Below are 144,179 nucleotides of genomic sequence, written 5' to 3'. Positions count from 1 at the left end.
AATTGGACATATGATTTACTAGCTGTAAAATATGTAGTGTATATCAGTAACGAAACGGACAGTAGAATGCTCAGTGGCATATATACCTTGGTATAGGCTTTTAAGTAAATAGTGAGGAATTCTTACTTCATCAAACCTGGTTCGATTTTTATATGATCACTATATTTTAGAAAGTAATGTATGAAATTAATTGATGATTAAACATCCGAGAATTTTTTAATGTTACCAGTAGATAATAATGTATAAAATTAATTGATTAAATATCCGAGAATCTTTTAATATTAGATAATAATGTATAAAATTAATTGATGATTAAATATCCGAGAATTATTTAATGTTAGACAATAATGTATAAAGCTAATTGATTATTAAATATCCGAGACTTTTTTAAATATAAATTTTGATGAAAGAATAATTTTTTGTCAACTTTCAATTTGCTGATTAAAAATCATTAATTGGGTCTAAATTAATAATGCTAATGATCAGTTAAATTTTCTATACGTTTCATTTAAATGTCAAATTGAAATACGTTCTTTTGATAAAAAAAAGTAATATTTTACCTGTAGGTAAAAGTATATACTTACCTGTTCTTTCACTGGGATCTTGATTTTTGTAGAATCACAGCCGAGGAATTTTCAACAGACTGTGGTATTGTCTCTTCTGTCCATGATATACTGTATCTTGTCATTTGACAGTCACCAATATTACATTAAAAATCAATAAGACTTTTGCATGATATAATTGCACATTCATTCTACCAGCATCAGCCTGCTAATGATACCTAGACAGACTGTCATCTGTCTCTGTCCCCAGGTAAATTGTCATCAATGCACATTGTACTATATTTGGTCGGCTGCACACATCCTAATTATCCGGCTGCTTTTGTGAGCACAAATTAAACATTGTCAAGATTAATTGTGGTGCATATACCATATATATATACAAACTCCCGAGTGAAGTGAAATTGAAGAAAATTAACTTGTCTTTGATGGAGAGTTTGTAGATGGGTATTATAGTTTGGCACTTTACCCAATAGCAAGGAATGTACTACCGAGAGATTGGGCAAACAGCATGACTTCTACATATTCTCAGGGGTGTTTAAATATTGAACAGATGATTGTATCACTGTGCTGTTTATTGATTTTAGCTCAGGTGCATGCTAGAATAGATAAAGGGAAAAGAGAAAATGCATTATTAAGACACCACACAACCTTCAAGGTATATAGTCGTCAAAAAACTTGATTTTGCAACAATGTAATGAATTATCTTGTGTATAACAAACGATAAATTCCCCGTTGTAACTTAAACACTAGAGATCAGAAACTAGAAAATTTACATGATTGTAATTGATTCGAAATCTTCTTGCGTTAATTGATTATCAGGCTTTTGATCTTATTTTCGTCAGGATAATGATAGTCCATTATTCGTAATTATGTTCAAATGGATCTTTTCCATTGTATAATTAATTATCTGTGTTCACAATCTTAATTATCCAGTATTTGATGCTGAACTCTGTACCTAGTCAACTGAACTGTGGAAAAATTACAATGTAGAGGTTTTGATTGTAAAAGTGTATATACTTATTCTAGCACTTTCAGATTTGAGCTCATGACCAACTTCAAACAGATTAACACATTGTAGTACATGTAGTTCTAGTAGTAGCAGTTGTAAATCTTTCCTATCATAGGAGAGCAAGCTTTTGCTGTATATTTTTCTAAATAACTTAGCATTAGGTTTTGATGCAAATAGATTCACAGACTCATTAGGAGACATAACTGGTATGTTTCACAAGAATTCAGACTGATTAAGGGGTAGTAACATGGAGTAATTTTTTAGCTCACCTGGCCCGAAGGCATGGCATGGCGCGGCGTCCGTCGTCCGTCCGTCAACTTTTCCTTTAAATCGCTACTAGTCCTAAACTACTCAGTGGATTTTGACCAAATTTGGTCTGAAGCATCCTGGGGTGAAGGGGAACCAATTTTGTATAAACGGTGGGTCTGGCCCCCCAGGGGCCTTAGGGGCGTGGCCCAATAGGGGAAATACATTTGTATAGCAAATTCTTTAAAATCCTTCTTCTTCTGTAGAAATGAAGGGATTTGATTCATATTTGGTCTGAAGCATCCTTGGGTGAAGGGGAACCAATTTTGTATAAACGGTGGGTCTGGCCCCCCAGGGGCCTTAGGGGCGGGGCCCAATAGGGGAAATATAGCATATTCTTTTAAAATCCTTCTTCTTTTGTAGAAATAAAGGGATTTGATTCATATTTAGTCTGAAGCATCCTTGGGTGAAGGGGAACCAATTTTGTATAAACGGTGGGTCTGGCCCCAATAGGGGAAATATAGCAAATTCTTTTATAATCCTTCTTCTTTTGTAGAAATAAAGGGATTTGATTCATATTTAGTCTGAAGCATCCTTGGGTGAAGGGGAACCAATTTGTATAAAAGGTGGGTCTAGCCCCCACAGGGGCCGGCCCAATAGGGGAATATAGCATATTCTTTAAAATCCTTCTTCTTCTGCAGGAATAAAGGGATTTGATCCATGTTTGGTCTGAAGCATCCTTGGGTGAAGGGGAACCAATTTTGTATAAACAGTGGGTCTGGCCTCCCAGGGGCCTGAGGGGGCGGCCCAACAGGGGAGATATAGCAAATTCTTTGAAATCCTTCTTCTTCTGCAGGAATAAAGGGATTTGATCCATGTTTGGTCTGAAGCATCCTTGGGTGAAGGGAAACCAATTTTGTATAAACGGTGGGTCTGGCCTCCCAGGGGCCTGAGGGGCGGGGCCCAATAGGGGAAATAAAGCAAATTCTTTGAAATCCTTCTTCTTCCGTTGGAATAAAGGGATTTGATCCATATTTGGTCTGAAACATCATTAGGTGAAGGGGAGCCAATTTTGTATGAACGGTTGGTCTAGCCCCCAGGGGCCTGAGGGGCAGGGCCCAATAGGGAAAAAAGGGTTAATCCTTTAAATCGCTACTAGTCATAAAGTTATACAGTGAAACCTGTCTAATCCGACACCATGTGGGAGTGACACTTTTGGTTAGATTAAGCAGGGTGTCGGAAAAGTCAGGTATTTGTTGTTGACTACACTTGGCATCACGGAAATACGGTAGTGTCGGATTTGACAGGATGTCGGAAAAGTCAGGTGTCGGATTAGACAGGTTTCACTGTAAATGAATTTGAACCAAATTTGGTCAGGAACATCCTTGGGAGAAGGGGAACAGAGTTTGTATACATTTTTTACTCTGAACCCACAGGGGCCTGAGGGGCGGGGCCAAATAGGGGAAATAGAGATTAGTCTTTAAATCGCTACTAGTCATAAAGTTTTTAATGGATTTTAACTAGATTTGGTCAGAAACATCCTTGGGAGGAGGGGAACAGAGTTTGTATAAATTTTACTCTGAACCCCCAGGGGCCTGAGGGGCGGAGTCTAAGAGGAGAAATAGGGGTTAATCCTTTAAATTGCTACTAGTCGTAAAGTTATGAATGAATTTGTACCAAATTTGGTCAGGAACATCCTTGGGAGAAGGGGAACCGTGTTTCTGTAAATTTTTACTCTGAACCCCCAGGGGCATTAGGTAGCACACCACAGTAAGACAGCCTGGCCATGGGCAATTTTTTTGTTAAGCAAATAACTCCTGTATTATGATATGTATAAAAAATGAAAAAATAAATGTACACTATAATTGGTATATCCAGTATGAAGTAGTACATACAGGCTTCACATTTATTAAAACAAAAATCAATAAATTGGTTCCGGATTTTAAATATCCGGATTTTCCGAACGTGTGTTTACACAGGAAATTTAGTTTCGCCTACAGCGCAAAATGGAAGCCCACAGAAAAGGTAAGATAGCGGAAAAACTTAATTTACAACATATGTCCAAACAAGATTAATTCTGTCTTTGGGATAGAGATATTTAATTTTAAATAGGTTTCAGAAAAAAAATTGTGTAGAGAATTGTGCCATTTTGGGTCAAATATCATAATATTTTGCAATTTTTGAGAATTTTTTAAGCTGTTACCATGGTATTCACAGCTCTAAAAATCACAGAAAATATCAGTTTACTTATCCTTCAGAGCTCTATTAAAATTGCAAATGTTGTACAGATTTCAAATATATATACTTTATTAGAGGTTATATGTAAGGTTAACTGGCAATGTTTACATATCTAAAGCATGTGCCATATTTTTCAGAATTTGGCATTTTTACTGTACACTGCTACCTTATAAGGGCTGAAAAATGTTATTTTTTGGAAATTGTGCTTAATTATGCTTGATTAAGCTTCATTTTAGTTCATTATTGCTCAAAAATGCATAAAAACAATTTAAAACTTGTTTATTATCTGGCTTGTCATATTAGAGGAATCAAGGGAGGTAACTCGCATATTTACCCATTTTAAGGGTGGGTTAATTAAGCATAATGTTAATGAGTCAGTGTAAATTGAAAAGATATTCTATGTTTTATAACAAACCCAAAATAACTTATTGGGTATCTAACAAACCATATAGACTGAATTCTGGTTTGTTTTACCTGATTTATTACCCCGTATCCATGGAAACTATTACAGTAAATGTTATTTTTTGAAATATTTGGTGAAACCATTATTTTCAATTTATTTATACATTGGTAAGCATGTAATTTCAATTGATGGAGTGTACGGTTGATACAATATTGTCAATTATTGTCACTTCCTTCGGTAAAGCAGAAAAAATAGCATTTTCCGCATAAAATGGGATCAGCGGACACTTTCATATGATCATTGGTACATATCTGAATTACCGGGGTGGAAACAGATGACTGTGATGTCATAGGCATGACATTTTGAAATCTTGGATGTCATGTCATGATTTATCAGTTAGAATATTGCATGTGTTGCTAAGCTGAGGTTTGGAAAGGAATTTGGTTATTTATTATGACACCATTGAGTATTTATGACGTCATAGATAACATCTGATGACGTCATAGTTACTGATGACGTCATGGTAACTATGACGTCATATTACAAGGCTAAATTTGATAGTTGTATAGTATTTTTTGCTTGATTACATGCACAGAGACTCAAAGTACCACATTCAACTCAAAACACAACTTTATTCAAGAGATATACAGAATTATGGGAGTTTTCATCTTTAAAATTACCTCCCCTTATTACTGGATTGGGAGAAAAAGTTGTCAAAATACACCTCTCAGGGAAATCAGCAATACTCCGTGACTATTAAAGATACACAGTAACCCGATATGTCATTTTGTTCGTCGGAACATATTCTAGACATTCATGGGGTTTTTAGTAAAATTAGAATTAACAAAAGTGATGTATAAGGTAGCACACCACAGTAAGACAGCCTGGCCATGGGCAATTTTTTTGTTAAGCAAATAACTCCTGTATTATGATATGTATAAAAAATGAAAAAATAAATGTACACTATAATTGGTATATCCAGTATGAAGTAGTACATACAGGCTTCACATTTATTAAAACAAAAATCAATAAATTGGTTCCGGATTTTAAATATCCGGATTTTCCGAACGTGTGTTTACACAGGAAATTTAGTTTCGCCTACAGCGCAAAATGGAAGCCCACAGAAAAGGTAAGATAGCGGAAAAACTTAATTTACAACATATGTCCAAACAAGATTAATTCTGTCTTTGGGATAGAGATATTTAATTTTAAATAGGTTTCAGAAAAAAAATTGTGTAGAGAATTGTGCCATTTTGGGTCAAATATCATAATATTTTGCAATTTTTGAGAATTTTTTAAGCTGTTACCATGGTATTCACAGCTCTAAAAATCACAGAAAATATCAGTTTACTTATCCTTCAGAGCTCTATTAAAATTGCAAATGTTGTACAGATTTCAAATATATATACTTTATTAGAGGTTATATGTAAGGTTAACTGGCAATGTTTACATATCTAAAGCATGTGCCATATTTTTCAGAATTTGGCATTTTTACTGTACACTGCTACCTTAGGGGCGGGGCCCAATAGGGAAAATAGGGGTTTATCCTATGAATCACTATTTATCATAAAGTTATGTATGGATTTGAACCAAATTTGGTCTGGAATATCCTTGGGGGAAGAGGGGAAAGAAAGTTTATGTAAATATTGACTCTGACCCCCAAGGGGCCTGAAGGGTCGGGCTAAATAGGGGAAATAGAGATCTGTCTTTATATCGCTCCTAGTCATAAAGTTTTAAATGGATTTGAACCCAATTTGGTCAGAAACATCCTTGGTGAAAGGGGAACAGATTTTGCATAAATGGTTACTGTGACCCTCCATCCCATAACTATGTATAACATCGCTGGACATTAAGGGATAAACACAATTCTGATGTAAAAATAGGCCCAAGGGTCTTTCCCCACCCTAAGGGACTTTTGACATTTGGTCAAATCCAACCAGGTAAGCGATACAGGCCCCATGGGCCTCTTGTTTTCATATTAGGTCATAAGAATGTGTCAAGCCCCTGTGGTATGTTTGACTCTTAACAATTTCCCTTACGGATCTGCAGCATGGACTGCATTTGCAGCATGGGCTGCCAGTATGCTGGTGGTATGCTGCTAGCATGCTGCAGACATAGCAGCATGGTATGCAAATTATGCTGCGACTACAGTATGGGCTGCGAGTAGCATGGTCATGCTGCCAGCAAGACTAAAAGTATAATTGTTGACTTCCTTATGAAAACCAACACTTTCAGATAGCATGTTCTTAGAGTAAAGATAAACCAATAAACTGGACTTTTATTTCTTGTGATTACATGTATGGTAGGTCACTGGGTCAACAGTCAAGGTCATTTTGGTCCAATGGAAAGTATTTTGCCAAAATCACTGAAATATCCAGCTGAAGGATACAGGCCCCTCCAGGCCTCTTGTATGAAATGTAGCCTTATCATTTTCAAATTAACATGTGACTATTGATTTGGATGTCAGACTGTCACATACCAAATCTGATATTTTTTTACCCCACTAGATATTCTTGTACAAAGTAGTTCCTATTGTTCACTGTACATCATTTTAAGGGAGTTCATCCCCAATTTTTTTATGGCAGTTCTTCATGAGCTGGTAGAATGTTAAATGCTGGAATCATCCCTCAAGCCTCTGTATACATTTGAGATAATCTTTACCATATTGTTTATTTGTTTATTTATTGAAATTCATCTTGACCTTGGGAACTATAAATGGATTGCGCAAAATAAATCTCTTTATTCTAATAATCTATGACCATATGTTTTGTGGCGGTTCTATAAAATAATATCAAAATAAACCATGATTGAAGAATTTATTTGTGAACCAATACAATATGATATAGCTTAAATATACTCTGTAACTGTTAACACAGGTTCTGATTGGACGAGGACAGCGCCTGTTACACTGTATACAGTGTATATATCAAAGAGCACATACCAGATAAGACTGGCGCCAAATTTCTTTGTTCATTATCATTTACCCAGAACAAGTCTGTGAACCATATCCATTGAATATTTCTAATTAAGGGAAATTATGGTAGCAAATAATGAAAACAAATTTGTCACAGTTCATAAATTTCCCATTCATCATTAATAAAAATGCGAAAATATATTAAAAATATCACCGTAATATTAATTATAGATACTTTAGCTGCCAGAAATATTGAAGCAAGTCTTTGACCAATACATTTAGAATACAATTACACTAATTATAACAAATAAATAGAGGATGTTTTTCTGCGCTAATTAACGCCAGATTAACTGTTATACTGAACTGGAAATGAAGTATTGTTGTTCTGTCAAATAAGGAGGCTAGGAATCAAGAGAACTTTGGTACACAGCATAATTCACACGTTTTGTTTGGCAGATTTATGGATAGTCTTTTATCCATCAATTACGTCTATTGTTAAGTTGTCAGGAATTTATATTTGACAGACACAATAATATAGGTTGTCATTACCATCATTAACATCGCTGGTCACTGGGTACAATACAATAAAATGTCTATATTAACATGTAGGACTTGTGAAAATAGTTTATTGTATTCTAGGCCTACGGGGCTTATTATATGACTCGGTAAAATAGTTTATTGTATTCTACAGGGCTTACACTCGGTAAAATAGTTTATTGTATTCTACGGGGCTTACACTCGGTAAAATAGTTTATTGTATTCTAGGCCTACAGGGCTTACACTCGGTAAAATAGTTTATTGTATTCTACGGGGCTTACACTCGGTAAAATAGTTTATTGTATTCTACGGGGCTTATACTTGGTAAAATAGTTTATTGTATTCTACGGGGCTTACACTCGGTAAAATAGTTTATTGTATTCTACGGGGCTTACACTCGGTAAAATAGTTTATTGTATTCTACAGGGCTTATACTCGGTAAAATAGTTTATTGTATTCTACGGGGCTTATACTCGGTAAAATAGTTTATTGTATTCTACGGGGCTTATACTTGGTAAAATAGTTTATTGTATTCTACGGGGCTTATACGCGGTAAAATAGTTTATTGTATTCTACGGGGCTTATACGCGGTAAAATAGTTTATTGTATTCTACGGGGCTTATACTCGGTAAAATAGTTTATTGTATTCTACGGGGCTTATACTCGGTAAAATAGTTTATTGTATTCTACGGGGCTTATACGCGGTAAAATAGTTTATTGTATTCTACGGGGCTTATACTCGGTAAAATAGTTTATTGTATTCTACGGGGCTTATACGCGGTAAAATAGTTTATTGTATTCTACAGGGCTTATACTCGGTAAAATAGTTTATTGTATTCTACGGGGCTTATACTCGGTAAAATAGTTTATTGTATTCTACAGGGCTTATACTCGGTAAAATAGTTTATTGTATTCTACGGGGCTTATACTCGGTAAAATAGTTTATTGTATTCTACGGGGCTTATACGCGGTAAAATAGTTTATTGTATTCTACAGGGCTTATACTCGGTAAAATAGTTTATTGTATTCTACGGGGCTTATACGCGGTAAAATAGTTTATTGTATTCTACGGGGCTTATACGCGGTAAAATAGTTTATTGTATTCTACAGGGCTTATACTCGGTAAAATAGTTTATTGTATTCTACGGGGCTTATACTCGGTAAAATAGTTTATTGTATTCTACGGGGTTTATACTCGGTAAAATAGTTTAATCATTTGAAAAAAATAAATATTTTCTGTCAAATATATATATATCTTGAAATATAATCTTAGTTATAAAAAATCTTATCTTATAAAAAAAATTGGACCTTAGTTATAAATAGAGGTTACACAACGAGTGGTTGTTGGATATGGAATTTATTTCACACGAGTAAGTTATTTTTTAAAAGTTATAAAAGACACGAGCTTTAGCGAGTGTTTTTTGCAACTTTTAAAAAATAATTTACGAGTGTGAAATAAATTCCATATCCAACAATTTCGAGTCGTGTGACCTGTTTCTACCACAATAATATCGGCTTGAATCAAGGGGGAAACGTGGCCAAGTATAATTTCGCGTATGCAAATAAAGTGTGGTATAAACAGATTGTTAATCAACAGCTGTAATGATTAACTGATGGTCTGAGAGTTGAATAACACAGGGTATTGTGGTAGAAGCAAGATTATCTCATAGGTTTAACATAACAGTGAGTTACAAGATGTAACTCAGTGATTCAGGGGCAGCAGTGGCCGAGTGGTTAAGGTGTCCCGACATCACTAGCCCTCCACCTCTAGGTCATGAGTTCGAAACCCACGTGGGGCAGTTGCCTGGTACTAACCATAGGCCAATGGTTTTTTTCCGGGTATTCCGGCTTTCCTCCACCTCTAAAACCAGGCACGTCCTTAAATGACCCTGGCTGATAATAGGACGTTAAACCAAATAAACAAAATACTCAGTGTTTTATTAAAGTACCCGTAGATCAAATTTGAAACAAATAATTATCAGTGATCTTTACTTTTAGATTCATACAATTCAATAAAAACTATTTTTTATATAGTGGAACATAACTAAGGGATGTTAGCTTCATGGTATATTTTTATCAACTGAGGCAAAATGTACTTTGTTTGTTTTTTTTTTTTTTAACGTCCTATTAACAGCTAGGGTCATTTAAGAACGTGCCAGGTGTTGCAGGTGGAGGAAAGCCGGAGTACCCGGAGAAAAACCACCGGCCTACAGTCAGTACCTGGCAACTGCCCCACGTAGGTTTCGAACTCCCAACTCCAGGTGGAGGGCTAGTGATAAAGTGTCAGGACACTTTAACCACTCGGCCACCACGGCCCCCTTCAAAATGTACACCCGGCATGTGACCTGTTTTGACTACAATGAAAAGAATACAAAACTTTGATAATATCTGGTTATACAAATGTAAATTAAATGTAAGATTTATCAGTTTTTCAACAATTGCAAAATAAAATATTACATTATGTTAATCACATTTGTTGGCCCGGACTAAAGTGAGCTAGGGGTCTTCTTGTGAGAGTAATTAAACCAGACTATCCTCAGAAAACACACATGGTAGGGCAGGTGACCCTGTACATTGTCTGAAAGGGGTTAACAATGTGTCCTCTGACTACCCACAAATTAGGTAAACACCTATGGAAAAAGTCAAATTCATTGTGTTCAAAAACCTGAAACAAACACATAACAAAATGTTGAATATTAATTTAGTAGTAGTACCCCTACATGATACATACAGTACCATTAGTACTATACTATATATGCGTTAAACCTGCATCATACAACTGTTTTTTTTGGGGGGGGGGGGTTTCTGTGATAGAAGCCAAAAGCCTGGACATTTAGAAAGGAAGGCAGGGAAATCAAAGAAGGTTTTATTAAGTGGTGGAAATTCTTAAATTGTGTTTGTTTGTTTGAACTGGTGTCATTATTTAGTATCTCTATCCTGCTGCTCGTGCAGGGCAACTCATTGAAAATAGAACAATGACTGTGAAAAAACAAATGAACATTCAGGACCAACTGCAATAGAAATATACATTTGTATTACACAGTTACTGAGGGTATATACATCAACATCAGAATGCTGTCTTTCAGGAGACAAGGTCTTTCTTAGTAAAATCATTTAAAAACGCAAATAACTATACAAAATAACAACTTAATGATGGAGAGACCCCTACAAATCAGACTCAGTAATTATTAGATTGAATCCGTATTTTCCAGATGCCCTATTTAAGATCACTAGGATGGAAGGTGTTGAGGCTTTGTGGAATGGCACTCTTCCATCAATCGTCTTGGCCTCCAATCCATCTATACAGTTCATGGTCTATGAGATGGTGAAACGGTACTTCCAAAGGTTGTTGGTGACCAAGGTATGTAACTTAGTTATTTGCTGAAGTTGTTAGAAGTCATCAATGAGGCTAAGATTATCTTGATTTCTCCTTTTAATGAAGAGATCATGCATAAATTTGCTACCATGCATGTAGTTTTCTATAAAGAGAATGAAAAGGAATGCTTAGTAATAATGACTGGAAAATGTATTTATGCATTTGATACTGGTAAAAATGAAGCAAATTCCAGTTTTTCAACCGGGTTGCTATTTGCCACAAAGATGGATTAAAATCATACTTATAACTTATTTCACAGTTGATGCTTTCTACAAAAAATTTAATTTCTTTTGATCTGTAAGTACATGTATGATCATGGTTTGAACACTCGTTTGACAGGATCTCAGCGGGCTTTTGTACTTTGTCATTGGTGCTATTGCTAAGGCCACTGCTACCATCATAACGTACCCTCTTCAAGTTGTGCAATCACGTCTTCGGGTAAGATGAAAACTAATATTTCCAACATTTTTTTTACTTTAAATGTACACTGTATCTGTTATACTTTACTGAATGTGTAATATATTGTTGTAAGTGTAATATATTGTTGTGAGTGTAATATGTTGTTGTGAGTGTAATATGTTGTTGTTAGTGTAATATGTTGTTGTGAGTGTAATATGTTGTTGTGAGTGTAATATGTTGTTGTGAGTGTAATATGTTGTTGTGAGTGTAATATATCGTTGTAAGTGTAATATGTTGTAAGTGTAATATGTTGTAAGTGTAATATGTTGTTGTATGTGTAATGTGTTGTTGTGAGTGTAATATATCGTTGTAAGTGTAATATATTGTTGCATGTGTAATATGTTGTTATATGTGTAATATGTTGTTGTGAGTGTAATATGTTGTTGTGAGTGTAATATGTTGTTGTGAGTGTAATATGTTGTGAGTGTAATATGTTGTAAGTGTAATATGTTGTTGTAAGTGTAATATGTTGTTGTGAGTGTAATATGTTGTTGTGAGTGTAATATATTGTTGTGAGTGTAATATGTTGTTGTGAGTGTAATATGTTGTGAGTGTAATATGTTGTTGTGAGTGTAATATGTTGTTGTAAGTGTAATATGTTGTAAGTGTAATATGTTGTTGTAAGTGTAATATATTGTTGTAAGTGTAATATATTGTTGCATGTGTAATATGTTGTTGTGAGTGTAATATGTTGTTGTATGTGTAATATGTTGTTGTAAGTGTAATATGTTGTTGTGAGTGTAATATGTTGTTGTGAGTGTAATATGTTGTTGTAAGTGTAATATGTTGTAAGTGTAATATGTTGTTGTAAGTGTAATATATTGTTGTAAGTGTAATATATTGTTGCATGTGTAATATGTTGTTGTGAGTGTAATATATTGTTGTGAGTGTAATATATTGTTGTAAGTGTAATATATTGTTGCATGTGTAATATGTTGTAAGTGTAATATGTTGTTGTATGTGTAATATGTTGTTGTAAGTGTAATATGTTGTTGTGAGTGTAATATGTTGTTGGGAGTGTAATATGTTGTTGTAAGTGTAATATGTTGTAAATGTAATATGTTGTTGTGAGTGTAATATGTTGTGAGTGTAATATGTTGTTGTGAGTGTAATATGTTGTTGTAAGTGTAATATGTTGTTGTGAGTGTAATATGTGTTGTAAGTGTAATATGTGTTGTAAGTGTAATATGTTGTTGTGAGTGTAATATGTCGTAAGTGTAATATGTTGTTGTGAGTGTAATATGTTGTTGTGAGTGTAATGTTGTTGTAAGTGTAATATGTTGTGAGTGTAATATATTGTTGTAAGTGTAATATGTTGTTGTGAGTGTAATATGTTGTTGTAAGTGTAATATGTTGTTGTGAGTGTAATATATTGTTGTAAGTGTAATATGTTGTTGTAAGTGTAATATGTTGTTGTAAGTGTAATATGTTGTTGTAAGTGTAATATATTGTTGTAAGTGTAATATGTTGTTGTGAGTGTAATATGTTGTTAGTGTAGTATGTTGTTGTGAGTGTAATATGTTGTTAGTGTAATATGTTGTTGTAAGTGTAATATATTATTGTAAGTGTAATATGTTGTTGTGAGTGTAATATGTTGTTAGTGTAATATGTTGTTGTGAGTGTAATATGTTGTTAGTGTAATATGTTGTTGTGAGTGTAATATGTTGTTGTGAGTGTAATATGTTGTTGTGAGTGTAATATGTTGTGAGTGTAATATGTTGTTGTAAGTGTAATATGTTGTTGTGAGTGTAATATGTTGTGAGTGTAATATGTTGTAAGTGTAATATGTTGTAAGTGTAATATATTGTTGTAAGTGTAATATGTTGTTGTAAGTGTAATATGTTGTTGTGAGTGTAATATGTTGTTGTGAGTGTAATATGTTGTTGTGAGTGTAATATGTTGTTGTAAGTGTAATATGTTGTTGTAAGTGTAATATATTGTTGTAAGTGTAATATATTGTTGTGAGTGTAATATGTTGTTGTGAGTGTAATATGTTGTGAGTGTAATATGTTGTTGTGAGTGTAATATGTTGTTGTAAGTGTAATATGTTGTTGTAAGTGTAATATGTTGTTGTAAGTGTAATATATTGTTGTGAGTGTAATATGTTGTGAGTGTAATATGTTGTAAGTGTAATATGTTGTTGTGAGTGTAATATGTTGTTGTGAGTGTAATATGTTGTTGTGAGTGTAATATGTTGTTGTAAGTGTAATATGTTGTTGTAAGTGTAATATGTTGTAAGTGTAATATGTTGTTGTATGTGTAATACATTGTTGCATTCGTAATACATAGCTGTATGTGTTATACATTGTTCTATGTAATACAAAGCTGTATGTTATATATTGTTGTATGTTTTACATTGTTGTATGTTTTACATTGTTGTATGTCATACATTGTTGTATGTTATACATTGTTGTATGTGTAATAATACATAGCTGTATGTGTTACACATTGTTCTATGTAATACATAGCTGTATGTTATACATTGTTGTATGTTATACATTGTTGTATGTTATATATTGTTGTATGTTATATATTGTTGTATGTGTAATACATAGCTGTATGTGTAATAAGTTATTGTATGTGTATATTATTTGATTAAGTTTGTGGAAAATTAATGATATCCACCACAACACAAATTACGTAGCATGTATGTTTTAGTCATATGTAACATATACTTCAACACATTTTAATACAAATGCATTTTCCTCAACTAAACACACTGATGCTAGGGCCAGAAGCATGTCAACATAATTTATTAACATTTTATTCTGAAAGGTAGTAAACATATGACATATGAAAGAAACAACATATCAAGCCCAAAGAAATCATATCAAATATAACGATTTAAAAGTGATTCAAACATTAAGCAACTCTCTTGCAACAGGCTGGGTACAACAAAGAAGAAAGGTCAGCAAGTATACTAAGCTGTTTGAAAGAGCTCATCAGGTAAGGAATTATTGTTTTAAATGGTATGTTAGTAAAGTACAAATATTGTTTTAAGTGGTAATATGTTGGTAAAGTATAAATGATATGGTGATAATCAAGCATGTATGTAGATCACATACTACACGTAACAAAACTCTTTAGTAGACTTAATTTTACCATGGCTACTCCGGATATATAACTGTTTAGTGCCATGGTACATATGGACAAGCAATTGAATGTGTGCTTCTGATCCTGCATATTCAGAGGTTTTCAAAAAGTATTGGTTTAATCTAACACGAAGTGTGTTTCCCATGGACTGAGATGTTATAGTGTAGACTTCTCTCACTCCGGTAGAGTTGGAAAACTTCATAAACAGCTACCTGTCTCCCTCTGAGGAGTGGCTATCAGCTACCTGTCTCCCTCTGAGGAGTGGCTATCAGCTACCTGTCTCCCTCTGAGGAGTGGCTATCAGCTACCTGTCTCCCTCTGATGAGTGGCTATCAGCTACCTGTCTCCCTCTGAGGAGTGGCTATCAGCTACCTGTCTCCCTCTGAGGAGTGGCTATCAGCTACCTGTCTCCCTCTGAGGAGTGGCTATCAGCTATCTGTCTCCCTCTGAGGAGTGGCTATCAGCTACCTGTCTCTCTCTGAGGAGTGGCTATCAGCTACCTGTCTCTCTCTGAGGAGTGGCTATCAGCTACCTGTCTCCCTCTGAGGAGTGGCTATCAGCTACCTGTCTCCCTCTGAGGAGTGGCTATCAGCTACCTGTCTCCCTCTGAGGAGTGGCTATCAGCTACCTGTCTCCCTCTGAGGAGTGGCTATATTTCAGGAAGTAATGAATACACTATTTTTATGTCTTAGAAGTGATATTCTTTGTCAGAATCCTATGTTTCATTGACCATGTCGAGATACATGTAATTTATCTAAGTTACGGCAGCAGATGTGAAGTGATGATAAATGTGATTGTCAGTTTGAGATGTGATTGTCAGTTTGAGATTTGATTAGCAACGATGCACTCATTCTTTTCTCCTTTCACTATCCATTCCGTTCCTCAGAGAAACTATCGTGCAGTAAGGATACTGTACAAATATTGGAATGTTGAAACCACTATTATTATCTTCCCTTTGCAAATGTCCATCGGTAGAGTGCACTGAGCTGTTCCACAGAATTTTTTTTAAAAAAAACCCAGCAGATTTTATGTTCATTTCCAATTCATTTACTCAAATCTCTAAGAAAAAACGTACTCATGTGAATTCAACAGTAGTAATCTTAGAATCTGCTACATTTGGTTCATCTATTAATAGTCTACAATAAGGATGTTGTTGGGCACTAATATTTACTGGTTTGGATCCTGTCAGTATCTGTGTGGGTGAGAAAGTATGTCTAGTATGATCACTTTAAACACTAAGTATGATACAGTTGTATGATACAGTTGTATGATAAAGTTGTATGACAGTTGTGTGATACAGTTGTATGATACAGTTGTATGATACAGTTGTATGACAGTTGTGTGATACAGTTGTATGACACAGTTGTATGACACAGTTGTATGACACAGTTGTATGATACAGTTGTATGACACAGTTGTATGATACAGTTGTATGACAGTTGTATGATACAGTTGTATGACACAGTTGTATGATAGTTGTATGATACAGTTGTATGATAAAGTTGTATGACACAGTTGTATGATAGTTGTATGATACAGTTGTATGATACAGTATGACACAATTGTATGATACAGTTGTATGACACAGTTGTATGATACAGTTGTATGACAGTTGTATGATACAGTTGTATGACACAGTTGTATGACAGTTGTATGATGAAGTTGTACGATACAGTTGTATGACAGTTGTATGATACAGTTGTATGACACAGTTGTATGATACAGTTGTATGATAAAGTTGTATGACACAGTTGTATGACACAGTTGTATGACACTATGACACAGTTGTATAATACAGTTGTATGACAGTTGTATAATACAGTTGTATGATACAGTTGTATGACACAGTTGTATGACACAGTTGTATGATACAGTTGTATGACACAGTTGTATGGCAAAGTTGTATGATACAGTTGTATGACACAGTTGTATGATACAGTTGTATGACACAGTTGTATGACACAATTGTATGACACAGTTGTATGATGAAGTTGTACGATACAGTTGTACGATACAGTTGTACGACACAGTTGTATGATAAAGTTGTATGATACAGTTGTATGATACAGTTGTATGACACAATTGTATGACACAGTTGTACGATGAAGTTGTACGATACAGTTGTACGACACAGTTGTACGACACAGTTGTATGACACAGTTGGATGACACAGTTGTATGATACAGTTGTATGACACAGTTGTATGGCACAGTTGTATGATAAAGTTGTATGATACAGTTGTATGACACAGTTGTATGACACAGTTGTATGACACAATTGTATGACACAGTTGTACGATGAAGTTGTACGATACAGTTGTACGATACAGTTGTATGACACAGTTGTATGGCACAATTGTATGACACAGTTGTATGACACAATTGTATTACACAGTTGGATGATACAGTTGTATGACACAATTGTATGACACAGTTGTATGATACAGTTGTATGACACAGTTGTATGATACAGTTGTATGACACAGTTGTATGACACAGTTGTATGACACAATTGTATGACACAGTTGTACGATACAGTTGTACGATACAGTTGTATGACACAGTTGTATGATACAGTTGTATGGCACAATTGTATGACACAGTTGTATGACACAATTGTATGACACAGTTGGATGACACAGTTGTATGATACAGTTGTATGACACAGTTGTATGATACAGTTGTATGACACAGTTGTTTGACACAGTTGTACGATACAGTTGTACGACACAGTTGTATGATACAATTGTATGATACAGTTGTATGACACAGTTGTATGACACAGTTGTACGATACAGTTGTATGACACAGTTGTACGATACAGTTGTATGACACAGTTGTATGACAAAGTTGTATGACACAGTTGTATGACACAATTGTATGACACAGTTGTATGACACAGTTGTATGACACAGTTGTATGACACAGTTGTATGATACAGTTGTATGGCACAGTTGTATGATACAGTTGTATGATACAGTTGTATGATACAGTTGTATGACACAGTTGTATGATACAATTGTATGATACAATTGTATGATACAGTTTAATTCATTAATCCATCTCTCAATTTGTTATAAAAGGTGTTTATGGTTTTTTTTTTCCTTTTGTACAATCCGAAGTCTTCAATCTCAATATCATTGAACTCTCACACATTAGTCATGGGTTCGCTGTCATCTTCTGTAGTGGAGCTCTGGCACAACAGGGAAGTTAAAATTATCTACAAAATTCGTTCCGACTGCCAATTCCTGATCCTAAAGTCTCATTATTAAATGCAATAGAGTATTCAAAATCTTCGGAGTCAAGAATGGGATCTTCTGTCAAACACTTCATTTATTTGGCATCTATGTCAGCATCCCATGAATTCATGAAAGGTTGTACATCCTTAGTTATGCTTGGGCAACACTAATAACAAAACAGCTATCCATTTGGAGTAGCTGATGTCTGTAAGACAAAATTATTTAACCTTTCCCTGGATCCAGAAAGAAAAAAATGCCATTGGTGATGAGAAAAGATTGTGGCAATTGTTTTTTGTCCCATCGTCGATACCCATGTGATCTGTCTCGGAATAGCTCTGATCAATCCGAGGGGGCACTGTCACCAACAGTTGTATTCATGAATTATTCATGAACCAAATCGAGTAATCTGATTGGTTCCATAGAAAATGGCTACAGAAAATCTGACCATTAGTAGTAGTGGAAATGATTTCCGGTAGGATACTTCAGGCTGCCAATGTAACTCAAGTCTGGAACGTTGTCGCTAATTGTACTTTTGACCATCTATAGTATTGAATATATCGAGTCTACAACTCCAGACTATTGCTTTGGACAGAAACGTGGAAGATTTTCTTGAAGATAATGACAGAACCCAGATCCTTTTCTCTACTTATCAAACAAATATCTTGTTTTTGAAACTTAATGATCCGGTCTATATCTTTTGTCAATTTTTTTGTGAATTGCAATCAGTAAACTATCTCAGAACAAATGAATAGATATAATATATTATAAAACAACTTCTTAATCCAATGTGTCCTTGCTTAAGTAATTCACAAAGGACAAGATAATACGCTCATAAATCAAATCGTAACTCTAGCTTACATTGGTTAAAAGCCGACAATTACAAACTTATTACATCATTTTAGTACCTTTTCTAACTTCAAGCTTATATTATGATGCAGAGCATTAAAGCAAATATATGTTCTTTACACCGTGTCAGCCAGCTTTCTTCTTTTAACAGGCAACAGGGTGTGAAAGGACTCTACAAGGGGATGGAAGCCAAGTTATTACAAACTGTGCTCACTGCAGCACTGATGTTCATGGTCTATGAAAAGATTGCAGCCACCATTTTCAGCATCATGGGCCACAGTCAAGCTCAAACTTCATTATGATCCTGAATTAAAAAAATAGAAGTGGAAATCAACAGAGATACTGTGTGTGGTTTGGTTTTCTGGGAATGAATGTTGTGCAAAATTTGACTGACTCTTTAAGAGGCCTTGGGTAATGGTATTACCGTGTCTCGGGAGTATATTTTTGAAACGATACAGGTGAATCATTATGGTCTACTAGAAAAAGTGTGTTAAGGCAGGGAAGATTGTATCCACCGACAAGAAGAATAAATGTATAGCCCCTCATGGAAAATGGGGAGTATGGTTTCCCCTGACGAGTACTATTAGTCGATTCCTATAAATTGAATGTTTTTTATATCCAGATTTTAAATTGAATGTTGAATATTCTAGCTCCAAATATATGAACCTTTATAACATCAAGTGTATCAGACTTGTGAAAACATCACATTGTAATCATGTTTTATAATTAGTTTTTTTTATAAATGACCGATAGATCATCATTTATAGAACCTTTATCATTGAAAGATTTTTAATTTAAATATTTATTTCTATTTCTGCTTTTGCAGAATGCAATGGAAGTTTTATATAGTAACTATATACTCACAGTAAATGCATTGTATAATTTAAATAGCATTTTTACTACATTTTTACCATCAAAATATCAGAAATAATCAAATTGATAGTGTCATTGATTATGTAATTCTCACAAATCCTAGAATCATTGATTATATCTTCCTGAATACTGATGATATAAAGAAATTGTAGTGAACCATCAGAACGGTACTTATTCTTTTCAACGCACTGGAATTCGTTAATATGCAAATAGGCCCAACAACCTATGTAACTGTTGCACATTTGCTGCATACAGTACAGTTTTAAATCAAATACACTGTTGTAAGTCTTTCAAGCGTTGAGCTTCATATCTAGAGCTGTTTTCTTGTTGAATGTTGATCATTGATACCTGTGTCACATAGATGTGGATGCAGATTTGTTTTGATTTATTTATTTTTAAAAGGAAATCAATAGAAAATTGAATAGTTTCCCGTGAAATGTCATGTATTTCACTCCTACAGTAGAATATACCGATATGTTTCACCACAGCTAAAATATCAGTATTCTATAATACTCATAAAGTTATATGAAACAAGATTCCATGAAATAGCCTGCGTGTTTTTAACATCACATGTTGATGCATGATGATACATTGGTAGCATTGGAATAATAATTTTCTATCGAGACCTATGACAGTAGCTTCATTTTAAGAGAATGGTTAAAAGGAAATCAAAATTATCAAAATAAGTTTATAGAAAATTGTGTTTTCTTGTCTTGTTGGTTTACGTCAAGTGCCATGATTTACTCTAAACGTTCCATTTAAAATTTGTTTTTAATTATAATGTTTGTTGATGATTATCAAATATGAAATACTATTGTACTGGCAACATCTGGAACCACATAGGTCTTCATTATTACTAGATTTCTGAAAGGTTTACTGTGTACCAACGCTTCATCTGTTATGTTCTGTGTTGTATTTGTATCACTAGTTACCACCATACTGGTCATTCAAAAGTCCAAAGGTTTCAAACCTACTTTGGCCTATAGTGTGTATCAGATAATTATTTAACAAGATACATTTCCCTTTAGGCTTACTCCTATAACATAAGAGGCCACTGGTCGGCTCTTTTTCTATCGGATATGATTTTGCCGACTGTTACACGGCGCCTGTCAAAAGTATCGCGCCGTGTAAAACCTCTAACATTGTTGGAGTACCTTTAGGCTATGCTATTGTTAAAAGGGGAAAAAAACCTTGAATGTAAAAGGTATAGATATATAATTAAATGGTGTTTCAATTTAAAGCATGTTTCCTTGGTTTAGAGCCAGCACCAGATAAAAAAAGTGGCTCGAGCAGTGTTTATTATGTATGTGTATAATGAATGTTTTAGTATTATTGTTTTTGCACCAGATATTCACTTAGCGTGTTTTTTTAATTGATACCAATATTTTAGTGGATTTACATACTTTTTACTCCTTGGAGCTTTATGATGAGAAAATCCGTGGTATTTGATAGGTATCTAAAACATATCCGTGTCAGTTTTGTGATATTAAACTATTAAAGTAAATCGTATCAAAAGTTTGATGATGAAAAGTTGCTATAAATAATTTACTCATGCATCTTTGTGACTTTTCCCCGAATTTTTGGGCTACCTCGTACATTTTAACAATGAAACAAACCAAATTAAGTGTTTCTCTTAACCTCTTAGGCAGTCCTTTGAAAGGCCACTACGAGTTTCATAACATTTGTTAGAAAATATGTTTACTTTATTCAGTTTTTATCTTTCGGTGGAACCCAGATGTGATATTTTGCATCTGATTAGCTTGAATTATAGGTCCATGGTAAAATGGCTGTCCAAATTTGTCCAAATAACCTGGCGTACTATGGAAATATTCTTTTAAGAGTTTTGATATGGGGGTGGGGGACGGTATATGTATTATTCAGTGTTGTAATAGAAGGGACCATTCCATGATAGTCAGATTTTGGGATAGTCAGATTTTGGTATCCAGTATGGACACACACATTATTGATTATTAAGTGAAACAAATATATACCGTAATTGGACTAACATTGTGTTATTTAATCTTGAAATATAATTCTTCTGCTAGTATTCTACGATCATATCTTCAGCATGTAGTGGGATATGTTGGATTTTGTAGCCTGACACCATGTATGGTATATGGCCCCTACACCAGAAATGGTGTCAGGGCCAGAGGAAACTGGGGCTAGGATGCTGTGTGCTAGCTATTGAAATATTATAAAGACCATCTACAATCAAATTGGTTAATTAACAGTTGTGACAAAATAAATAGTGTACAAACTCCAGTTTTATTGATATTACAGAATTCCTTAGGCTCTGTGGAGTTGTACTATGAAATATACATATGGTTGAAAGTACAGCTAAAGCTGGAAATACTGAAAATTTTGAATAGAAAAGTGATCGGTACGTTACATGGTATTGACTATGATTTATCTAACAATTAATTACATGGTAATATATACATTACATTATATGAATACTTGTTGATTTAATGATATTTTTTTTTATTTTTTTTAACTTTTACTTATTACAATATTCAGAAATTGTATTGCACAACATAAGTGTGTTATATGAAGTAATTTTAGTTATGGTGGATATCAAAATTTGTTTGGATTAAATTTTTGCATGAAACATTTAGTACATCCGTTTTGTTTTTAGCTCACCTGGTCCAAGGTGAGCTTATGCCATACCGCTGTGTTTGTCGTCCGTCGTCCGTCCGTCCGTCAACAATTGACTTCTTCATAACCACACATCAGAATTTGACCAAATTTGGTCAGAAGCATCCCTATGGGGTGGGGACTCAAAATTGTACAAATGGTGGGGCTGACCCCCAAGGGGTCTGATGGGCGGGGCCAAAATGGGTCAATTTGGCTCTATTGATATAAACGACTTCTTCTCTGAAACCAAGCAAAGGATATTGCTCCTATTTGCCTGGCAGTATGACTATGGGGTGGAGATTCAAAATTGTACAAATGGTGGGGCTGACCCCCTTGGGGCCTGAGGGGCGGGGCCAAAAAGGGTCAATATAGCTACTGGGTCTGACATTGCTACAGACCGATTGATATCACCGCTAACTGTGGCGAATTAAAAGTGAGGGTTCGCCACGGGGAAATGTGACGACACCGCTACACAGGTAGCGGGCAGATAAAAGGACAGACGCCCGACGTTAGCTTATAATTCCTATTCAGGTAAGGATTAGAACTGGTTAATAAAAACATCACATTGGATTTCGTGTTGTTTTATCAGTGACTGCCAGCTGCAGTGTCAAGTTCGTATTTATACCAAAAGAAACGACCCAAATAAACTCGGTTTCTCTGATCTCTGTGCTTTGGCAATTGAAAATAATATGGAATATTAAAAACTTCATAGCGAACATAAGAATGTCTTTATGATAAACATAAATGATTTTAGCTGTAATTGTCGGCAAGTCCTTAGATCGTATGTCAAATTATGAACACGTGGATGAAACAGGGATGTATGAACCCCGATTTGAGGTGCTACGATTGTACTGTGTCACGAATAAGAAACAATCTATAAGGTTTTATTATTTGAATACATGTATTTTTATACAATTAGTAATAGTAATCTGACAATTTGACATCAGTAAAAGCACAAACAAAAACACCTTTTATTAACAATAATAACGCAAATATTTTCATCCAAAATTGACCCAAGTCTGACAACCATTACAGACCAAATCCAAGATGGTGACTTGCATTTCGGCTTATTGCATAAGTCGGTTAATCGGGTAAAAAGCCCCCGCAAATAGGCAACCCAATTAAGCGGAATGCACTGTATATTGATATTAACGACTTTTTCTCTGAAACCAAGCAATGGATATCGCTCATATTTGCCTGGTAGTATCAATATGGGGTGGGGATTCAAAATTGTACAAATGATGGAGCTGACCTCCCTGGGGCCTGAGGGGCGGGGCCAAATGTGCTCAATTGGGCTATATTGATATAAACAACTTCTTCTCTGAAACCGAGCAATGAATATCTCCCATATTTGACTGTGAGCATCCCTTTGGGGTTGGGATTCAAAATTGTACAAATGGTGAGGCTGACCCCCGGGGGCCTGAGGGGCGGGGCCAAGAGGGGTCAATTTGGCTGAATTGATATGAACAACTTCTCCACTGAAACCAAGTACAATGTACCTGGTAATAAATATTGCTCATATTTGACTGTGAGCATCCCTTTGGGGTTGGGATTCAAAATTGTACAAATGGTGAGGCTGACCCCCGGGGGCCTGAGGGGCGGGGCCAAGAGGGGTCAATTTGGCTGAATTGATATAAACAACTTCTCTGAAACTAAGCAAGGGATTTCGCTCATATTTGTGTGGTAGCTTCCCTACGGGGTTGCGCCAAAAGCCAATTTTATTTCATGGATTAATGCATTTTTTGGCATGAAAACCTCACGTACCCATATTAAATGCCTATGATATATTGACATAGCAATACCAGTGACAAATATACTTAATCATCATTCTTATTTCATATCTCATGAAATCCACGTGAGCGATACAGGCCCTCTGGGCCTCTTGTTTTTTGCCTCCTACGACTTAGACAGGGGATTACTGCTTCACACTGATTCTGTCAGTCATTCCATACGTCCACTTCAGCAAGTTTTTAAATGTCATTTCTGGGAGTTAAAATAAGGCGAGGAATGGGGATCAACATTCACGTTATACCAACATATTTCTAGTTGTTTTTGTTGCATTACAAACATTGATAGACAGGGTATTTAGCTTTGTTCAATTATAACTGGAAGTTTTATGGATAAAATGAAAAATAGCATAAAGTTCAAATATTTGAATAAATCTAAAGGAGTGTAAATCATCATGAGACACAAATTGTGAAAAACACATCGATGCTATAAATTATACTACAATGACCACCCACATGAAATCAAAGACATCTGTGTGGACTGGAAAAACCTCCAACACCATTCACTATTCCACATGGTCATCATCATCAACACCAATTACATGTAGAGTCATATTGAATGTAGGCTCTCTCGACACGTGCTCAAGTACACGTGATCAGAGAGTTAAATTACATAAAAAAATACTATACATATTATAAACAAAATGTAATAAACCCCATGTAATGACACATTGCTTAATTATGGCGTTGCCTTCATCTCACATTTAGTTATTATACACGATACAATATTCAAGATATCCCGTTTAAATACAGTACTAGTACTAGGTCAAAAGATGTCATTAAAGTCATATAAAGGGGGGTAACTGCGCCAACCTTAGAGAGTTTGATATTGCATTGCTGGTCATTGATGCCGCCGTTGCCATGAAATATTAAATAATTTGTAATCCCGAGAAAAAATTCGGAGAATCAGTGAATGGGAAGCTGAAAAGCACTAAATGATAATGACTTGTAACAGTGTTGGCAGAGGGAAAAGGGGAAAACAAACATTTATTAATATACTATAAAATAATATAAACATGGCCCTTATATATATCACCACAGATTAAAAAAAAATATATCCCCAACCACTACAAATTTTCTATTTATGAAACGTTTCGCTATCATGACAAATTATCTTTTTATTCGTGTAAGATATTGGTTCATCTGTTTTATCATCCATTCACTACGATCCTGCTTCTGTATAAACGTGAATTCAAAGTTTTGTCCGAAGTGCAGATAAAAACAAATTGTATACAGAATAGTACTCATATCACCATCATAATACATCACGTAACTTTTTAAAAGCCAGTGGCTTTCTATACAAATAAGACAAATCTTTACTTGAGCTTAACTGTTATGTAAAAACAAATCTCTGATGTCACGGAGCTTTATTTCTGCAATAACTTTGGATGTTTATACAAAAGTTTTCCCTCTGACGCACGTGCTGCAGATAAACAGCTGAGCTATAGATGTGATAGATATTAACATAGTGTCTGCATCTGTTCGAGGATCTAAAGGGACAATCTTCGGCACACGCTCATAGTCACTTCAATGTTTTACACGGAGCAGGGAAGATACTTTATAGTCTATGAATTGATGACTAAGGGGCAATCTGGAACAGTCAGTATTGGTATTTGGTATTTTTACCTACATGAACATTGCGAATAGACATTTACAGTTTCATATTCTATGGTTTAGTTGGGAAGATATTTTATAGTCTATGGTTTACTTGGGAAGATACTTTATAGTCTATGGTTTAGTTGGGAAGATGCTTTATAGTCTATGGTTTAGTTGGGAAGATGCTTTATAGTCTATGGTTTAGTTGGGAAGATGCTTTATAGTCTATGGTTTAGTTGGGAAGATGCTTTATAGTCTATGGTTTAGTTGGGAAGATACTTTATAGTCTATGGTTTAGTTGGGAAGATACTTTATAGTCTATGGTTTAGTTGGGAAGATGCATGCTTTATAGTCTATGGTTTAGTTGGGAAGATACTTAATATTCTATGGTTTAGTTGGGAAGATACTTAATATTCTATGGATTAGTTGGGAAGATGCTTTATAGTATATGGTTTAGTTGGGAAGATGCTTTATAGTATATGGTTTAGTTGGGAAGATGCTTTATAGTCTATGGTTTAGTTGGGAAGATACTTAATAGTCTATGGTTTAGTTGGGAAGATACTTAATAGTCTATGGAAGATACTTAATATTCTATGGTTTATTTGGGAAGATGCTTTATAGTCTATGGTTTAGTTGGGAAGATACTTAATATTCTATGGTTTAGTTGGGAAGATGCTTTATAGTATATGGTTTAGTTGGGAAGATACTTTGTAGTCTATGGTTTAGTTGGGAAGATACTTAATATTCTATGGATTAGTTGGGAAGATGCATGCTTTATAGTCTATGGTTTAGTTGGGAAGATACTTAATATTCTATGGATTAGTTGGGAAGATGCATGCTTTATAGTCTATGGTTTAGTTGGGAAGATGCTTTATAGTCTATGGTTTAGTTGGGAAGATACTTAATATTCTATGGTTTAGTTGGGAAGATACTTAATAGTCTATGGTTTAGTTGGGAAGATACTTAATAGTCTATGGAAGATACTTTATATTCTATGGATTAGTTGGGAAGATGCTTTATATTCTATGGATTAGTTGGGAAGATACTTTATATTCTATGGATTAGTTGGGAAGATACTTTATAGTCTATGGATTAGTTGGGAAGATACTTTAAAGTCTATGGATTAGTTGGGAAGACTCTTTCACTATCCATTCGTATGGCACTATGTTTTTCTACCTGTTTGGTACAAAATTCAGTTCCAACCTGATGACCAAAATTCAACACGATTTTCGCCAGAAACCACAACAGTATCGTTCGTTGTCTACATAATAGTTTAATCAGGGCATCATGTTGACTCTTCCTTGAGTTTTAGCAATTTCAGAAGTCAAGTTACTCTTTCTCCAAAATATGTAGGGTCAAAACATAGTCAAATATATACCCATCTCCCTTCGATCCCAAGGGTCACATCTGAATTTGGGGAGTCAAACCAACTCTCAAGGGAGGGTCTTCTGTACGCCCTGATAATGATAACTTCAGATGGTTATGGGCGAGATTAGATTACGGACTTGCTAGTAGTGTGTTCTTTCATATTTTCAGTGTAAATAAGAACGCTAACTTGGTCTACTTGTACCCGTGGTCACAGGCGCTTGCATAGAAAATGCGATTTTCAAAAAAAAAAAAAAAAAAAAAATTGATATGACAGTGGTATGTGTAATCTGTTAAGTGAGCTTAACAGATTACACATACCACTGTCATATCAATTTTTTTTTTTTTTTTTTGAAAATCGCATTTTCTATGCAAGCGCCTGTGCCCGTGGTTAGACCCATTTAATAGAACTATTTATCCAGGCCCTTATCTACATGAATACTTTAACATGGGTTAATTGGACATAGTTTGATGTTGAGATACAGAACAGGAAAAGTAGGAAATGTACTGGCGGGAAGAGAGGAAAATACACTCGGTCATTTCAGGGTTCAACGATATATGGTACATAATTACTATTCTTCGTAAATAAACCTGAAATAATTAAACTTTAAGAATGTGTTTTTTAATGTCTCGTGAATGTGTATTGTATTATATAACAAAACAAGTGTGTCATGTATGTTATCCTGTACATGTATCACATGTTTTTCTTGATGAATAATATTTTAAGTAATAAAGAATAACGATCTCCGTATGATATTGGTTTTTGGTATGAGGGCATTCTTGGTGATGGTAGTATGGTTTTTGGTATGAGGGCATTCTTGGTGATGGTAGTTTGGTTTTTGGTATGAGGGCATTCTTGGTGATGGTAGTTTACATTTCTAATCTTTCAACATTTCAGATAAATTTACCGTCGTTTAACACTGATTTTTTATATAGTTTTTAGGATATTCTTGACGATAGTAATAATATATTTGTATATTTCTGTAATACTCATTAGATGACGATAGTAATAATATATTTGTATATTTCTGTAATACTCATTAGATGACGATAGTAATAATATATTTGTATATTTCTGTAATACTCATTAGATGACGATAGTAATAATATATTTGTATATTTCTGTAATACTCATTAGATGACGATAGTAATAATATATTTGTATATTTCTGTAATACTCATTAGAAATTCGCCAAAACAGGACACTTACAGCACTCGGCAGTTTTTTCCCTGATGTTATGATATACGATCGCACCCACCGTTGATAAAAACACAACACGTTATCTACTCTGGGATTACACTGGTGTAAAATTATTATCACAGATGGTTGTATCTAAGATTTGATCTATGTTGTGTATATCAATGTGGACTTCAGTCCCGGATTGTAGGGGCGGTGTGCCTGTTTTCAGACACGTGTATAAAGTACATGTATGAAGGATATAGTGATATCTGTTTTTGACATTAAGATAATACTTGGGTGGTCCGTTATCGAAGAAATTTACAGAATTGTAGATCTATATCATCACAGCATTTTTGTATAGTATGATTATCCAACAAATATGGCTATTGTGCTCTGAAAAGCCAACAATCATTGTAATTACCCAAAGTATAATTATTGTATATTTCCGATAGCTATCACATTCTTTTAATTTAACCTAGATAAACATTTCCAACGTGTGTAAGTAAAACACATCTTGGCCATTGATAAGGATTGCTAGACAAAACTGTAATCGTGGTCACATACATGTTTACATAGAGAGAAAACGAAAGCTCTATCTCGTCGCTGTGCGGGCAAGGTGTTCCGAATGGCCCTGGTTTATGGCACAACTTTTCAGAGCCCCGTTGGATTTGCACTCTTCTCATTCTAGAATATATCTTCCGGTCACTCGATTTGTAGCTCTTCTGCTTCTGGAAGATCTTCTACCTCTTCCGTCTCGAAGCTAGAAGATTTATCTTCCAAGATGGCGGCAAACCATGTTTTAAGTGTGCGAGTGATGAGTTTCACTAGCGAAGGATTTATGACACATACATCCACATGTTTGTGTCATAGTGTTTGAGAAAACTTAAAAACTTGTTTGTTTTGGGTTATATTCTACCGGTTTACTCGATTTACATATAACGGAATACGATCTTCTTAGAAAGCTTCGTTTCTGAGAAGAGAGCAAATCGAGTGGGGCTCGGAGAAAACTGTAATCCTGGTCACATACATGTTTACATAGAGAGAAAACTGTAATCCTGGTCACATGTTTACATAGAGAGAAAACAAACTGTACATAACGGCTTTATTCGTAAGGCTAGCAATTATTGTCAACCTCTTCTTCCGACTGTAGTTATAAAAAGATAACAGATCTGCTTGCTGACACATATATCTGACAGCCATGCACACCTTTGATAATTAATCGTCTGCGGCTTAAGAAAATGCGTCTTTTAAAGATACGACATGGCACGTTCGTTTGTTCAATAAATTTTGTGGACAACACAGATATTGCGAAGGCTGTGTCTAAATCCCTTCTCCATCCTGTTATCTTAATACCACGGTCAATATAGAATGCCGACATTAAACGAAATCGTCCGTATAACTAATAATCGATAAACAATATAATATGTACAAAATATAGCTTTACCTGAAGACTCTTGAAAGTGTGCAAGGGAAATACTAGTGCTTCTGAAGGATACACATCAACGACGATGCCCGCAGAATCTCAATTATCATTAATTTGTCATGTCCTGAAATTGAAAAACCTTTGTGGTGACAATGGAGCCACCAGGCTTGCAACAGACGCCAGCAATTGCAAGTGAGATTTGTAATTACATGGTGCAACCCATAGCATTTAAGGAGTTGTATAATTAGATCACTAGTGGTCGTAATATGGTCAGCCTAGGTGGTCTTAAAATAAAACCATCCCTACACTGGTTGTTGTAGTATACAGAGAAATAACAGGCGACAAATTGTATGTTCATGGAAGATGTCATTGGCATACGGCTGGGTAGACCAGGAAGTGATAACGAAATATATGTTCGTTAAAGTGGTGAATCTATGACTAGCTAGTTCTCTACCTACGTGACACTTTTGCGAGATATTTGCCTTGGTTCAATATTCCTATAACAAAAGAATTTTTCTTATATTTCTGCTTTAAAACTTAACGTTTTAGGTTTGATGTGATTAATTAACAAAAAATAGCTTCTGGTGTTTACAATGATCGATGGGAAATTCAGTTTTAACAGGGTAAACAGTACAATGGCCAGTTTAACCGGGTTTATTATACGGATGACCTGGTTTATTGTAACCGGTTTAACTAGAGATGACCTGGCGGTTTCACTTTACAGATGGCCTAGTTTACTGGATTTAACTCTGTACAGGTGACTAGTTTGTCCGTGTTAACTCTATACAGGTGACTAGTTTGTCCATGTTGACTCTGTACAGGTGACTAGTTTGTCCATATTAACTCTGTACAGGTGACTAGTTTGTCCGTGTTAACTCTATACAGGTGACTAGTTTGTCCATGTTAACTCTATACAGGTGACTAGTTTGTCCATGTTGACTCTGTACAGGTGACTAGTTTGTCCATATTAACTCTGTACAGGTGACTAGTTTGTCCGTGTTAACTCTATACAGGTGACTAGTTTGTCCATGTTAACTCTGTACAGGTGACTAGTTTGTCCATGTTAACTCTGTACAGGTGACTAGTTTGTCCATGTTAACTCTGTACAGGTGACTAGTTTGTCCATGTTAACTCTGTACAGGTGACTAGTTTGTCCATGTTGACTCTGTACAGGTGACTAGTTTGTCCATGTTAACTCGGTACAGGTGACTAGTTTGTCCGTGTTAACTCTATACAGGTGACTAGTTTGTCCATGTTAACTCTGTACAGGTGACTAGTTTGTCCATGTTAACTCTATACAGGTGACTAGTTTGTCCATGTTAACTCTGTACATGTGACTAGTTTGTCCATGTTAACTCTATACAGGTGACTAGTTTGTCCATGTTAACTCTATACAGGTGACTAGTTTGTCCATGTTAACTCTGTACAGGTGTCTAGTTTGTCCATGTTAACTCGGTACAGGTGACTAGTTTGTCCATGTTAACTCTGTACAGGTGACTAGTTTGTCCATGTTAACTCTGTACAGGTGACTAGTTTGTCCATGTAAACTCTGTACAGGTGACTAGTTTGTCCATGTTAACTCTATACAGGTGACTAGTTTGTCCGTGTTAACTCTATACAGGTGACTAGTTTGTCCATGTTAACTCTGTACAGGTGACTAGTTTGTCCATGTTTACTCTATACAGGTGACTAGTTTGTCCATGTTAACTCTAAACAGGTGACTAGTTTGTCCATGTTAACTCTGTACAGGTGACTAGTTTGTCCATGTTAACTCTATACAGGTGACTAGTTTGTCCGTGTTAACTCTATACAGGTGACTAGTTTGTCCATGTTAACTCTGTACAGGTGACTAGTTTGTCCATGTTAACTCTGTACAGGTGACTAGTTTGTCCATGTTGACTCTATACAGGTGACTAGTTTGTCCATGTTAACTCTATACAGGTGTCTAGTTTGTCCATGTTAACTCTGTACAGGTGACTAGTTTGTCCATGTTAACTCTGTACAGGTGACTAGTTTGTCCATGTTAACTCTGTACAGGTGACTAGTTTGTCCATGTTAACTCTATACAGGTGACTAGTTTGTCCATGTTAACTCGGTACATGTGACTAGTTTGTCCATGTTAACTCTATACAGGTGACTAGTTTGTCCATGTTAACTCTATACAGGTGACTAGTTTGTCCGTGGTAACTCTATACAGGTGACTAGTTTGTCCATGTTAACTCTGTACAGGTGACTAGTTTGTCAATGTTAACTCTATACAGGTGACTAGTTTGTCCATGTTAACTCTGTACAGGTGTCTAGTTTGTCCATGTTAACTCTGTACAGGTGACTAGTTTGTCCATGTTAACTCTGTACAGGTGACTAGTTTGTCCATGTTGACTCTATACAGGTGACTAGTTTGTCCGTGTTGACTCTATACAGGTGACTAATGTGTCCATGTTAACTCGGTACATGTGACTAGTTTGTCCATGTTAACTCTATACAGGTGACTAGTTTGTCCATGTTAACTCTGTACAGGTGACTAGTTTGTCCATGTTAACTCTGTACAGGTGACTAGTTTGTCCATGTTGACTCTATACAGGTGACTAGTTTGTCCGTGTTGACTCTATACAGGTGACTAATGTGTCCATGTTAACTCGGTACATGTGACTAGTTTGTCCATGTTAACTCTATACAGGTGACTAGTTTGTCCATGTTAACTCTATACAGGTGACTAGTTTGTCCGTGGTAACTCTATACAGGTGACTAGTTTGTCCATGTTAACTCTGTACAGGTGACTAGTTTGTCAATGTTAACTCTATACAGGTGACTAGTTTGTCCATGTTAACTCTGTACAGGTGTCTAGTTTGTCCATGTTAACTCTGTACAGGTGACTAGTTTGTCCATGTTAACTCTGTACAGGTGACTAGTTTGTCCATGTTGACTCTATACAGGTGACTAGTTTGTCCGTGTTGACTCTATACAGGTGACTAATGTGTCCATGTTAACTCTGTACAGGTGACTAGTTTGTCCATGTTAACTTTGTACAGGTGACTAGTTTGTCCATGTTAACTCTATACAGGTGACTAGTTTGTCCATGTTAACTCTGTACAGGTGACTAGTTTGTCCGTGTTGACTCTATACAGGTGACTAATGTGTCCATGTTAACTCTGTACAGGTGACTAGTTTGTCCATGTTAACTCTGTACAGGTGACTAGTTTGTCCATGTTAACTCTATACAGGTGACTAGTTTGTCCATGTTGACTCTGTACAGGTGACTAGTTTGTCCATGTTAACTCTATACAGGTGACTAGTTTGTCCATGTTAACTCTGTACAGGTGACTAGTTTGTCCATGTTAACTCTATACAGGTGACTAGTTTGTCCATGTTAACTCGGTACATGTGACTAGTTTGTCCATGTTAACTCTATACAGGTGACTAGTTTGTCCATGTTAACTCTATACAGGTGACTAGTTTGTCCATGTTAACTCTGTACAGGTGTCTAGTTTGTCCATGTTAACTCTGTACAGGTGACTAGTTTGTCCATGTTAACTCTGTACAGGTGACTAGTTTGTCCATGTTGACTCTATACAGGTGACTAGTTTGTCCGTGTTGACTCTATACAGGTGACTAATGTGTCCATGTTAACTCGGTACATGTGACTAGTTTGTCCATGTTAACTCTATACAGGTGACTAGTTTGTCCATGTTAACTCTATACAGGTGACTAGTTTGTCCGTGGTAACTCTATACAGGTGACTAGTTTGTCCATGTTAACTCTGTACAGGTGACTAGTTTGTCCATGTTAACTCTATACAGGTGACTAGTTTGTCCATGTTAACTCTGTACAGGTGTCTAGTTTGTCCATGTTAACTCTGTACAGGTGACTAGTTTGTCCATGTTAACTCTGTACAGGTGACTAGTTTGTCCATGTTGACTCTATACAGGTGACTAGTTTGTCCGTGTTGACTCTATACAGGTGACTAATGTGTCCATGTTAACTCTGTACAGGTGACTAGTTTGTCCATGTTAACTTTGTACAGGTGACTAGTTTGTCCATGTTAACTCTATACAGGTGACTAGTTTGTCCATGTTAACTCTGTACAGGTGACTAGTTTGTCCGTGTTGACTCTATACAGGTGACTAGTGTGTCCATGTTAACTCTGTACAGGTGACTAGTTTGTCCATGTTAACTTTGTACAGGTGACTAGTTTGTCCATGTTAACTCTATACAGGTGACTAGTTTGTCCATGTTGACTCTGTACAGGTGACTAGTTTGTCCATGTTAACTCTATACAGGTGACTAGTTTGTCCATGTTGACTCTGTACAGGTGACTAGTTTGTCCATGTTAACTCTATACAGGTGACTAGTTTGTCCATGTTAACTCTATACAGGTGACTAGTTTGTCCATGTTAACTCTATACAGGTGACTAGTTTGTCCATGTTAACTCTGTACAGGTGACTAGTTTGTCCATGTTAACTCTATACAGGTGACTAGTTTGTCCGTGTTAACTCTGTACAGGTGACTAGTTTGTCCATGTTAACTCTGTACAGGTGACTAGTTTGTCCATGTTTAACTCTGTACAGGTGTCTAGTTTGTCCATGTTAACTCTGTACAGGTGACTAGTTTGTCCATGTTAACTCTGTACAGGTGACTAGTTTGTCCATGTTAACTCTGTACAGGTGACTAGTTTGTCCATGTTAACTCTATACAGGTGACTAGTTTGTCCATGTTAACTCTATACAGGTGACTAGTTTGTCCATGTTAACTCTATACAGGTGACTAGTTTGTCCATGTTAACTCTATACAGGTGACTAGTTTGTCCATGTTAACTCTATACAGGTGACTAGTTTGTCCATGTTAACTCTGTACAGGTGACTAGTTTGTCCATGTTAACTCTGTACAGGTGACTAGTTTGTCCATGTTAACTCTGTACAGGTGACTAGTTTGTCCATGTTAACTCTATACAGGTGACTAGTTTGTCCGTGTTAACTCTGTACAGGTGACTAGTTTGTCCATGTTAACTCTATACAGGTGACTAGTTTGTCCATGTTAACTCTATACAGGTGACTAGTTTGTCCATGTTAACTCTATACAGGTGACTAGTTTGTCCATGTTTACTCTATACAGGTGACTAGTTTGTCCATGTCAACTCTATACAGGTGACTAGTTTGTCCATGTTAACTCTGTACAGGTGACTAGTTTGTCCATGTTAACTCTGTACAGGTGACTAGTTTGTCCATGTTAACTCTATACAGGTGTCTAGTTTGTCCATGTTAACTATGTACAGGTGACTAGTTTGTCCATGTTAACTCTGTACAGGTGACTAGTTTGTCCATGATAACTCTGTACAGGTGACTAGTTTGTCCATGTTAACTCGGTACAGGTGACTAGTTTGTCCATGTTAACTCTGTACAGGTGACTAGTTTGTCCATGTTTACTCTGTACAGGTGACTAGTTTGTCCATGTTAACTCTGTACAGGTGACTAGTTTGTCCATGTTAACTCTGTACAGGTGACTAGTTTGTCCATGTTAACTCTGTACAGGTGACTAGTTTGTCCATGTTAACTCGGTACAGGTGACTAGTTTGTCCATGTTAACTCTGTACAGGTGACTAGTTTGTCCATGTTGACTCTATACAGGTGACTAGTTTGTCCATGTTAACTCTATGTGACAGATTTGATGAGGTTTACGATACAAACTCGGTTTAACAGGCCACACATTGTCTGTCTCGCAGTCTGTTGATAAGATACAATGTATTTCTATATCAGCATGCTATACGTGTACAAAGCTGGATATATAATATTGACTACTGTTGGTGTAGAAGATAACACAATGTGGTCTTTATCTGCTCACGTGCTACAGTTATATAACCATGCAATCATAAATTAAAAAAAATCCATTATGATAAAACGTTGTGGAATTTTCAAAGTTAAAAAAAACTTTAAGAAAACATCCATAGCCAACGCCTTGGTATGAGTCAAAACGACGAAGTACAGTATGTCTGTTGTGTGGAATAGTGGCAAGACACTCGTTAACGTAGAGTAGAACGATAGAGGCGATAATGCCGGTATTGTGTTGCTCATATTTCAGTATCAAAACCACTTTATCGTTACAAAAGCCTGTAGCTGTCATCATACAGCAGCTAAGGGGTAATCCAGAAAGGATATAAATAAATTTAAAACTGACTATGACCTAGATTTTACTAAAACTTACTTGAATATTTATAATGCTGACATTATATATTTGTGACAAAGATGTTATTGAGAAGAGCAGGCGTTAGTTAAAATGCATTTTAGGACTCACACAACTAAATCAGCCAATCAGCTGGTGTTTCATCTGAACCAAGTCCCTGAGGAAAATGCGTTTCTTAGGTTTGTAGCTGTTTTCCTGAGTAAATAACATGAAATGGGTACTTTCTATATACGAGAATAAAGAGTAGGGTCTTGAGGTTTGGAAAATCAAAAATATACACTCCTACTGAAAATAGAATGGCGTAGGATTCGAGGTATAAAAAGGCGGGAATTCCCCAGGTAGGGGTTCCCCAGTGTACTGTTAATGTCAGGGTTACTGTCTTTCGAGTACCTGTGTGCTCTTATATGCCATTAAACCTATACAATAACAACATTTATCCGATAGACAAAAAACTTCAAACTTTAATTTGATATAACTTTCACATCATTTGAACTTCAAACGAGCGAATAAAGGGATGGGGTCACTAGTAATAACATATAGTAAATTATTTAGTTGTGTGAGCCCTTTAAGAGGATAGACTATCATTATTAGACACTCCTGTGTGTGGTGTTTCCATTAGTATCCGGACCTGTTTGGGAATATGTTCAGGTGATGGTTTATTTCCGTTTCTTGCTAATTATACCACAACCACGAGTACCGTCACTCAGCATTAATATCAAGTTTTATTTGTTTTGTGGGTGCTTGTGTCTTTCATAGTTGTCCGGAATAGTTCGGGCAGTCAATCCACGGAGAACGTTTGCTTGTGTACAGAACGGGTGATAGAATTCCTCACTTTTTGTAAACACGGTTCAGCGACCTGTTGGTTGGTAAAAAAAGAAAAGAAAAATCTGCAAACGTCTTTTAGAACTCACAATAGGCCGATGATATATACTAGACAATACATTCCTACACTTTCTCCGCTGACATCAGCTAGGTTTCCAACAAATGTTTTAAAATTGCCGCCTTCATAAGATCTTGTGCTAGCTTTAGAGATCTAGAGCCATATTCGTTGGTCAATATGTTCATTCTAAATGTGTGCTTTTGGTCAAGTTGTTGGATTATAAACATTCAGTTATGAATAAATCTGGTTAAGTTTGGTTTTATATTGTTTAACACATGTAACACATTACGGTAATTTAACTGTATGCGAACTGCATGCGTGTTGTGTGTTTTGGGGACCAAAGAAACAACTACCAATGTTATATAAGGACCTTCTGTATGTCTCGGTCAGGGAACAGAACCTGGAAACCCTTCCTAACGGGGGCAACCGCTCAACTAAAGACCATAGTGAGATAGATTGGTGACACAGTGTTAACTATGGAACGGAATTCAAGTAAATATTACACTATCCGTTATTGCATTATCGTGTGCAACATTAACATTGTGTTATGCGAATTGAACCTTATCATTTCCTTTATTATCATTCATGTATTCAGTGTTAAGATTGCATATTGCAGTTTGATTATTCCAGTCGTCAAAATTGTCATTACGAGTTTGCATTGCACAATCCGGTATTCGCTAGGTAAACATTCAGTATTGCATTATCGGCATTCGCGTTCACTTTGTGATTGTTGGCGATTTCATTCTTTAGTTCCTCATTATGCAGTATGGGGGCGCTGCGGTGTTTATGCTATTCGGAATTCATCGGACTTTGCGGCAGCAATCGAAGCATCCGGAAATAGAATAGCGCTGTTCGCAAAATTTCAAGTGAAGTCATTTCTCGTTTATCGATTACTTTTGCCTGAAATAACGGACTAATTGTAGCATACACAGGCACTAGGTAATATTATAATTCAGACAATTTCAGTGTTTTGGTGATGTTGACTTGACATAAGAGAGTTACTAAATAAGGAGGGTAAAGCATTTAACATTCCAGATTACTGTTTGTATAATTATGACTCAAATATGTTATTTTCATTTGTTACTATAAACTTTCTCAATATTGATATATATTCTATCATTTTTTTTTATTTATTATTTATTTACTTTTTATTCACAATTAGTTAAAAATGTACTTTATAACAACCAACATCTCGTGTTTTGATGCTACTAAATTGCATAAAACTACACCATTCATATATTACATGGCAGTAATTTAAAAGCTCAAGATACGCGGCGGCTACCTCGTATGTCACACCTTAAAACAGTAAATGTTTGTTATATCGATAGATAATTCATATATTTTTTATTTGTTTTTTTTTTACCAGTACACAAAATGACTGCATTTTTAGTACCAAAAGAAATTGACTTTTCAACTTCAAAAATATTTAATAAGTTGACAAATTCCACATAAAAAGACTGTAATAGTTTGAAAATTCACATAATGTTTAAATCTTTTAAAGAAGTAAGCAAACATACAAGTATATTCAAAATGTATTTTGATCCTTGAAACCATATATACTATTTCTTTACTACATAGTTTCTAAATAAAAATTGTTATTTTCATTCGTTACTATAAACTTTCTCAATATTGATATGTTACAAGGAGACTTCAAAGAAGAAACAAATTATTCCTGCATCAGAATGAAGAAAAGCTAAAGTTGACAACAACAAAAAATAATAATTACCAATCAATCGGAGCTAGGTGATTATGGCAGAAAACTTTATTGCATCAGGTCTTTATAGGGAAGGTAACTTCACCTAATGTTCCGTATAAATGGTCATATAGAAGGAAGGTAACTTCACTTAACGTTCCGTATAAATGGTCATATATAGGCCTATAGGGAAGGTAACTTTACTTAATGTTCCGGATGCTTCGATTACTGCCGCAAAGTCCGATAGATTCCGAATAGCATAAACACCGCAGCGCCCCCTTACTGCATAATGAGGAACTAAAGAATGAGATAGCCAACAATCACAAACACAGGCGCTTGCCTAGAAAATGTGATTTTCAATTTTTTTTTTATTTGACAGTGGTATGTGTAATCTGTTAAGCTCAAGGTTGGTAACTCCGCCACGAGCGAAACGGCACCCCATCTCACTTCAATCGACTAAAAAACACATTTATTCAAACTGACACGGTGCATACTATATACTACCGTCATCAGGAAACATTCATCTTTAACCTACCGTGTCACTCAATACGAATTGTTACATCCAAAACACAATAATCCGTGAAAACATCGCCGAATTCCTCGCTCTGAACGCCATTTTTCAAACGGCTCCCTCAGCCTGTCCAGATTCTTCATTTACATACGAAGTTGAAAGGTCATGTGATTGTATAATCGGCTGCCGCCAGGTGCACTTTTTGGGGTCATCTCGGCATACTTTATTTTACATGTGCATGTACAGGACGTCGTTTGCGAGATCACGGACTAATAAGATAGCATGTTTTAATGCCAGTGATGAGATCGTCCTTTTCTTTTCTTCAACTGCATCATTTCGGTAGTTGTTGAACTTCGTTTTGAAATCGAAAGATTGCATGTAACGGTGCTCAGTAACTTGTTCAAGCCAGGACCGGGGCATTATCAAGTATACCATGAACTAGCAGTATCAGTTGAAATTTTTCGATGTTAAAATTTGGATGGGGTAATAGCTGATAGTTGTTTGATATTTTGTTTTTTATTGAACTTGTCATCTATTTAGGGTTATGCCTATCTTCAATTTAAAAAAAATGGACCACTACATGACTAGTTAAAAATATATAGACCACACACAATACATGTATCGGTAAGAATAAGAGGTTATTCTGGGTGTTCTGGCGTTAGCCCTAAATACTATAAAATTCTGGCGTTGACACAAAATAACTACTACTACCCCTCAAGTATTCTCTTTTCTTTCTCATTTAAATCCAGTTTCTTTATTCTGTTAACACTTCAGCCAGTTTGATCATCATTGTTAGAGTAGCGTTGGATGTTTACACACTCAATTAATCAGATAATTCATCAATAACTTAAATATTATATATGCGATGTAAGGTGGAATTACATAGATAATCAGTATTACGAAGAATATTTTACAATGCGTTAAACTCTTTGACATTGTCACTGGCGGATTTAAAGCCCCCAACCCCCCAACCCCACCCCCTAAAATTGTCAAAGTAAGGGTATCTTAAAAATGAATTCCCGTATCAATCAGCGAAATGATAGTATAAAATCATTAAAAAAATATCTCTCATATACTTGTTTTTATAAACCACACCAGGTATGAATATATCGTGAAATACACTAGAATGCAGGATTTTGCATTTACCTGCTACTTATTTTAGGGGAATTACCCCCCGGACACCCCCCATCCCCTCCCCTCCCCCTATAATTTCGCACGCACCCTAATTGAAAATCCTGTGTCCGCCCCTGATTGTTGACACTAAGCGGCCAAATGTTATCAAGTTTATTAAAATCGAAATCAAGTAAGTAAGTAATACTGTTTCGAAAATTTGAATAAAAAAGGGGTTTAAAATAAAATGAAACTCCTCAATATTTCGATAATCATACAGTGATAGATCTATAGGTAAGTCCCGAGTCTTGTATGTACTCATAAAATTTTGATTGAACTCGAAGAATTTCTGGCAAACATTAAATCTAACATTGTGGGAAATGAAAATAAATTGAAGATGGATCATCGATCACAACGTACAAATCGTTTGGCAGGTCTGAAGTATGATCTTCGTATTTGACGACGACATGATATTTGTAAAATGTGTAGAAAGAAATGAACAGGTCTGAAGTAAGTAATGTTGGTACACATGTATACGTTCCGGTAACCTGATGACAGTCTTATTCGTGATTCACTTTTCTTTTTGTTCGTCCAGATTTCAGTAAACTGACAAAAGTAAATCTATAAATAAGCATTTTGTTCTACCTTTGTGACAAAAGTATGCGAATCCATTTCCCATTTATTTTTTATTTTTTTTTATTTTCATGTATAAAATGTCTAGGCCTACTACGTGAATGTGATTGCAGAATAGGCATTCTTGACTTCGTTTGCTTTTCCTGTGTACTGTCATATACGGTGCGTGGTACTCTCACGTTCAAAATGATAAATAATTTATGATTATAAATCATCATTCATTGACGAAACTTTTCAAATAATCGTAAATTAGACGAAACTCTTCAGCGAGTCGAAGCGTTTTCCGGACAAAATGCATGCGGAGATGACCCCCAAAAGTGCACCCGACGACTGACGATTATATAATCGCATAACCTTTCAACACCGTATGTAAATGAAGAATCTGGACAGGCTGAGGGAGCCGTTTGAAAAATGGCGTTCAGAGCGAGGAATTCGGCGATGTTTTCACGGATTATTGTGTTTTGGATGTAACAATTCGTATTAAGTGACACGGTAGGTAAAGATGAATGTTTCCTGATGACGGTCGCATATAGTGTGCACCGTGTCATTGTGAATAAATGTGTTTTTTAGTCGATTGAAGTGAGATGGGGTGCCGTTTCGCTCGTGGCGGAGTTACCAACCTTGAGCTTAACAGATTACACATACCACTGTCAAATAAAAAAAAAATTGAAAATAACATTTTCTATGCAAGCGCCTGTGATCACAAAGTGACCGCGAATGCCGATAATGCAATACCGAATGTTAACCTAGCGAATACCGGTTGCTCAATCAAACTGCAAAATGCAATCTTAACACTGAATACATGAATGATAATAAAGGAAATGATAAGGTTCAATTCGCATAACACAATGTTAATGTTGCACACGATAATGCAATAACGGATAGTGTAATATTTACTTGAATTCCGTTCCATAGTTAACACACCGCCTTTGACCTAGGCGGCCGGGTTTGATCACGGGTATCATGTGATCACCTGCCCGACTACTTAGGGGTTTCCCGGGTACTCCGGTTTCCTTCCACAGTAAGAACCCTCGCGGGCTTCCATCCGGGCCAGCAAGCGTGATTAAGATTAGTTGATATAACGTGTTTCTTAGTTGTTGTAAAATAAATAAAGTTTACATTTAAAACTGAGGCATTGTCAAGTAAGAAGAGGAAAGTTGTTGAGAAAGGAAGGAAAAAGTAATACATTTATCGCAATGGGAACAACAGGTACAATTATTACGCCCTAACTGCAGGGCAAGAATAAATCTGACAAGTGTTGTCCATGTCGTCACCCATAAATAAATCTTGCGGTTAGTATCTTTATCTACCGTTTAACAACATATACTTATCTAAATTTATCGTATATCCTCATACGCATTGTTTGTCTGTAAGACCTTTAGAAGCACGTAAAGTATAAATTCAGTAACCAGACATGTTTCTGTAATTTGTGAGTAACCCTTACACCCACTTCCACAATTCTACAACAAGGACGGCTTCTCTGTTTGATATCGGCTCATCCGTCAAATTATTCATGGAGGTATGCTACTTCAACGCCAAAAACAAGAGTGAATAAATAAGTGATTTTGAAGTGAGTGGTCTTATCGCGTTGGTGTGAAGCTATAATCGTAAAGACACTAATACAATTTACATTTATCAGGTTATAAAACACATTTAAAGCTCATTTCGTTTCACTGGCAGTATGCCATGTGATACACAAGTTGTAAACCTTAATTTCAGTGCGTTAGGGTTTATTTCTCGTAAAGGGACACAACCATCCACTTACTGTATGTAGTGGTAATCTTATTTTAGTGGTATTCTTATTTCAGTGTTAATCTTATTTTAGCGGTTATCTTAATTTAGCGGTAATCTTATTTTAGTGGTGATCTTATTTTAGCGGTAATTTTTATTTTAGTGGCAATCTTGTTTTAGCGGTAAACAAATTTTAATGGCAATCTTATTTTAGCGGTAATATTATTTTAGTGGTAAAATCTTATTTCAGTGGCAATCTTGTTTTAGCAGTAATCTTATTTTAGTGGCAATCTTATTTTAGCGGTAATCTTATTTTAGTGGTAATCTTATTTCAGTGGCAATCTTATTTTAGCGGTAATCTTATTTTAGTGGTAAAAAAACTTATTTCTGTGGCAATCTTGTTTTAGCGGTAATCTTATTTTAGTGGCAATCTTGTTTTAGCGGTAATCTTATTTCAGCGATTCTCTCGCTGGAAACATTGCGTTTAATTATGATAACGCTAATATACTATTCTACAGCAAAAAGTGTGGGTGCACCAAGTCATCCATGTGTTGCATTGTAATACCGGTTCAGTATATACGTTTACTACTGGATACAACTCCTGTTAGCCGGTAGAGTTTGTATCCATCATACTTTTTAGAGAAATATACTTCAACCGAAAAACCAGTCTAACTGCATAAAATTAAGTTTTGAAAAAAGAATGAAGCATAGAAATAATATCTGGCAAATGATGATCATGACTTACATTTCGTCAGTTTTATTTCAAATATCTAACTTAGACGAATAGTTTCTTGTCATAACTTATTTAGATTTAGATTTATGTCTGATCTGCTGTGTATAAGAAATGTATCGACGGTTGATCATGATTGTGATGTTTTATTGATACAGGTATTTCCCATTTGTAACTGACATACATAACTCGAGGTACATGTAGTATGAACCTGTGTGCCATGTTTAGGTTTCCTGTTATCGAATAAAGCAACACTTCTATAGTAATACAATGCACTTCATTATCCCATCCTGGCGAGTTGGAGAGGGGGTACATGGATAGGCACATACGTACACATTATTACTTATCATCATCTCTTCAGGTCACGCCCACCTGGGGTCAAAATGAGATCACCGCTACTATAAATATAGTTCTGAATCCATGCTCAATGGACTTCTATATTGCATGATTGTTCTGAAACTCCATACACTTACAGGTTTCACCCACCTGTGGTAAAATGAGATCACTATTACTATAAATAGATTTTTGAATCCATGCTCAAGGGACTTCATTTATTGCGTGATTGTCCTGAAACTTGACACACTTACAGCCGTCATTCTCACTTACCAGTTCACTCGGGTTTCACCCACCTGCAGGTCACAGGTTTCACCCACCTGCAGGTCACATATTTCACCCACCTGGAGGTCACAAGTTTCACTCACCCGGAGGTCACAGATTTCACTCACCTGCAGGTCACAGGTTTCACCCACCCGGAGACCACAGGTTTCACCCACCCGGAGACCACAGGTTTCACCCACCTGGAGGTCACAGGTTTCACCCACCTGGAGGTCACAGGTTTCACCCACCCGGAGTCCACAGGTTTCACCCACCTGGAGGTCACAGGTTTCACCCACCTGGAGGTCACAGGTTTCACTCACATGGAGGTCACAGGTTTCACCCACCCGGAAGCCACAGGTTTCATCCACCTGGAGGCCACAGTTACAATAAAAAGATTTCCGATGTCCTTGCCCTTTCAACTTCATATATTTTCTCGAAGTCCCGGAACTCCTCACACTTACTAACGGCCGTCATCTTTTGGGCAAATTCTGGTTTTAACCTTCTATGGTCAAAATTTAGGCCGCTGAAAGTATAGATCTTTTATATTCTCTCTCTCTCCCGATACGTTAATTAAATCTGATTGTCCTGGATGAATCTGCATTTGAATCTTCTGGGATACGATTAGAGGTCACTCTTCGTTAATTAACAGATTGTTCTGTTGATTGGGATTTTAACTGGTAACTGTCATCTCATGTTATAACAGTGTTTTCCTGAGAGACGTTGGGATTGGACAATTGTTACCACCTTTTGTGTGTTATATAGTAAATGTTGAATAGCGAGGGGAATCCTATTGCTTGAGATGCCTTGTTACACCTCTACAGTATATTGAAATTTGTTTAAAAACTTAAAAACATGCAGATGTGCTTAACATGAAGTCTGTATTTAGCACGTGGTGTGTATAGATGGTAGTTAGGACTGTATTCACGCGCCATTACCGTCGTAATTTACTTTATTTTCCGTGTAATTGCAAATGAAACAGTATAACATTGAAAGCTGCGCAAACGAAAATGTCTTGGGTTAATTCCGTGTAGATATAGCATAGGCAGGCAACGATTTGTTTTAGGAAATACAACAAATAAATGCATCATTACTGGGAATTTAACGAAACACTTAACTAAAATATCTAACAATTAATGCATAAACAATCTGTATTACAATCAGAAAAAGATGCTCCTGTGGCAAAAGATACAAAAGAAAAGGCGAATGCAAAACATGCAAATGACAACACGTAGCTAGTGGGATACATGAACATGTCCAAATCTAGGGATGTGCCATGTTGAGAGTATAATACACCGTTGTAACACATTTAATGCACCATTATAGTGCATACAACAAAATCTGTATCTTGAATGCGAAAAGGAAAGTGTAAAAAGTTAAAAAAAAAAAAAAAAAAAAAATACAACATTTAATGCGCCAGTAAAAGTATACGCCATAACAAAAACAATAGATAAAGCGTCAATCAGTGTTTAAACAACAACACTAGTTAATACAGTTCGTGCGTCAGTAAGAGTTACAACACGAGTTAATACAGTTCGTGCGTCAGTAAGAGTTACAACACTAGTTAATACAGTTCATGCGTCAGTAAGAGTTACAACACTAGTTAATACAGTTCGTGCGTCAGTAAGAGTTACAACACTAGTTGATACAGTCCGTGCCTCAGTAAGAGTAACAACACTAGTTAATACAGTTCGTGCGTCAGTAAGAGTTACAACACTAGTTAATAGAGTTAGTGCGTCAGTAAGAGTTACAACACTAGTTAATACAGTTCGTGCGTCAGTCAGTGTTTACAACACTAGTTAATACAGTTCGTGCGTTAGTAAGAGTTACAACACTAGTTAATACAGTTCGTGCGTCAGTAAGAGTTACAACACTAGTTAATACAGTTCGTGCGTCAATAAGAGTTTACATCACTGGTTAATACAGTTCCTGCGTCAGTCAGTGTTTACAACACTAGTTAATACAGTTCGTGCGTCAGTAAGAATTACAACACTAGTTAATACAGTTCGTGCGTCAGTAAGAGTTACAACACTAGTTAATACAGTTCGTGCGCCAGTAAGAGTTACAACACTAGTTAATACAGTTCGTGCGTCAGTAAGAGTTACAACACTAGTTAATACAGTTCGTGCGTCAGTAAGAGTTACAACACTAGTTAATACAGTTCGTGCGTCAGTAAGAGTTACAACACTAGTTGATACAGTTCGTGCGTCAGTAAGAGTTACAACACTAGTTGATACAGTTTCGTGCGTCAGTCAGTGTTTACAACACTAGTTAATACAGTTCGTGCGTCAGTAAGAATTACAACACTAGTTGATACAGTTTGTGCGTCAGTAAGAGTTACAACACTTGTTAATACAGTTCGTGCGTCAGTAAGAGTTACAACACTAGTTGATACAGTTCGTGCGTCAGTAAGAGTTACAACACTAGTTAATACAGTTCGTGCGTCAGTCAGTGTTACAACACTAGTTAATACAGTTCGTGCGTCAGTAAGAGTTACAACACTAGTTAATACAGTTCGTGCGCCAGTAAGAGTTACAACACTAGTTAATACAGTTCGTGCGACAGTAAGAGTTACAACACTAGTTAATACAGTTTGTACACACGTAAGTCAAACAAGAAATGTATACAACTGTGTACATCGTGGGGGTAAATAAATACAACACTTGAACGATGACAATGACTTGGTGATTATATCGATTAAATAGCAACGTCAATACCTGCGGGCATCGCAATTTGTAACTGAGACAGTTGACAATGACAGTAGGCAAAACAATACGACGAATCGAAAACTAATATATTTAATCCATCAGCATATATAGTAGTCGCGGTTAAGCTGACTGAGTCAATTGCTATAAATATCGTTTTAGATCAAACAAATCTCGAAAGTGATTTCCCAGTTGATATCTCCTTAGAATCTGTATAACCGATGGCTCCACATGACGTGCAACATCAGATTACCAGAGATACCTGGTCTGTATCAGGAAATGTCTGAGAACTTGGGCATATTATGTGTGTGTTGTGATTCTCCGTGCATATCATCACTTCCCAGCAATTAACCTACTGTCTTAGTTATGGACGGAACGGTAACAGTAATTGTTATGAAGATAAAGAAGTATTGATAAAGGATTTAAAAAAAAGTTTAACACTAACCAACGAGCTGGCGTTAAATTAGTGGGATTGTACAAGCAATCAATTACATGATATCGCGTTATGAAATACACAGGCAACCGCGACGAATAATCAATTCGTCAATGTAGTTACCACTGTCGTTGGTTAGATGTGACGCGTTTTGTGTACATAAGGGAATGGGGTGTTCGAATACATCTCATTTCGCTAGTCGATTGTGATCTGTTCATGTGTAAAAAGTCATATACGATAATTGTAGATAACGAATACAGGTAGAAATCAATCGGATCGCCATAAAACCCCGGTACCCCTAATCATGTAATGGACTGGACTACATTTGTAAACATTAGCGTTGTGTGGTGTCTTTGAACTCAGTACCTATCTCCGTAGGTATTTATATGGACGTTGAACGGAGGGGTGACCGACTCGCAATACATGCATGACAATGGACGCTGGGTGACACACTTGTGTTTATTACCTGTGCTAACATACGTACAAACTATATATATATTCAGTAACTGATAATCCAGAATGAAGCGTTTAGCGGGAGTCGTCATATTGGTGTTGGGGTTTGGAGTTTATTTTACTCAGCCCCATGCTTTATGTGCAAATGTGCTGTCTGATCCACTATACGCGGTTGTGTTTTATGCTGTGCTTGGACTCACCGCCCTGTTTCTTCTGACCAGTAAGAAGCCAAGACTTTGTATAAGTCCTGTCGGTAAAGCTGTTATAATTACAGGTGAGTGGCTATTGTAATCTTGATATGTAAACACACCAGACACGGTCCGCTATATGTCAGCTAGACACTATATTCTACCTGTCAGAATGTGATTATATACCAGACGAGTTAAATTCAAAACATTCACATCAACTATTTAGTATGCACGTTTCATTTTGTGTATGATAGAGTAATATTTAATGTGTTTTGGAAAGGACTCAACCATGCATGCCTACGAAGGGGACACAAACACAGACACACGCCTGTATTTGATACGCTAGAAAAATATACCTGTGTCCCGCCCGCACCTGTACACAAATCTTGTTTATTCCCTTTACCTTTGATATACCTTGTAAGTCGGACAAGTAAACAAGATTTGATCTCTGAACCCTAAGGGTACGTGAATACACTCTTTTGTGACACAAAGCCAATTTGTTCCGACAAACTAGATTAGTGTAACCGTACTGACAGCGTCCTCGATCGGGTATCGGTGTATTTTACCCGGCTCCACCCCAAAATTCATTCCAGGTATACGCTGTTGCTTTTCCATTAGATACGGCTTAGTGACTGTCGTATACCGACATATTCTACACGATATATAAGTACACATTTACACATACATCATAATTTTCTGAATACGCAACAATCTGCATTTTGGTTCATTTGTCATACGTTACTAGGGCATGAACGTCTTCGAGCTTTGTCTGAAAATGAGGGCACTAAGTGATATCAGTTTTAAGGGTTTTGTGACCTAGCACTATCTAAAGATGAATGAAAGCTGCAGATTGTGAAAATAAAAATAAACTGGAGTAGGTAATTTAAGACAAGGAAAGGACAGTAAAGTGTCACTACACACAATTCCTTGGGCTGACTCGTCATGCACCAAAAAAAATTAAGTGCCAATTCATGTAATACTTCTGAGAACTGGAGTACCTAAATTGACATATCATTTCCAGCTTACGTTATCATTATGCCAGGTACAATAGCACTAAACAGGGTATAGATATTTACTCCCAACATCCTGTACCTGTGCTACAGACAATTATAACGTCACGTGGGTATATTATATAGATAGATATATACGACATTCGAAGTTATAACAAAGCGTACAATGTACAGTATCATATAGGTCTAGACCGACCTCCCCTTCATGTCGCTGGGGCAGGATTTATGGCGTCCAGCGCACCGAAAAAATGCTACAGAGATTTAAATCAGAGAGGATGAGACTGGGTTAAAATTACACTTGCTTTATAACACTTTCTACCACACTCGGATCCTAAATAATGGTGCAGTGGGTTTTTTTTCCTGTAAAGACTTTACACGGCACGTTCCGTTGTGTTGTAGTGAACGAGTTATTTATAATTCCAAATGACACGTAAATCTCTTCGAGGAACATCTATTTATATTTAGTAATCTTTGCCAATAGTAGACAAACAATGGATTGGTGGATTGTTGTCGTTAACCAGATCTAATGTTCGTAAATTATACTGGCAGCTTACCAGACCGTCATTCCAAGGGTACCAATCAACGTCATCTTCCGGTATAATTTGTTGTTTAGGCGGCCATTTTGTACCATGAAGCCGATAATTTTGTCATGTTGAATTATTACCTATGTCATTAATTGATATTTAACAAATAAAACGAGACTATCTGGTATCCATTCATTTTCATACACTGCCTGCAGCTGGTTGGTATTTTAACTCATGCACTTATCATAAAGCGAGGGATGATTGATATGTTGTGAGCCTCGTATTGAAGGAGGTACTCATTGATGTTCTTTTTAAGTCCTACTATTCTCTGACTATATAGGGCATTGATCCAATATTTGCATAAAAAAGGTTTAACACCTAAGGATATCCATAATGATACGGTAGCAACACTGGGGAGATATGTCCCTCCATATGCTACAGTGAAAAGGTGGCGGGCGGAATTAAAGCGCGGCCGACAGAGCCTTGAGGATGACCCCCGTCCTGGATGGCCCGTCAATGTTGCAACCCTAAAAATGGTCAATAAAGTTCATGATATTGTTATGACTGACAGACGAGTCACAGAAAGATATATAGCCAGTAGAGTTGGCATTTCCCCGGAAAGAGTACATTCCATTCAGACCGAGGATCTTGCAATGAGAAAGCCTTCGGCCCGATGGGTACCAAGACGAGTTGATATTACAGTTGATCAGAAGCACACCAGACGCACATTATCGCGTGCTAATATGAACCTTTTTGAGGAAGATCCTGCCAGCTTTCTTCAGAGATTTGTCACCCCCGCCAAATTAAGAAGGCAAAGACAGTTCCATCAGCTGGGAAGGTAGCCTTGGTTTTCTTGGATACGGATGGTATTCTGCTGATAGATGATCTCCAAAAGGGACAAGCAATAAATGACACTGGGAAATATTTAACATAACTTAAGCGCCGCGAAAAGCTCACTAAAAGTGCGTTATTCCATCAGGACAATGCTCCTGTTCACAAGTCTGTCATTGCCATGACTACCATTCACGATTGTGGCTTTAAATTGATTGAGCATCCGTCTTATTCACCTGATCTCGCTCCATCAGACTTTTTATCTATTTCTAAAACTGTAAAACAGCTATTTCAGGCACATTCTTTCGGTCCGATTATGACGTCATACATGCAGTGGATGACTTTATGAACAGGCAAGAAAAGGAGTTCTATAAAAGTTGCATTGAGGCCCTACGTAGCCCAAAATGGTCACAGCGTGCGTCTAGAGTTCGGAGGTTCCTGATCTGGTCGTTGCATTCTTCCTCTCCTATCGTATTTGGCACCTAACTAAAACGATCCCTATGTGAGGTGATATATAGGGTCCCTTGTGTGTCTTCGGGACACAGGAGCTTGTTTATATTGATCATTAAAGATAATATAATATATTGACTACATTATTAGATGTCAATAAAGCTGAATTTGTAGTGATCCCTGATACATGACTCAAATAGTATTTTTACTGATCAATAGAGACGAGCCCCTGTGTTGGAGGTCGAACACTTTGTTGAGTGTCTGATGTTTACATTGTTTAACGTCCTAACGATAGTTATGGCTGAATGTAGCGGAACAGGACTGGACTGAACTGTCCAGGTAGCTCACAATGGCTAGAGCGTCCGTCGGAGGTCCGGGGTTCGAGTCCTGGTGTGGTCGTTACATTTGTAAACATCGCAAAAGTTCTCCTCAAACTTTAACATATGTCATAATCTGTTTTACTCGTGAGAATTATTTGTTATCTTATAAATAAATGTCTGTTTAAGCAATATATATCGAATACATATAGCAACGAAGGAGTGTACAGTACAGAATAATATCGCGTAGAAATAATACACTTCAAACGGGATCTCGCGACCTTTCTCTGTTTACATACGAGACAAAGTCCATTTAAATACTTTAAAGAGTTCATCTCAGTCTGACTTTTTAGGGAAAATGATGTTCATTAAATGTATGTAGTGTAGATAGTGTAAGTAATTACTGGTGAATTAGGTCCACATAACCTGGGTATTGATGGTACTTCACGTCCATTAACGTTGGTGGGGGTAAAATGGGTCATCTGATCGACTTTGTCAGAAAAGGCCATCTTTTGTCACGTCAAGCTGCGATCGGACTCTCATTACATGGAACAGCTTCGTTATTTTTATCGACACTGGATAATTGGCCTAAATTCCTGAACGTGCGAGGACCTATCCCCACCAGGACTTCTCAGCCTGGAGAGGGAAGATATTGCCATAGCTCGAGTTTCAAGTTATTTGTCCGCATTGAATTTAACCAAGCAAATGTACTCGTGTCGAAACCAAACAGGTGCATGTACATTTGTATAGCATATATAATCCCATTTGATTTTATATTTAGAAAACACACTCGTGATTGGCACTAGTGTATAATACAAGCGAACTTGCATGTAGAACAAGGAATAGAAAGAATAATGAAAGAAAAAATAATCTGACCAAGGCTGGGGATCGAATAGCCCGAGTTTCCTCTGGCCCTGACACTATGTCTGGTGAAGGGGCCCTACACCGGAAACTCGGGCTAATGATCGAACTACATATATTGTGACTGCGTACATTGTACATGGTACTACTAACCAAAGGGATATTCCCTCCAGTCCGAGTTGGAATGGCGACCTACACTTTCCATTTTACACCTGGATAAGTAAGGTGGTCTGTTCTAACACGTGACCGCCTATTTACACCTTGTTGAACAGTTATGACTCGCCATGCGAAACATGGTACTTAATAAGCGAATGGAAACTAACGACGGCTGGTGATACTTTGGGGAAATCACTGCGACCGACAAATCTCCCGATATGATTAGAACAGTCTGCTCATCTTCTCATCTTCATATATCGCGGTCTCGTTTATCAAATTATTGGTCTGTACCAGTAAACAGAGAAATTGAATACAGGTGGATTGATATATTGTTACAGCTAGCAATTGGGTCAACAAGCACCAGATGAAACGCCTAAACACGTAAAAATATCCGTGCACATGCCATTAACATTCAGTTTCGCCCAGCATGTTCTGCGTCATAGATTGATGACAGCGGGTCTCTGTAGACATAATTTGATCCATGCTTTGACATGCATGTAGATAAACACACATGCCCGGACAGTGCCTTTTCCTTGATTAAACTGAACCATTAGATTATATCCCTTGACAGTGTATATCTCACGGACTGGGTATATCTCACGGACTGGGTATATCTCACGGACTGGGTATATCTCACGGATTGGGTATATCTCACGGACTGGGTATATCTCACGGACTGGGTATATCTCACGGACTAGGTCTGTACATAAATCACGTGTAAGTGTTTAAATCATTTATGAGCTGTCTGAAAGGGAGTGTTTTTAATATCGAACATACAAGTTGTAATTGGTGTCCTTTGTGAATTATCTCCAAACATTCAAGTTGTAATTGGTGTCCTTTGTGAATTGTCTCCAAACATACAAGTTGTAATTGGTGTCCTTTGGGAATTGTCTCCAAACATACAAGTTGTAATTGGTGTCCTTTGTGAATTATCTCCAAACATACAAGTTGTAATTGGTGTCCTTTGTGAATTATCTCAAGTTACATATTGTATTTAGTCACAATTGGCGTTAAATCTCGAATATATATAGGTAGTTTTTGTCCAAATGCCATTAACTGATGGTTCCGAACGTTGTCACCGACGCGGGTCTCACTTAGAGAACATGACACTACCTGAATTACACGTAGATTTGAATGGCTGGTGTAGTCGCTAAAATAGATACCGTTCAAGAACAATTCATTTGATGCTTTTTGTTTGTGTCGCCGTGTTGTTCTATATTTTATTCATAGTTTGCCCCCATGTTACAGATTTTGAGTTTGGATTACGATTTCGTTTACTCGGCTATATTGTCTGTTTAATCTGGTTTGAGTTTGGATTACGATTTCGTTTACTCGGCTATATTGTCTGTTTAATCTGGTGAAAGGCAGGAAGATGACATTTGAGGTTAAATACTAAGACTGTTTATCTGCTTATTAAAATAGGTGTTTTTTTCAATCAGTCTAGGTAGTACAGCACGATACAGACTACACTGACAGGGTGTCGGATATATTTACACACCGTGGAATTATATGGTCGAGTTTTTAGTTTAATCAAGGGTATTGTCCGGACATATGAAACTAGACACAGTCTTCCTATATATTCCAACATGGTCCAGATTTCTTGAACCGAGACTCGTCGTCGGCAACGTGTCAAAATACATATGGAGGCAGATACCCTATATTGGTACCATATTAACGGACGTTTTCATGGTGTTTTATTGGATCATTTGACCCGAAAGGTCATGACCTATAGCCATATCATGTTTTGTCCTTCGAACGCCATGCGCCGTCTGTAAACTGTTCACATTTTAAACTTCTTTTCAAGCTTTTCGGTGGGGTTCAGTTTGAACTTACCTGAAATGATGCTGAGATGGTCCCGATCAAGTGTTGCTATTTTCAGAGCCGTTCTGAAATACAAGATGGCCACCATGACATTTGCACTGTTAGCCCTAACTACAAGGGAAATGTTATCAGTACCTACAATGTATATACACTTGATGTTTGTTTACCTGTCAGTCAAACTGACGAAAACGTCTTATCTCATCAAACCATGTGGCGCACTTCAAAGTATTATACTAGAATATGTAACTCGGTATCAACGTAAGGTGATCTTATCTCTTAATGGGAATACCTTTACATATATGTAAAACAGACAGGCACTCTGTCACGTCCATACCACTGAGCTGTTTTCCATATAAACGGGACCTTAGTGAAATTCTTGTTCATATTTCATTTTTTAAATTCTTACCTGGCATGTAAATATCTTAATGTAATCAGGTATCATCTGCTAGTACAGTAGTTCTGCAGTACTTATTTAAAACATATACAATTAGATTTAAAACCAAACCAAACAGAATGTGAAGAACATGCCTAATTACAGGTACCTGGTACGATTTCCCACCCCATCGGGTCAAAAGAAACATTGTAGTATATATATACGGACTGTTGTTTAAAATGTATCATAGAGGATTTTCGAAAGGGGGGTGGGTGGGGCGTCTGCGAGGGGTCTTGGGGTCGCCAAGGCATTTTTCAGGCTTTAAACATTTTCCCTCTTCCGAAAAGGGGAAGGGGGGTCCTGTACACGAGAAATTTGAAACAAGGCATCGGATTTGTCAACTTCAAACTCATGACGTCATTCAATAAAGTGGTTGGTTGGTTGGTTGGTTGGTTGGTTGTTATTGTACAACAGAAGCTAGTTTAAGGATGGTGTCAATTCACTGAAATACCTTGTACACCTCAAGCATCAAGTAATTTAATGATTTCGGTATGTCACGATTTGGGCATCAATCACCTACACATCCTTAAACTGGGACACGTTCTAAAATCCCCTACACATCCTTAAACTGGGACACGTTCTAAAATCCCCTACACATCCTTAAACTGGGACACGTTCTAAAATCCCCTACACATCCTTAAACTGAGACACGTTCTAAAATCCCCTATCCATCCTCAAACTGGGACACCTTCTAAAATCCCCTACCCATCCTCAAACTGGGACACCTTCTAAAATCTCCTACCCATCCTCAAACTGGGACACCTTCTAAAATCCCCTACCCATCCTCAAACTGGGACACGTTCTAAAATCCCCTACCCATCCTCAAACTGGGACACGTTCTAAAATCCCCTACCCATCCTCAAACTGGGACACCTTCTAAAATCCCCTACCCATCCTCAAACCGGGACACGTTCCAAAATCCCCTACCATCCTCAAACTGGGACACGTTCTAAAATCCCCTACCCATCCTCAAACTGGGACACGTTCTAAAATCCCCTACCCATCCTCAAACTGGGACACGTTCTAAAATCCCCTACCCATCCTCAAACTTGGACACCTTCTAAAATCCCCTACCCATCCTCAAACCGGGACACGTTCCAAAATCCCCTACCATCCTCAAACTGGGACACGTTCTAAAATCCCCTACCCATCCTCAAACTGGGACACGTTCTAAAATCCCCTACCCATCCTCAAACTGGGACACGTTCTAAAATCCCCTACCCATCCTCAAACTGGGACACCTTCTAAAATCCCCTACCCATCCTCAAACTGGGACACGTTCTAAAATCCCCTACCATCCTCAAACTGGGACACGTTCTAAAATCCCCTACCCATCCTCAAACTGGGACACGTTCTAAAATCCCCTACCCATCCTCAAACTGGGACACCTTCTAAAATCCCTTACCCATCCTCAAACTGGGACACCTTCTAAAATCCCCTACCCATACTCAAACTGGGACACGTTCTAAAATCCCTTACCCATCCTCAAACTGGGACACGTTCTAGTGCAAAACCAGAAGTAAAACAGTAGTCATGAGAGACATCAGAAGGGAGAGTGGCGATCCCATATGTAGTCGCCTTTTACAAGTCCTTCAATGGGGACAACAGCTACAATTATTACCCCTTATCATAAATTCCCAACAAAACACTGTCAATATGTGTGTGTATTACGGGGACACCTTGATAAAGTAAAATCAGAAATACTTCATTTTGCTCATAAAACGTTTCTCATTTTACCATTAAAATTGAATTGAATGAATAAGAACATATTGGTTTATTGATGTATAGACCCATATTTTGATATAATCGACACTCGATGTATTTTCTAGTTCAGTGCTTAAACCATTTGCGTGACACCCAGTCGAATACCTAGAGTACATATGTTTTTTTATGATTCAAAGAATGTTAATGTTACCATTTTTACTTTGCAGGATGCGACAGTGGATTCGGAAACAGTCTGGCCATGCGTTTGGACAAGCTCGGCTTCAGCGTGTTTGCCGGATGTTTGGCACCGAGCCGCGAGGGAGCTAGAAAGCTTGAAGAAGATTCCTCCGGACGGATCAAGGTCATGGAACTTAACGTCACAGATGATTTTCATGTCAGAAGTGCTGTTCGGTTCGTCAAAGAAAATCTCGGCGACAATAGTGAGTTTCTGTATCAGTGATGTATGAAATAAACCTCCTTTCCTATCAGCAATTCTTATTGACAACGCTATTGTAAGGGGACGCTAGTATGGCGATTATTTCTTCTTGGACGCAAGATGTTTCGCTTCCTCATCGTCATGCTTTCGCTGTCTTTCTTACTATCGCCGTCGCAAACGTTACTCGTGATCAAACACATCCGAGTCGTTCATATTGCTCTCTGTTGTTTTCACGCGTTGTCGAACAAATATCGAGGAATCGAGAAGAGAAAATACGGGATTTGTACTTTGGCCTTAACTGGCCACCCTGGCAAAGAATGAATTAAACGTGTTTACCTTTGTAGTGCATTATACATGTATATGGACCGTGAGTTGGGAATTCGTGCGAAGTCGCTGTGTTTTATGTAAAGCCATAATTCATTATATATGATAAAATAAAATGAAATAGATGTTTCAATCGTTTTAAATACAATGTTTCATTTTAGTTTGGGGTATTTCTTTAATTCATCCTATGGAATCAAAATCAGTTCTTGCATTCGGCCCTTTGAGTACCCTTCCGGAGCAGACACTCTCATGTCTTCAGATTACCCCCTTGTTTTGTTGATGTTGAGACCTTCGGATTACCCCCTTGTTTTGTTGATTTTGAGACCTTCAGATTACCCCCTTGTTTTGTTGATGTTGAGACCTTCAGATTACCCTCTTGTTTTGTTGATGTCGAGACCTTCAGGTTACCCCCTTGTTTTGTTGATTGTGAGACCTTCAGATTACCCCCTTGTTTTGTTGATGTTGAGACCTTCAGATTACCTCCCTGTTTTGTTGATTTTGAGACCTTCAGGATACCCCCTTGTTTTGTTGATTTTGAGACCTTCAGATTACCCCCTTGTTTTGTTGATTTTGAGACTTCAGATTACCCCCTTGTTTTGTTGATGTTGAGACCTTCAGATTACCCCCTTGTTTTGTTGATGTTGAGACCTTCAGATTACCCCCTTGTTTTGTTGATGTTGAGACCTTCAGATTACCCCCTTGTTTTGTTGATTGACCTTCAGATTACCCCCTTGTTTTGTTGATGTTGAGACCTTCAGATTACTCCCCTTGTTTTGTTGATGTTGAGACCTTCAGATTACCCCCTTGTTTTGTTGATTTTGAGACCTTCAGATTACCCCCCTTGTTTTGTTGATTTACCTTCAGATTACCCCCCTTGTTTTGTTGATGTTGAGACCTTCAGATTACTCCCCTTGTTTTGTTGATGTTGAGACCTTCAGATTACCCGCTTGTTTTGTTGATGTTGAGACCTTCAGATTACCCCCTTGTTTTGTTGATGTTGAGACCTTCAGATTACCCCCTTGTTTTGTTGATTTTGAGACCTTCAGATTACCCCCTTGTTTTGTTGATTTTGAGACCTTCAGATTACCCCCTTGTTTTGTTGATGTTGAGACCTTCAGATTACCCCCCTTGTTTTGTTGATGTTGAGACCTTCAGATTACCCGCTTGTTTTGTTGATGTTGAGACCTTCAGATTACCCGCTTGTTTTGTTGATGTTGAGACCTTCAGATTACCCCCTTGTTTTGTTGATGTTGAGACCTTCAGATTACCCCCTTGTTTTGTTGATTGACCTTCAGATTACCCCCTTGTTTTGTTGATGTTGAGACCTTCAGATTACCCCCTTGTTTTGTTGATGTTGAGACCTTCAGATTACTCCCCTTGTTTTGTTGATGTTGAGACCTTCAGATTATCCCCTTGTTTTGTTGATTTTGAGACCTTCAGATTACCCCCTTGTTTTGTTGATGTTGAGACCTTCAGATTACCCCCTTGTTTTGTTGATGTTGAGACCTTCAGATTACCCCCTTGTTTTGTTGATTTTGAGACCTTCAGATTACCCCCTTGTTTTGTTGATTTTGAGACCTTCAGATTACCCCCTTGTTTTGTTGATGTTGAGACCTTCAGATTACCCCCTTGTTTTGTTGATTTTGAGACCTTCAGATTACCCCCTTGTTTTGTTGATTTTGAGACCTTCAGATTACCTCCTTGTTTTGTTGATGTTGAGACCTTCAGATTACCCCCTTGTTTTGTTGATGTTGAGACCTTCAGATTACCCCCTTGTTTTGTTGATGTTGAGACCTTCAGATTACCCCCTTGTTTTGTTGATTTCGAGACCTTCAGGTTACCCCCTTGTTTTGTTGATTTTGAGACCTTCAGATCACCCCCTTGTTTTGTTGATGTTGAGACCTTCAGATTACCCCCTTGTTTTGTTGATGTTGGGACCTTCAGATTACCCCCTTGTTTTGTTGATGTTGAGACCTTCAGATTACCCCCTTGTTTTGTTGATGTCGAGACCTTCAGATTACCCCCTTGTTTTGTTGATGTTGAGACCTTCAGATTACCCCCTTGTTTTGTTGATGTTGAGACCTTCAGATTACCCCCTTGTTTTGTTGATGTTGGGACCTTCAGATTACCCCCTTGTTTTGTTGATGTTGAGACCTTCAGATTACCCCCTTGTTTTGTTGATGTTGAGACCTTCAGATTACCCCCTTGTTTTGTTGATGTTGGGACCTTCAGATTACCCCCTTGTTTTGTTGATGTCGAGACCTTCAGATTACCCCCTTGTTTTGTTGATGTTGAGACCTTCAGATTACCCCCCTTGTTTTGTTGATGTTGAGACCTTCAGATTACCCCCTTGTTTTGTTGATGTCGAGACCTTCAGATTACCCCCTTGTTTTGTTGATGTCGAGACCTTCAGATTACCCCCTTGTTTTGTTGATTTTGAGACTTCAGATTACCCCCTTGTTTTGTTGATTTTGAGACCTTCAGATTACCCCCCTTGTTTTGTTGATGTTGAGACCTTCAGATTACCCCCTTGTTTTGTTGATTTTGAGACCTTCAGATTACCCCCCTTGTTTTGTTGATTTTGAGACCTTCAGATTACCCCCTTGTTTTGTTGATTTTGAGACCTTCAGATTACCCCCTTGTTTTGTTGATGTTGAGACCTTCAGATTGCCCCCTTGTTTTGTTGATGTTGAGACCTTCAGATTACCCCCTTGTTTTGTTGATTGACCTTCAGATTACCCCCTTGTTTTGTTGATTTTGAGACCTTCAGATTACCCCCTTGTTTTGTTGATTTTGATACCTTCAGATTACCCCCTTGTTTTGTTGATTGACCTTCAGATTACCCCCTTGTTTTGTTGATGTTGAGACTTCAGATTACCCCCTTGTTTTGTTGATTGACCTTCAGATTACCCCCTTGTTTTGTTGATGTTGAGACCTTCAGATTACCCCACTTGTTTTGTTGATTTCGAGACCTTCAGATTACCCCCTTGTTTTGTTGATTTTGAGACCTTCAGATTACCCCCTTGTTTTGTTGATGTTGAGACCTTCAGATTACCCCCTTGTTTTGTTGATGTTGAGACCTTCAGATTACCCCCTTGTTTTGTTGATGTTGAGACCTTCAGATTACCCCCTTGTTTTGTTGATGTTGAGACCTTCAGATTACTCCCCTTGTTTTGTTGATGTTGAGACCTTCAGATTACCCCCTTGTTTTGTTGATTTTGAGACCTTCAGATTACCCCCTTGTTTTGTTGATTTTGAGACCTTCAGATTGCCCCCTTGTTTTGTTGATTTTGAGACCTTCAGATTACCCCCTTGTTTTGTTGATTGACCTTCAGATTGCCCCCTTGTTTTGTTGATTTTGAGACCTTCAGATTACCCCCTTGTTTTGTTGATGTTGAGACCTTCAGATTACCCCCTTGTTTTGTTGATTTTGAGACCTTCAGATTACCCGCTTGTTTTGTTGATGTTGAGACCTTCAGATTACCCCCCTGTTTTGTTGATTTTGAGACCTTCAGATTACCCCCTTGTTTTGTTGATGTTGAGACCTTCAGATTACCCCCCTGTTTTGTTGATTTTGAGACCTTCAGATTACCCCCTTGTTTTGTTGATGTTGAGACCTTCAGATTACCCCCTTGTTTTGTTGATGTTGAGACCTTCAGATTACCCCCTTGTTTTGTTGATGTTGAGACCTTCAGATTACCCCCTTGTTTTGTTGATTTTGAGACCTTCAGATTACCCCCTTGTTTTGTTGATGTTGAGACCTTCAGATTACCCCCTTGTTTTGTTGATTTTGAGACCTTCAGATTACCCCCCTTGTTTTGTTGATGTTGAGACCTTCAGATTACCCCCCTTGTTTTGTTGATGTTGAGACCTTCAGATTACCCCCCTTGTTTTGTTGATGTTGAGACCTTCAGATTACCCCCCTTGTTTTGTTGATGTTGAGACCTTCAGATTACCCCCTTGTTTTGTTGATTTTGAGACCTTCAGATTACCCCCTTGTTTTGTTGATTTTGAGACTTCAGATTACCCCCTTGTTTTGTTGATTTTTAGTTAGAATTACGGTTTCCCATGTTGGTGTTCTTTGTTGTATTGTGTTTGAGTGACATATTTTGGGGTATTTTACAGCACTGTGGGCGTGTGTAAACAACGCCGGGATAGCCGTATTCCAGGAAATCGAATGGTGTTCTGTAATCCAGTTCCAACAGATTATGGACGTGAATGTGATTGGCGTTGTCAGGGTAACCAAGGCGTTCCTTCCTCTCATCAGGGCGTCAAAGGGCAGAGTCGTCAACGTGGCCAGTCTTGCAGGTACATTGATCCAGTGTCGGGTGGTACTATCAAGTGCATTATTTTACTGGGTTCAACATCCTCGAAATAGCTAAAGTGTCATATGAGGACGAATGTCAATCGCTCAACATCAGAAGAAAATAAAGAGAAAGAGAGGAAAGACAGAAAAAGGAAAGACAGAAAAGATCCAAAGTTTTGCAAGAAGCAGCAGATTTTTTTAGTCTCTTTAATATCCACTAAGCATATATATTAGAACGAACAGATCGGTTAAATTTATAATGTTTGCTACATTATCACAGATAGCTTTACACTAGATGAATGGCATGTGTGTTACAGGTCGGTAATCATATTATAATGAATGTCATGTGTGTTACAGGTCGGTTCATACAATAATGAATGCCATGTGTGTTACAGGTCGGTTCATACAATAATGAATGCCATGTGTGTTACAGGTCGGTTCACAGTGCCGTCGTTTGCTGCCTACTCAATGTCTAAGAAGGCATGTATAGCGTTTTCTGACGGACTACGCCAGGAAATGCACAAGTTTGACATTAAAGTGGTCACCGTGGAACCAGGCTTGTACAAGTAAGACAGTCTTCTCATCAAAGTCACCTAAACTATCTACTGAATAGCTAGCTGGTCTTTCTGTTTATTTAAAGCCCGTTTTGTATTTGTACTTGGATGTACCTGCACAAGCGTAGGTGTTATAGCGATAAATGCAAACATCATGAGCTTTAGAAATCACGACCACTTCAGGAGTCATCAACAGTAATAATGTCTTCATTCGTTGGCAACTTGTTTTTCTCAGATTTTTTTGGTGATCTGGACCAATTCGAAACATCTCGCCAAACCCCGTCAATTTACGGAAGTAATCCTTTTCTTCAGTGCAATAACGTAAAATTGTCTATAAATTCACAAATGTTCAACTTGTTGAGGACCTTGATAGAATTTCTTATCATTATTCTGGATGTTTATTAGTTTAATGTTCCCTTTACAGAACACCAATAGCCGCCACGGATTATTTGATTGATACCAACCGGAAGTCGTGGGCGGAAACGCCGACAGAGGTGAAGGACGTGTATGGCGAGGAATACTTCGACGCATTTCTCAAGAGTATTGAGGGTCAGATGAAGCGCGCGCGCAGTAATGTGGATGAAGTGGTTGATCAGATGGTAGAAGCAGTCACCACGAAGGAGCCGCGCGTGCGATACGTTCCCAACTTCATGTCCAACGTCCGTGCATCCATACTCATGTACCTGCCGACTGCTTTAACGGACAGATTCTTCGAATCCATCTACAAAATTAAGGTGGACGTCAAGAAATAGTCTAATTAAGATTTTTGTGTGTTTTGAATGGGGTCGGAAAGCTCTGAATGACCGAACATATTCGATAAATTTTCACAAAATATCTGCATTGATATGTGACGATGTACATTGTAGAGTGTATGTTTGTAGTTGATTTGTCATTACTCTCCGTGTGTAGATATGTTTTGGACGTTATGATATTGGCTGATCCCATGTGACCCGTGCTAATCTGGACGATTCGTTAATCCGGACACTATCAAATCAAAAGGTCCGAATATAATGAGGTTCCAATGTTCAATTCATCAGATCAGTAAGTGAAGAGCGAAACTGTTATGGAGAAGAAGCTTGTGATATCGGACCACACATTTCGTCATCCTTGTGTCTAGAATTCAAACGTTTTCAGGGATCGGTTTACGTTTTGAATGTTATATGAGAGCGTGACGCGGTAAACTTACGTGAGAAGACACCAGATATGGATTGTAAGGTGTAATATGTAGACTGTTTTACCAACAATATGATATAGACTCAATTAGTTTGCGTATCTGTGTTTACGGAAGTTCGTTTAATGTATACATATATAATCACGTCTGAAAATTCATAATCATATACATAACCATTTGAATATGGAAATAAAAACCAAAGTGATTTTGTTGTTAATTGAACAATATGTACATATTTAGCGGTAATCTTATTTGAGTGAGTTTCCCGGTGGAAGCATTCCTCTGAACTATGATAGTGCTGTTTGAAGTAATTATTTTATCTACATTGTTTTATGGCAAGCATTGTTGGTACGCCTTTACCATTCGGTTGTGTGCTAAATTTTGAGTTAGCCAAAATAGCCCTTATATACCTAATCTCGAAGTCCTTTGGGCCATGGAAATGTTTCGAGATATCCAAAGTATTCGAGATGGCAGTATATTTATGTTGCTATATTTTACTACCGGAACTCTTTACTTCGAGCTAAGCAGGGTATTTGTGTTCGAGATAATGAAGCTTTACTTACATGGCTACGTATCACTTCGATGCTAAAGTTGAAAGCGTGTTATTTGAACGCCAACGTAAATATTTTAGAAGTCCAAAGAGGGTTATATATAGATGTTACTAAGATTCTCACAAAACAGACAATAAGTGGCTGTATCTGCTTACGTAATACGAATGCACGTGCGAGTATTTATATACCTAGTAGGTCCCTAGGGATCCATATATCTCCTCCGTCTGCGTTACCGGGAAACGTGGAAAGTAGTAACCGTTCCTATGTTATGAAGGCGATCGATACAGGTAGTTCAAAGTCGTGCTGTATACTGTATACCCATAGACGTGCTGAAATCATTTGGTTGCTAACAAAAACGCGGACATGTTTAACGAGCGTATGTCAGGATTGTCCTATTTTGTCACCCCCACAATTACTGAAGCGTGTTGTGTATTTACGTAATGTTGACTCACGAGCGTCTGCTTCTGGTTAGTATTAATAAAAAATAAGCACGGAGTGGTTGACTCGGGTGATATTAATTTCTCTGTGTCATAATAAACCCGTAAATATGTAGATCAGACGTTGATAAGTTCGTTCGTCTACAATCGTGGCGTTGATATTTAGGTTGAGGTCACGGATCAGCGAAGAGATTCGTGAACATTGAACCACTTTCCCTTTTCATTTGAAAATAAATACACCTGTAAATAAATAAACTGGCAGATTCGTACAGTACGCTATTCATTTGATTCTGTGCACTGGAAAGGACAGCCGTAGTAGGTCTCCATCTAGACCATGTAACTGTCCGGTAATTGACATTCAGAATGATGCCAATATTGATGGTCCAGAAGTTTTCACTTGAATCGCTAATCATTGGGACGTTCACTCCTCTCCTTTTAGTTTCCATGTTGTTTTTTTTTCCAGCCGTCCCAAGGCTTGTCTTTTAGTCTCTGGTACCAGTTTCAATATCCCTTAATTTAAAGAAAATTCTTAACTTAAATTGTCCATGGGAAAGCATAAGAGCATTTAAGGAATGTGACTTGGCTAAGAATTCTGTTATGCTTTCCTATGGAAAATTTTACTCTGAGGAACGTTGATGAAACCGGGACCTGGTATTCCAAACTTTCTACATACACTTGGGTCCGAGTCTTTTATGCGTCTCCGGACCAGATCTTCTAGACACCTGTCCGTTAGCTTGTTGTAATCCATAACCGCTGATCATCGAGAGGTCCCGTTGTATGCTCGACATCCTGATTTAACTTGGAAATATTATATTTCCTTGTACGATATGTGTTGATATGTCTAGAGGTTCAGTTTTCACCACTCAAGATATCATTCTTGGAAGACTTCACTTTGATGTGACCTAGATCTGTATGACGGGTGTCGTATATGAAGCAAAGACGCCGAGGAGAACACCTGGTTTCATTTTATAGTTCGCTGTGAAAATATAAATTTGTTGCCGACATTTGTCCTCGTTTTTTCAATTTTGAGTTAGAATCATGGTTTAGTTCATATATCGGTCACAGATTTGAAGGGGACCCTCGAGAAAGTACAAGACCAGGTGTTCCGGAAGATTAATAACAAACGTTGATCATTAGGCTTCTAATGAAGTCTAGTAATCCAATACAAACAAGGTAGGTCTGCATCCTTCTCACTACGCGATATATCAAACAAGCCTAGTTCTTTTTTACAGACGAAGATACAAGTATTAGAAGCCTGATCTGCAGGCACACCCACATACCTGTCATGAGAGTCTAATAGCGTAATTTTAAAATAGGGATCAAGAAATACAGACTTGAGGTATGTTTTCATTTTATAACTTGTGCTGCTTTTCTTTTTATTATTATGAACATAATGGATTTAATCAACTCTTAACAGAAAAGACAATACAGCGTTTTCACGTTTTACCCATTCTCTGACACATTCTTCGACGTATACCCAAGCATCTTGAAATTCATATTTCTTTGAATATGGAAGGAATTTTCGCCAATTTGGAAAATTCATAAAAAAAACTCCCGTAGCTTTTATTTAAATTCAATAAGATCACTAGTTACGTGTTCAACTGGACTGTAGATGTTTTGAAAATACAGTAAATGACAGGGTTGCCTTTGTATCGAACGTATAGAGCATCTACATAGAGTCGAGTCGCTGTAACATAAACTGTTAGTTAGAACATAAACTTTGTAGAGGCCTCAGTTAAAATCATATTCCCACGGTAGAGTATCGCTAGCGATTTAGATACATTACTAGTTACTGCAAGCACTTGCACACAAATTTCAATTACAGTACAGATAGTGTTTATTGCAATATTAGCTGGGATGTGTCTCTTCTCATAAAGGATTATACCAAAGACTTCCAGGCGAATTCAAGTACATTTTGTATTACAATTATGTACGTTATTCAGTAAGATACAGTACAAGTCGAATCATAACACTTCGCGATAATGTTGTTTAGGACTCGCCAGTGATGCTAAAGGTAAAAAAATGTGGAAAGATTGACGATTCACTCAGCTTGTTAGGAAAATTCAAGTGAATGAAGAAATTACCTACGTAAGTCAGTAGATGCTTCCAACACATGTTGAAAACGACCGCTTGGCAGATATGTATCTAAGAATCAGAGCTACAAAAGTGTCTATACACCACATGATAAAGAGCTGTCTCTACAAGAGGTATTGGCGTCGTAATGACACAACTTTTCTTAGTTCCACCAGATTTGTAACCCCCTTTTACCTGTTCAAGATTTCTCTGCCGCCCCCTAGAGGGTGATTACTTTTGTCAACTCCTACTGTGTACGACAGATAGTATGTCCGACAACACGCAACATTGATAGTCATCCCCTTCCTTAAGGTGGTCACAGAGTAGTGTCTAACCGGAGGGTCGATTTTGTTGACATTTATTTACGAATCGTCTAATAATGGCGGGGTTAAAATCGGCCAATAGAAAGGTTAAAGCAGGATCAAATTTAATATTGTTTCTTCTGTTTAATTCATAATGACATTATACAAAGTCTTGGTGAATACAAATAAATTTTATTCGAGAAGATCTTTACAGTGTTGACCTATTTTCAGACAACATGGCTCTATATTAAATATTCCAAAATACAAATCCGGGAGCTATAATCACATACAACATTTACACAAAACATGACCTTTCCAACACGTATTGCACAACGCCCACAAATCATTACCGCCTAGCCTGGTAATCTCATGCTCCTTAAAGCTTTTATCCTCTCTCTCTCTCTCTTTTCATTTTAATTTAAATTCGGTGTAAATATCTTGTAGGAATGTGTAAAATGTTGGACCTCTCAATATGAAGTTGAAGTTATTATGATCAGTGACAAAATACTGGTTTTAAAATGGATAATTTATTCCATGAAGCTTCCCTTTTTCTACATCTAATGTCGAGACAAACATATTAATTATAATATCTAGTACAAAGAAGAAATAATACTAGTAGCAATCTATCTGTATTTAGTGTTCCACTTAATAACAAAAACATAGCACTTTTAGACAAAAGATATTGCAAGACAAAACTATCCTCTAAAACATTCATTTATCTTATGAGGAAATAGCACTTTAGGACAATACATTATATAAAGCTAGGACTGTTTGACAATATCTATGTCACTTGTAAGGACATTGCAGCTAATAATTAATCTTTTATTTCCATGATGATTAGAGGTCTTTAAGTAAATTAAATGCAACCTCTTTAATTCAAAGAGTAAGAATCTTCAAATGATCTAAAATATGGGTGTTGCCCAAAAAAGTTCTTGGTTTTCTGGGGGACCATCTTCATATATCCATAAGCCATATATTAAATGAGAAAAACAATTTGAGATCAATTGACAACATGACCTCATATTCAGGGGAGACAACTGGGATGTATACTTTTGTAGATGTGTGTAGAGCTAATGATGTTATTGATTCCCTTCATACTTCCCTTCCTGAACCCCTTATCATGCTTAACTGGAATGATCCCCAGTAATCAACATATAAAGCATTTTAAAATGAATTATCAATTATTTCATTTTCAATATCTTATCAAGATTCAAAGATCAGATCAGAGTTAATACAGCCAATCTCGAAATGATCACACTCCTTCCCCTGAGGGATGTGTCAGCTCCTTAATGATCTGAAATAACAGTTCATTTTGTTCTCCCGTCAGAAGGGGCCATAACTCTGTCTGTAAAGCACGAAGAGAAATAAAGTCTTGGGACTGACAAGCCATCTGAAAAATAAAATAATAATTCACATGAATGAAGAAATACATAATTGCATTGGTACATCATAGTCCCTTCAAAATCGCATCTTCATCGCAATTCAACAGATCTAAAAAGGAAAGCAATATTACATTTTGTCACTTGAATCCTATAAAAAGGAAAACATAGAGGATATTGAATAGTTTCCTGTTGAATGTCACATATATTTCACGAGTATGACAGAATATCAATATTTTAAAAATATTGAAATATTCCGTCATTCAAGTGAAATTTATGTTGGTATACTCAAAGGGAAACAATTCAATTTTCTTTTTATTGCATTTTATGCTAAAAAGCAAAATCGGAAACATCTAGAAATAAATAATTTCAAAAAGTGTTGGTATGAGTCATGACTTCATCTCTTTGTGATGTAACTTCACATCAACATGACAGTGCCAATTTGAAAGGCCTGATCAATGCAATTTAAGCATTTTCTGCTGTAATCGGGGAATCTGCATGAAAAGCTAGCTTCCAAGTGGGTATTTATCAAAATCTAGTCTGAATATTTCACAAATACAGCAAAACAACACATTTATCTATCTTTGCTTTAATTGGAAAAATCGGCAAGTTGAGTTGAATACATACAGGATATTGAATGGTTCCCTGTTTAATATAACATATATTTCACGAGTATGACAATATCGATATTTTCATGAGTGAAAGATATCAAAACATTCTGTCATACGAGTGAAATAAATGTTATATTTAATGGGAAACCATTCAATTTTCTTTTTATTGCATTTCATAAACTTAAAAACAAAATTAAAAACATTGAAAAATTGATAGTGTCAAAAAGTGCGGGAATCAGTAATGAGGTCATCTCTTTGTGACGCTACTTCATGTCAACTTGACGGCGCCATTTTGAAAGGACTGATCAACGCAATTTAAGAGTTTTCTGCTGTTATAGGAGAATCTGTGCATGAAAAACTTACTTCAAGTGAGCATTTTGTCAAAAACCAGTATGAAAACTTCAGAAATACAGTAAAATAACCAATTTATCTATCTCCGCTTCGATAGGAAAAATCGGCAAGTTTCAACGAGGTGAATACAAAGGTCCGCTATGATTGGTCAAAAACAGAAAACTTTTTTTTTCAATGCAAAATCTTATATTTTCACTGCTCATCGCTAATATAAGTTTTATTAGTTTGATACATTTCTATATTTCACTCGCAAAAATGCAATAAAATATTATATTTTGTGACTTTAATCTTATACAAAAGTCCTATCAGGACTGATGAAGTAGTGGTATACTTTTGTATAATTATGATACTGTTCTGTAAACAAACAGATGTTCTGGCAGCATTATGTCAAAAAAGGATTTTTTAAATCAAAGAAGCGTACATACCACAACTGATTGCATCATCAGAAATAAATCTTCTGAGAGAAATTGGGCTGAAAGTGACAAATATAAGGTATTAACAACTCATTTCAATATTACATCATTACTACATGTATATATTCTTATAGTGTACTTAACATAGTAAACAATACGTACAGGAGACCAGACAACATCCGTAGGTAGATCTTCAACAGGTTTGATTGTTTACAAGTTACATCCTCAGAACAGTTGATAAAGTAAACTTCGAGAAAGGCATGTAATGTCAAAAGTTATGAGAATTATAACGCAAAGTTTGGGGGCTCGCATAGATATCATGTGCCCAACTTTCATCAAGCATGACCTTTGAACTTACGTTGTGAATAGGAACTAAATCTGTCCTGGGGTTCTTTAAATATATTGTACACAAACTTTTGCAGGGACATTCAGACAGGTATTTCTATGTTACTGCCCCACTCTCCTCCACTTGGACACAATACTAAGTTACATTACAACATTGTAGGAAATGTGATATCAGAGACCTATACATGTAGAAGGAAAAGGAGAGAGATGTCTACAGTAGATAAGATGTAGATATAGTAGCCACTCACCTGTGGCGTGGTCGTCCGTGGATTCCCAGGCGTATTTCTCCAGTGTCTGGGCATGCTCGGGTCTTATCCTTTGTGGAGTGGGCTGTCACAGATAAAATGGAGTGGGGCTTATTCCAGGACGATAGAATAACATGTTTGCAATAACAATCAGTGGGCTTGTTACCAGGCATGGCTTATTGTTGAATAATTACAGTTTGTCTATTTTGAATAATTAATTGGTACTTGATATTAAATCATACCAACAATACCCACAGGTATAGTGTACTAGTTACCATGATAATTTGTTGTCAAATGTTGATCTTATGAACTTAAAATTAACAGATTCATTAGTTTCTTTAGGTACTTTACTTCCTCAATGTTTTGTCAGACACTTAATACTGAAACTACCAGGTAATACAAATGTCTTAAACAGGATTGCAAAATAGTGAAAGCACATTCAGTGTAATCTGTTTTGACTGTATAAAACAAAAACCAACATAAGGCATGTTGTACCTGTAACAGCATCAATAGGAGGACTCTTGTGATCTCACAACGTGCCAGGATGTCACAGTAAGCTCCGATAGGCTTCCCAGTCGTGGAGGACCCTGCCATGTTACAAAGATAGAATTCATGTATTCTACAACAATTGTGAAACAAGCTTTATCATCTTGAATTATACACATTTGTTGGCCTAAACGGGAGCAGGTGAGGGTTCCTACAGTAGGAGAAACAATAAGTATCGGAGAAAACCAATGTAGTCGGACAGATGGCCGTAATACCTGTTCACGCCTGACTGGGGAATCAAACCCTGGTCACTTATGTGAACGAGAGTGTTACACAGAAAACACATTACTTTTACATCTCATATATAAGTATAAATATAGCCTGGTAATCTGATTTTAGCACTAGAAAGTTGCACTGATATTTCTTGCACTAAACAAGTTTCTTTAATTCTATTGTATCTATTCTCTGTGTACCAATTCATCAATGAACTAAAACATTGTATGTTAAATTTGAACAGGCACTACAGTTAAACATATTTTACCTAGCCTACCCTTTCAGATTTTATTATTCAGAAAAATCATATAACAGGATATAATAAAGCTAACATCATTACTTTCTTAACATTGTTTTTAAATGGGTATTAGAAAATAGGGGGGACATCAAAATGAATTCTGACAACAGAATAAAAGAACCTACCACCCCTTTCCTGAGCAAGATAGGCCATTTCTGTTAAAACCCCAAGGGCACCATCATAATCTTCTGCAAGCCAAAAAGTAAACATATTTGATGTAATATTTGTATATAGTACAACAAAACACTATGTACCAACCTTTACACTTAAAACATACCAATGTATCATCCAGTGATTTGGGGGATTCAAACATTTGAATCCTGCAAACATACTTTCCTTCTACGACTTACTCAAACTTTCAGTACCTGTTACATGATTGTATATCTGTTATCATTGGGACTCATCAAAAGTTCTGGAGACACCTCTAAAATTGTGTGAAAATTACTGATCAGCTTGTGGTTACTAGTTAAACCTCCAAAATAGCACATTCAAAGTGATTAACACTAGAAAAATAGTAAGTGGCCCTTTATGTATGATTGTTATTATGTTGCTGAAGTATCAAAGTTTCTGCTCATGTCCTGTAAATTATGTAATTCTATCAGTTTTACTTACTCGTTTCTATTTTACATGAGGCAACGGATCCGAGGGAGTGTAAACATTCCAATGGACTCTACAAGTAATACATGCTTATCAAATATTTAAAAAGAAATGTTTTTTTTTGCATAATACTGAGACAAACTCTACAATAAAACTTTATTATTTTTCAGATTTTGATAAGAAATATAACTGTAATACAGCATTTGAAATTTTTTCTCTGCAATACATGAAATAGTTGTTCCAAGTTCCCTGTTAAAATTAAATTTAACTTTTACAGCAGAAAATCTTTTGTTGGCAGTGAAGTTAATATGTTAACAATGCATAAAAGTTTTTTTCCAACTAGGAATCTCAGTTACCAAGGTTACGATTATATCTGTTTCAACCTATATCTGTACAATGTACATATATACACCAAACATGTAACACTATGAAAAGGTTTTACCTGGGACTGAAGCTCTGCTGCTCTCTGGAAATGTGACATTGCTTCACCAGGTTTGTTTAGGTTCTGTACAAAGATAAACAAGTATTATTTGAATAAATTAATTTATTATCAATTATATGTGATTAAGGAACAATAATTATCATGAATATCATATCTATCAATATCTGGATGTCTGTTGCCTAATTTATCATATAGATATCTTCACAAATCAACTTCATTGTAACTTATTTATAATATTAATATTCATTTTAAATCACTTCATATTGCCAATTCCACATCATTATCCTGTTCCGTTTGTGTTTTGGGTGGAAAGGAAGTCATTTGTTACTGTCTTGGTAGTTAGTTTGACATTTTAGTCATCTTCAGCTATCATTGGTGTGAAAAAGACAGACTTCACGGAAACCTCGACTAAGGTAGTGTAGCTACATAGCATCTCTATTGTACAGTGTTTCATGCATATCACAAAGCTGTACACCATTATATAGTATATAGTAAAACAACAATACACACCTTCAATGCATTCCCTAGTTCTATAGAGAGAGCTGCAGCCAAGGAGATATGATTATTTTCTATATAAACCTGGAATATGAAAATGAGGTCACAATAATTAAACAAATGTCTTTTTATGGACAATATCATTATGAAAATATTTTCATTTCATTGATTTTATTTTTTTTTCTTTGCAAGTTTTGACAACTTAAGAAATACAAAGAAAGCATGACTGAATTTTAGACAGGTATTATTCCATTATAGATAAAGACATCAACTTGTAGAACGAGTTAATATGGAAATTACACTCTGATATATGCAAAATGTAGGTAATGCTCAAGCTTAAATTCTGAAATGAGATCATGTTTATAACTTTGATGTTTACTTATTGCTTATTTATATAATGTTAGTAATAGCAGTCAGTTGTAACATAGAAGAAATAAATGATAATTTGCTGTAATATCAAAAATGCATTTCCTTTTTCAGTAAATTCATTTTGAATATTTTCAGCTAGAGGTATGTGAGACTGAGTTTTAGGTTTGGTGTTAAAAACACAAAATGAATATATAAGGTGTTACCCTTATAGCATGACTGAAGCAGTTTATGGCTGCAGTGAGGTGTTCCTCAAAGCTAGGACATTTCATTTCACGGTTGGCCAGTTCGGCATCCAGAAATGCCCGTGCAGCTGATGTCAAGGCCTGTGCCTCTCCGGCTGCGTTCACCAGGGTATGCTCACATCTGTAAATCATAAACACAAGCCAATATAGACACAGCAGATAAAAGTCATTGAAACAGTTTTATTTCTTCACATTGTTTTGCACACATGCACATCAAACTGTGTTAAGGTAAACAGAATTTTATGTGTACTATAAAGCCGGTTATTTTTGCAGGTCTAAATTTTCACGAATTTTACTTAAAATGAGGAAATTAAATTTACACGAATTAAATTTTTCTCTTTCCAGAGATATGATGGTATCTTACTTTTGAGGATAATTTTCCCATATTTGTTTTACTGTACATCATGGCCCATTATGTCATCATTGAAGAGAACCATCTCTGAAGTTTAATTTCCTTTTGTTAGAGGGAAGTATGTTGTGGCACAACTTTCTCATCATAGGTACAGTGCTATCACTTAGATTCAGAAATCTGTCTTTAAATTTGTTCACAGTAGATGTAGGGCATGTTGTGTACAATATCTGACAATGTTGGCACACTCCTTTAGCATATAATCCCTTTTTTGATGATTGTTGAGGTGAGGAGTTCCTGCCAGACACACTTGTTAACATCTTGTACAGATAACTCTGTACTGAAGTAATTCTAAAGATGATGGCATCTAGTATACACTATTGAATTCTCAACTTTATTTTTAAAATATCAATGTATCACCTGTATTCACCGCTGAACTGATCTCAGTGTACACCTGTACAACTTACCTGTATGTGTCAATTATGTTCAGTTTCCTCTACCTTTTTCAATAGAGACATTCTTTACTACATGGGTATTTCTTTGGGTGATTTTCCAAATACTCAATTTAGGAATTCAAACAATGGTGGGACATGGGATATATATCAGCGTGACTCAGTAGGATATTATTCTAATATAAAAGTCTTCTGTGTCTTACATTAAAATTGAACAAGTTAATTTACAAACAATGTTTTTCTTATCAATCATACTTGCCAATATACCAGAAGCTATAGAGATATACGTTATTTCAATATGAACATGCTTGCTAGAGACGATGCTGATATTGTCATTTATATAGCGGACAATATTTAGGTTTGTCATATTACACAGATCAAACATTCCCAATCATGTCTGTGAACTGCGAGTGTTACATGAACAGACGTTCAGCAATTTTTACAATTTAATCTCAGATCTAGATAATGGTATGTTCCCTCAGTTGGTCAGTTTCACGGTTAAGCTTTCCAGTAGACTTACAAGGTTATATGTATGTGGGTACATATGAATATTTAAAAGAATACTATTAAGATTTGAACTTTACCTTGCTTGTGCTAAACAGCAAAACCCTGCATACTGTGGACAATCTTGTTGCTTTAAACATTTGGCAAGTGCAGCTGTAAAAAAAAATGCAGGTATGTATACATCTACAGGACCAGGCCTAGGGTGAACCAACCTTTGAAGATCAATCCATCCAGCATTTCTGTGCATAAGATGATATTTTTTAGGGTAAACCAAAACATGACAAAATGTAATTTGAACAGTCTGTCATATGATTTTGGACAGCTATTTTTTGTTTCCAATGTACCTTATCTTAATATCTTGCCTCAGTTTATACCAACTTTTGTTCCCCTAACATAACTGGAGTAAGGAAAGGATTCAATGTGCTCTAAGTTTTAACATTTTGAGTATAATAAATTTCTATGACTCCGCAGAATCAATTTTACCTACAGTTATGTGATTCAACTTATGACATTGCTGAATGTTAATGGTCAAAAGAAAGCTGGTGTAAACTAAAACACTAATTGTTATTATTTACATCACACTCTCTACAATAACGTTTTCTTGAAAATATCATGAATTCATGATATTGTATTTGACCCAACAAGTGCACCTGCCCCTATACTTGGATGCCAACCCTTTTCAGGAAAAGAGGATGTGTGCACTAATAGATGGATGCACTTACTTAACCCTCATTCGGGTCTTTGCAAATGCATCAGCCATGTATACGTAGGATGGGTCAAGTTTGTTTACATAGTCAACAATGGCCACCAATAACAAACTTTTCTTATTTATCATCAACAATTTAGAATGGTACTGAATGACTATCTGTATTTGATAAAACGAAGGTCTATTGGAGTACAGGAGTGATGATCTATGTGCTTTAGCTGACAAAATTGACTCTCAACATGCTCGACAAATGCAAGCCAAGGGGAGCAAGTACAGATTTGTGGGCAGCTGTTGTACCTGGACATCTTGACTTTTTAAATCACACCACCATTGGTTACACTCTTGACAAACTCGGGTGTTATAAAGGACTAGATACCTACAATCAGTTCATCAGTTGCTAGGTTAGAGATGGTGCCAAGCACAAAACAAACACATGCACGAGCCAATGAGATGGCGAGGAAAAGGCAACCCACATATCCTCTTCTAATAACAAGGGATGAACGGAGTAAAAAGAAAATCTGTTACAAAAATGCTGATTTTGATATCATCAACAATGAATTGAACAAGATAAATTGGGATGAAGAACTACAGAGTTCAAGAAGCATAAATGAAAATTGGATTATATTCAGAAAAATCATTAAAGCAGAGAATAAACATGTACCGACAAAAATAACCACAGTTGGGAGGAACAACAAACATAGTTTTCCTGCAGACCAGGCAACACTGGAGGCCATCAAAAAGAAACACTCTCTGTTTTGAAAGGCGGCATCAAGTAAAGACATGGAAGTTAGAAACCAGTATTATAAAGCCAGAAATAAAGTAAGGAAATTAACCTGTAGTTTAAGGAAAGAGTATGAAAAAAACATTGCATGAAAAGCCAAAACGCATATCCTAAAGCAGTTTGGAATTATATTAAATCTAAATCAACAACAAAGCCGGAAATCAGAGATTTGTATACAAAGACCAACGACAAAAACTCAACAAAAGTATCATCAGATATAGGGAAAGCAAATATACTCTGCAAATTCTTCAGTAGTGTATTTGCAAAGGAAGAAGATGAAATAACTCCACAACTAAACCAACGGGAAGTAATTGAGGAAATGACAAATCTGAATATTACAAGGGAGAAAGTATTTAAACAACTGATAAACCTAAAACCGGAAACGTCACCTGGACTGGACAAACTCCATCCAATGTTTCTCAAAAATACTGCCTCATCATTATCAGGGCCTTTAACAAAAATATTCAGTCAATCACTATCTACAGGAACTCTATCAGACGATTGGAAAAAAGCCTGAGTGTGTCCTATCCACAAGAAAGGCGATAGAAGTGAAGCAGGCAACTACAGACCAGTCAGTTTAACGTCAGTGGTATGCAAAATTCTGGAGACATTATATTAATAAGGGAACATTTAACAAAATTTATGAGATCTAACAAATATTTTTTTGGATAAACAATATATGGGTTTATATCTGGAAGATAAACAAGTCTTCAGCTTTTGGAGGTTTTGGATATATGGACAGAAGCCCTGGATAAAGGACAGGTTGTAGATTGTATTTACATGGATTACCAGAAGGCATTCGATACAGTTCCACACAATAGACTCCTCAATAAACTAAATTCATACAACTTCTCCAACCAAATAATCTCTTGGATAGCAACATTCTTAAAAGGTAGACAACAAAAAGTAACTGGTGCAGACTCAGACTGGACCGAAGTCACATCAGGAATTCCTCAAGGCTCAGTGCTAAGACCATTAATGTTTGTCATCGTTGTAAATGACCTCCCTGGAACAGTTCAATCGGATATGTACCTTTTTGCAGACAACACCAAAGTATTCAAAGGAATAAAAAGCGAGCACGACAGTGCAGAGCTTCAAAAGGATCTGGACACAATGTGTAAGTGGAGTGATACATGGCTACTTTAATTAAGATGCTTCCAGACAAATGCAACAGATGAGAATAGGCAAAGAAAAAGGAAGAGAACATGAACCGGACTATCATTTCAACGGGAAATACCTGCAGAAATCCAATCAAGAGAAGGACATAGGAGTAATCATAGACTCCGAGCTTTCGTTTGACGAACATCTATCAGAAAAAGTTAAGAAAGCGAACTCTATGTTTGCACTTCTCAGAAGGACTTTCCAGTTTATGGACACCAAGTCGTTTATCCTGTAATATAAATGTATGGTAGGATCCCAACTTGACTACACTAGTCCTGTGTGCCATGGCCACCACACTTATAAAAGCACATCGACAAGATAGAAGGGGTTCAAAGAAGAGCAACCAAGTGTCTCCCGGGAATGTCAATGAAGGAATTGACCTACAGTGAGAGACTGGAAAAACTCAAACTACCAACATTGGCATTCAGAAGAATAAGAGGAGATGTGATAGAACTGTACAAAATAATAAGTGAAATATATGATAAAGAATGTTTTAATGGTATCAACTTATGGAAGGATGCTTCTGAACGCAACAATGCCAGAGGACATGTCATACCAAAAAAATATTCCCTAGACTATCCACAAATACGCTTAGAAAAAAACTACTTTTCAAACAGAACAGTGTCAATCTGGAACGAATTGCCCACCATGTAAACTCCTTCAAAAATAAGCTAGACGATCACTGGAAAAACCAAGAACTTTTCTTTAACTACAAAGCATCAATTAAATCATAAAAACAATGTACACTAGACCGGACAGAAATACTGTATCAATCTGTATTATTTTGAGTCTGGTATAGAGGACTTAAAAAGTCCTGAAACAGAAATAAACTTAACTTAACTTAAACAATCTTAGTTGCCACATAACATCTTCTTACAAGTTACCTTACTGATCATGACCTGACATTATATAATCATCAGTCTTTCAACCAATTATGTGCAATGATGCTTGATTTTTTTGCCTACATATATATATATGTGTAAATGAAACTAGAAAATCTCTGTGAGACATAAATGTTTACATTGCACCAGGACGGGACAGACATGGGTAACACTAAATCCCCCCCCCCCCCCCCCATTTCATGGCGGGGGCATAAAAAAGGTTATTTTTTCCATGCAAATTTCACAAGGAAATTTTCTCTCCATAGCTTTATTGATCCTGAGTACACATCTTTTGTTTTTGTAAGCACATAGTGAGCTCATTTGGTCGAATACGGCACATGCATACTTGCCAACTTTCCCGATTTAGTCGGGAATTTCCCGATTCCAGACTCCCTGCCCCGTCTCCCGATCGTATAGATAAAACATAGTGTATTCTCCCGATTTTGGAGAATATGTCTTGATAACCCCGTATGGAGCCCCTATTCATCTTGTTAGATTCACTTAGGCCTATGACAGGTAACGCTTGCTGGCTGGTGAAAGACATATGTGTGGGGCATTGGTCAGTTAACTGACCTGCTCACAGACCGTAACGAAATTCTGACACTTCACTGACTGCAAGGGTGACAATACCCCGATAAATAAACAATTAATTAAAACCAATTAAGCTGAGGACGCGTGGTGATGGTTTTGTAGCAGATCAGTCATGGTTGATTAAACGCTTGTAAATGGCTTCGTATACTGCCTTTGATGTCAAGCGCATAAACGACCTCTACTTGACAGTATATCTCGGACAGAAAAAGTGAAAACAACACTGGCAATGTTATCAACGGAGTATCAAATTTGACAGATTACTTATTGAAATGTTAACTACATTTAAACACTGGCTGATCTTTAGATAATTAGCACAAGGAAATAAATTCACAATAACGACCATATAGACTGAAGGCCTGGTTGCCGGTAGGTAACGTCGTTTCAATCACCGTATCATCAGCATACTTAGTGTCAATTAGCAGAGACTTATTTTGGCAGAAACTTTCCCAATTCACATTTTGAAAGACAAAAACATGTCCACAAATACTCACTTTCTTAAACTAAATACTGTCATGTTAAAACTTTGAATTTAAGTATCAGTCCCCACCTACAAAGCACTTGAGTTGTAGTCTAAGACTATAGTGATTACAACTGCTGGTACATCCCTTTTTTTTCTTTTTTTTTTTTGTAGTATTGTCTTTGTTGTAATCCAAAGGAAACATTTGAAATTTCATTCAGATATTATATTGTACTCTAGATATTTATCGTGACATTTTAGGTATTTTCTTTTGAAGTTTACTGCTGGAGAGAAAGCTTGAGAAAGTGATATCATTGTGATAATTTGCATTCCATCATTGACTGACATCTATCTGACAACATAATTTTCATAGCATATCTAAGTAAATACTTTTATTTAGAGTGAACAGTGAGTTAAATAATTTCCAGAAATAATTTAAAATGATGTAATTTTGCAGCTATTTTTTTGAAAATTGTTGCTTATATAATTATCTTTCCAAACTTAAATAAAAAAGATCATTGGCCAAGCTTGAAATAAATGTTCCCCCCCTTTTTTTCAGTGAGGGAAGGAAGCTTAAGTGATCATGCAAGGAATTTATTTTCCAATAGCAAATAATCTCCCCTTAGTTTTTGTTTGCTAAATGTGTCGCGCGTGAAATGTGTTTTCCGGTCAAAAATGTCGCTCACGCACTTTCTCCCCCATGAGAATTTTAAAAAGTTGGCAAGTATGCACATGTACTTACCATATTGTTCTATACCCTCTGCTACATTAGGTCTTTTTAGGAAGCGCCTGAAATAAGATACGGGCATGGTAATGAAATTACATTGTAGTTAACAATAATATTTATATGTATTTCTTGTGGAATATACTAAGTTACTACAATCAGCTGACAATGTACCCCTCGGTAACTCAAAATATGTCTGAAAATGTTCTGTCTAAATAGGAACCTAACGACAATGTAATTGGCCTACACCTCAAGTTTTCAAACATTTGAGCAACTGACAGGCTTAGTCCGAGTTTCCTCTGGCTCTGACACCATGTCCAGAGGAAACTCGGGCTATGACAGGCTATGCTAATTTTTACTGACGCGATATGATAATGAAAGGTTAAGGATCTGACAGTTTCCATTCATATTACTTTGCAGGTAAGAAAACTGTTCACTCACTTTTTCAGTTTATTTGTTACTGCTCTGTATTTCCCAAGGACATCGACGTCTTTCTCCATTTTTGTGTTTCTGATCTCTTCTGTCTCTTCTGTAAATAATTCGTTCCTACCTCCACTACGAAAGAGTTCCAGTCCTACAACCGTAAAAGATAACCGCACTTCGACACCAACAACCCAGAGTTGTCATTCTTTATTCAATTTTAAACACGTACATGCGACAAACTGAGAAGAACCAAATAGAAATAGACCTTATTATTTCAACAATATGAATATACTAGAACATAATTGGCATAAAGCAGATGAGTACACATCTTTATAAAAAAAGGGAATTATTTTGAAAATGTCTAGATTCTATATCTTCAATTAGATCTATATTTTTTACCACAGAGAACTATATATCATCAACTATATTTACATTTACACTGCAGCCCCACTATATAACTTTACCAAGCCCACTTGAAGGTTACGAGTCCACATAACTTCCAAATCTCTATTATGACGTCATTATTATAGTGACGTCATAATTGTAACGTCGGCGATAATGAAAGATGGCTGTTGAAAAGGCTGTTCCGTCTTTGACGATTATAATGTGTTCATTCATCGTAGAAGCCAAATTCCTGGATCTAATCTTTAAAAATCATTGTCAAATGTAAATACATGTATAAGTATTGAACTGCTTTCAGTTGAAAGTTATGGGCTGATGAATGCCAACTGGACAAAGGCAAATTAACATGAAGCTAGCGCTTCATGTTAATTTGCCTTTGTCCAGTTGGCATTCTCTAGCGCTTCATGTTAATTTGCCTTTGTCCAGTTGGCATTCATCAGCCCATAACTTCCAAGTGAAAGCAGTTCAATGCTTAAATGCATTCTTCAAAATAAGGACTATCAACTTCTTAATTAATGTTCATGTTTCAGCTTTTGTTTTATCTCTGCAGATAGAGGAATCTGTTGTATGAAATCGATGCCTAAAAAATAAATAAATAAAAAACAACAACAACAAACAAACAAACTTTCCTTTCTTAAAACAAATATTGTTACACTTTATTAAGCATTAAACCGCATTCTGTTCCGTGTTATGGTCCTATAACACGGAACAGGATTGCAGACAAAATGAATAACGCGCGTTAGCAAATTGGTTTAATGCTTATATTTACATTTTTCATATTTGTAACATTCGTGTTATCGTTTGCAAGTAACTTTTTAATTCAAATTTTTCGATGTCTCTTCAACAAGTAGAACAGCCGACGGAATTGCCGACGGAACTTCCTCTCGTGACTTTCCCTGCAAAAAAAATGTAGTGCGTGGACAAAGAAACACAAAGACGCTGATATAATTTCAAAAATTTAATCAGTCAATATTTGCAATTCACATTTTATGTTATTTTCTGTCTTTAGATAAGAAATATCTGGCAGCGCTTACTTTTCGTTACAAAACGCTAGTTAGCGCGAAGGGGACTACCGATTCGGTAGTTAGTCGTACCCGGGGAACCAGTTGAAACCGGCTACAGCTCAAACGTGAGAGAAGGAGAAACTACAACCGTGGAATGTGGAATTTGCACTATCAATAAATTACTGCCCCCCCCCCCCCCCCCCGGTCCCTCCCCTCCCCCCTTCGAAAATCCTAGATCCGCGCCTGGGTTCACTAATTACATGTCTAATGTTCGAAGTATCAATGATGTCACCAAAAAGGATTCCGGGAAGTGGTTAACATGTCAACATTTAGGACACCGACGCCGCCGATACCTATATGTCGCCTACTTTTCGCAGGCGAAACAAAAACGGGACATCCTGGACTATAAATGAAAATTCCAACCCGTAAAATGAATATATACTCTCCACTTTAACATCGTTTATCACAGTGTACCGATCATCTGCTACAGACTTGATAAATGTACAATACGTAAACATTTGGATTTCACACACATAAAATACATAGATGTGAGATGACGGAAGAGTATAACAAGGATAATGTTAGTAGCCGTCCGGATATCCACCCTTTCTAAAGTCACAGTTGGCTGTAATATTGCCTTCCCCACGCTGAAGAATTCCCTGTACCACTGATCCAGCACTATTGGTGACTGTAATGTTGTGTCCCTTACTTCGAAGTCCTGCCAGTATTTCCTTGAAAAATCAGAAAAAAATACCATCTTCAGGATCAAATTTCTTACATAAGTAAGATATACACCAATGTATACCGATCAGGTAAAGTATAGACGGTGATTACTTAATAGTATATAGTATTGAAACACCAGTAAGTAACATTGTTCAGGAAGTAAAAAAAGATAAAATGAAATAAAGTTCCATCCCAAAATATAAACCAACGAAGCAAAATGCACTTTTCCAATGTAACATGTTCAGGAATAAAATGATACAGGAGCTATTCAAATCCATTCAGTATTCATAAACTAAACACTATTTCAAAGTAAGTTTTTTCAAAGAGAAACACTCCTATTGACATGCACGAAACGGTGTCAAATTATGCATCATTATAAATTGTACAAAGCATATAATAATTAATGTGCTTGAAAATGACATTTGAATCCATTCAAACAAATAAGAGAAACTGTATTTCGGTTGTTGGTATAGTACCTCAGGGAAATCCATTTTCAACCGCAATTTCCTTCGGCAGCAGTTGGTGATGGATCCGACGATGGTCAATGGCCTGCTTGACATTCATACCAAACCATAGGGTTTCTATCGTTACCTGAAACATTGATTAATGGTCCCATGACAACACTTCCGGTAGTCAAAGAAGATTATACTGATATGCCTTACACATATTCTATGTAGTACTTCAGCGCTATATTTTCTGTCTTCTTATCCGGAGGTCTATTTGTTCACTGTATACTGTCAGCATGATAATGTTCATGTTTAGTAATTGAAATCGCTCTGGCGAACATTGCAAACATTAAAAGCGTTTAAATGTTAGTAGGTTTGCAGTTAACTCATCGTAGAAAACCTACGAGACTCGGCTCTGTAGTTTGACCCAGCGATGATGCAGTAAACTGAAAGGCATAAAACTTGAGTGCCAATGAGGATATCGTATAAAAATGATACAATATGATTGTTTTAACGAAGAACTACGAGGAAGACTTTAATCAAATCCAGCAATAGATTTTGATATGTATTCTTGTACTCTTTCTTGCAAACCTGTGTCTTTGTAAAATAATCTATATATCTACTTTATGTTTATGTCAATGATTCTATCTCAATGATTTCATGTAATATATTTGTATGTTGGGAGAAGGCGCCCATAAGTTGAAAAAAAAGTTGTGCCTAATCCTTTGTCATAATTAAATTGGCAATGAAATATGTTTTAAGTCAAAAGTCAAAAAGGAAGACTTTAATATCAACACTTAAGTAATTATAAATAGCCGACTGACCATAGCCGTGGCCGTAGTAATCTTAGTTCCTCCTGACGCACCAACAACCAGTCGGACAATGCCATTACTATCTGTGATGATGCTGGGACACATTGAGGACAGAGGACGTTTTAACGGCTTGATGAAGTTGGCTGCTGAAGCAGGAACGCCAAAATGGTTTGTCGTGTTCGGAGTAGAAAAGTCGTCCATTTGGTTATTAAACAAAATCCCTGTCCTTGTTCCCACAACTTTAGAACCAAACCTGTAATAGAGAGGAATTCATCAATAAACCGCGTTTAAAATATATATGTTAATGTTGTGCTTATAATAACATTTTATTTTATTTTTTCTTAACCAAAACATTGAGTACGTATAATGGTGCTTACCAAAACACTGACGTCAGTAAGTTCATAACACAGAACATCTGGTATAAACAATGAGCACACACCATTTTTGAACATCAATTTAGCTTTTTATTTATTTTTTACAAAAGTGTCATATTGTGAAATAGTTTTTTAGTCATTACATTTTTGGAATTTTGATGGTTTTGAATAAAAGCCGTTATCGAGTATTGATATGTGATTTAGTAGTGATGAGGCCGGGTTCAATGTAGATTCCAAGGGAATTGTCATGCTTTCATCGACTTGATTTAAGTTATTCTCAGAAGAAAATCCATTTGAAATTGATAAATGAAAGTATTTTTTTCAGTAGGTGATAGTGATTCCAAGGGCATTTCGTTTGAAACAGATTTCATGTTTAATCGACCAGATCAGCTTCTCCAGCAGACGCCATTGACGAACTTGGTAATCGTATTGGAATGGCGCCTAAATAATTATGTGGCAATTTCGTTTTTGACATAAATTTATAATGTCATAATGTCATATTCGTAAAGATGCTTTGATTTTTCTTGACGCCCTATCTAACTGAAGGATAGCCAATTGGGAAAGCTCCTTATATTGAAACCGAAAGTGAACGGCGGCCATATTTTTACCCGCCACGCCTCTAGTATTCCTAGACTGTCCGAGTCACTGCAAATTGTAGCATACAGTCATATACTATAATTGAACTAAAACATGAGTTTAACATGTTCTTGAAGTGATATATGTTTCTTACTGCAGGTTAATGGTACTCGTAACGGATACAGCGTCCCCGTTGGGGGCCAGTACTGACAGATGGGCAGTGCTAGTCTTTGTGACGTCATAAAAGGTAGGACCGTAGTACATAGTGTCGTGAGTTCGATCGTCGTCGATCCGAGATCGTACGTATGCCGCGAAGCTTTCTGACGTCATGTTCCTCACCAGCTGCAATATCAATTGATTGTGATTGGTTGAAAATTAGAGGATTTAATTTTTTCTAAAAGCAACATGTTGGTAATTAATCTAAGTATGACTTTGTTACTTGTGACTTAATCTATATTTGACCTAAATTTTCTTCGATGAAGACACTTACTCTTTTGGGTCACCTGGATATATCATTATTGACCTTATTGGCTCGTATTTTGCCTCTGTTGTACCTATTTTTAATTAGAATTATGATTTCATTTGCATGCCGATCGATTCTGTTGGCTGTTTTAGTATCATTTTCACCATTGATTTCGACTTCAATGTGTTGATTTGCATTTGGCATGTCTAAAACTAAAACTTCCATTGACCATTAACCGTGACATATATAATGTTTTATGCCTTTTCTAGTGACTTAGCGTCAAAAACAATCAGTAGTAACATTTCATTTTAATAAAGTGATGTTTAAGCAACACTAATTACTAAACTGCAGATAGATTCTATTTAAGTTCGTTTCCCGCACGCAATGCTGTTGTGCACAGCTTCGATGGACTTTTATTTAAGGATTGAATGATGATTTGGTCGATTTCATGGGGTGATAAATTGAGTTGCTCTTGAGACAAATTTAATGAACTGTTGAATTTGTCTCAAGAGCAACTCAATTCATCACCCCATGAAATCGACCAAATCAACATTCAGTCCCTTTATATTTCAATTAACACGCATTTTCCTAATAAATTGAAGAGGTGCAAGTCTTCAGTTACTAGAACTTGTTCAAGTCTAATGGTTTGTGCTAAAAGAAATAGTCCGTCATAAGATGACGACCAAACTGTATTATTAAGACAAAAATACGATTACGCAACACATGGACCATAACACAATAATAGAAATAGCATGATTTCATTGGAATACTAAGTTTACCGTTGAGTTCAATATTTATTACAAAAAAACGCTCAGCCAGCTGCGCGGAAGAATAATGGCTAGTCTGTGTTCTCCTGTTGTCTCCCGCTTCGATACGAACTGAACCACATGCACTTATGGACGTGATTATGATGTTTGTAATCAAAATGTTACATTATAGACGAGTAACTTATTGTATTACAATAACATGCTTAATTTGTAAAAAAGAAAAAAAAATATCGTACATGGTATGTATATCATATATTTTAAATTAAGCATGCGATCGTAATACAATGATTATCAGGCGTCATCCTGGAGCGGGCTTTAGACACTTTTACCCGTGTTTTTGCTGAAAATTTAATTTATATTTTACGAATCTCAATGTAAAATTGGCCTGATGTATGTACTTTACAGTATGGGATATGCCTACAGTTCGGGCAGAAGCGGGCGGCTTGTGCAGTATATCTTTTTTATACGCGTAGAATGATTTCAATCTAGTCAAATTCATGGACAAATGAAACAGATTAAAGGTAGAATTCTACGAGGAGATTTTCCATTTGGGATAATGTAGATGGATATTTAATGTATATCTAAGGTAAAAGTAAAAACAAAAAATCAGGACCATTTCAACCTCATCCTTCGCCTGCTCTTTTCTAGTTGAAATGATATAATGCATAGATCCACAGAGAATGACGTCATACGCGTGTCTAGGTGTTTCTAATTTGGATATATGGAACAATATTCCAACTAACCTCTGCTAGGTGCGACCGGAAGGCATCATCTTCACCGTCTCCGTCGCCTAAGTCTGACCTCTTGGCGAAGGCAAACTTGAATGCCTCTATGATCCTATGCCAGGCGAGTACTTTCTTCTGTGGTGTGGATACGCTGTGGATGCTCATCCCGAATTCTTTAAGTGAAACGATACACATGTACAGCAATGAAATAAACTGTGTGCACAAGTAACGCCTTTTTTCACACAGAATATATCGTTGTCTTGCGGATTACTAATTGAGATTTTGTTAACGAGAGCACACTTTATGATATATTTAACGATTAAAAAACCCTGTAATAATAATGTAGATATCTTAGTTTACCACATGACTATATAAACGTCAATAAGGTGTCACGCTCATTGTAACGCTACAGTTTGGTACAGGGAAGTTTTTTGACTGTTGTACTCATTGACGAATACCCGTCATCAAAAAGCCTTTGCGTAATAACCATACGGTAAAAAATAACTTCTACCATCAACGATGTTCAGGATCATATCGTACACAGCCCCACTGGAGGGTGGCGGTGGAGAGAAGACGGATGAATTGTCAATAAGGCGGATCACAAGGGGATCTTTGACCGGAGCTGTGTAGTCGAGTAGGTCCTGTTCGGTTATTATGCCTCCTACAATAGAGATACCAACTGATATGAGGATCTTAAATATTTATCTGCATATCATTTTGTTACACAGAGATCAATTTGTTTGTTTCTTATGTCTAGAAAGAAATGTCTGGATACCGGACTTTATTTCTGAGGAGTTTATGACTTCACTTTTATGACACATTTTGTACACCTTGTCCGTTTTGGTTTTGCAAGTTTGAATGCTTAAGAGGATAATTGCAACTGAAATATCAAAGTAGATGCTTTTCTGCAGAATGAAATATTACTCCCAGCATTTGATAAAAATATAATTGTAATGTGTATGTTATAAATCTTATATGTAATGATGGTTAATTGAACACCATGAAGTACCACATGGGTGTTCTGTATGGTACCATGACAACCAACCTGCGTCCTGTATATCCTGTACGATGTTCCGACTCAGACTGCCGTTATAGAAAGCGTCTGGCCCTTCGTTAGCTATTGTAGTAAATGTTGCTGCAAGTTTAGGCCACTTGATTGTTTCTCCTTCTTTATATAATAACCCGGTGTGTGGGTCGGTTACCAACCTCCTGTTCAAAAGGAGATGTAAATATTTATTTAATTAAGTGCTAGAAAGAACAAGAAAAATGTGTCAATCGTTAACATGCACGAACGGATGAGGAAAATTCCACCTGGACAAGAAAGAAAATTAACCATTAACAGCCAATTTCATACATAAGATACTGGTGTACATTAGTTGAATACACATATAACTAATACATACTGTAACAGTAACGTAACTTATTCGTTATTGTTGTGTATATTTTGCACTATTTAACTTTTAGGTTTCAGTGAGTAAACATCTGCATGTAATTATTAAACTTTAAACTTCATTATGTTAAAACAATCGTGAAATAAGTTATATCAACTTATATCGACTCATTTGCCCTAATGGATCGCGCAAAAGGTCATCCTGTGGACAGGACTGCATGGAGTTCCCGGAGGAAACCCAGATGAAAGTAGAGCGCGTTACCAATGCAGCATACGAGACAACACTAAATCCAGTCGTCTGCATGTAAAGTGCATATATATAGTAAGTAGTCGCACCTGAGATTGTCGTGTTTGGGATAGTAATGTGCATTCGATTCGATGGAGGCAGCAAGAGCACTGTTTACAGGCATTCCGTCTCGAAGCAGACGTATTGTCGGCTGAAATAACGTTTTCCATGGCAGTTTACCGCCAAGCTTCCACGCAGTATATAGTCCCTTGATTTCGCCTGGTATCCCAACAGCTATACCACCTGCAGTACATGCATTTGCATGTTAATTAAATCATCAAAGAACACAAAAAATAAAATCTAAATAACGCACCTGTATTTTGACTGAGGCATTAATGGAATCAACGATTCAAAATATGAAGTCATAAACAAAATGTATCGTCTAATGAACGAATTTCAACAAAAATTTAACCAGTGATTCAGGAGGAAATATTTCGATGAATACATGAATGTGTATCGCATACCAGCAAAAGTTTAATATAGACGTACCTTCCTCGGATGATTGGTTGCCAATGTACATGTCTTCACTAGCCGCTCTGGGCGCCATCTCGCGGGCGACTATTATATATCCTGTCTTCTTTTCTCTATAACAGACAAGTTCTAGGTATTCTTTGAAGTGTTTTATTCTTGCAGATTCTCAAAAAAGGGCAACCCAAACGTTTATTATAGCCTGCGCTCCAACGTTTGCAATGTGTAAACGCATTGCAATTGCAGTGCCACGTTTCCGGTGGAAAATAATCGCTAAATGCATTAATGATATTTTCATTTCAATCATACAATACCCTTTAAACAGTAACTTACCTATTATATATGGTCATAAAGTGGCCTCCACCTATACCACAACTGTGCATATTCTGTACACACTGACAAAGAAGTGCGGCAATTGTGGCATCTACAGCGGAACCACCCAGGCGGGCCATGATGCCTCTGAAAATCAGAGAATAATTTGGAAATGATTTCAGTATCTCGTTAGACTTGTCCAGATCTAGAGTTTGAAAATAGCCACTGTACTGGTCTACATCTGGTAACATTAAATTGCTTATTTTCAGTTTAAATTTCTTATAAGTTATTAGATTTTTTTTTAAAAGTTTCAAATTACAATATTCAGCATACTATTCCGTTTCAAGTCTCTTCATCAAACCCAAAAATGGTCTCAATAGGGGTACATTAGAATGCGTCATATTTCGGAGATCTTAAGAACGCTGATTAATTTGGCGTAACATTAAACTACTTTTGATAAATGAACAAATACTCTCCATAGCGCAAACTGTACTTGAGAACCCTACTGAAATACCCGTGCGTTGTTTAAGTATCAAAAACATACTTAACTTACGTGCCAATAGTGGAACAAATACCAGCATCAGACGCCACAGCTCCATATCGGTAGTATCCCTCTTTTGATGGCGACAAAAATATATTTGGTGACATAGGCATTGATAAAGTCTCCGAATCTGCTTGAGCATGATATAAATAAATACCCAGTCCGACCACTCCGATCGCTATACAGAGAAGTCTGGTGACACTGCATAGGTAGCGAATGATCGGGCAATCGTTACCACCTCTGGAATATCAAATGAATATGCATATTTCATACACGCATGCCACACGGAAATCCTGTCGCTATTTTAATAAAACATTGTCTATGACTATTACGTATTTGAATGGGGCTTGGAAACTCAAAACAGACAGCATTGCTCACCGAATGGGTTGAATTTAATTTTTAAAGTAGGTCAAATGTCATGGTCAAGGTGAGCAGGTCTGCATATGTAGGTACCAGTAGAAAGGTCTTGTGACAAGGAGTACACATGCCACATATGAAAGTCCGATCTCATATGGTATTAACCTTTGACCAAAATTATTGTTTTAAAGTAGGTCAAAGGTCACGGTTAAGGTCAGTAGGTCCGCAAATGTAGTATCAATGGAAAGGTCTTATCACAAAGAACACATATGGGAAAATACCTAAGCGGTGTCCACATTAGTTTCGTCCAAAACAAAAAAGGGAACTGCTAACTTCATGTATTACGCTGATTTCGACATATGGGAAAACTAGAAGTCAAATACGCAGTGCACAGTAAACAATGATGGACTAAAAATCGTTAAATCTGGTTCCTGAACGTTCATTGAAGCATAACCTACTCTTAGGTTTCTATTTCTGCTATTTAAATCACTTTTAATTTAAATGTGCAATAGCATATGCTTGATATGTTTCTATTTGTACAGAAGAATGCCGCCTTTCTCCCACAGTACATGAACACATTAAAGATAACCTCCGAAACATAGTGATTTAACAGTTGATGACAGATAATTTACATTTATCTTTGGGTTGTGTCTGTCTAACAAGAGGACACTTAAAACATGTACGTATATGTGTCAATGATTACAATTTCATTTGATATTGTGTACTATCTTATTCCCGAAATATGTAATGTTTTTGTAATATCTTGCCTTCGAAAACCGACAAATTCACAAATTCCACATATAATAATATATTTTTTATGATAGTTTATTTTGAGATACCTCTTTGTTTTGTTTTCAGGAGGAGTTTTCACAGCCGAAACTTTGTACAGACGTAAACTAAATGAGGTGTCGATGACCTTCGGGTTCGTAAAAAAATAAAAATAAAAAATCCCACACAGACTTAATTTGTAATCCCCTTTATAGGTCCCTCTCAAAATGGAAAACACATAATTTATTTGTTATATCATACTATCTACATTGATATTTTATCAAACTGCAGACAAGAGTTAGAACGGCGTTGCAAGAATCACCTTGCATAGCCAATAGATAGTTTTAGATATTTTTGAAATTTACATAAAGTTAAATGGTATCTCATTACTGATCCAAACACTAATAATCTTTTTTTTCAAATCTCATAGCAACTAAATACTGTCATTTGTATATTTAATCTCAAATTAGCAAGATTATCAGTATTTGTATGTAAGAAATATGTAGAAAGAATGAGTTATTTCCCTTTATTTTATATTTATTGATGGAATCATTTGTAATTAGCTCATCCAAATTACACTTCAAATCTAATAACACAGTTTTGTATATTCCAAATCTGATAGTTTTATTGTGTATCATGACTCTAATTCAAGAAAATACGATAAATAGTAGTATAATTGAAACTTTATATTTCAAAAGACTTTATTTAATATTCAATATTATTCCAGTATTTATAACAGTTGTCTATATTATTGTGTATGCAAGTGGAAGTGGAATGATTGTGTATGCAAGATGAGTGTTGAATGGTAGTCCTATTGCATTAGGAAATTGTATTGTAAATTAAAATGTTGATCTTGAATAAAAGGAAGAAAGGAAGTGTGTATATTAAATGAGAAATGTATAATTTGATAGGAAGTCTGTATATTAATTTGAGAAATGTATAATTTGATAGGAAGTCTGTATATTAATTTTAGAAATGTATAATTTGATAGGATATGTGTATATTAAATGAGAAATGTATAATTTCATAGGAAGTCCGTATATTAAGTGAGAAATGTATAATTTGGTAGAAAGTCTTTATATTAAATGAGAAATGTATCATTTGATAGGAAACCTGTATATTAAATTGAGAAATGTAAAAAAAAAAAAAAAAAAAAAGAAAGTGGACTATGTTAAAGTGTGGCAATTGGACGGCACCGTGTAGCGTCCGTTTAGCGTCCATGTAGCGTCCGTGTAGTGTCTGTTCATTATACATAGGACTGTCAAAAATGACATTGATACCGGTATTGTGTTCATATTCCTTTAAGCCCTTTGTATCCCGTATTATGTTAGGCATATTAAGTACAAATACATTTCAAACCTGTTTTCTATATAAGATGACACTTGGCCTCGAAATACGGAAGTAAAGATCCTGCTTGATAAGTGATGCAAAGCAAACATAAGGTGATACAAAATTAACATTCTCATGTTTTTTAAAAGTCACATGTATCAAGTCACATGTGTGATTTATATGTGTCTATTGTGTACACTGAATATATGTACGCGTTCATAGATACAAAGGTACTTGGCTGTCTGCAATAATATTTCTTGATATGTTTCTGTGTAAGACGTAATGAAATGAATATTGAATTTCATTTTCAGTTATATATGAGTTACAGGTACCCACTTTGTTTTGTCTAGTAGCATTAGGTTATATTTACATTTTCACTTCGCTCCGCCTCAATGAACATAGTAAACTCAGATCACTTCATTTCCCGTTGAAGATTTTGGGTCGCGTGCTTCTGTTCTAAGAGACGAATCACTTTCTTGCCGGCGTGTGAATACATTCACTGAGTTTACAATGGCGATCGAGTTCTGTACCGCCTCAGACTTGAATGCACTTTCATGTTGTGAATTGTGTAACATTGTTATAAACGTATATGAACACAAGTGGAATAGCCGCTTTATGTACTAATAAAAATGCCAGTATAATGCAGACAGTTTAGAAAACAGGATCGGACAGAACACTGACACTCTCGATAGCACCGAGCTCATAACCTACGTAGCGCAGTAGGTCTAACGTTAGCTGTATCTCGAATGCCATGCCTTAATACCATTTCAGTGGTCACAGAAAATAAACCTAAATTTTAACACTATTTAACAACACAAAACAGACTGGTATCAGAAGTATGCTATATCGAGAACAGGGACACATTATTGTCGTAATTTGACTCAATCTAAACATATGGAGGACACAAGTTTCCGGCCGTCGAATACCGCCAATTTTCAAATCAATGTTTCTTTACTTACTAGTATCAGAATTTACATCCCAAAACGCCAGTGCGACAATGAAATCCAATATTTCAAGAACATCATGTACATCACCAGCTAACCTGCGACTAAAATCCACAGTGTTACACTTTTCTCGAGCTATGATTATCCCAGTTATTAGACTGCATCACGTCATTTTTTTAACCGAGTCCCTGTGTCTCGAGTGACCAAATCACACACATACTATACTGTCAACAATGCACTTTAAATTCGTATTTATATGGGTATTGCTAAGTTTTTATTATAAAATATCATAAATATTTGTTATAAATGAATATTTTACCTTGAAAATATCGTATCTATGTGTATCAACATGTGTATGGCACTATATTTTGTGTTGCCTTGGCGACGAGAATAGTTGACTGTCTGCTGTTCCACTACTGTGCACACATGTACGATAAGTATAACAATGTTACAAACTGACGCACTTACGTCACACTGTTGCGACCGAATTTTTCAATCTGGTGGCGAAGTTTTAAATTTGGTTAACGTAAATATAAGAATTGATTGTCAATTTTGCTGCTTGCATGGACTGATGAAGGGAAGTGAACCTCGTGCAAATGGTACATGAACTGCTTCGCAGTTCACTTCATTTGCACGAGGTTCACTTCCCTTCATCAGTCCATGCAAGCAACAAAATTGACAATCAATCCTTAAGTATATGTTTTAAACATTTACTATATTAAGTTATATGAAAGATATCTTTTATAAACTGTTTTGATAGACTTCATTGAATTACATTGTTAACAAAAAAATACATATCGGCTAACTTTTAGGATTAGTCCCCTTAAGGTGTAATTCTTTGTGTAATTTTTGGTGATAATTAGGGACGTTTCTGTGGTGTAGTTATGTTGTGAACAAATCGTGAAAAATTAAAATGACTAATATCAATTAAAACTACATGTATTTATAAAAAAAAATAAAATTGGTCAGACAGATGGAACACCGATTAGTAATTCGATTTCTGTCGAGAGATTTACCAATAAACCCTGTGAAACTACAAAAAAAAAAAAAAAAAAATCTTGATAAATTTTGACAGGAAAACCATAACCAGTACGAAGAAGTCTTCTTGGAAATATTGATAGGTTTTCGGTTTCGTTGTCACAATTAATGTGTTTCACGTCTGTGGGACAGTTCCTATATATACCACATAGTGGCACCTGTTTGGTTAGACAATATAGGTAATACAAATGTTCAGTTATGTTTTATCGATTTTATAGATTTCATCTTTCCATTGTTCTCCATACATTGTATGAAGTCGTTTGAATACAAATGCAATGCACTCCGCAATTCTTATTATGTATACTGACATAAAATAGGTTTATTATGGAATGACTTCCTCTCTTTCACATGTATAATAAGTTAATAATGAGATATGGATCTGGTATATAAGTTCAAATGTTAACTATAAAGTTGAAATATTACATAAGTATTACCGATCTTACCTCATTCCTGTGTTACCGTCACTTGTCATTGATTTAGTGATCAGGGTTTGTATGACGTTTACACCAGACAAGGCTCAGAACTGTTTGATACGGACTCTCAGAATGTAGCTTTGTTTGACGATACGGCTTTTACTGTTTAGACACTCTGCATAATGTATAATTCTTCACAGAACGTTTCCTTTTAAAGAATATAATGCGCCGACAGCACAATGACTATATATATTAGTTGAGATGACACCTAGTAGTAGGAGGAGCCATGTAGGCGGTAACCAGTAAATAACTACAGCTGAAAGAACATCAAGACTATAGCAGGCGAAATAAAGCCTAGCAGTGGCAGTAATTTATGCGTTAAAACCAGGAACTAGCAAACTAATTCTACGAATAACCGAATTTAGTTCAACCGATGAAATTACAGACAATGTCCTATTCGTCATAAATTCATATACAGGTCGTCTGCCCAGTATTAAATACAAAGGAAGGAATTCCAAATGCCAGATATAAGTAGATAACTGTTATGTGTAAATGCAAAAGTTCAATTTGCGAATTGATATCCCGGATACGTAATGTTCACAAACATACCCATGGTCCAGAAAAGGCATTGTAATACTATATATCACACTAGACATTAGTTTCAGGTGTCGACGTTGGGCGGAGCTATACGCTGGGTCCGGATAACTAATTGATAGTTTTTACATTCTGTACAATATAACTCATAATATACACAACTAAAATAATAAAAACAAATATCAGATGTATCTATTTGTGTTTCTGCCCAAATTATCATCTTCAGGACATGAACTTTGCACAATGGTTACAGTTGTTAGTATATATATATTAAGAATATTTAGTAAACATCAAGTCGGCATGGTTGGTTTTGTATTCAGATGTTTACGACACGTTTTCCAATAAACGACTTCTCCAGTAGTCAGGTAATTTCGATGCCAACTTCCGTATTCTTTATTTTGATGAAAGCTGATCAGTCTAAAACTTACTGTCCACATTGACATCTTCCTGGAAGTAAAATCTCTTAAACCTGACCGCAGTTTGTCGGGAACTAGTACAAAATACATTGTCATGCAGAGAAAATTTGATTAATAAGACAATTGCTTAGGGGAAATTTTATATTATAATAACTCTGTATTGAATTTAATACACTGGACGTATTTTTTATTGTATTTTGTGCAGCTTGTCCTTAAATCAAATCAAGGTTAAGTACTCGCTCAGTTTTGTATATACATTTGTATATATATAGGCATTCCTGGAGAACAGGATATACGATCTAACAGGTAGATATAAACGGACGTCTATCATTCACAATCAGTCACCGTGTCATATATATTTATAGATTTTCAGATAGTAATAACGACAGTACAGACAAGTAATTTGTCGAATTTTCGAGGTAATCTGCCCCCTTATCAAGTAAATTACAAACGATCACATATAGACATAGAACATGGAACAGTTACACAAATTTAGTAGATAAACAACGTAAAATATCGTTATGTTTGTGACTGCTGTTATCTGCCTGATATAATTTTCGTAATGATTTGTTACCTCCTTCATCCAGATACAGGGGTTTATGAGTAGCAAAAGAAAATAACGCAAGAGAGTTCATCGCACAATTATGGATATGATTAAGTTGTCAGATAATCGTGCGACAAACAAGAAATGGAAGTAAACCAAATTACGCATGGGGTATAAAGGGGAATATTCATATATTATTGTCCTCTATCCGTGTCTGAAAACATTGTGTTAGAAATGTGAAGCATATTTATCGTTACTGAATAATTGAGTACCGATACCTGATTGATACACTGAACAGCCTCAACCTTCACTCGAAGTTGATGTACGAAGCGTCGGCAAACCGACAGAGTGTCAACAACTGTTTTTTAAGACTCATGGCATGGTTGCGGACCTTCAAGGACACATTGAGTTGAACTAGCATCGCCTTGAGACTGAACTGCTTGGTCCAACCAAACGACGAAGCAAATTCGTGTCAGACACAAGTTTCCGCTCCGGCAGCTGACTCGTAAGATGAAGGCGACCAGGAACGTTAGAGGTTGCCATGAAGCAGAATCAGGCCTCACGTTTAATTCACCACAAAATCCAACATATTCTCAATATCTCCTTTTTATTGACCTCTTTCTTTTCTCTTTCATGTTTTGCGATATGGTGTGATTGTCGGAGTGAAAATGCATGAATTTATGTCATACGAGTGTCAAATTATTGTACATATTCACCATTTTGTTATGTATTGAGAAAAATATTCAATAGTCTTTTTGCAGTATGCAATTCACGTTAGAGAAACGAACCAATTTAGTAATAGATCAAGTCGAACATCACCACTTCTGCTGTAGACTGAATTCAAAATAAGTTTGCCTTGTCAGAAATAAGTCTCGGGCTAAGATTCTGTAACATCCCAACCTCGGCTAACGCCTCGGTTGGGATTATGTTACAAAATCTTAGCCCTCGACTGAGATAACCCGATCTCGATCAATTACAGGTAATAGATTTTATTAGTCCGGTGGCCATGCTAACGGTTTTAATTGAGGGACGAAAAAAAAAAAAAAAAAAGAAGAAACGCGATGGTAAATTAAAAGTAGTCCCTTATCAAAGGCCAGAAGTAAGCCAATCATAATTGCTGCAGATCAGAGACGACCAATAAGAGGATTTAAAAGTGGTTATAAATCACTGCGTATGAACGAAAACAATAACACATTTATACGAAGTGTTTCACGTGGTATATCAGTTATGGGATTAACATGTTTCAGCATCAATTTCGCCAACGTGAACAATTTACGGTTGAATATCTACCTGCAGGGATTGTATGGAAACAGATACGCTTTGACATTTGGACCAGTAAAACCACCTCCTGCACACATTTGTGGTAAGGAAAAACTGCATGAAGTTTGATTTTGATTGACCCAAGGAACTTGACTTATCGCACGGAAACTTGTGACAGTGACCTAGACCTTTGACCTTAGGACCTGAAAAGCAAACGCAAGCATGCACTTGTGGTAAGGAGGATCTGCATGAAGTTTATGTTTGATCTGCCCAAGGGAACTTGAGTTAGCCCACGGAAACTGTTGTGTGGACGACGCTGCCGCCGACACCGACGCCGCCGATACCTATATGTCGCCTACTTTTCGCAGGCGAAACAAAAACGGGACATCCTGGACTATACATGAAAATTCCAACCCGTAAAATGAATATATACTCTCCACTTTAACATCGTTTATCACAGTGTACCGATCATCTGCTACAGACTTGATAAATGTACAATACGTAAACATTTGGATTTCACACACATAAAATACATAGATGTGAGATGACGGAAGGGTGTAACAAGGATAATGTTAGTAGCCGTCCGGATGTCCACCCTTTCTAAAGTCACAGTTAGCTGTAATATCGCCTTCCTCACGCTGAAGAATTCCCTGTACCACTGATCCAGCACTATTGGTGACTGTAATGTTGTGTCCCTTACTGCGAAGTCCGGCCAGTATTTCCTTTAAAAATATCAAAAAGATTACCTTTAGGATTGCAATTTCATACTGAAACTACATACAACATAGGCCACAACGGCAATAGTTTGTCATTGAAACAACAGCCATTAACATAGATCAGAATCAGTAATAAAACATAATATGAACCAACAAAGCAAATTACAGTTTTAATGTAACATGTTCAGGAATAAGTATCACATGTCTATTTCAAAATTTTCAGCATCTATTAAGTAGAATAAGACTATATTTTTAACTTCTGAATAAACAGAATCCAAATAAAATCCTAATGGCAGTGTATTGTCATACGTCATCATCAATTCAACATAACTTCTAATTGAATATTCTTGAAAATGACATTTGAATTCATTAAGGTAAATAACGGTAATAGATCAAGTTTAAAATTTACTATTATTGTTATAGTACCTCGGGGAAACCATTTTCGACCGTTATTTCCTTAGGTAGCAGTTGGTGATGGATCCGACGATGGTCGATGGCCTGCTTGACACTCATACCGAACATTAGGGTTTCGATCGTTACCTGAAACATTTAAAAATATCCCCTGAACCCACTTCCTTGGTTAAAGAAGATTAAACTTAAGGCCTTTAGATTAGAGGGGTTTTATTGTCCTAACTGAGATATGCCTGTAATTGTACATAGAAAAATCTATTTATCACATTGGTGCAACTTACACAGGTATGCTAGGTCCTATTTCTTATTCTTATTAGTACATGATCGCATTTCTACTACAATTACGCTGGCGTATACTGTAAATCTAATACTGTTCGCGGTTATTAATTTTTCATGTTTAAAGATCCAACAAACACCACAAAAATAAATAGCGCACAAATACGATAGGTCTGCAGTATACTGCGAGACAGGTATATGAAGAAATGGATATCACGACACACTATAAAGTTGACACTTTGTGGCTTTGAGAACAAACTTAAACATCAACATTTCATATAAACAGCCGACTGACCATCGCCGTGGACGTAGTAATCTTAGTTCCTCCGGACGCACCAACAACCAGCCGGACAATGCCATTACTATCTGTGATGATGCTGGGACACATTGAGGACAGAGGACGTTTTAACGGCTTGATGAAGTTGGCTGCTGAAGCAGGAACGCCAAAAGAGTTTGTCGTGTTCGGAGTAGAAAAGTCATCCATTTCGTTATTGAAAATAATTCCGGTCCTTGTCCCAACAACTTTAGAGCCAAAACTGTTAAAAAAGACGATTGTATCAATTAAAGTCGAAGTACAGTTCACAGCATTTTGTTGTTAGCTATTACGTTTCGGTCTAAACAAATTATGTACAATTTGGTGTTGCTATCACTAAAAGCGATATTTAAAAGTGTAATAATGTATTACCACATGCTATATAGTATATATTGTTATACAGTTCAGTTACAGTTATACATCTTCGGCTATGGTGTCTCTATGTATAATAAAAATAAAACAACAACAACAAGTAATTAGTAATTATTATGCATATATCATTAATCACTATGCATATCGTATACTTACTAGAACATACATTTCTATTGAAATAGCTCAATTGATATGCGCGAGGCTGACGATTTTGCCCCAGCAAAAAACCAACAATAGAAATTTCCGTATGCTGTTCACTTCACTTCATATAATTCACTTACTGTAGGTTAATGGTACTCGTAACAGACACCGCGTCCCCGTTGGGGGCCAGTACTGATAGATGGGCAGTGCTAGTCTTTGTGACGTCATAAAAGGTAGGGCCATAGTACATAGTGTCGTGAGTTCGATCGTCGTCGATCTGAGATCGTACGTATGCCGCGAAGCTCTTTGACGTCATGTTGTTCACCAGCTGCAATATCAATTGGTAGTGATTGGTAAAATATCAGGGATTTAAATATTGTTTGATCAATATGATGGTAATAATTCTTAAACAATGCGTCTATGTCTATTTACCGAGATAATAACGAAACCATAATTCAAACTCAAAATCGATTAAATTAACCTCAGTAAGGCTCGCCCGGAAGATGTCATCTTCACCGTCTCCGTCGCCCAAGCTTGACCTTTTGGCGTATGCAAACTTGAATGCTTCTACGATCCTATGCCAGGCGAGTACCTCCTTTTGTGGAGTAGATAGGCTGTTGTTGTTCATCCCGAATTCTTTAAATGAAACGCATAAAAAATGAACTACAGTTAGTGCACGTACAATTTGTATAACTATAATTTCGAATGATGTATGTTATCGATTCACTCGCCTCGTCTGAACAACGGAAAACAGTCCCAGACGTGCGACACCCTTCCAGGCTCCCTCAATTTAGTGAAGTTTGACAGTTATAAGCTATCTACAGTATATTAAAGCGGATATGTCGTCAGAGCCATTCGGACCAACGGAATGGATCGTTTTCTTTTTGTTCGATGAATATTACCTCTAGTGCTCACTGACTAACATCCGTAAGCAAGACGTTTTAGAACATGAACCATGCAGTAATAGGCAAATGAAGTAAGACTACCCATAAAAAGAGGAAGAAGAAGAAGAAGAAGAAGAAGAAGAAGAAGAAAAAAACCCCAAAAAACTTATACCGTCAATGACATTCAGGATCATTTCGTACACAGCCCCACTGGAGGGTGGCGGTGGAGAAAAAACGGACGAATTGTCATTAAGGCGGATCACAAGTGGATCTTTGACCAGTGCTGTGTAGTCGAGTAGGTCCTGTTCGGTTATTATTCCTCCTACAATATAGAAAAGAAAAAAAGAAGTTAAAACCCGTTTAAAATATCCTCATATCATTTCATTATATAGTTTGTTATATAAAAGTCAGGTTGGTTCTGATGCCTTCAGGATACCCGGAACAGCGTCTGTGAGAAAGTTCATGTAACACAATTTAATGGTATTTTGTGTGCAGCGTTTTGTCTTTACGAAGTATATTTTTCAATTTTTAAAATGTTTCTAGATGATAATTGCAAATGGAAAATTGACATAGATATGCACGATACGTATAAGCTGTTGATAGTTCTGTGAAGAATAACATATATTTTTCGTTTTTATCTTCTAGAATACAATAGCTTCAGTTGGCGAGCAATAGCATTCCCTTTTCCTTGGTATGATAAGAAAATGAAATCATTTCATACAATATCTCAGTTCCAGTATGTATCACATGCTTGTCCTGCATGGTACCATTGATATTGTAAATCATGACATCATGGCTGAATACAATTTGTTCCAAGCATACTATCAGTGAGGATACCCACCTGCGTCCTTTATATCCTGTACGATGTTCCGACTCAGACTGCCGTTATAGAAAGCGTCTGGCCCTTCGTTGGCTATTATAGTAAATGTTGCCGCAAGTTTAGGCCACTTAATTGTTTCCCCTTCTTTATAGAATAACCCGGTGTTTGGGTCGGTAACCAACCTCCTGTTCACAGGACGAGATGTAAATATATATTTTTAGTTAAGTAATAGAATGAAAAGAATGACATTTTAACTACGCATACATGTATATATGACAATAAAAAGATATGAAAACAATAACACAAAACTTTTTACAAGTCGACGAATAAGAAAGAAATAACCGGCTGTTACCACCAGAATGCCCATAAGAGGCAACTAATGAGGAAAACACTAGCCAAAACGAGGAATAGCTTTAGTGCCGTCGGGAAAGACAGGGAGGTGGACAAAATAGATCAGCGGCATCATTGAGTTGGCTTTGGTTTTGTTTTGTTTAACGCCCTAAAGATAACTATGGTCCTTCAAGGAATTATTGAAACATGCGGGATAAGTGCTTTATTACTATTTCCTGAATTCACTTTTTTATTTCTTAATGTAAAAAAATGTAAACTTTATTTGAAAACAATTGAAAACAATTCACATTAATAGTCGAGCAGATCACCCTCATACCTAATTATGAGTGAAAGGCATTACTATCGACTACGCCAATGACCACACTTCATCCAGACAACTGCTTGTAAGTAGTCTCACCTAAGATTGTCATGTCTTGCGTAAAACCGGGCACTGGATTGGATGGAGGCAGCAAGAGCTCTGTTTACAGGCATCCCGTCTCTTAGCAAACGTATAGTCGGCTGAAATAACGTTTTCCATGGTAGTTTACCGCCAAGCTTCCACGCAGTATATAGTCCCTTGATTTCGCCGGGTATCCCGACAGCCATACCGCCTGCAGAAGATACATTTGAATGCAAATTAGGTCTTAATAATGACAATCTTTATTTCTTCTTAATTGGTATAGCTTAATATACACCTAATTCGACCAATGGTTCAGGAGAACGAATCCTCTTGATTTATATCTGGATAAGAAACGTGTACCAACAATAAATGTACCTTCCACGGATGAGTGGTTTCCGACATACATGTCCTCACTAGCCGCTCTAGGCGCCATCTCCCGGGCGATTATTGTATGGGCTGTATTGTTTTCTCTGTAACAGACACGATTTAGATATACTTTTCCAAGTGTTTATTACCCAGAATCCATTACTTGCGGTCCAACGTTTGTGGTGCGCAAACGCATTGTTAGATAACAGTGTCACGCTTCTGCTTCATAAGTTATGCAATAAAAAGTGCACCCTGTATCTATGACTGATGCTTTGTATACTGTTTAGATACAATTTGATATTATTTTCGAGTTCAGATCCAAGCGAAAAGTTACTGGTAAAATTACTGAGTAATGACAGATATTATATTAAAATGTATATATAAACATATATTAAATGCGTGCGCCGATAAGCTTTTTCTTTGGACTGTTACATAGATGTTAATTACCCGGATCATATTTTCATTTTAACCATACCATATCCATTAGCCCGAGATTCCTGTGGCCCTGACACCATTTCTGGTGTAGGGCCAGAGCGCACTACCATATGAAATCGTGGATTTCTCCGACAACGTTTGGTGTCGCTAAGATTTTGGTCCAAATAAAATCAAATCGGGTGTGACGTAACACCTACCTTACATATATGGATACATGAGATACTTATTTACTCCAGAACACTCATTTAGTCCTAATCTAGGTGTTTTATTCCGTCCGTATAGACCCTTGCTTTCCCTCAGTTCTGCGCTACGGAACGTACCTGTTATATATGGTCATGAAGAAGCCTCCACCTATACCACAACTGTGCATATTCTGTACACACTGACACAGAAGTGCGGCAATTGTCCCATCTACAGCGGAACCACCCTGCCGGGCCATTATGTCTCTGAAAATCAGAGAATAATTTGAACATGATTTTACTGTATGAGTGAAATTGTCATAAGTCTAGACATTGAAAAATAGCTACTATAGTAGTCTGGTAAACTTGGTTACGTTTATAATCGATTTATATTAAAAACGAAACCATTTCTTATCAAGTCCTTAATGAAACCTGAGGGAGTGTTATCAACAGGTAGATGCCTTTGACGTTACATCAAATCATTTTTGAGAAATGAAACACATAGTTTCTATAATGTACAGCGTGAAGTCTATATAATGTACATGATGTTTGCAAATCTAATGAAATATCCCGTTTCCGTTTTTATTAGCACGTATATTACACATGCAAACACATGTGGGAAGATCACACTTACGTGCCAACTGTGGAACATATACCAGCATCAGACGCCACAGCTCCATATCGGTAAAATCCCTCTTCTGATGGCGACACAAATATATTTGCTGACGTTGGCGTTGGTGAAGGCTGTGGAACTGTTGGAGTTGTTGATTCCGGACAGTCAGAGGACAATGTATCGGAAACATTATGTATATAAAGCCCCAGTCCTACACCGACCCCAGCAATCGCCAGACAGATGAATATGGTGGCACAAAGAAGGTAGCGACCAATCGGCCCATAGTGACCACCGCTGGAAAATCAAAAGTATACACATATTATACCATCGTATTGTGTATGTTGTAACAAATACATTAATCACACAATTACTCTGCTGTGTTTTGGCAATAGAGCAACAAATACTTTGTTTGTCGAAAATTGAGCATTCATTAAAATGCAAGTTATCTGTTCACAAACCAAAAAAGATGAGGGTTTCTTACTAATAAAACGCCACAAACTTGAAACTTAAATTCAAGTGCCCCCTATTATATACAGACCAGTCCCTGGAAATTCTTGGCATTAAGCCATTCCAGTCAGGTCTATATTGCTGTAGCAGTATTGACAATAGAGCCGATGGAATGATGGCGGCAGGTGTTATAAACATTACGAAATAATTGAAACAGGAAAACCCTTTTGAAATCATTCAATTAGATTATCTTTAAATATTGTAAGTTTGCGTTTGTGACGACTTTAACAAAATTGATTTAGATCATTTCAATAAAATCACACCATATTTAAGGGTTAACTGTAATATTTTTTTTACGTTATTGAGCAATAACACAAAAAACTGGGGTGTACTCTGAATAAACCGCGAAGCGGTTTATAAAAAGAGTACACCCCAGTTTTTTTGTGTTATTGCTCAATAACGTAAAAAATATTACAGTTAACCCTTGTAATTTAATTAACAACGATAAGAAACATTTTCATTAAGTTTAACATGTTTATTTTGCTCTAGATATTTAAAAACACATCGATAAATTCAACCTAAGATTATGATGTCAATAGAAACAAGACAATGACACAGTGAGAAATCAGAATGTACAGTTAGAAGCATTAGTCTGTACAGCATCATACCATATTAGATAAGTCCTTGTGTTAATATACTACCTATGGATGGACAGGATAGTATCTTTCAATGTATAGCTGTTTAAATCGTTGTTATAGGCTACCTGGATTGCGTACACCTCTACTATACAGTACTATGTATCTATTATATTCCTTTATTATGTCAAATTATGTTAATCTCATAAGTATGAAAGATATGAAATAAATAAATAAATGATGATTCCAAACTATATACCCATATGATAAAATACAAACGACACTCGAAAAAATAATGGTGTTCATATCACATTCTAAACATTTGTAAATAGAGAGTTTCGATGAGTGCGGGTTTGGCAAACAGAACAGAAGGGTATCTGTTGATGGGGGCGTTGACTTTAATCTTCTACGTTTATTTGTCAATGCATCTATTTTCTAACAGTTTAATAGGATTGATATGTTCTCTTAATTTTTCTTATCAAATACAAAAGAAACGAAAATATTTATAAATCCAAAATCTATTTTTTATGTTCATTTTATACGGTACTTACACTGTGAGTATATATTTTGAGGATCGATGTTCAACTTTGTATTGTACAAGGAAGAGAGGGTAACCATGACGTTATATTTACACTGTATTACGTATGTACCAAGTGCTTAGTGCAGTCATACAAAATACAAAAAGAAATTTACTCCGCAATAGTGTTTGATTTGGTGTTTTCTCCTCGAGAATCTACTTTGAATTTGATAAGAACCCCAATCTAATTGCGGCTATTCTTGTCGATAGACTGATAGATTTATTGACCTAGTATATATACATAGATTCAAGTTATTCCTTGTCATGTGTACGTCTATTGACCCATACCTCTTATGGTTACAATGGTAAATATTGGATGTTAAACGTGAAGATTATATGTGCGGCATTGTCATCTAGCTATCCAAAATACTAATTTAGTAACATTTTCTATGGCAGTATGTATGCTTTAATGGCATTAACGAATCAAAGTATTTCAATTTGGTACATTTTAGTAAAGGAAACTGGTTTGGTTTAGATTCCTATTCCATCAAAATAAAAAGTAGCTTTTTGGATATCTCGCATGAAAAGCATGTGTAACTAATGACCCTTGTCCTCTCAGAGTATACATATATACAGTTCATTTAAACGGAATGTGACTGGCGGCCATGTTTGTTTTACTGGGAGACACTTCTTATTGTAAACATACACTGACTGTATTATCGTATAGTGAATTAATGTCTTATCTATATCCTATTTGATGTGATCACCCATATATATATTTAATCGTGTGATACCATTAATATTTATACCATATAATAAATTCAAAATAGAAATTAATATTACAGGAATGAAACACACGCATTTAAGAATATATCATACTCATACATGAAAATATCATACTCATACAGGAATATATACTTATACAGAAATATGTCATACATGAATACATTACTCATACAGGAGTGTATCATACTCATACATGAAAACATCATACCTATACAGGAATATATCATACACATACAGGAACATACAAGAGTATATCATTATCATAAGGAATATTCTATATTCATATAGGAATTAATATTAAAAGAATATGATATACTTATACAGGAATTACTATTAAATTGATTAAAGTTTTCTGCAGCCGGGATAACTTCCGCAGAATAAAACAGAGGTATTCACTGAATAAGTGTAATTAATTCTAAATCAGAATATCTGATTAAAATGGAGCAAATTAAATTGTCCCTCATATAAAAGTATTAGTGCCAGTCTTACCTCATTCTTGCGCTATCTTTCCTTGTCATCTATGCGATATCCAGCGTTTTAATTGTCTTGCCTCTGTATCCACACCGGGTATCCTTTCTTATCCTATCAACTGTTGACTGCGAGCTGTCCCAAATTTTGTTATATTTCCGCCGTCATCAAGATCACTTCTTCAACCTCAAAATGACGTACAATACTTCCGGGATTATTGTTTTTTGAGATGAACCGGTTTTAATTGAACCAATAAAATAGAAGACACTGTTTAGAGAACGTGACGTGATTCAAGCATTCAGTATTGATTTAAATCGTGCGTGCGCATAACAAGCTCTGATTTTCGACACAGGAACTAACAAAACAACAGTTCTACTTAACGTAGTATAAAATGATCCCGTATTAGGCTATCTAGTACATGTATAACCCGAACATGATATATAACCAGTAAGTAAATTCCTTCTCCGGAGTGAGACGGTACACCTGTACATACATCAGCGACACAGGTAAACATTCCAATGTTACTAACCTGGCAATGACCTCACGTTCTGGACAGTAAGAACTGTTTTGGCATGGCCTCATTTAATCTCCTAGTACATTGTGTCGTAGAAGATAAATATCGCCGATGTGATGTTTGATATTATCATCGTAATATCTCATGAATAAGCAATTCAGAGTTTATTTTCAGTAGCCACTCCAAGCTAAGGGATTCCTATTTTCACCGAGGCAGATTTATATAAGTAAACTGTTGTGTACTGTACTTGTTGGAGATGCCTTTAAGCATAGACTATCACCACGTTAAAAAACAAGGTGTTATAGGAAAATAATTTATATCGTTAATGTACTTTTCCGGATCCTAAACATATATGTGGTCAAAGTGTGACATATCGTGACATCACACAGCGAGTAAATATCACAACAGACACGGATGTGGACGTTGAATATAGATTTCCACACTAAACCTGGAATTTTAGATAATATATCTCATTTATTGAAAACCTAAAGGATATAAATGAACGATCATATATGATGTGTTTGCGTTAGATATATTTTCAATTTTGCCTCTACGACAATGTGATCTATTTAAGTAAATACCTGTCGATCAGATATACCCTATAGAATTCGAAATCAAAGGATCTACCTTTTTTGATAATAACATCCCTGCTTCCACTACCTACATGTATGTGTTTACATATTCTAGTACAACTAGTTCGCAATACCACGGTCTCCGAGACAGATGTCACCTACTGATGGAGGGGGGTAGACAAGGTCAGCCAAACACCTCAACCCCTACACAAAACCGGTTTGGTTGCCCTCAGCAACTTGAAAAGTAATTCGCAGAAGAGCGCATGTGACCACGGAGGGTAAATATATAGAACAAACAGGTATTGGATTGGTGGTAAAATATCAAATACTTCAATGTTCCACTATTAATCATTCAGGGCCCACGTGAAAGTAGGGAAGTGGCTTTCAGCTCGTTATTTTTCGTTTAAGTAGGAAAGATAGAATCAGTTTATAAACTATTATTTAGATCCAATGTAAATCAGGTAAATAGCGAAGAAATTTTCCGGAAATGTTTATCAACATGATACATGTACAATAGACATATGAGCCTTTTTTTTTTTAGACAAATGCTGCTTTCTGTGCAAATACGATGATATTAGCGCAACAGTCCTGCAGGTAGGGCGTACGAATTGTACGTACTGTCCCTAATGCATGATTCGTAAGAGGTGACTTATTTGCCTTCTTTAGAAACAACTTCCATCTTCCTAATGTCTTCCTTGACACTGTCTCAATTTTGGCTTATGGGTCAGAGTTTGCCCCAGTGAGGAAGACTTTGGGTTTTGTCCCCTGGTCGATACATACCAGATTCTACAAAATATACAGACAAATACGAACAAACCGCAGCCTCCTAAAATACACGCTCTATATTAGTAACTGGTAATTACTAATCTTGCTTTGTGGGACAACTAGGTTGCCTGTTGTCAGTATAATGTGTCCGGGTAGGATATCTTGCTTAGTGTCTTCGGCAGTTTACCTCAGCTAGGTAGTACTATAACGTCGGCCCCAGTTCCACTAGGCTATCACATGGATGCAAACGCGAACACACGGCAGCCAAACAAAACATATATATGTACTTCACGCATGCGTATCATACACAGGGGAGGCCTTCCTAAAATAACCATCGATACTGATAGGATGAATGAAACAAACAAATTCTATTGGCACAAAGCCTCCATATAACGTATTATGAAGTTATTTCTATACAGATGTACGCACCTATTACATATTAGCAGAACAAATTGGAAGTAACAATTGTTTTGTCTAGAATAACGACATATGTCTCGTTTACATTGGATATACCGGATAGAGAGTACACATCAAATAATTGATGAATATGGTATTGATTTCACTTGAGTAAGTTAACCAAGCCTTCGCGAGTCTCTTTTGTAACTTTTCGTCAAGAAAAAGTGACAAATCGAAGGCAGACGACTAGCTATTTGATTATTGACGGAAGAAAAAATCGCCCTGACCAATCACTAAGCTGATACGATTTCTTTTGAAGATTACAGTTTCAACAATAGAATTCAAAGCAAGACAATTTAACTGTATGACGACCTCGAGTTCCGGTTGATGTACACGAAAGGATTAAAGTGTATTCTCTATGGTTTTATCTACTAGATAGCGGATACTGAGTATTCGATTTTGTCACGACATTCCAGGGTGCAGAGACCGAAAATGAGTATCGACGATGGTAATTTATAAAGATGACAGGACGGATTCCGGTTTGGTCCTTTTATTTTTTTCATCCTAGGAAGATGAAAGCGAAGGGATACAACCACACCAATCTATTAATTTATCTATTTTGATACTTTAAACCCAAAAATTGGCTTGACAAATCTTTTCTTCTTGATAAAAAATAGCAGTCGAATAAAACATTAAATATTCGACATTTAATATCTGCAAACAAGGTCTGGCTAGGATATTAATAAAATAATGGCTCCGAAAATTATATACCTATTTAATTTATATTTCTTTACTTCTTTTTAATTTCGTTCAAATGGTAAGATGTTAAGTCGTTATTTACGAATGTTGAATTAATATCAATACAAACAGTTGATACCAGTTATTCAACCTTCTTTACATTAATGAAATAGACTGTGTTCATACTTTGGTTTGGTTTGTTTCTGTTTAACGTCATATTAACAGCCAGGGTCATTTAAGGACGTGCCAGGTTTTGGAGGTGGAGGAAAGCCGGAGTACCCGGAGAAAAACCACCGGCCTACGGTCAGTACCTGGCAACTGCCCCACGTTGGTTTCGAACTCGCAACCCAGTGGTGGAGGGCTAGTGATAAAGTGTCGGTACACCTTAACCATTCGGCCACCACGGCCCCAAAAATTTTTCATACAAGTCACACTAATTAACAATAATCTAAATAACAACGTCTTTTATTTCTAATTTAAAATGAATAATTTTACACATAGTAGACATCGATAAGAATTTTCATATTTACAGCGTCCAACAACATTTTCAAAGTCAGAATCACAGAAATGATTGAGCGAATTTGATAAGAAAGTAAGTAAGTTGCTTCTGTTTTAAGGGTACGTGTGTGCAAGGGTGTGTGTGTGTGTGTTTGAAGGAGAGAGAGAGAGAGAGAGAGAGAGAGAGAGACAGAGACAGAGAGAGACAGAGAGAGATAGAGACAGAGACAGACAGAGAGAGACAGAGAGAGAGACAGACAGAGAGAGAGACAGACAGAGAGAGACAGACAGAGAGAGAGACAGAGATTATTACTTTCGAGGATGAAATTATGAACACCACGTTTGTATGATATGTATAACGAGAAATGTAAAAGTATGGTAATGAAATATGAATGAGAAGTTGGACTATATACATATAATATTAAGATATATCTATGAGCCTATATCTGAGCATAAAAAAAAAAGAAAAAAAAAAAGAAAGTTACATTAAAACGTATAACAAGACGATTTTGCGATTAAAAGTGGCCCACCAAATATGCCAAGAATGGACATTTTTTTATGTAGGTTAAGGGTCAAGATGAAGGTCTGAGTGGCTTATGTTTGATTCATGACTCACACCTAGGTTGAACTATGTTCCATGTCCCATGTCCAAAATGTAAAGTTCCAGTGAGAAATAGTGTTGAAAATCGAGCCAGGACAAACGTTTTCTTTGATGTCGGTGAAAAATAATCAAAAAAGTTAAAAGGTACGTTGTACCTACTTAACAAGGTATCAGTCAACGTTAAAACTACATTAAATTTTGCCTTTCTTCTCTCAAGTAAAAAAAGAGCTCGTAGGCCAAAAACTGATGAGACCGACGTTCGACCCCAAAGAGATGTGCGACTTCCGGAAGTACTTGATGGAAAGGATTAGGTCAAAGAATCACTATAAGGCACGATAACGGACTCGCCATTGTGACGACATATTGATTTCGTTTACATTGATTCAAACATATTGTGTATACCATTCCATCTATTCCATATCAATAGTAATAAAGAATAAATATGATATCCAAAAACAATAGCCTATATTCTAACGATCCACATACTCGTTCCCCATGCTGACCAGCCAGAAAGACCATCATCCCAAAAAAACTCGTCGTCGACATTTAACCTGGCATTAGTACCTCCCGGCCAAAGTCGGCCATTGGGATTACATCGTGAACAGTTCACAAACCACCACCCTGCGCCGTGTAGTTGTGCGCAATTACCGGAATACACATCATTGTCTCTGTCAAAAGTGCTAAAATTTGCTCCATTGTTAGATAACATACTGTTTTCAAAGACCATTTTAAAACTAAGATACCGAAATACGGTTGTATACGACAGAGCGTAATTGTTTTCTTCGTTCTTTACCACGAATCTGTTGAGTCTAATTTGACCAAATGGTTTATAATCATATTCTGATAGCTGCATAACAAGAGAGTAGTTTCTACTGTTTGTTAGGAGGTGTATCTTCTCGTTTCCTAGCCAGAAATTTCTTTTCTTATGGATAGTCTCGCATATATTTCCAAACCCGTTCTTGTAACCTTCCCAGTTTTGAACAAACAAGGTCTCATTTCCTCCGTAATGATGAATCTGTATGTAAGTCCTTTTGTCAAATTGCATTCGACATATAACTTTGAATGGATCTGGGGACAGCTTTGGATGAATAAGAAATGTCCCGAATTGTCCTGGATAGTATGGAACACCCTCTGTACAATCTGCAACAAAGGTCATCAAAAGATAAGCGTTTTAAGAAATTAAATTAGATTAGATTAGATTTATTTTCTGGCACGGGATAAAAATCCTCTATACCAGACTCAATACATAAACATCTATGGATACAGGTTTTCTACATCGTTGAATTGTAGCTTTAGAATTGTACAGTATTTCTTGACATTTCCAGTGATTATCCAGCCTAATGTTAAAACTGTTAACATTTTTCGCCGATACCACATCATCTGGGAGACTTCTCCATGCCTTTACTGTCCTCACTGAGAAAAAGTTTGCCCTTGTTGATGTCCTGCTTCGAATATAACATTTTCGAATGCCCTCTACTAATATTTCCGAGATGCCATATTATCCCGTCGTTTAACGAACGTACTTGCCGCTTCGTCTTAGATGTTGTTTACTATTCTGTACAAGTCATTCATGTCCCCTTTTATCCTTCGGTAGGATAGAGTTGGAAGCTTTAGTCGTATAGGCAATGATCAATAGTAAGTTATCGTAAGGTTAGTTACCAGACAAAAGTCAAACCTCTAAGCATTTTTTCACTTAAATGTTTGTAGATTCCCATAAAACTTTCAACCATATCTTATCAATCTTAATAATTGAAGTTAAATGTATACCTCTATACATGACAAAACTTTAAAATCATAAGTGTGCGTTGTCACAACGCAATTTGTTATAACGACGCAATTTGTAATAAAAATTTCATTTTTTTACCGGATAAATTGTCATCAGATGGAAAGACAATCTTCACTTGGTACATGTTTCGACCTAATTATATTGGAAAAAATACTTATTTATTACTTATAATGACATTGGAAAAGTTATTACAAATTGCGTCGTGTTGCATGTGCACATCAACGCAATTTAAAATAAAAATGTCAACGTCTTTTTTACCGGATAAATTGTCATCAGATGGAAAGATACTTTTCACTTGGTACATGTTTCGACCTAATAAGATTGGAAAATACTTATTTATTACTTATAATGAAACTGGAAAAGTTATTACAAATTGCGTCGTGTTGCATGTGCACATCAACGCAATTTGTAATAAAAGTTACAAGTTTGCTGGCTGTACAGCGACTCGTTTTGTCATAATAAGTAACTACATATTGAAACTTTCCTTTGGCCCAGTGCTATGTTTCATTCATGTTGTCATGACAACAGCGATTTCTTGCCGACTGCAAGTTAGAAAATTCAGATTGCAACAAAGAAAGAAACGTTGTATCTTAGGTAAGTATATGGACTAGGGCAAACTGAAATACAAAGTAGATACTGTAAATAAAATGAAACAGTATCACTAACAACAAACATCATGATAGAATAACTATAAATTAGAATTAAATATAAGCATTAGGAATTAGGAATAGCAAGTAAAAATAGGAAATTAGAAATTGAATTGAAATAAAGCATTGGGAATGAAGAATAGCAAATAAGAATAAGAAAATAAACAGTTAGAATTTTGACCCTGTCGGCGGTCCATAGTTTTGTCCTGCAATGATAGGCATCTCATTTGTTGTCCCCATTATCAAATTTCTTTCTACTGGTGGGAATAACCTTATTGTTGGAGATTATCATATTTAAGTCCTTTACTCCTTTCATGATTTTGAAAAAAAAAAACCCACACCAGCAAACATTTAAATTAAACGGTATAATCGGATAAAGTAAGCCTACAGTTGTATCGTGCAGGATATTGTTTTGATATATCTTCTAAGATCCGATATTATACCATAATACATGGTAGTGCAAACAGTTTGAGTGACTTCTATCAGTATCAAGATTCTATGAAATATAATGTAGTATATTGATTAGATTTTACATGTAAGTTTTAACGACATTAAGTCCAGCCAGCATGGGAATATTACAAGTGTACTACAGAATCCCTGTTTATATAACTAATCTATAGTAACTAATTCAAATTAAATTGAATTTGTTAGGAAGATTTATTTCAGAAGCCTATAAACGTAGAATTGTGTAACTACATTATTACTGCAATGTATTTTTCAAAGTACTGCTCTCTGTCCGATATTTTTATGTGTTTATGTTCAATCTGTCCGTTCGTCCGCCTGTTCCATTATTTTGATACCTGTACAGGTGTAAGGATTAACCGTTCAATTTCGATATACCTTGGTACGTATAACTACATATTAATTCAAAGTATTATCTAAGGATTATATGTATGAAATTTCATATCATTACTCTAGGTGCACAATTTGTACCGCTTCAGTATTATGTAACATGTACACTTTAGAGTGTGAGATTTTGTGTGAATGTATCATGTATATGTATATATATGTTTGTTAAAAACCGATGGACCGAAAGGCCTAAGGTAATAGAAGAATTGAATTGACACATACTTAGATTTACACTCGAATATGTATAGAACTAAGTAACTTTACGATATTGAAGTAACACCACAGGTGAAGCTCGTGATATGATTTTGATGTTTCAAACTAAGAGATCAGTTACATGTACCTGTCCAACATAATGTTCCTTTGGATATACGTGCAAGACATGCTGATGTGCTGTAAACCCTAACAAAAAGAACTTAAGTGATGGGTTGGGGGAGTAGAAAAGCTGATTTATCATGTTACCTGAATTATTGCTAAAAAGGCGAATGTGTTGATATCTCCATTCTCCAAATGTGACACTGACATTAGGGAGATTTTGCTTGTATACACAGGTAACAGCAGACTGCCAAACACCTGCCGTCGTCCAAATATCGAACCTCTCGAATCTACCAGCAATATTGATCAAATATATATATATATATCACAATTATTTTACTTTCAATGTGAGGTTTATTCATCATGCCGTACACCTTGGGTGGCGCAGAACTCTAAACGGACATTCTACCACTGAGCTACCTGGTCGCCAATGATCGATCTTGTCTAGTTCCGCTACATTCATCCCTCCTTTTTCAAGTCTTCACCCCCAAAGACCACAAGTTTGGATATTCCCTTGCTAAGCATACTCCTAATGCTTTAAACAAATGTAGGCGAGACCTCCAATTATGTAACAGGAGAAGGAGAAAATATAGCAGCTAGACCGGGATTCGAACCCGGGACCCTCCCAACGTTAAACGGACACTCTACCACTGAGCTACCTGGTCGCCAATGATCGACCTTGTCTAGTCCCGCTACATTCATCCCTCCTTTTTCAAGTCTTCACCCCCAAAGAAACACAAGTGCGAATATCACCTTGCTAAGCATACTCCTAATGCTTTAAACAAATGTAGGTGAGATCTCCAATTATGTAACAGGAGAAGGAGAAAATATAGCAGCCAGATCATCTACATCATCTGCCTGCTACATTTTCTCCTGTTACTGCAGATCTGGACTAGGTCGGAGAGACCGGGGTTCGAACTCTAGACGGACACTCTACCGCTGAGCTACCTGGTCGCCGTGACGACCCAGTCCAGTTCCGCTACAGTAACACGGATCACGTGGTAACGTTACTGTACTCACTCAATCACTCTTCCTGACAAAATTTCAAGACAATTTTGCTATCGTTTCTTCTATCCAAGCTTAACACTGCTGTAAATATATCCCATTGCATCTTCATTCGTGTGTCATGTTACAGACACATTAACGTAGGTGCATTGATGAATTCTAGACTGACCCCTTGTCTCTAGAATATTAAAACTATAAATAAAATTGAGCTTTCTGATTTTGGTCCCTAGGATATGTGTGTTTCAATGTGCTCATTCAATTTTGTGGTAGTCTGCTTGGAAAAACAAAATGGCTGACAGACAACCATCTAGGATTTTGACAATTGGAATTTGTTATCGCTATTTCTTGAAAAGGGCTCCAAGGATAATTCTCAAACTTCATATGTTGGCTCCTTGTGATCTCTAGTTACGCCCATTCAATTTTGTGGAGGTCTGATCGGATAAACAAAATGGCCGACAGGCGGACAATTGGGATTTTTGTGAATGCAATGTGCCTCGTCTACACAGCTTTCAATGGCCCTGAATTTGACTCGTCTGTTTATAATGACCGATGAACTCAAGGAGTGACCATGGAAACACTTTCCGTCGTGAATATCTTGCACCGTTACGCCATCAGATATATCTTGTATATCAACTGCTTTAATGTTCTTCTTAGAAATACTCTCGGCTTGGTATTTCACTTCTGCCACTCCCAGCGGGTGAACAAAATAAAACATCTTTTACAGACATGTATGCTTTAACAACTTTTTCTTCATTAGGTTTCAGCCTTCACAGAGAATTGGTGATAGCTTCATCCATGTTAAATTCAGATATAACATAACTGATGTTGAAGGTGTCTAGTCAAAAGCTCCGTGTACACATGAAAACAGAACCCCCTGTCCCTCTCCCTCCACTCCAGCTGGGAGTCCAGGGTAATAAAAGTTGTTCCAGGTCCCACTCTAACCGCACACTCTAACCACACTGGATCAAAATAATAGAGTTACGGTAATGTATATTAGCTTGACCTTTCTGTACTCAACAATATTCCGGGGAGTGTTTTTCCAGATTTGACCAGACCCTTAGTTTCAAACTAGGGGCAGATGATCCAGTGTTAGAATTTAGCTGGGCAAAAAAACTTAGGGTCTGGTGGCCAGTCTATGACGAAGCCGTTCAAGTAAAGATTTGCCAACAACTTCCCTTTGACGGCGCAATTTATTTATAGTGTGTACTAACATACGGTATGTCGTAAACGAAACAAACTTCGCTGAAATAATAGTGATTATTATGACTAGTCATTATAAATGTAAGCTTTATTATGTTTTATTGTAAACCTGTTATATATGAAAATACATTTCCAAATTTCCGATAAAAGTTTACGTCATTTCGATTCAATGAAAGGACATTCCCTGATACGGATTAGGCTTAGGAACCTAATTCACACTTGGCAGCTATCACAAGAAAACATCGTTAATAATAGCTATTTACTGGTTCCTATAAAATATTATTATTCCCCTGATATTATATATGATTTGGTCTCCTTAATCCATATGATTTACATTTGTTCCCCTTAATACGTATGATATATATTTGGTCCCGTTAATACGTATGATATATATTTGGTCCCCTTAATACGTATGATATATATTTGGTCCCGTTAATACGTATGATATACATTTATTCCCCTTAATACGTATGATATATATTTGTTCTCCTTAATACGTATGCTATATCTTTGTTCCCCTTAATACGTATGATACGTTGGAAGTATACTGTGACCGTGAAGTTTGAGTTTGATTGGCTGAAGGGAACTTGAGTTATTGCATGGAAACCAATTTTCTATTAATAATAACAGTGACTTTGACCTTTGAACCTGAAAAGCAATCCCAAGCAAACACTTTTGGTAAGGAAGCACAGTGTGAAGTGTGAGTTTGATTGGCCGAGGTAACTCGAGTTATTGCATGGAAACCAATTTTCTATTGATAGAAACAGTGACCTTGACCTTTGACCTTTGAACATGAAAAGCAATCCCACGCAAGCACTTTTGGTAAGGAAGCACTGTATGAAGTTTGAGTTTGATTGCCCAAAGGGAACTCAAGTTATTGGACGGAAACCATTGTGCGGACGACGCCGACGCCGACATACATGTAGTAATACCTATATGTCACCTTTTCAAGGCCTCACAAAAAGGACGATGTACATATGTCTGTTCAACACACATTAGAAATGTAGTGAATCCGAATCTATGTTGCTCCGTTAATACTGAGCTTAACATGTATACATATTGACCTACACATGTTAATATGATCTCTAAAAATTGTTTTTAAGTGTACCACAATTTGTTGGAGAACAGTTTGTTCAATGGGATCAAAACACTCATCGAAAGATTTCCAATCGACGGTCTGACTTACGTCTGAGTACCGTTCGTAAGAATAGAATTAGGTCGAAACATGTACCAAGTGAAGATTATCTTTCCATCTGATGACAATTTATCCGGTAAAAAAGACTGAATTTTTTTTATTACAAATTGCGTTGATGTGGAAATGCAACACGACGCAATTTGTAATAACTTTTCCAATGTCATTATAAGTAATAAATAAGTGTTTTTTTCAATATAATTAGGTCGAAACATGTACCCAGTGAAGATTATCTTTCCATCTGATGACAAATTTATCCGTTAAAAAGACTGAATTTTTTATTACAAATTGCGTCGTTATTACAAATTGCGTGGTGACAGTGCGTTCCTGCGAATGCTCCTAAACGTACATGTATTTGCCTGTATGCCAGTATTCAACATTCATTTACATAAGGCTGGTTAATATGTGGGTTGCTTTCTGTTGTTATTACTTTACCTCACCTTTATTTACTCTATACTGAAGTTACTGGTTCAATCGATTATATAATCCTTGTAATATCTAGCCGCGCTATACCTCTCGGCTAGAGAAGAGTGATCTCCTCGTTAGCTCGACCAATTGAGCATTAGACTATTAAGCTAGAGGTCATCGGTTCAAACCCTAGTAGAGGCAGTGATTTAAATTTGCGCCCACCTTAAAACCAACGGAGGTGGTATAAGGTCTTGTTGATTAAATTCGATCAACTAATTCAGAAAGAAATGCTTATGTTTGGAATGAGGAGATGTAACAAAAATGTTTTCTTCGGACAGGAAACCAGGATATCATCAATAACAAATCATTTGCTAAGTCAAATCCCAGTCCCTTCAGTTTGTCTTGTAAACTATTCAAATTTCAATATAGGTAATGATAGCCTATATTGTTCAAACTCTCGAATTTGGCTCCATTTTCATCAAATGACAGGTTTTTTCCCCCCATAAATATTTTTGAGTTGAAGATCTCTCTTCGGTCTGTATCTGTACGATAAAACAGTTAAACTATGGGGTTGAGAGAGATATGATAAAACAGTTAAAGTATGGGATTGAGAGATATATAACACGTTTCTCTTTGCACTGGGTCATGTCCATTTCCATCAACTTTGCCTCGGAAAATAACTTGGTCTCGGAAACTAGAAACACGTCCCATATCTCTCAACCACCATACTTTAACTAAATAAATATTTCAACAAACATTGCTATATGCGAGTACAATAAACTATATCATAGTACATGTGTGTTTTTTTTTTTTTTTTTTTTTTTTTTTTATCTTTTATCTATTTTTTGATTGTATCACTTAATTATTAACAATACAAATCCAGCATGAAGAAAACGCTCTACAAGCTTTGGTAACTAAAGCTAATATTCATAATATAGAACTCAACCTAGCGATTGAAGGTATTTTGTCTCAGCCAATCGATTAATTAACATCACCATCAACGCTTTGGCTTTATCCTGACATATTCCAAGGTGCCGAAAGTGCACAGAGAGACCAAATCAATTCTGTCGTAATTGCCTGAACGGACAGACGTATGTAATGATAAAGGTTTATTGTCCAGTTACATGTGCAGAATGGAGGTAGTTCTAGCACAATAAACCTTTGTTATTTCAAAGAAATGGTTCTTTACTTTATGACAACAATAACTCAAAAATAGACATCATTATAACAAAGAAGTCTTTCACGCTGATTAATATCTTGTATGTTATAGCCGAAGCGTCCTGAGGCGTTCGGGCCTAAATATAACACTGGTACTTTTTAAAATCAAGTTTACAAGTTTTAAATTTTTCATAACATCAAGGAAGAAAGATCAACATATATAAGTCCCACTAAATTGAAAAAAAGAAAGATAGAAAATAAAATCGAACACACATAGCAAATTACGTTAACGAGAATGATTCTTACAAAAAACTTGCCGATAAGGAAACTCAACTGTTACTTTGCTATTCTCCATCTTTTCATAATTGATTTACTTTTTAGAAACAATCTAAACTTACCCTCCATGATTCGCTCGCAGAACTCCCCGATATATCCCCCAAAACACAAGCAGGAGTTTGTGGGCTGTAGTATTCCTCCGTTCAAACAAATGGACGCATTCTACAAATATATAACAGCGTATGAAGGATATTATATCATTTCTTACTCGACCTTATGACATGACGACAATATTAACCCTGGCCAAGGATCTTTTCATGTGAAATTTAGTCTTGATTAAAACATCAAGCATGTTTTATGTTTAATTTATATGACGTCCCATCATAATACCTAGTATGTTAGAATGACAGCCCATGTCACAAGGACAATAAGTTTCTTGTCAAATAATTAACCCAAATGTAACTCATTACTATTTATACACAATACACGCTTAAACACTTTACATAAAGGCGACAGGGCTACACTGGACATATTACTGTTACATATAACACAGTAACTAGGGAGGTATGATTTATACCTTATATACCTTACAGTATTCATCTACAGCTTCGATAACCACAGAACCGCAAAATGTACCACAGCGTCAAAAATGTACCAGAGCGTCAAAAATGTAGCACAGCGTCACAAAATGAACCACAGCGTCACAAAATGAACCACACCGTCACTACATGTACCACAGCATCACAAAATAGATAACAGCGCCACAAATTATACGACAGCGTAAAAATTATACCAGAGTATCACAGAATGTAATACAGAGACAAAAATGTGTTACAGCGTCACAAAATGTACCACTGCGTCATATACAAATACAAAATATAACTCAGCGAAAAAATATATCACAGCGATAATACTTAAGGACAAAAAATACCACGGCGACAAAATATACCACAGAGACAAAATATACCTCAGCGATTAAATATACCATAGCGACAAAATATACCACAGCGGCATATTAATTCTTTATCATCATGATACTAAAACCTGAAAAATGTCGACCAGTATGTTAAAGATAAAAAACAAAATGTATCTCAGTGACCAAGTATATCACAGCAGCAAAACATACCACAGCGTAATTAGGTAAGGACAAAAGATATCACAGTGACAAAATAAATCGAAGTGACAAAAATATACCTCAGCAACACAATATATCTCAGTGACCAAATATATCACAACGACAAAATGAACTTCAGCGACCAAATTATACCAAAGCCTAATTATGCAAGAAAAATTATACCACAGCGACAAAATGTACCTCAGCGACAAAATATATCAAAACAACAAATAATACCAAAGCATCAAAATGCCAGGACAAAATATACCTCAGTGACACAATATATCAAAGCGTTATTGTTTAAGGACAAATTGTACCAGAGTGACAAAATATAACACATCGCCAGTATGTAAGGAAAAAATATATATCAGCACCAGTATGCAAGGACATAATTCATCTCATGGTCATTAATTATACCACAGCATCAATATACATAAACAAAACACAACATAATTAATGTGTAGAGACAAAACGTTCCACAGCGTCATTGAACAAATACAAAATACATCACAGCGTCAGTGTACAAATACAAACTATACGACAGCGTCAGTGTACAAAGAAAGTATACCACAGCGTCAGTGTACAATGACAAAGTATACCACAGCATCAGTGTACAAAGAAAAAAAGTACATCACAGCGTCAGTATACAAAGACAAAGTATACCACAGCTTCAGTGTACAAAGACAAAGTATACCACAGCGTCAGTGTACAAAGACAAAGTATACCACAGCTTCAGTGTACAAAGACAAAGTATACCACAGCTTCAGTGTACAAAGACAAAGTATACCACAGCGTCAGTGTACAAAGACAAAGTATACCACAGCTTCAGTGTACAAAGACAAAGTATACCACAGCTTCAGTGTACAAAGACAAAGTACACCACAGCTTCAGTGTACAAAGACAAAGTATACCACAGCGTCAGTGTACAAAGACAAAGTATACCACAGCTTCAGTGTACAAAGACAAAGTATACCACAGCGTCAGTGTACAAAGACAAAGTATACCACAGCGTCAGTATACAAAGACAAAGTATACCACAGCTTCAGTGTACAAAGACAAAGTATACCACAGCGTCAGTGTACAAAGACAAAGTATACCACAGCTTCAGTGTACAAAGACAAAGTATACCACAGCGTCAGTGTACAAAAACAAAACAAACAACACCGTAACTATGCAAATAACACAAATACCGTCCGAAATACCAGATTATTTGTTATTCTAACACACCATACAGAACATGTATTTCTTTCATTTAAATATTACACTAGCCAATGAAGGAATCAGTGCTGAACTACTCTTTCCGAAGAAATACAACCTAACAATTATAAAGTAGTTTCAGATACATGTATACTAATGCTTTATCATCATGATATTGAAATATGAAAAGTGTCGAACAGTATGTTAAAGATAAAATAAAGCGTATGCCATATACATGTCATTTACCTTTTCTTGATGACGAACCAAGTAGACACCAAGTACGTTAAGTTGGATGTTACAACAGGTTTGATCTAAAGTCTTGTTACTAAGCATGCAAATATCCGGCTGGAGGAAATTTAGAGACTCACAACCAGAATGAGTCAGACACAAAGCCGCACATCCAATATAACTTGGTACCGTCTTGGTAGAGTAGACCAAGTCAAATCGAAGAACATTTGTGTCGCAGTCATATCTTCGCTTGAAGTGTTCTTCTACCACAAGAGCATTGGATTTTACCAAAAACAAACATAGGATGTAAATCAACATTTTTTAGCTTGGATCGAGTCTGACATAAACACAACACTGTGATTATAAGTCTCTCCAGTACAAAGTACAGACAAGGGGAAAGTAGTCTTCATTCACATGATAGGACCAAGCCAACTGGTAGGTTTCAGATCAAATTTCAAAGTAAAGTTACAAGTCTATAATTGTTCAATCTCCAGGAACGCTGACTCGCAATGTTGCCTCGTGAATGTCTGCCGATGGTGTATGTTAAATGTAAGCACTATGCGCTAGCCAGCCTCGCTGTTTGCACCCAGCCGTGAAATAACCCAGTCTTGCTTAGAACAGATCAATGTAAATATATATTGCACATGTAACACTTTTAAACGAAACTGTGCTGTACAACAACTAATGGCTGACTCCAAAGACTCAATTTGGCTGTGTCAGTAAGCATATACCCATGTTGTGCTAACGATAACATAATCATAGCAAAGGTGCCATTCCAGCCATGTAAATTCCCCATATAGATCGGCCAAAATATTCTTTTACACTTAGAGACCATTCACTGATACTTTGCTTTGTGTCATCAAAGTTGGATCCCTTGGCTATACATTTAATCCAAATTAATCGATGACAAACTAATTACGTAACTTAAAACACTGAATTAAGAACGCAGATTGTCACAAAAAAGATATGAAATAATTGTCTATTTTTACGAAATAGAAAAATTTGAACCATAAACTAAATATGAAAATACTAAAATAGTTAATATACCGCCGATAATATTTATTTTTTGAATAGTTTGTGAACAAAAAATGTCAATTTCTATTTTGTGAACAAATGACATCTAAATTGTTTTTGGGTATTCAGTCAATTCAAAATTATCTAGCGTATAGAGAGTTGTATCACTTGCCCTAATCCTGTCCTGTGTGCAAACATTTTGAGTTTCGGCTTTAATGTGTGTCCGCCAATGACATGGATAATAGTGAACGTGACAGACCATCCTGTTACACTCTAACCCTCAGTGGACACACGTGTCTTTCCTAATATATAACAACCCGTGGCACGCATACATAATGCCGACATATGTAAGCCACGCCCCTAAATGATCGTCGCTGTTAATCACAATTTAGGTTTGTTTTTGTTTAACGTCCTATTAACAGCCATGGTCATTTAAGGACGTGCCAGGTTTTGGAGGTGGAGGAAAGCCGGAGTACCCGGAGAAAAACCACCGGCCTACGGTCAGTACCTGGCAACTGCCCCACGTAGGTTTCGAACTCGCAACCCAGAGGTGGAGGGCTAGTGTTAAAGTGTCGAGACACCTTAACCACTCGGCCACCGCGGCCCCCTGTTAATCACAATAACGACGTTAAAACGATGTATTACATGACTGATGTATTAAACAAATTTTGCAACAATATACCCAATATCATTATTTTCTTCAAATAAATGGCTTTAATGTCTATAATTTGAAATATGATATTAAAGCGCTTCTACCCTATTTAAAAATCGCGTCTGATGGAGACTACCGTTGTCACAATAAGGATCGGTGTCTAGGTGCAGGTTGTAAAGGTGTCTTTAGATATTGATATTGAAATCAAGAAATATATTAGAAGCATAACACTTCCCCTGCTCAACTGAGTGCTTGATGTTTTAAACGCAGATGGCAATGACTTAACTGATGATCGAGAGATTAGCATGTGTGTAATATCTTCCAAAAAATATCAGAAACGAAAGCCGCAACATGAAGATCATTGTTGATGATGATACTTGGCGGAATATCCCATTATTATCTTTAGAGGATCTTTTATGGCCAGTCTTTCTTACTAGAAAACACAAAAGTGAAAAACACCACTGATTCTACCATTATCTAACTTTTCGTTGCTTTCTACAATCTAGTCGATTGGTTAGAGGGGGTATTATCACTGGTCCATTCGATGTCCTCTAAACAGAAGATACATCGTATTCAGGGAAACCATCCTCAAGAGAACCCCTAATTAAGTCGCCTTTAACGACATGTAGAGTGATATGTAGCAGGTATATCGACACGAGGGTAACATCTACTTAGGGTTGTCGATCGAGGTCTACAATGGCTATGTTAGAGGTCTTATTTGTATATCCAATACGGAATAATTGCGAAATTTTCTTTTTTCTATATAAGATACTCAATTTCAGTGCCATATTATTCGTCATCGTTCACGACTTCCCAGCACTCTAAGTGAAAGTTTTTTGTCTGGTGAAGATATTGACAAGTTCATTGTATAACTAATTGGACGATAACGCTCACTAATATCTGCAATGGTCCACTTACCATGATCATGAATTCCAATTAGTATCATCCCACACTCATGTGTTATTCTCAATCGATATTACTTCTCATAAAAATCAATAGTAAGATAGTATCACGAATGATGGCAGTAATCCCACATCTATTTACGTTCTTTAAGTACGCCTTAGTATTTACATCATAAACAGAGTTGTTTTGACAGCATGTAGTGAATTTAAATATTCATCTATCTTTGCCTAGCCAGGCGCACAATGATATTCGCGCGATAAGAATGCATGCACGGTTTTTCACGTCTTTAGCTAAATAAATTAGCCATGATTGAGTTGGGTAGGTAACGACCTTTACGAGATCAGACTTCAAAACAAATACACACAAAACACAGAATAATTTAGATGTCATTATTTCACATATAAACACGATAGACAGGTTATGTACGATATGGAGGCAAAGATCATGCGACATTATTTCCCACACAGATTCGTAAATGACCATTTCTTATGTTTGCCAAGACTTGCACAAGGTACAATCACTTTCCACGTCTATAGTTTCGTAGTTTCTGTTTTGATTTGACGTTTTCTGTAGTGGCATTTGTCACAGGGACTTGCTAGTACGTATAACATACAGTATGTATTATATAGTATATACGTCCAATGGTATTGGTATGTTAGCTCTGGAGATTCCTACTTTGGTAACCCCTTCGAAGCTCTTGGCTTCCAAAATATGCAAATCAGAAATGAGAAATGCTGTCACGAAGTCTTGTTGGAATAACTGATTTTCACTTTAGAAATTGATATTTCACGCACGGGATTATTCATTCAGCGATACAAAAAAAAAAACCTGATAACGTTATCCCCTTTGAGGATACTGTATAACTGTTAGTTTTATATCATAGTGAAGGACAGTATTCATGTATCCGACGTTAATATGAGGCCATGATCAAAGTTACTATTGCCAATGACGTAAATCTGATGTACATATATTAATATTGGTATACAGTGCAACTTCCAAAAACCGATCCTCCGCAAAGCCGATCACCTCTTGAAACCGAACGAAATAGCAATGTTCGGTCTTCTGTAAATTTGCCTTACCTTAGCGAACGACAGGTGCCCGACAAACCGACCGTAAATTAACATTGTGATTGTCGTCGAAAGCATTGTTTTGGGTAATACATGTGAAGTAGGTGAATTTGTACGCAACACCTACGACAAGAGGGGCATTCTTTATCTTTACCCTTCGTAGGAGAACTTCCAGGGTCTGGAGCAATAACCTAGAACATTTGAGAGCATCTGGTTTAAACGCGGCATATAAAAGAAGGTTAAATACAATTCATGACATGCTCCAATGACTAGCTTTATACATTTGACAAGGATGTCCCTTACTGACCTGCAACTCGAAACTTGTCCGAGATATTATGGTCCATTGTAGCTGTGTGAATTTTGATAAAAATAACCTCAAAGAATGAAGCGCTTGACCCCTGATAAGATCTTTCTAAAATAGTATTAATGACCTGTAACTTGACCCGACGACCCTGAAACTCTAACGTGTTCGAGATATCATAGTTATTTGTATTCGTGTGGAAGTTGGGTATTTTACATGTGTGTGTATGTGTGCATAGGCCTATGGAATGTTGTGTAAGTTGTACGAGCTACCGATGATCGAGTCTGTGTGTGAATGACTGAATGTAATCATGAATGGAAGGGATGTATCTGTGTATGGATGATTATTATTATTAATATTACCTTGTTCTAGCTCTGTGTTTATAATATGTGTGTATTGCCGTCGCTGGGACTTGTCGTCTGTCACTCGTGTCGTCCATGTTGTTTATAATTCGTCATGTATGAGAGCGGCTCGTTGATTGGTTGACCAGTAGGGCATCCGAGATTGGCCACCGTATTTACTATAATACGGTAGCGCACGTGTTTTTGTCAGACGGGCAGTTAGCTTTTGCTGAGTCCGTCTCGGCGTCACTGTTAGCAGTAAGGTGTACGTGTTTGCAGGTGGGTGGCTATGTAAATGTCTTAGTCAATATGTTTCGTTCTTGTCTCGTACATTGTGTCGTCACACGGGCCGAGCCAGGTAGCTGAACCCGTTTATATATCTGTCCGTGTTATCCAAAGCGACGGCCTGGTAAGGGCCTGGCTGTATATGTTTAATGTTCTTCATGTTAAAATAAAACTGTTGAAACTTAATATTGTTGTTCATTATTACTGTTACACATGGAACCCCAGACTAGAACCTGGGTAAAAGTCTGTAACGACTGAGAGGTCATTCCTCCTACATTCGTATGACGTTTGATCAAAATCCTTCAAGGGATGAAGCCGCTACATCGTTGACAACGGATTTTCTAAAAATAGTAAATGACCTTGACTCGACAACCCTGAATCTCGAACTTGTTTGAGATAGCATGGTATTTTGTATTTGTGTGACGTTCCATCAATATCAATCAATGAATGGAGCCGCTAGAGTACTGACAAGTGGCGTTACTAGTAGCATATATGTTTGCATAATTAGGCTTTAGGCGGGAATGTCTCTAAAGCAGAACCATCAAACGCACAAATCAGGCAATGCTAAATAAAGTATGTAAAAATGCCTATCTAGAACCTTCCACTCACTAGTAAGCGAATGCGTCTGCGCATTGTCAGGCCGGATGTTACAGCTGAATCTGAAGTTTCGTTGACGACAGGGAAGATAACAATAACAATATTGAAATACAATGTCGATGTTCTGAATAAGGCCGATGTCAACGGGTTTATGTTTCAAATAATTATTCTCATTAGTACAGCATCCTAGTTTGCAATGAAACTATATTATTTCCCCTTACCGTGACCCATTGACACTGCTTGTTTGCTGCGTTTATCGTCCCGTGAACAGCCAGTGTCATTTTGAGGCGGGATTTCAATATAGTAGTTGGTGAGCACCTTACTGAACTAAATACGGGTGGCCCATCGCATGACATTCACAGCAATTAAGGTAAAATGTCTTACCCAACGACACAACCACGACAGCACACACTGGCCCGTCTCACAACTTTTTGAGAAACACAAACCGACACGGATATAGGGAGTGTCGAACCTCGTACCTAGGATCTTTATCTGAGGCTATGTGGCCGGCGCTCTAACCGAATGAGCTATCGAGGACCTACCTATTAACACAGATGCAGGTCAGTAAGGACGACATGACTCTTCCATAAATATGACCACCAACGTGAAAAATTATTTAGTTTAATTTTACAGATTCTGCATTGTTACATAATAAAAAGAACAGAGAAAAAACAACAAACAAACAAACAAACAAAACGTTACATATGAATCTGACCGATGTTATTTCCTGAACCTAACCGGTCAAACTCGATCACTTCAACAAACCGAACCCTCTCTAAACTGGAACAATATTCATATACAGCATGATCGGTTTAGAGAATATTTAGATGGGTCTAATATAGGTTATGTGTTGTCGTAAAGCAATGACTTGCTGTAAACTTGGGGGACGGTTGTGTCAATTTGATTAGGATTTTACGTGACTCTTTATTCGTTATATATTCTTTGGCGGTATAAGTGGAGGTGCCAAGAAAATCTTAGCAAGAAACATTTACTTTATAAAGTTTTGTGGGGGAAATTCATAATGTTTGCATGTAAATGGCGAACTTTAAACGAGTGGCTACCAAGCAGGTGAGACTTTTGATGATTATTTTAGTTTTCGGGACTCACTGGAATTCAGTCATTGTGTAAGTGTGAACATACCTACCATCACAGCAGGTCTCCTGTTGTCAGACAGCCCTGATTTCCCCTTCATGTGAAGATTGTGCCACTTTTTCTCAACATCTTCTACCGCACGCCTGATACGTGACGAAGCGCCAGTTTTGTCATATGGAGGCACTCCAGTTTGGCTTTCTTATTTTGCTAGGTTCTCCCGTCTGTCTGGAGCCAGTTTCAATAACTGGGTAGGCAGACGACCGGACACGTGTTTTTCCACGTGCTACTGTCTGTAAACAGAAAGTAAGGAAATCGGAGATTTTTTTGGCAACGAGCCATTTAATAAGGTATACAACAACCAAGTATGGTGCTTAGAATTTTTATACAACGGAAATAAAGCCACTTCCCTAACAATGTGTTTGTTTGTTTTTGTTTAGCGTCCTATTAACAGCCATGGCCATTTAAGGACGTGCCAGGTATTGGAGGTGGAGGAAAGCCGGAGTACCCGGAGAAAAACCGCCGGCCTACGGTCAGTACATGGCAACTGCCCCACGTTGGTTTCGAACTCGCAACCCAGAGGTGGAGGGCTAGTGATAAAGTGTCGGGACACCTTAACCACTCGGCCACCGCGGCCCCATGCTTAACAAAGCAGATTGGAAATTTAAAAGTATAAGCTTAAGGAAATATATTTTTTATGAATACAAGTCCTGGTTGTAACAGCATCAGAACCTCTAGCAAATGTTATAAGAAGCTTGGACGGTGCCCATTATCGTCGAAAAAAAACTGTTGCGGATTTCGTAAAATGTAGTCAGATGAAACGCTTAGTAGATAAGTGTGTTGATTCGTAAATCAGTAATAATCTAAAACTACAAACGTCTGAGTTAATTGTCCTTCAAAAAGAAAATGCACGAAAAAAGAAAGGGATACCACACTGAATGAGTATGACAGTACTCGCGACGCACTTGTTTGAAATTTCTTAAAGACTCTGTGTCCCTGAGATGATTTTATACAAACTCTCGAAGGATTATAGGTAATTCTCGGTGTCATCAAGGGTGATATGTATGTAGACACAATCACATATAGTCTACGAGGGCTTTATATCAGGGAGTCGCATTATTGGCCGTTTCATCGAAGGTACAGCTACGGCAATCATCAAATTTGTGCAATTGTATGACAGGAAACAAGAAAAATCTTAAAGAAAGTGGCATGGTCCCTGAATCCCTCACAAAACAACAGTCTGTTGCGAATCAACTCACCAAATCCCATCTCGCGAAAAAGATTAATTCTATTTGGACAAGAAATTGTTAACTCTTTGTACAAAAAAACCCTTCATCATCGCAATCCCATGTACAAACCAGACTATGTGAATAAGCGAGCATATAGAAGAGCAAAATAGGGAACATCTTAGACTGGAAAGTGAGTTAATGATTTGATCCAGTTTTATATGACTATCTGAAGTGGTTTTCGGGACAAAAATAACTTTCCTTGTTATTCAATCTTTTCATTTTTTGTTTATTGTTTAAAACATAGTACTATTGACTGGAAGGTAATTGTCTACATAAAAAATTGTAAAGAGCAATTTACATAGTAAAGAATACATTCATGGCATGATTGTGACAAAAATTCATGTTTCCATCGCGCCATTTGGCTGTTTTATGGAAGAAACAATCTCAAAAATGCCTTTTCGATGATAACATTTTAGACACAAAAACTGTGTTTTTTTTTAGAGAATACACCCTTTTATGGGCATTGGATGCAAACCAATTTTAATCCTATCAAACAGTACGTAATATGCTATTGATGAGAGGAACAGTCATCAACATGTAAGTGGTGGAACATTTTCAAATCTTGGGTTGAATTAGCCTATGGTTTAATTGCCGATTTTCGACCTTCTTTAGATAATTAACAAAAACACGAGAGTATTTGCTCGGTATGTTGAGAATATGTACACAGATATAAAAAAAAAAGTGAGAGAAACACTTTTTCATAAAAAAATCCAAGATGGCTACTTCACAAGTCCCCGTGGTTGAAGACATTGGCTGACAAATAGACAGAACAACAAACCAAACGTGTTCCTGATGATTTTGGTTGGTTTTCGCATTTACGGGAGTGTTCATAGCTACGGGCGATTGTATTATACCTATATTTATAAGTTTGGTTAGTCACATGGTAACGGGGATCTTTCATATCGAGCCCCAAACATACTTTCGACATATGCACTCCGTTGCCGCATGGAAAACTATTTCAAGTTTTGTCGGAATTTCTTCACCTGTGGTTGTAATGGTCGAGGGTTTTCCAGCGCCCTGTAATATCCAAGGTAGTACAAGATACTGGAGATGTGCGCACACATTCCCATCGTTCTCTCTCCAACTGGGCACTGGCAGTAGTAGTCCTTTATTGGGGCCTCATCATCGGGTGAAACGGTGAACCGTATCCAAACGTTATATTTCGTTTGGCTTTTGTGTCGAGAATGTATTTGACATCGGAGAAGGTCTGGGGAGTGCTGGTAAAGCCACACCTCATAGTCTCCGTAATCACTTAAATGTTCGGCGATGTAACCAGGAGCCAGAGATATCTGATACGTTCCACACGTAATGGTTCTCAAGTAATCGAGATCGAGACGGGGAAACAGTACGGAAGATGCATCCATCTTGACAAACTCGGACCTTGCCCGTCTAGATAGATCCGGATCTGTCTTGACTCTCTGAGCTAAACCATTCGGTGTTGTCAAACGGTCCTTCATACGTTCAGCCATTAGCCTATCTTTGGCATCTCTCTCTCTGGAGATCTCTGGTAGATCTGTCCTCTAATACCATTCAGACAGGCTGTGACGGTTCGAAGCAAAGCCTCGATGACATTGATAAAGCTGTTAGACACCAATTGCGTTCACAAAGAAAATGAGACAAGTCAGGGTCCCAACCCTGACAGAGCCACAACGCTTTGGAGATGGGACAATAAAACAAGGAAAGTGAGACAAGAATAGGTAGCGTCGAGTCAATGATTCCGTAAACGTATAGACAAAGACAAGAATATACGGATAAATGTACAAGGCCACACGATCAGAAAATTCAAAAGAGGACAACTTGAGATAGAACAGTATTCATGTAGCAGGGTGTCCTCAGTGTAAATCTTTATATCGATACTGTTTATTTAGTCGTTAGATATCATAAAACTGTCATGAAAATATCCGCTCTGATATTCAATATAAAATTTTGTATATAATAAGCTATATAATAGGGTTTCAGACAAGGTTGTTACTCATTTCCCCTTTTCTAACAATTTACAACCACATTCAAGCGGCGATATGAGAACGTTCCACCACATGGAATTTGCTGATTTTTGGTACACATATGAAACAAGTAAAGTTCTATCCGATTTTGTGATGGAAATTTGCATCCAAAACTATATAACGGGAGAAAATTGCAATTTTATGGCATTTTTCTTCATAATTGTGTCTCTGCAAGTGCATTTTCATCCGAGAAAATTTTTGTTTTATGTTTTATGAATAAACACGATGTTTTGGAAATATTTATCAAAAGAAATTTATACTATGTTGCGAATTACAATTTCGAGATAACCTTCTTTTATGTACGACCTTATGTCTTTGATGCTCAAAATGACAACTTTATAAAAATACATTTTCACTGAAATTATGAAATCTGGGTGTCGGAAAGGTGTAAAATTATTCTTCGGAAAAAAAAAACTGTAGTTGAGCTAGATAAGAAATTATACGGGGGCAGGCTCCTTTGGTAGTATAAAAACGTTTTGTTGCATGAAAAAACATTTGTACAGATTTGACAATATCGTATTTTCATGTTTCATTTGAATACAAGTACACTATTTCCCCCAAACAAATACTTCTAAATTGATGTCTAATGAACAAAATTTGAACATATAAAAATAGTGGTATGCATCTTTAAAATCAGCACACAAACAAATAGGACTGACAAACCCCTACTCTAAAAATAGATATGACCGTAGATCCCTACAGCGGTGCCTTTCCGGCCATGTAGTATAGATAGATGGTGATTTCGAGTACGCAAATGATCGGTCACACGTGGAGGTACAACAGACATGTTATTCCTACAATTCTGAAAACAAACATCGGATTCAATATCATTATCTTAATCATTGCATAAATGTACAGACGACGGAACAAAATAAGGTGATCATCTATGTTAAGACGATTGCAGGCTGCTTGATAATTACCAGGGTTTCTTAAATCACTGTTTGGATCACCGCTACTTGTTAGGATTAAATGTTGTAGGTAAATTGGGGCACTTGTATTGTGTAAATTGTTAAGGTACACAGTTTCTGCTCTTTCCTTCACTGCTTGAGTGTTTTCCAACCAGTTTCAATGTATATAGATTTGCGCGAGGATAAAAAGCCTAAGAATAGGGACAACCATAGCTGGTCCTATTTCTGTGGAATCGGACAATTGATCAGAGCAGCTATGCCTATCACAGGAGGTATATTCTAGTAAAGGTCGAATAAAGGAAATATTCTTATATTAATTAAGAGTAGTTCTACTTTGTATTCCAGCCTTTTAAACGAAGTAGCTTTTTGAGAAGAAGCCTTTATTACTTGGTTTATATTGTCAGTCCATTTAGAATTGCATCTAAATGTTGATGCGAATCAATGAAATCGATAGGGTCATCGTTGCGTACCAGGTTTGGTTTGTTTGGGACATTTCTCGAAGAAAATAGAAATGCTTTCGTTCTTTACAGGATTAAATGGCATAAAAAATGATCGGACCAGTCATGTAGACGCTACGCTCAAATAGATTAGAAGATTTACGAAGTGATTAATCGTCTGCAAAAAGTCTGAAAATGATTTCCATGGAAACAGCGAGGTCATTGATACAAAGAAACAAGCATTCTGTGAGTATTGCTAAACCAATACATCATCATTTTTTATGTGTAAATTCAACTCTATTGGGTTGAATAAACAATGTTTCCTGCCCCTTAAAGATATTCAGGTATTCTTTTGGTATGTCTACTGCACAGAGTAAAAGAATCTAAAGTGAATTTAAAGTGAAATATGTGATAACAGCCTTGGATTGAAATATAAACATGATTCTACATAGCACAGCATAGTAGTAAACTGATTTTATTATAAAATTTATTGCAAATCAACATGGAATACCATCTTCTGTTCAAGGGTGGCCTTAAATGACCTCGCTGGTGATAGGCTGTTAAACTCTAATCAATCAATCTTTCATCAGGAAGATGAAATGTTAGATGGAATTGCACTGTTCATTCAATCCTATGGAGATGCAAGTAGGTTACATGTATATATGGATTCATTAATACTTCACACTTAAAAAGCAGCATCCTAATACCATTATTAAGTGAATGGAGAGCCATTACGAAACGTTAACCTCAAGAATACATAGAAAACAGTTAAATATAGCACATTGTTGATTTTGGAACATTCTGAACATTGAAGTGTAAAAATTGTGGAGAAACATTTGCCCAATATGAAATATTCGGGTCTCGAGTTTGGTATTGCTACGTGTGACCTTGAGCCAATGTCACAGGCGGGCGCGGCGTCCTATGTGGCCGATGTGTTAACTACAGGTAACTCAAATGTTGAAGCTACTACTGCCACCGAGGGTACCTCACATAATAATACCATACAAGTTGAAATACATGAAACAAATGTGGATAGAGAGGATATCGTAAATGAGATAGTTGATATTGGGTCTGCGAATATCACCCCCCCCCCCCCCCCCCCCCCACCCCAGTCCGACCTAAAATCCACAGGGGAAGTTCCAGTAGGGAAAAGGAAACGTCGCGAGTCAAAAGATGAACAAGGACAAAAAAAAAACTGAAGTCGCTCACAAAGGCTCAACCAAAAGGTAGGAGGTCAAGTACACGTAAAAAATGTGTAGATGAACAGACATCAGACTCAAAAGTGAATACAATAAAAAACGACATTAATATCCCGGAGATTGTTGACAAATCTATCTTCTTCGACGAGGCATTTAAAAAACTATCTTCACAAATTCAAACTACGGGACACCAGATCACACAACGAATGGATCAACTAGAAAAAAATCTCGAGGATAAGGTGACGAAAAAAGTAACCCAGCAACTAGCAGGTATGGTACAAACCAAAGTAAAAGGAAAGTGTAAAAGATATCAAACATGACATGGACAAAGAAATAGAAAAAGTAAAAACTACTGTAACAGATTTGAAAAAATCATTCGCAGATGCAGTTAAAACCGTGAAAGTAACCCCTGTTACTAAGGACACTAACAATTTGAACATTGTGATTAAAAACATGCCTGTCACAGAATTAGAGCAATAGGACTCGGGTTATCTAGTAAACAGTGTTTATGCTCTATTTCGCAATGGACTCGACCTCAAGCATGTCAAAATCAAGCAAGCGGAACGGAAAACCGGTTAGACAAAACGACACGGTGAAAAATAGACCAGGTATAAGTTGTTGTAACGCTTGGTAGTTCGGATCAGAAACATGATGTACTGTCAAATAAACGTGAACTAAGAACTTAAGAACTCAAGAGACTACAACAAAGTCTTTATACAGGATGAATCCAATGCGGAAACCAGGAAACATCTCCATAATCTTCAAATTCTTATACGAGAAATGGATATGTCCGAGAGACTTGGTACCCGAATCGTGAACGGAGTGGCTACTGTTGTACGCAGAGAAAATACAGGCAACGCGTCGGAACACCAGTCCTATAATAAACGGGACATTTCTATGTCTGGTGGTCCACATGGAAACAAGAATAGCAGATTCGCGAGGGAGGACAGAGGTTTCAGATCGTATGGGAACAACATGGAACGCGGAAGTCGGAATGACAAGACTGCACAGCCGGACTGATGAATATCACAGGCTACGAGATGAAAACGGACGCGGAACGCGGGACAAACGAGATGACACAAGGGACGAAAGTGCGGACAACGGATCGCGTTATAGGTGTCGACAATCGCGTAGTACGGAACGACAGGAACTGTGAGTGGATTTACAACAGCCGTAGAGTACGGTACACGCATAGTGAGTTTAGGACACGAAATGGAACGGAACGCGGTATGTTTCGTGAAAACGTACGCGGACCGCGTGATCAAGGTGACAATAGAGAACAAGGTGACAATAGAGAACATTGTGGTAGAAACTACTACAAATCGCGAAGCAGTGACAAAAGGGGATTCAGGTAGGAACTCTCGCTTGGCGTATGGAATGTAAGTGGCTGGTCACTCAGACAAACATAGGACAATTTCAAATTTAGACAAACTGTTGTCAATTCCTTAAAATTAGATGTTATTGGTTTATGTGAAACATTTTGGAAAGAACACGATGTTTTAGATATTGATGGTTATGATTGTTACTATAGGAACAGAGATAAGATACATAAAAATGCCAAAAGAGGATCAGGTGGTGTAGCTTTTTTTTTAGTAAAATCTAGCTTAACAAATATTTTTGATATTGAAATTCTAGATGATACACAACAAGACATTTTATGGTTGAAGTTAAGTAATGATATAGAAACATTTTGTCTATGTGTATGCTATTTACCACCGGAAACATCTGTTTATCATGATCCGCATGTTTTTTACACCAAATTACTGGAACAAGTGTATATGTATCAAAATGATGGAAAAATTATCGTATTTGGAGATTTTAATGCACGTTGTAATGATGTCCAGGATTGTATTGAGGGTGTAGATAACATACCTCTGAGAGAAATCATTGATGAGCATTCAAATAGGAATTTTTTAAATTGAATTTTTGATAGATTGTAATATGTGTATGTTAAATGGGCGAGTAGGTACGCAAGATTTCATGAACATTTCTGTAAAAGGCAGATCTGTGGTTGATTATGTACTTGTGCCACATGAACAATTGTGTTACATCAATAATTTTAAAGTTCACACAATGACAGATCGTGCATCAAAATTTAAACTTCAAGGATACAAATCTATTCCGGACCACTCCCTGTTGGAATTCTTTTTATCAACAAATACTAACTCAATTTTATCCAACGAATTCGAAGTGGACAACGCCTTTGGTAGTAAAGCCCCCAGACGTTTTAAAATGGATACAGTGCCAAATAGAGATGATATCTTTGCCGATGAAACCATGACTAAGAAACTTTTAGAAGCAATAGATAGAATTGAGACGATCGTTAATAGTCGTAGAGACGTTATTACAGCGTATTGTGATTTTAAAAATCTTCTTATAGAAAGGATGGAAAGAAAATACAGAGAAATAAAACCGAAAAATGGTAAACAAACTAATCGTAATCGTAAACCTTACTGGAATGAGGAACTACAGAATAAATGGAATAGCGTGTGTGAAGCGGAACATAAATGGAAAAGGTGTAAGAACCGAGAGAAAACGTAACCGGAAAGAATTCGACCGGACTAATAGAAAGTATAAAAGAAAACATCAACGAAGCAAGCAGGATAAAATTCATAGTTTAAGTGAACATGGTAATACTCGAGAATTTTGGAGATCTATTGGAACTCTTGGATTGGCAAATGACCGTAAAAGTGATCCTACATTCCGGATTCGCGATTCCGATAATAATGTAATATCGGACAAGGCCAAAGTACTCGATAAATGGAAGACGGACTTCGAGGGATTATACAACGGTGTAAATGGAATGGATGGATTTGATGATGAATTTCTTGTGTATATACACGTGAACAATCAGAGTATTTAAAAGATTCGGTGGAAAACAATATTGACATTTCGGTGTTGAACGAGGAAATCACTATCGAGGAAGTAAAAATGCTGTGTTTAGGGCAAATTTAAATAAGTCTGTTGGTGTCGATGAACTTCCAAGTGAGATTTTAAGGAACCAAACTAGCATTGAGTTACTATATAAAATTATTAAATATTGTTTTAGTGAAGGTGAAGTACCCCACGAGTGGCAGTCTAGTATTATTGCACCGATCCCCAAGCCTAAAACTGATAAATTGGATCCATTAACATACAGACCTATTTCCTTAATATCGATCCCGTGTAAGGTATACGCGGATATTTTAAATCAACGGTTCTATAAATGACTGGAACGGAACAACATATTAGCTGAGGAACAAAACGGGTTTAGGGAAAAAAGAAGTTGTTTGGACCATTTGTATACATTGACTTCTATTGTTAAGAACAGGAGAATTCAGAGAAAGGACACATTTGTATGTTTTATTGATGCAAAACGGGCGTTTGATAATATTCATCGTGATTTACTGTGGTACAAACTGATGAAGCTTGGAATTACTGGTCCTTTTTTAAACGCTATTAAATCGTTATATACATCTACGAGGAGCGCTATTAAGCTAGGAAATTCTTTAACTGACTTTTTCGACATTAAATTCGGAGCGAAACAAGGCTGTAAATTGTCTCCAACACTTTTTTCTATATATGTTAATGACATTGTCGACGAAATCAACTCTCTGAATTGTGGAACGAGTATAAATGGACAAAATCTAGCAATATTACTATATGCAGATGACATTGAATTAATTGCTGAAGATGAAATAAGTCTACAAAAAATGTTGGATGTTGTAAACTCCTGGTGTCGCAAGTGGAGGATGTCTATAAATGCTGAAAAAACCAAAGTTTTACACTTCAGGGGAAAAAATTTACCCAGATCAAACTACATATTTAAGTGTGGAGATCAACGTATTGATTACGAAACCTCGTACCGTTATCTAGGATTAACGTTTAATGAATTTATGGACTTCAAATATACAGTACAAAATATTACTAAATCAGCGAGCAGGGCACTATCTGCTTTATATACTAAGTTCCTTTCAAGTGGAGGTTTTTCCTTTGATGTATTTGAAAAATCATATCGTAACCTCGTGGAACCTGTACTCTACTACGGTGCTGGAATATGGGGAATATCGAAATGGACACATGTGAAAAATATACAGAATAAGGCGTGTAGATTATTTCTAGGATCTTCGAAAAACTCTTCAAATACAGCGAGTCGAGGCGATATGGGATTCATGTCGACACATCACAAACAAATTATTGAAGTACTACGTCTACGTCTACGACTACACGGTGCGGAAGAACCCCGTTTAACTAAAACTATATATAATGCTACAGAACATATTGCTAACTCTTGCAGAAGAAAATGTGACACTATTATACACAGTTTTGGATTATCTGATGTAATGAACAGTCAACGCTCGACTAAATGTAAACTTCGTGATATTAAGCGGATATTGGATAATCGAGACCAGATAGATTGGAGAAATGATCTTTTTAATGATAGTAACCGTGTAAAAAGTTGCGTACCTACCGCCTATATAAAAATGAAGTTAGTACAAGTTTTTATGTTAAAAATATCAGAAATAGATCACACAGAAGAATTTTATCTAATTTAAGAAGTGGTTCTCTGCCATTAGCTATAGAAACGGGTAGATACGCCAGGCCAATAATTCCTTTACATGATGAAACTCACTTTTTTATTGATTGCGATTTTTACTCTGACTTGAGACTTTTAGTTTTTAATAAAGCAGAAGCTAATTTACAGAATTTTAATGCTTTAAACAGCAAAGATAAATTAATATTTCTTATAAAAGAAGATAATTTGCAAAAAGATGTCGCCAGGTTATTGTTTGACATGTACCAAAGAGGACAAAACTTTTTATCAATAAGTCTTAATATTAATTGACTCTCAAGATTTTACTGTAGTAGTGTCTCATAAGCCAAATATGGCTGGGTGTTGATGCATTTTAACGTTTTTAATGAAATTATGCTTGTATTTTATGTATTTTATGTATCAATACGTGACACTCTAATAAACATATCTGAATCTGAATCTGAATCCTATCTAATCGCGAATTTATACAAACACGGATTGACATGCCGACAGTCTAAAAACCTTTCTTCAACAAACTCTCTATTTCCTCCTCAACAAACTTTTTGCTATTCCTAGCTGACTTGTAATTAGATATAAAAACATCGCTAGGCAAAGAGTGAAACGGGAGCCTGTACCGTGACATTATAATGTCTACTACAACGGGACACGCATCAATGGCTTCCCATTCATGAATCGCCTTCCTCAACCTTCGTAATGGTGACCTAATGCCCCTGTCACACTTTACCGGATTGGGCCACCGGACGTGAAACGGATAACATTTTTGGATATCCGGTGATGTTCGTCAATATCCGTTTTATGTCCGTGTTATGTTCGGTTCATTCGTTTCATGTCAGGTGATGTACGGTGCGTTCGGTGGTATCCGTTGGAAAGTTTTGTGCATGCACAAAACTTGAAACGGACAGTAACGGATAAGAATATTCGTTGGCTGTCCTGTGCATGTCCGTTTTGTCCTGTATATATCCTGTCATTGTTCGTTTATATGCGGTAGGTGTACGGGGGGCATGCGTTACCCAGTCCGTTGATGGAACTTGAACGCATACGCCACGCATAAACCGGACCTTCAGCGGACACATAACGAACACATAACGGACACATAACGGACAAACACAGGATGCTTGCAGGATTAACACCGGACACGACGAATAGACAAACGGACTGAAAACGAATAACACGCACAGAACGGATGAATACAGAATACCTACAGGATACCTACAGGGGGAGGAACTGACTACCGACAGAAACTGATTAATTATCGCAGGCATATAAAAAGGTTCTTGGAAGCTTCCAAATTAGATTCACAGACAGTTGTCAGCATGGAATGTCAGACTAAAGTTTCTGTGCAGTTTAGGGCCGCCTTGCTGCAGGCAGAAATGCATATATACAATGTTCAGATGGACCTTCACCAGTACCTTTCCCAGAGGAGAAGAAGGCACCGCAGGCAACAGCGAAGACGTTATTGGCATTTTTGCGAGGCAGTCAGCACTGTAACTTTTTGACAACTGATCGCCGGAGAAATGCATATATCTTGTTTTTTTCTGCACGCGCGCGTTAATGTCCGTTAGGTGTTCGGTTTGTCCGGAATGCATCCTGTACACGTCCTGATTCACAGGTTCATGTTCGTTTGTTGTTCGTTACTCATTCGGAGACACCCGGTTGGTAGTACGGTAGCTGTACGTTACATGTTCGTTATTGGTACGTTTTATCCGTTCCATATTCGGTGCAAGTACGTCGTCAGTTTGGATTTTTCTACCGGACTGACAACTTTGCCACCGTATACCACCGGATAACAAAAATTTCTATCCGTTGATGTCCGGTACACCAATCCGGTCAAGTGTGACAGGGGCATAACCTTTGACCTCTGAACCTCGTCAGTCGAAAGCACGTGGCTATTATGCGAACTAACCTGTAACCTGTAATATCAACATCAACATTTACGCTTGTACTTATCTTATTATCATGTCCTTGTGCCGTCTGCAACCTCGGACATTCGGCGTAGCTTGTTTTGTCACGTGTACGTCCCGCTGCTCCGTCGCCTGCTGCCGCGGGGCTCCATAAGGGCAAAAACGTCTTTCTCTGATGTTCCGCTGATTTTTCGGCATAGCCGTATAATATTCTTTTGGCCCCGGATATGACGCGACAGGATGCATTACTGGTCAAGATGAAGTATGTGATTGGTCAATGCACCGTTAAATGCAAAATGCAGATAAGCAATTAAAAACGAAACAAAGTTAAGATTGAATGCAAGCTGAATAAGTGGATGTATCTTTTCAAATGACACATTAATAAAATTATATTCCTGATTCAAATGCAGTCTTATTATCACCAAAAATTATTCAAACTGATATAATTTTGTTATCCGTGCTGCAACTGATTAGTTCGTTGATTTATTTCACCAGCAGTTTTACATTATAACCACCAGCATTAAAACTATGCCGTTTATCTTTTTAAAGATATTTCTTGTTTGCCTTGCGCTGTGCCCTGTTCTCCGTGCGAATGATCTTTTTCTCATCCTCGGAGTCTGACGCGAGCGCGTTCGTCTCGTACTCCTCTACTACCTTCCAGCCCGTTTCGGAGGGATCGGCTAGCTTAATCAGCTTTTTGCCTATGACTTAAAAGCTCCATACCTTCATGTATCTTCTCTGCTGCCCGCTGTGAGAAACATTTTGGAATTTGGGTTGTCCTGGAAGGCTCGCTGATCCTCCTGAAGTTAAAAAGTTACTTTAGAGTTCAACTTGTATTGCTCCTCGTTACCCTTGCGCTTGAATTTGTGTGCGTCAGTGCTCATTTTCGCTATTTTCGGAAGCTGAGCTTCCGAAAAAATCTCGCTGGCTGTCCTGTAGTTCTTGACGAAAACGGCTAAACTTCGAAGAAAGCATTGCTTCCAGTTGTGACAGCATGGTCTGCTGTTGGCTTGCCGGCTCCATGTCACGACCTAGAAGTCCGCGGCTAGAATGACTACATTACAATATATTTCGCCAGAGCGCCTGTGTACCCTCACGTGACTATCTTACACGTACTCAGCCTCTGATTGGCTGCCCAACCAAGCACACCTTACACGCGCTATATATCGCGCGCGAAAAACACAGGACAGTAAATTCCCGCTATTCTGCGAAACGCGGGAATTTTTAATACACCTGTATAACTCAATTGTATCACAGGTAAAGCACGTGCACCTCTCGCCACGTTACCCGATACACCCAATGCCCTATAGTCACCCCACGCGTGACCCTCACTGTAAACACAATAGCCAGGTTACATTGCACTAAGCCTGGTTTTGGAACTAATGAAGCTATTTTTGCCTTACATGGTAGTATTCATAAAATTCTGTCTAACAAGCGTAAGCATTACTGTTGTTTTGTTGATTATCGTAAGGCCTTCGATAGTGTAAATAGAAATATATTATTTTTGAAGCTTTTTCATAAAGGTATTCGAGAAAAACTACTAAATACTTTGAGATCTTTATATAACGGGTTAGTCATGTGTTAGGTACAAATCTGAAGAGATATCTCTTTGTTCCTTCTAATGTATGCAGACGACACTGTCTTCTTTTCAGAATCTGCTTCCGGTTTGCATAAAATGTTAGACTCTAAAACAATACAGTGACAAATGACAGCTTACCGTTAATACTGAGAAAACAAAAATGATTGTATTCCGAAATAGAGGAAAATGACGTGTTAGTGAGACTTTTTACTATAATGACTATAAAATAGAAATTGTTGCTAAATTTACCTTATCTTGGTGTACTGTTAAACTTTAATGGGAAATATACATAAACGCAATCAACAATCGCTGAACAAGGTCGAAAATATATGTATAATGCCTTACGTATTTGTAATAGTTTGTCCCTCAGTGTAGAATATAAACTGAATGTCTTTGATGTTTATGTATCCTCTGTTCTTAATTATGCTTGCGAAGCATGGGGTTTTAATGCTGCAGAATCTGTAGAGAAAGTACATGTTGATTTTTTTAAAAAGAATATTGTATGTTAAGAAGTGTACGCCATCTTTTATGGTTAACACTGAATTAGGACGCCTGCCTCTACATATAACCATAATTATTAAATATTGGTTGAAATTAATTAAATCTGATAATTGTGTTCTAAAGTCAATTTATGACGAAATGTATTATTATAATCACAGAAACTGTAATTGGCGTTGTCAAGTTAGAAATTTATTACTGTCTTCTGGTTTCGTTGATGTTTGGTTTACTCATTATGTCGATAATTAAAGGGTGTTTTTACATTGTTGTAAGCAGCGTCTGATAGATAATTTTATTCAAGCTAGAAATGAATTTGTTGAAATGTCATCAAAATGCTTTTTGTATAAATTCCTTAAGGTTATTTATATGTTACAATTTTATTTAACAAAGTCTATTCAAGATATACATGTACATTTAGTATATCTTAAATTTATTTCGAAATTACGACTGTCATCTCTCCAGCTCTATGTAGAAGAAGGTAGGTATCATAATATTCCAAGGGCGAATAGAATGTGTCGTTATTGTGACCAAAACCAGGTAGAGGACGAGTTTCATTTTGTTTTAATATGTCCATTCTACAAAGATAATCGAAAGAAGTTCATTAAAATGTATTACTGGAACCGTCCATCTTCATATAAACTTGTCAAGTTGTTGTCTGTACGTAACAGTAAAGAACTTTGTAATTTAGGGAAGTACTTGAAATTGTGCTTTTACAGCACGTTCTAGATCTCAGCTTAGCTTATTTTGTTTTCACTCATATCAGTTTCTAGTTTTACCAACATTATAGCCGTCCATCCCCTGACTACACTATTGTATACTCCACTCACTTATCCATTCGATATTGCCGCTCAGAAATGTCAAAACATCTGTAACCTTACTGTAATAGTTATTTTCAATATTATATATTTTTATCGATCTACTGTATATGTAAAGTAATTATATTAATGCTGTCCATCTTTCGTTAATTTGTATTATATATTAAGATTGTAAATTATATTTTGTAATCTTTTAGTATGCTTATGAGCCGTAGGCTAAAAGTGAATAAAACATTGAACATTGAATATTGAACAATCCAAGGACATAATATCTATGTATTTCGCCTATACATTGCCCAATATTAGCAAATTCAATGGCAAAATTAATTTCCTTTAAAAAAATCAAGAACCATTTCTGGAACTAGCAGTTAATAAAACAAGGTGTTTATCTATTTGTATGAAAGGTACTGCTAGCAATATTTTACCTGAGTATTGCTTATAGATACCAAAACATCATTGACACATGTACCTACCCCCTCTGAAGTGGTCTGTTCAATTAAATTAATGTATTCCTTTGGCCTTTCGACCAATCAGATTTTTACAGCATACATATGATATATATACACATCACGTGACATTGTGGAGATTGATACAACCTGGGATATCGCAAATTATTCATTAGACATCAAATAAAGTACGGTATACGGACAATAACCGAGATCACAGAATTACACCCTAAATTCTGAACAGCAGGCTATGTATAAATGTTGTTACATAGGGTAGGTGAGTTTGAAACACTGAAAGTTAAAATCTAAAATGTTTTTTTAGAATTCAAGCATATTTACCATATTTACCTTTGTAAATGTCATATGGTTACCTATAGAAAAGTATAATTTCGTACCTGTTCCCTGTTTTGAGATAGATTTAAAAAAAAAGTTTCTACTTATTCTCGCTGTAAACAAACCAACCAGTTTGGTATATTAGGAAGAGTTGGTAGGACTTTGTGAAAACAAAAGTATTCCATTTTCAAAAGAAACACAGGTAAAACAATAGCTAAGGTGTTTGTACAAACTATTTCAGTCTGGTCATGAACCTGACCAAGTTGTCTCACCTTAGGCAACAAATGGTATCGCCTACTTCACGAATTTCACGAAAGACAGGTAATTCTGATCAGCCTACATGCACCAGTTACAAACACAAGATGTCAGCCGGGCTGTTATATGTCCCTGTATCCATTGGGGTTTGTTTTCTAGGTAAGTTATAGTGGTGGTGCGGTCATTCCAGCCAGGAAAGCATACTTTCCATGTCAGAAACTCATTCTATTTGAAAGTACATGTATGCATGTATGAAGTAAAAACAAGACGAAAACGCATTTGATAGGATAATAATAGCAAGAGCTCCGCAAGCTGAATCAAGATACGCCCGTTAATTTTCAACGCAATGCCCATATTTGGCAATAAAGGGACATAACTCTGATAAAAAATAATCACCAAATGCCGTAACACGAACTCGTCGAGCTATCATAGTATATATACTGTATGAAGTTTCATTTAAATATGTTGTTAAATAAAGGTAACAGGTAACAGAGAGGAAACAAAGCATTGCCAATGAATGAACTTTCCCTGAGCAAATAGACAATGCCGTTATGCCAATAGTTGAAACGAGCAAAAAACACGTAATATATGTTAAACATACTTGCTTCTAGTTGTTATGTATTGCGCAAAATCTTAGAGAAATTGAATAACAGATAGAAAACTTCTAGCATTTTCTACACCAAATACTATTTGTAGGAAGTTTTATCAAAATCCGTTGATAAATAAACTAGAAAGCGCTAACATGGAAAAGTAAACGGACTGAC

General features: G+C 36.6%; 7 protein-coding genes across 7 annotated transcripts in view; 2 read left to right on the top strand and 5 right to left on the bottom strand.

Moving 5' to 3' along the window:
* Window positions 1–1,286, bottom strand: part of LOC117333887 — a 35,896-nt gene extending 34,610 nt beyond the window's left edge. Inside the window, exon 1 of the mRNA XM_033893308.1 lies at window positions 585–1,286. The gene's annotated coding sequence lies outside the window, so the exon portion shown is untranslated. The remainder of the gene's footprint in view (window positions 1–584) is intronic.
* The window catches only part of LOC117333878 (peroxisomal membrane protein PMP34-like), a 42,300-nt gene extending 19,897 nt beyond the window's left edge, over window positions 1–22,403 (top strand). The window contains exons 6-9 of the mRNA XM_033893299.1: window positions 11,123–11,271; window positions 11,626–11,724; window positions 14,630–14,691; window positions 19,074–22,403. Coding sequence (XP_033749190.1) covers window positions 11,123–11,271; window positions 11,626–11,724; window positions 14,630–14,691; window positions 19,074–19,224 — 461 coding nt within the window. The 3' untranslated portion in view covers window positions 19,225–22,403. The remainder of the gene's footprint in view (window positions 1–11,122; window positions 11,272–11,625; window positions 11,725–14,629; window positions 14,692–19,073) is intronic.
* Window positions 22,404–47,168: 24,765 nt separating this feature from the next.
* LOC117333847 (17-beta-hydroxysteroid dehydrogenase type 6-like) lies at window positions 47,169–62,720 on the top strand. The gene is made up of 5 exons (XM_033893266.1): window positions 47,169–47,702; window positions 55,951–56,163; window positions 60,609–60,791; window positions 61,223–61,355; window positions 61,768–62,720. Exons 1-5 carry the CDS (start codon window positions 47,495–47,497, stop codon window positions 62,093–62,095), a joined length of 1,065 nt encoding a protein of 354 aa, XP_033749157.1. The 5' UTR covers window positions 47,169–47,494; the 3' UTR covers window positions 62,096–62,720.
* A 3,327-nt stretch (window positions 62,721–66,047) lies between these two features.
* Window positions 66,048–79,922, bottom strand: LOC117333858 (40-kDa huntingtin-associated protein-like). The gene is made up of 13 exons (XM_033893278.1): window positions 79,885–79,922; window positions 79,471–79,603; window positions 79,048–79,094; window positions 73,809–73,881; window positions 72,385–72,544; window positions 71,828–71,896; window positions 71,318–71,380; window positions 70,891–70,948; window positions 70,404–70,466; window positions 69,717–69,808; window positions 69,225–69,306; window positions 68,644–68,690; window positions 66,048–67,267 (listed from the first exon to the last, which is right to left on the bottom strand). Exons 2-13 carry the CDS (start codon window positions 79,527–79,529, stop codon window positions 67,130–67,132), a joined length of 951 nt encoding a protein of 316 aa, XP_033749169.1. The 5' UTR covers window positions 79,530–79,603; window positions 79,885–79,922; the 3' UTR covers window positions 66,048–67,129.
* A 1,516-nt stretch (window positions 79,923–81,438) lies between these two features.
* LOC117333838 (glutathione hydrolase 1 proenzyme-like) lies at window positions 81,439–94,645 on the bottom strand. The gene is made up of 12 exons (XM_033893257.1): window positions 93,621–94,645; window positions 88,754–88,981; window positions 88,222–88,347; window positions 87,910–88,004; window positions 87,471–87,663; window positions 86,790–86,953; window positions 86,256–86,405; window positions 85,763–85,917; window positions 83,944–84,131; window positions 82,852–83,092; window positions 82,058–82,172; window positions 81,439–81,589 (listed from the first exon to the last, which is right to left on the bottom strand). The coding sequence occupies exons 1-11, from the start codon at window positions 93,647–93,649 to the stop codon at window positions 82,059–82,061; spliced, it is 1,683 nt and encodes a 560-aa protein (XP_033749148.1). The 5' UTR covers window positions 93,650–94,645; the 3' UTR covers window positions 81,439–81,589; window position 82,058.
* Window positions 94,646–95,889: 1,244 nt separating this feature from the next.
* On the bottom strand, window positions 95,890–106,540 carry LOC117333830 (glutathione hydrolase 1 proenzyme-like). The gene is made up of 12 exons (XM_033893248.1): window positions 105,535–106,540; window positions 102,682–102,954; window positions 102,189–102,314; window positions 101,443–101,537; window positions 101,086–101,278; window positions 100,359–100,522; window positions 99,690–99,839; window positions 99,115–99,269; window positions 98,774–98,961; window positions 98,103–98,343; window positions 97,547–97,660; window positions 95,890–97,126 (listed from the first exon to the last, which is right to left on the bottom strand). The coding sequence occupies exons 1-12, from the start codon at window positions 105,561–105,563 to the stop codon at window positions 96,977–96,979; spliced, it is 1,878 nt and encodes a 625-aa protein (XP_033749139.1). The 5' UTR covers window positions 105,564–106,540; the 3' UTR covers window positions 95,890–96,976.
* Window positions 106,541–109,227: 2,687 nt separating this feature from the next.
* On the bottom strand, window positions 109,228–127,456 carry LOC117333820 (angiopoietin-related protein 1-like). The gene is made up of 3 exons (XM_033893238.1): window positions 127,274–127,456; window positions 118,553–118,652; window positions 109,228–110,737 (listed from the first exon to the last, which is right to left on the bottom strand). Exons 1-3 carry the CDS (start codon window positions 127,319–127,321, stop codon window positions 110,061–110,063), a joined length of 825 nt encoding a protein of 274 aa, XP_033749129.1. The 5' UTR covers window positions 127,322–127,456; the 3' UTR covers window positions 109,228–110,060.
* Between the last annotated feature and the right edge of the window lie 16,723 nt (window positions 127,457–144,179).

Source organism: Pecten maximus, chromosome 1 (genome assembly GCF_902652985.1).
Source record: "Pecten maximus chromosome 1, xPecMax1.1, whole genome shotgun sequence".
In the NCBI taxonomy this organism is placed as follows: domain Eukaryota; kingdom Metazoa; phylum Mollusca; class Bivalvia; order Pectinida; family Pectinidae; genus Pecten; species Pecten maximus.
This window is presented reverse-complemented; position numbering and strand designations above follow the sequence as displayed.

Bases quoted from the DNA above. Each gene is read 5' to 3' on its own strand.
- LOC117333858 (XM_033893278.1), bottom strand. From the start codon at position 79,529: ATGGAGAAAGACGTCGATGTCCTTGGGAAATACAGAGCAGTAACAAAT. The intron at 71,381-71,827 runs GTGTGTATTGTT...ATCTTTGTACAG, and splicing joins AACTAGGGAATGCATTGAAG to AACCTAAACAAACCTGGTGA. The intron at 70,949-71,317 runs GTAAAACCTTTT...TATTACTTGTAG, and splicing joins CAGCAGAGCTTCAGTCCCAG to AGTCCATTGGAATGTTTACA.
- LOC117333820 (XM_033893238.1), bottom strand. From the start codon at position 127,321: ATGAAGGGGAAATCAGGGCTGTCTGACAACAGGAGACCTGCTGTGATG. The intron at 118,653-127,273 runs GTAGGTATGTTC...ATATATTTGTAG, and splicing joins ACAGGAGACCTGCTGTGATG to AATGCGTCCATTTGTTTGAA. The intron at 110,738-118,552 runs GTAAGTTTAGAT...CCTTTGTTGCAG, and splicing joins CTGCGAGCGAATCATGGAGG to ATTGTACAGAGGGTGTTCCA.
- LOC117333838 (XM_033893257.1), bottom strand. From the start codon at position 93,649: ATGACAAGTGACGGTAACACAGGAATGAG. The intron at 86,406-86,789 runs GTTGGTTGTCAT...TCTCTATTGTAG, and splicing joins ACAGGATATACAGGACGCAG to GAGGCATAATAACCGAACAG. The intron at 84,132-85,762 runs GTTAGTTGGAAT...TTGATATTGCAG, and splicing joins TCCGGTCGCACCTAGCAGAG to CTGGTGAGGAACATGACGTC.
- LOC117333847 (XM_033893266.1), top strand. From the start codon at position 47,495: ATGAAGCGTTTAGCGGGAGTCGTCATATTGGTGTTGGGGTTTGGAGTT. The intron at 47,703-55,950 runs GTGAGTGGCTAT...TTTACTTTGCAG, and splicing joins TAAAGCTGTTATAATTACAG to GATGCGACAGTGGATTCGGA. The intron at 61,356-61,767 runs GTAAGACAGTCT...TTCCCTTTACAG, and splicing joins GTGGAACCAGGCTTGTACAA to AACACCAATAGCCGCCACGG.
- LOC117333830 (XM_033893248.1), bottom strand. From the start codon at position 105,563: ATGACAAGGAAAGATAGCGCAAGAATGAG. The intron at 98,344-98,773 runs GTAAGTGAATTA...CTTTTTTAACAG, and splicing joins ACGAGTACCATTAACCTACA to TTTTGGCTCTAAAGTTGTTG. The intron at 97,661-98,102 runs GTCAGTCGGCTG...TAAATGTTTCAG, and splicing joins TTACTACGTCCACGGCGATG to GTAACGATCGAAACCCTAAT.